This window comes from Coturnix japonica, chromosome 1 (genome assembly GCF_054131305.1).
Source record: "Coturnix japonica strain WE chromosome 1, WE-NBRP24, whole genome shotgun sequence".
Taxonomy (NCBI): domain Eukaryota; kingdom Metazoa; phylum Chordata; class Aves; order Galliformes; family Phasianidae; genus Coturnix; species Coturnix japonica.
In genome coordinates, this window is record NC_140663.1 from 16,595,888 (window position 1) to 16,723,129 (window position 127,242).

At 37.4% G+C, this 127,242-nt stretch overlaps 1 long non-coding RNA gene across 3 annotated transcripts; it reads left to right on the plus strand.

Annotated features, from left to right (window-relative positions):
- Window positions 1–18,867: 18,867 nt before the first annotated feature.
- On the plus strand, window positions 18,868–64,632 carry LOC107308264 (uncharacterized). 3 transcript variants are annotated; one of them, XR_014934976.1, is made up of 3 exons: window positions 18,868–19,011; window positions 31,121–31,311; window positions 64,469–64,632. It is a non-coding gene; the product is annotated as an uncharacterized LOC107308264 (long non-coding RNA). The 3 variants fall into 3 exon arrangements; XR_014934979.1 differs by lacking the exon at window positions 18,868–19,011 and adding an exon at window positions 22,710–22,817; XR_001552728.3 differs by lacking the exon at window positions 18,868–19,011 and adding an exon at window positions 30,909–31,043.
- Window positions 64,633–127,242: the final 62,610 nt, after the last annotated feature.

The window sequence follows — 127,242 nt, forward strand, 5'->3', positions numbered from 1 at the left end:
TCTGATTCATTCTTTTTCTTTTCTCCTCAGTTTCTTTATGTAAGAGGAAGAATGCATTCTAATGTGTTTTGCTAGGATAGTTCCTCATTTTCTGAAGTGTCAGTATTTAGGGTTTGGTAGACAAGGGATAGTGACTGATAGTGATAGATATCCTCTCTCTGGAAGCAGTAAGCAGTTGACTGCTGTCTGTCTCTGCTGCCTTGTCTTTTCCATTCCCAGCCAGAGCCCATGTTGACATGACAGAGTACTGACTTCAAGATGCTGATAAGCCAACAGCTAGCCCTGAACCTAACCTTTTTTTGTCTTCTATAAATCTGATGGAATTATCAGTCATCAGCAGGTAAGGTACTATCTCACGGATGAATAATTTGACAAAAGTTGCTATTGTTCTCTGCTTCCTTTCTATCCATGTGACACGTATTTTTAAATGAGTTCTTTTCTCTGTACAATTTTGGAAATAAAAGGATTGTTCAGAAACATTTATTTTCCAGCATTCCTTAAAAAGGGCTGATTGCTGTGTGCTCTCCAACTCTGCTTTTGCACATATTTGGAAGTGAGGAAGGATGAAGAGAGGCTATCATAGATGCAGCCAGATATGGAGTGGGATGGGAGAATGTGCTGCACCCATATGAAGTATGTTATGTGAGTTTCCAAGAGGCATGGGAGGAGTTCATTGCCCTTCCTGGAAAAACAACTGTTTTTACAGGCCTTTGCAGCAGAGTGCCTGGACAGACAAACTAACCTTCATAAACAGTCATCTCCACATCTGAATTACATGATGTTACTAGCCTATAAATCTTTTTATGGTAGATGAATCTCCACATAAAGTGTGAGAGAGTAATTGACTATCCTGAAGAAAATCTCAGCTGAGTGAAACAAATATACTGAATACTTTCCCTTAAAAGCTTAATGTGATCTCGTTCACATAAAAGTAACTCTGAAGTTACTTGCACAACAATCTGATGAAGTCAGACAGGTCCATCTAATTTAGATATTTTGACCCAGGTATACCTCACATACTGTATGGAATATCAGATATAGGAACATCACCTAGGGTCACTCAGCAGTCATGGAGAGAAAGAGAGGCACACAGCTCAAGAAGAAAATATTTGTTCACATAAATCACCTTGCTCTCTACTGATTCATACATTATACCAGATAAAGAAAATCCAGACATTTGTGGCCTAATATTCAAAGCAGGTAGTTTGCAAAAACAGATATGCCAAAAGGTCCAGGTAGCTGATCATAAAGGTCTGAGCAGAGGACTGAAGTTTTTTTGTCTCCTATTTATACAGAATTTTTAATTAAAAAGAAACATCGACTTGTCTGGCCTCCAAATCAATGCTTCTGTTTGAAGATAAGGACTTTTGGTTATGGAAAATATTTAAGAAACAAAGAAAAATTAGCAAAGTGGATTGTATAGAAAGGTGAAACTAAAACATACTCTTTATTAGATTTAGAGAGCATGGATCTCCTCAAGATTGTTGCTAACTGAGCTACTGTCTTTTCTACAGGATCCTTTTTATACCTCTATATTTATATTGAAAAAAGGAACTATTTCTTTTTATGCCATTGGCTAAGGGAAAATCCCTAAGAATCAGTATTCTTGCTTCCTTCCAGTTTCTTTAGAAGTAAGCTACCAAAAGACATTGTAACATGATAAATAGGCAGAGCAATACTTCAGAAGTGGGAGTCTGCTTTTGCTACTGCTATCACCACTGCATTTTCTGGGGAGATCCCTTTACTGTCCTGTGTTTCACTGCTCCAGGTGTAAAAAAGCTCAATTTCCTGAGAAGAGTTTTGAAGGTGAATGGAGGTAGAAGTAGTGCACTGCAACAGATTTATATTTACCTCATATTTGCAATAGGATTGCAATTATTACATAAATTCATTGTAGAGAGAGGGAGATTTCTCATACAGATTTGAAAAACTGTCCACATGACTTTTATTAAATTGCTCTGCAAAGTCTTTCCTTGAAAATGGAGAAAAGTTAATATTTTATCTTTACCTGTTAAAAAACAAAATGTTTTTCCCAGCAACTGTCAAGGGCCAGATCCTACAGGAGAAGTGTAATTGGGAATGACCTCATTCATTTACAATCCCCATCCAATTCTGACAACAAATCCCATCTGTTTATGTTTGTTTTCTGAAGAAAACACTAGCCTTATGTGGGATGTTTGGGTTGAAGCAGCTCACAGATATCCACTGGTGTTAGATTTACAGGGCTGAAAATGTAGTACATGATGACTATTGTTTTTTAGTTGGAGAGTGAGTTCATTACCTCCAGAATACTGAATGTTTACAAGTAGTTGCTGCTAGAAACTGTTTTGATTCTGTAATGGAAAGCACAGTCACATAGGTAACCACTAAGGTAGCTGCCAAGGGAAACCTGGACTTTCTCTGTCTCCCTTGTAATCCTTCTATTCAGTCTACTACTTCAGTGCTTCAGGCTGGGGACTGTTTTTTTGATTGGAACTTTAAACACCCACTTTTTTGCCCTCACTATGTAAAGTAGGTTAAGAAGTATTAATCTTTTCCAGAACTGAGGGGTACTTTTCTTATATTAGGAGTTACTTCACAAGGGACACAGTAGATTACTTCTGGCTGGTTTTCTTCTATGTGGGATCCAGGTCCTCATCCATGTATTTTTTCTGCCTCTGATCTCTGTCTCTGACATATAGCACACAGGAATGCATGGAATCATTTGTCTATGTTACTACATACTATTTATTTTAGAGATACTAGAGCTCTTATAAATTGCTGTAAATCTGGTATTCTGAAGCTGTGAAAGAAGATGAGCTTATTCTTAACAACTGACATGAATGTAGGAAAAATAAAACAGCCTGGAATGCCTGGAGAGGTACAGAAGCACCTGGCAAACTAGGGAATGTTCTGCTTGCCTCTGCATTTGAAAAGAAAATAAAAGAAAAGAAAAAAAGAAGAAAAATAAAAGAAAAAAATAGGAATTAACTGGATGGGCCAGGTCTCTTTTGCATGTCATCTATGTAGCAGTTTATAATTTTCCTGTTTAAAAATAAGCTGTGAAATTCTAGTGTTGAAGTGAATATAATATTGGCATTCATGTTTGAAAGCAAACAGGCAAACATACCCAGAGTGGAGGAGTCCCCCTGCCCACTGCAGATGGCTCCTGGGAAAAGCCAGAAGAAAATGAAAATGAAAAAGATGAGGAAGAAAATGACATTTAACTAGGGAAGGTTTTCTCTTTTATACAGAGGACCTGCTAAGGCCCTTATTTGTATCTAATTCTACTGAAAACAACATCTGAAAGCCTGAGGGGGTAGATGGGAAATGTGTTCAAGGTCCAAGTGATGACCTGAGGCCTATAGGACACAGTAGTCCAGAGCAGAGCGGAGGAGTGGCTACCATTGCACGTCACTGAATTTGGATCACTCTCCATTGAGCCCAGTAAAATTCTCTGCACCAAAGGGTATGAGGCCAATCTGGGCAATGAACTAAGGATGAGTGCAGTAAAAATACAGCAATGATCTGTCTTGACAGATCCTTGAGGGGAGAGGACTGGTAAGTTGGTGCAGAGAATGGTAGTTTTGCATGCTGTCATTAAATTCTTGCTTCTCTGAGCTGCTGTGTTACTGTGTTTTCTTTTTGATCTCAATAAACTACTGGTTTAAACCACTTTGGTATCATTGTTTAAACATGGGGAAATGTCAATCACTGAATTACAGCTCTGTGTAAGAGAATTATTCAGGTTTTAACCAGGAGCTGAGAAGAGTGTCATTTAAATGGTTACAGAAAACCTTACAAATTTGAACCCACCACTCTTGCAAAGTTTGCGCCAGTTTTTCCACTGGGAATGACTCAATCTCTTTACTTTTTCTTTCTTTCTTTTTTTTTTCTTTTCTTTTCTTTTTTTTTTTTTTTTCAACATCAACACAGTTTGGCATTGCACTGACTTTGAATGGTGTTTTACTTCCTGCTTTTCCAGAAAAGTTTTGATTTTACAAGAAATATGTAAAAATTAAGAAAGAAAAAAACAAAAAGTATAAATAAAATAAAAAGATGTGATCTACAAGGTTGAAGTATCACAAGCCATTAGCCATATTTTGGATTGAATACTGGTTTCCTGATTAAAAGTTCTCTGATGTTCCTCAGCAACCTAATTACTCCAATAATCAGAAGAATTGCTGTGCAACCACTTTAAGGATAACAAGCACCATATGCACCCCCCTCATGGTTGTGGTCATGACAGTAAAGGCTGCCATGTTGGTTCTGACTTCCCATCTGATCAGCAGAGGAGTTTGATCTACAAAATGACAGTTCTACAATATTTTTAGGGAGGCCTACTTGTTGGTTGCTTCTTTCACTAACATCTGTTAGTTCTGCCAATACTGGCAAAGGTAGACAAAATTCAACTTTGTTAATAAAATACTACTGGAAGAGTACGGATATAGATGCAGCCCAAAAGAGAAGTGGTTTTGAGACAATATTATAGGAAATAAACAAACAAAAAACCTGACTTCTAGGACATTTTGCGGCATAAAATAAATGATAGGAAAACTATTATTATATTTGCCTTGTAATTTTTACATTGTAAGCAGCTTTAATGTGAGTGGGTACATAGTCATGAATTTGTGTCCAACCTATGACCTGTGTCATTTCATTTCCAGGCTGAACTACATAGTGTATTTGGACTTGATATTGTTCCAGCTGGTGTTGAAACGTAAGTGTCCTAGCTAAGGCTTTCCAAGATTAAAAATGTCTCTTTGGGGTCCATAGCAGATGTAAAATGTAGCTTGTGTAAATCCCTATTTGAAAATTGAAGAGGCTGGAGGAACTATATGTTTCCATTGCAAATAAAATAAATATATTTTCTCACATGTCGTGTCTTTGATCCCCACAGTAAGCATGTCCATAGGAAGAATCTATAGGGTTTACTGTTAAAACAAACAAACAAACAAACAAACAAAACCAGCTTACTCAATTACTTTATCTCACGGAAAAATGTGTTGGAGGAAAGAAATTGTAGATAGATTCCTAATAATTTCACATAAAGTGGAGTTTCAAAATTTAGTTGAAATATTATTAATAGATACATCAGTGTTAGAGAATGAAACATCAGGAGGTGAAGTCTCTGACTGAGTAGATGCTTTGTTTGTTTGTTTTGTATATTCTTTTTTTTTTTTTTTTTTTTTTTTTTTTTAAAGCTGTTAATTGCTGTTCCTCCATTTCTTCTGGAAATTTGTCAGTTTGTCTGGTTTGCTTGGGCTTGACATGGATTTCATGCTTTTTAGTTTTTTTCTGTCTCATCTTCATCAAGCCACAGTTGTCAGTTGCATCATCCTTTCTCATTAAAACACAGTACAAGCAAAGCATCTTGAACTTTAGGAAGGCTCCCTTGTCTAAATACTTGTTTACTTCAGAATCCACCCTTTCTTTTCACACATACCAGTGGTTAAGATTGAGGATCACTGATGTCAGTGTCACATTGAGTCATTCTTGCAGAGAATGAGAGACATGAATGTCTGCTCCAGTTATGTGAGGTCATTACTGCTCTTCTTGCTCTTGTCATTTCCCACGTATGCTGTTACACATTCGCACTTGGCTGTGCCATTCATACACTGCAACTGGTAGAGTGTAGATGTTGTTCCTTCCAACACATGGGCTCACTTTGGATGCTATACAAGCACCTCATAATGATCAGAAAAAACACAGATGAGACAGTCCAAACTACCTGTACATAAGAGACATGTCTAATTGGCAGCAGCTGTAGGCTGTTAACATCTTCCACTCATTACAGGGGATAGCTATGTGAGCTTTCACAAGATTACATGCAATATGAGAACAGAGTTCATGGGTCTATTCTTCCTGTTCTTTAAACATTCTGCTTCAGCTGAACTTTTTGAGATGGAGAGCTTCACTCTTGCTGTTCTTGGATTACAACTCTCACGGAACAAGACTATTCTTGTTTGTGTAGAGCATAATGTGAAAAGATCCTCTAGTCCTGGCTAGAATCCTAGAGGTGTTGTTACAATGCTTCTACAACTCATATCCTCAAAAATTGCTAATTTGTGGGGGCTAGGCAGGAAGCTGCTAAAACTGGTGCTTCAAGGCATATGGGAGATACTGATGTCGGTGCAGAAGAATGTGTATTAACTTGATAAGGTTTTCTAAGCAGATTTTCTTGCCTCTTGATTCAGAGTCTGGAAGAATGCCCACTCTGGAAAGTAGGGATAAAACTGAAGCTTTTCCAATTTTTTTTTTTTTTTTTTTTTTTTTCCTTTTGTGTAGCTGGCACATATAGAGCTTTTAACTTAATTAAATCAACCATTTAACCCTCTTCCTTAATTACGTGCTTTGAGAATTTAGAATTAAAATTACTCTAAGAAGAATGTTAAAATGAACATCAGACAAATACCAGCCCAAACAGGAAACCATGTGAACACCCCAGTATACACCTACTCTTTCACATTTCAGAACAACATACTGAGATTATGCGCTGTCTTCAGTGAAAACACCAAGGACATTTTGTTCAACTGCCTGGGATTTGAGCACAATGACACTTTCTAAAGTAGAAGTACTCATCTGGGACATCTTTGCACATAAAAACATGCATTCATTTGGGACACCAGGGTTAGAGTTGCAAAACAGTTTCCACTATAACCTCCTGCTTTCTTGTGCTCGTAGCTTTCTAAAGAAAGAAAAAAAATGGTCTGTTTTTGAATCTTTTCTGGACCAAAGTTTTTCTTAGCAAAGACAATTTAGTTTTGCAAAACAAACAAAAAAACAAACAACAAAAAAGTATTTTTTTCCATGATTAAACAGTTTAAGAATCCTTGTTGCTTCTGTAGTCAATTTATTATTAAATCTATAGAATTAAGATCCCAAGTGTCAGAGAACACCATAATAATCACTTTATTCATGAACACTTTTTTTCCTTTCTTCCAATGAGTCCCATTTTGCTATTTCTCTGGAGACACATCTCCTTTCTCTACATGTATTCAGAATGTTAATTATATAGAGAATTAATTTCTTTATGTCTAAATATCAAGCTTAGAAGATTTTTTAATTGTTATTATTATTTTTTGAGCACGTTGCATAGACTTTCCAGAGCCAATTAGGACAGTATATTTTCTTGTTTATTTTCTTGTATTCATGTGACTCCATCATCCTCTGTAATTGTGGTTGGTTGACCTTGACTGGCAGCCAGACACCTACTCACAGCCTCTCTTTCACTCCCTCACTGCTACAGGGAGAGAAAATAAGGTAAAATATGCTGTGGACTGAGAAAAAAGAAAAACAAGTATATCAGTTACCATAGTAGACAAAACAGGGTGAACTTGGAGAAAATTAATTTAATTTAATTTGTTGCCAGTTAGAACAGATTTGGTGAGTGAGAAACCAAGAGAATAAAACAACACCTTCCTCCTGTCCACCCCCTTTTTTTCCCAGGCTCAATTTTACACCTTCATTCCTGACTCTTTCTAGAAGAACAGAAGACAAATCTCTTCTTGTCTCACCTCTTCTGTGTCTTGAAGATAATCCAAGAGATGAGAAAGATCTTTATGTGTTACTACCTATCTAATATAATGTTCTCCAGTCTTACTTGAGTTTCTATTGGTGATGCTTACCATATCGGTTATATGCTTTGCATTTTATTCTGTCAAATATATTTTTTGCAATAAATCTAGATTTTTTTATAAATTTAGAAGAAGGCATTTTTGTAATTTAAGGTACAAAAAAGAGAAAATAAATTGCCTGATTTTAACTGCAAAGAAGGCTAACACTGAACCTAAGTATCTTGTCGGGTATAATATTTAAACAAAAATTCCATATTCTTGAGAAATGACTTGAGAAAGTCATTAAGAACAGCCATAGAAATATTTCCTAATCTCAAAACACTATAAAACAAATGCATTTATCATTTTGTTTTCATATTGTTCATTAAAAGAGAGTATACGTTTTCTCTTATTTAATAATATTTATTTAATGATTAACCCAATTTTTCTCATTTATTGATAGCTCTAATTAGAAGAGCTGTTTTTTTCTTCAATTTCAGTCACAATCTTTTTTAATTAATTGAAAACAGTTTTTAATTTCAGTGTCCTGTACGTCTGCCTTTTATCACAATATGCTTTCAGGTATAAAAATTTTCTAGTAATAAGTGTAACCTGTTAGATGGGTAAACAAACAGTGACTGAGACTTTTTTCTAATCCAGTTAAATACTATGGCAGTAAAACTGGTGTAAAAAAATCTAGTATTTATTCCCTTTAATAAACTGAAACATCTGTTCTTATAATGAGAAGAAGTCAAGCTACTTTTAGCAGTCATATTTATTTATTTATTACTAACGAACAGTGCCAATTCCTAGATATCAAGACTCATAACCATACTATATGCTTCCCTCTTTTAAGGGTCAGATCTCACAAAAACTCAGGCTAGGAATGCATTTTTTAATTTTATTTATTTATGTCATGGTTTGATGTGGAATACCAGTAACCAAAAAATCATCAAACCATGACAATTTTATTTATTTTGAAGCTTCAGATGTTCTTTCTGTAGCTATAGAGGTCACAGAAGAGGAACAAATCAAAATAAAAATTGAACAACATGAAAACTCCCACCAAGCCCAAGTGAAACAGAACAGCCAGCCGAGCAAGCAAACATAAGTAAAACAATCAAATGAAAAATAACCAACAAAATCAGTGATTTGGGAGAATATGTATTTCTGAGTTGGAGTGTTTTCATAAGGGGACTTACAATTTTTTTACTACTTTCTCAGATATGAGCAATCCTCATTGAAGATATTTATTACTTACGATTAGTTTTTACATTTTATATGAAAAGATATAAGTGTTTACTTGGTATCCTGAACTTTCTTCCTTTTCAGTTTTGTACATCTTGATAGAAAAGTAGGTACAATATATCCTTCAGTACTTGGGAAAGAGCAAGTTTCAACATGGTGTAGCAATCTTGTGTGAGGATTAGTATTCATAGCATCTGTATTCGGTATACTTCACAGATTCACTGAATTATAGGGGTTAGAAGGGACTTCTGGAGATCATTGAGTCCAACCCCTCTGCTAAAGAAGATTCCCAACAGAATATTGCACAGGAAGGCATCTGGATGGGCTGTGAATATCTCCTGAGAAGGAAACTGCAAACTATATGGGCAGTTTGTTTGAGTGCTCTGTCACTTACAACAAAGTTCTTCCTTGTGTTTGTATAAATGTTCTGTGTTCCAGTTTCTGCCCTTGTTCTATTGCCCCCATTGACGTGACTACCACACTTGAGGTATTCATAAAAAGTTATGATATCCACTCTCAATCTTCTCCATACTGAGAAGTTCCAGGTTTTGTAGCCTTTTCTCATAGGGAAGACACTCTAGGACCTTAATCATCATTACGGCTCTCTGCTGGACTCTCTCTAAAGGTTCTTGTCTTTTTTGAACTGAGGAGCCCAGAACACAGCATGATAATCCAGATGCGGTCTCACCAGGACAGAGGATCATCCCCTTGACCTGCTGGCCACACTCTTTTAGATGCAGTCCAGGGTACCATAGGCCTTCTTGGCCACAAGGGCACACTGCCAGCTCATGACCAACCTGTTGTCAAATACGGAGGTCCTTCTGGTCATAGATAATTTCCAGCAGGTCAGCCCCTAACGCTTACTGATGTGTGTAGTTATTTCTCCCCAGGTGCAAGACCCTTCACTTGCCCTTGTTGAACCTTACACTTGGGTGATTTGGCCTAGTAACTTTATACCTATAACTACAGTTAGAACACATGGTGTATTCTTGCCTCCAGAAATGTTCAATTAATGCTCTCTGCTCTTACTCAGTATAGAGATGGGTGTACTTTCTTCAGTTCACATAGACTATCATCATCTGTTATACATATTATTTATTACTATTTTTCTTTTGAGGTCTTGGAGAACACTCAAGAGATTTGTGACTTTGCACTGAGCTGATTTCTCTCTCTGCTACACTTCCTCAAATCAGCCTTTAAAAAATATCTTTACAGAAACAGATGAGAAATTTACAGAAATTTACAGAATAAATGTACCTGAATAGAGCTAGTAATAGATGAATTTCTACAGTGGTGTTTTCAGGCCTGTACTTTATAAATATGCCTCTCTCAAACTTCAACTGCCCATAGAATAGCAGTGTTTAAATCCAGAGGGTGGCAATGTAAGAGCACAAATAAGCAGCCAGCCAGCTAGGGAAGCTTCCCCAGCGCAGCCACAGCCTTTTCTTTATTTACTACCCTCACACTCAGGTTTCTGTGAACACCATTCAAAACAATACAGGGTGGTCCTGAAAAACATGTGGGACTGTCTAATGCACACAAAACTTTCCAGACAGAGACAAATACACTCTGCTTATTTGTTGTTCGGTCGTGCTCATCCCAGGTCTGCCAGAGGAAATAGAGTAGGCAGCCTCATGCCGGGCGATCCGCTCCACTGACTCACTCCTCTGGAACTTCTGTATCCCACACAACCTTCTGGATCTGCCCTGTTAGCAGCTTGAAGCATCTGTATCAAATTTCAGGATTTGAAAGATAGCTGTCTATTACAACATGATAGACACTGTCCAAGAGTGCCAGTGATTCCTTAATTCCACCTTCTCTTCCTCTGCTCATATCCTAAATCCTGTCTCTCTGTACTATCACAGAATCACTGGATGACTGAGGTTGACAAGGACCTCTGGGTCCGTTTGTCCAACCCCTGCTCAAACAGGGACACCCAGAGCAAGGTGTACAGGCCCATGTCTAGGCAGCTTCTAAAGGTTTCCTAGGAGAGAAAATCCTTGGGACATCTAGGATAGCACATACTTTCTGTAGGTCATGCATACAGGAGTCCAAGATGCTTATAGAGTATGAATATGACAATAAAAACTGCCCCCTTCCCCTCCCCCCCCCCCCCCCCCCCAAATAATTATGCTTGCCTTACAAATAAAAAACTCTGTCCTTGTCCTGATTCCTGTCAGTTGGGATTGGTACCGCTAGATGGTGCAGAGGCTCTTGGGTGGCTGAGAGGAATATATTCAGGGAGAATTCTCAGTGCTGGAATAGATTTTCTGTCAGATTTGTGTGCCCTGGCACAGGGAGGAGGGAGGCTGCTCTTTCACAGACTGAAACAGGAGAAGTGTTCTCTTGTGTGTATCTGTAATTTTATAAAAATGTATGCTTCCTACACTGGAGCACTGAGACTGTTAACTTTCTTCCACAAGGATTGAGATTAAGGCTGCAGTTGAATGCCTGCTGAGATGAGTCACCATTTGTTTTAATATCTCTTTTGGTGACTAAGAATATAGTTTTTGCCAAAGTTCTGTGGAAGCTTCTTTGGAACAACAGCTGACCAATGTTCACTTACAGAAGAGCTGAGATTGCAGCAGGAATGGGTCTCATCCCATTTTGAACATAGTTTTTTAACATTTATGAGCTATGTATCTTAGAGAAGCGAAATAAGAATGTAATGTGAATTTGTCACAAAATAATTCAATAAATTCATATATTAAAATGTATTACTTCTCTAATCATTTCATTGTCGTCATTCCATGCGCCACATCTAATTTATAAGATGAGGTCTCTCGGAACAGTGACTCATCTTTTCCATATAAGGGATCATACATGCAAAACTGCATTAATATAGTAATAATAAAGGGATCTGCTTTTCTGACAGGGGCACAGATAACTGATTCAGTTGCAGATGCTAGTAAAGATGTAGTAGCATTGTGCATGTCTACCTTGGATCAGGCAGTTTAAAGGCCAAAGGATGAATGCTCATTTTAAAATAGAAACCAGGGGCCGGGGCCCCAAACAAAATGCTCCATCAGTGTAAACATTTTGCATCACCTCCAACTAAGAATCAAAATGCCACTGGCAAGCAACCATGATCCAGTTCACTGTATACCTGAAAGGATAATGCAATGACACTATTCCACTGAAAAAGGAGAAAACTAGGGAACAGGGAATGTTATTTTCCAAATAAATCAATTTCACCCCAAGTATGGAAGTAAAATTATTTCTTGCCTTCAGAATGATCACAAAAAGAGTCTTCCACAAGAAGAGTTTACTTTAGAAAAAATGTAGAGTTCTCAGTTTCTATTCCTAGTCCTTCTACTTGATTACCTATGAGTTTAAGTTATGAATTTATTGCGAGGTGTGTGGGAAGACATAGAGTTTTGTTATCCTCAACAATAAAACAACATCTAAATACTGAACTGCGTGCTGCTTGAACCACAGTTTCTGCCCGCTACTGTGTATATATAGCTCCTATATGTTATCAGCATAATAAGTCAGTATTTAATGTTTGAAATAATAAATAATTAAACTTAAATTTTAAATAATCGATATGAGCAGATTTCAGATAAACTAGTTCAAAGATTCTCATTTTCAAACAATATAATCTGTAGCAGATGCTCATAATTAAGGATACAGATGAAAAGAAAATGCACAGTTTGGTTATATTCACTCTCAGACATACCTTACTAATGTAATGATATGCTTTATTTTAGGGTGAGCTTGGCAATCTTTACTATTTCTCAGTTGATATCAGATATTTATAGCTTAAGCAGAATAGAAAATGACATGAGAATGGACAAACTGTTTATATGAGCTAAAGAAATAATTGTCAGATTATTCATGGCACTGTAAAGAACAGGAATGATAAGCAGCCTAGCTATTGTAATGTGATTAGCTAATGTTAGTTAAACATTGCGAAGACAGAAAGAACTCTACAAAGGTTAAGCATTATTATTATCACTGTTAGTTCAGAGAGATGGAAGGCACAGTGAAACCCCTTACCAGGTGTTGCACAAAGACTGCAGAAAAATAAATTTAAAGCCAAGTGTTTTGCAAATATAATAAAGAGCATTACCAGCTGGTAAACTTATTCTGTTTGTTCCTTGCTGAGATTTGGGTAGCTGGTCATTTGAAAAGAGACTTGATAGATAGTGGCAGAAGTATGGGGTATATCACAGTAGGAGGCATTGACCTAGATGGGTCTTATGTCTTGAGGATGCTCTGGTCTTAGATAAGGAGCAGCAACTCTGGTAGCTGCAGGTTGCCACTCACATCTCTCTGTGGGTCTGGTAAGCCTTTGAACCTGATCTGCGTGAGCATCATTCTTCTGGAAACATTAACTGTCCTTGTCCACAGTCTTGCATCTCTGGGCTTCTTGGTATTTATGCCATAAATCATTGCCCTAGGAAAAATTTCTTGTATGTACTGAATAAAAAAAGGGTGCTTCCCTGGGATGCTTTGTTTCACTAGTGTATTGTTATTTGAAACTAGATGAAAATAAGCATTATTATTCTAAAGAAGATTGTGATGTTTTAAAAACATTAATGTTTGAGTCACGACAAGGAGGGGTTCATAACTTCTTGCTAAACTTGAATAACAACAACAGTGATAATAATTAATCATGTCATTATATTGCTTTCTTTTTGCTCAGTTAGAACATTTTTCTTTCTTTTTATATCAACACATTTCTTTGAAATATGTAGATATTGGTAAAACGTATATATTTTTAATAAAAATATATTCAAATATTTCACTCAGCACATCTGCGCTAAGTACCTCTTCTATAAACAATCTTCAAGAAAAAAAACATGGTAAGGGGTCAAATCCGGTGAACACAATTGAGAATCAGAGATGATGTGAAATCAGGAGTTGAAATTCAGAGGACAGTGCATCACTACCAGGACCTTGGTTTCTTTTCAGATGGTAAACTTTTATGTCTTAAGATTTCAGTAAAAGAAGAATTCTAACTTTGAAACATGATTTGAAAGCTCCTCATACTGAGGAGGAAAATACTTTCAAAGAACACAAGACACTCTCTTCAAAGGAGTGGGATTCTATCTTCACCTCTCGGACTTATTGTCAGTATCTGTGCTAGGCTGGGCATTAGTTACATATTGCAGATCCAGTAATCAGAGAAATTCCACATCCTGAAGCTTTATGAATCTGACATTCAGGGCAGGAAAAGTAAAGAGATGAAGTGATAGAGGAAAAAGCAATTAAAAAAAATGGAGCACCGGAAAGCTGATTTACCATGTGACATCTGGAGCCCATACAAGTCATGATGAGTCTTACCACTGACTTCAGACATTTCAGTTCATTGAGAGCTGACATTCAGAATAACAATATTATAATGACTCTTAAAAGAGCTCTGAGAGAAAATCTGAAGTGATTCAGAGGATGATTCATTTATATTGATAGCAAAATACCAGCAGTAGCTCAACATGACAGATACAGTGTGTGCAAAGACAGCCAAGCCAATTCTAAATAAGAGTTTTGAGCATGTATTTATGATTTAGTCATCTGGATAACACACTGTGGGTTGTGAGGAACCAACATTAACTTAACATTAAGAGTCTTGTTACCACTAGTATGGGAATTCACAGAGGTAGAAAACATTTGTTCCCTTAAAAAATGAGTGTTATCAGTTTTGGGGTGTGCTTCAGACTAATAATTTAAAACATGATTCCTGACATTATTTTCTGGCTAATTTATATTAAAGGGATCAAATTTAATTCAACTCATGCTTCCTGTTCTACAGAATTTGGCACTCATGCCTCTGTTGACTCATCATCTGTAACAACAAAATTGAGTTGCAAGAACAGCATAGGTCAAAGTGTCTGTAGCTGCACTGCATATCTTCATTTTGACTTTTGTTGATGAAAGACCTTGTAGGTCTTTTTGGCACCTTTTGATACAATGTACTCTGGGATGTGGAAGTTGTACAACACAAAAAAGTAGTTTATACTAAGGATACAGAAGGTGGAGATTTCAGTTTGTCCAGGTAGCACTAATAAGGAGTTTAGAACATTAAAAGGAAATTGAGGATAATGGTAAATTTCCTTTCCATTCTGGCATTCTGACTACTCCCTTATCTCTGACATTTACACTGCTTATTGGGGCTTGTATGCCTCCATTTTTTGGTAGTACCTAAAACAATGTTGATGCCACTATTGTATTTCAAAAGGCTATCCTGTAAAATAGCATCCTTCCTGCCAAAGGACTATGGCAGGATTTTTCAGAGTACATGAATGTTGATAGTCTAGTAAAAAAATACACTTATTTGAAATGAACAAGAGCAAAGTGAGGCTTTAAAAGAGTCCTCAACCTGTAAATATCATAGACTGGCCACTCAGTGACTGTACACTGCCTTTTCTTTCAGCAGCATCAACCTGTACCAGTATGAAAAGTTCTTGGATCTTTTAGCTTGGAGAAGAGAAGGCTCTTGGGAGACCTCATTGTGGTTTCCCAATACTTGAAGGGAGCAGCTCTTTATGAGGCTGGACAGTGACAGAACAAAGGGGAATTGTTTTAAACTGAGACAGGTGAGGTTTAAGTTAGGTACTAGGAGGAAGTTTTTCACACAGAGGCTGGTGACACACTGGAATAGGTTGCCCAGGGAGGTTGTGGATGCACCATCCCTGGAGTCATTCAAGGCCAGGCTGGATGTGGCAGCCTGGTTGGTGGCCCTTCCCATGGCAATGGGGTTGAAACTAGATGATCATTGTGGTCCTTTTGAACCTAGACCATTCTATGATGATTATGTGATCTGACACTGTTGTGGAGATACAACCAAAGAGCACAGAAAGCTGTGCAGGTTATTTCTGCTGATAATCCCTTAGTTGTATATACATCAGAATAGGTGTAGTTACAACTTTGGGAGCAAGTAATTCTCCTGCTTTTCTTTGTTATTCTCTAGGACTGCTCAAAGTTCCCCTTCCCCCCATAAAAGTTGTTTCCCAATCCTTTTATTTTCTTTGGGTTTTTCCATCTCTTTTTTACTCTGTACCTTCAATAAGAACCCCTCTGCTACAAAAGAAGGCTTCTTTGTTCTTTAGTTTGGGGATTTTCCATTTTTTTTTCCAGTGTAGTTTCCCAGAGATAAGCTTAAACAGGTTTTCCAGCACATATTCTCTTTAGTTCATCCTCTTGACAATGATATTTTTGTTTGTGCTGTAACTTTTTCCAAAAGGGTGGGGAGGTATGTTGGAAAACTAGTCTTCTGATGGCTAGCTATGCACTGAAGCATTTATGGACAGCAATAACAACAACTAGCATTACTTAAATTACCTCATATACAAATTCCCCAAAAAATCAGATTACACTCTCATGGCCTAATCCTGGCATACAAAGCAGATCTTCGTTCTGTATTTCTTAAAACTATCTTTCATGGTTTAACTTGACAAACAAAGCTCTATTACGATTATGGCTTTTATGTCTTTTATGATTTTAGCAATCTTGTTTTATATAATCATGTTCAGGTGGCATTTCATCTGGCAGATATTGTGCCAGTAACACAAAGAACTCTAGTTGAATTTCTTTTACCAATTAAGAGAGAGTTCCTACATGCTCCAAACATTCATCTTCCTTGATATGAAACCAGAAATTTCCTGTGTGAGTTGATTTCCCACAAATGATGATAAATGATTCTGATGGGTAATCAGGTAAACAAACATTTTAATTTAGTGCAGACATGGTCCTATGTTATTTGAATAATCGTCTTAAAGAACAAGGACATGTAGTTTTGTCAGAACAAAGTGATGAAAATCTCAAGTGTCACTCTAAACTACCACAATTTACACAGTAGTGTTAAATCTCAGTCTTCATCTTCTGTGAAAAATATCAGTGGTTCAGGTGTAGAGACACAAGCAGAAATACAAAATGTGGATACTTGGTGGAATCATAATGAATGGGGAGGCATCCATTATGTCTATTTCCATTCTGATAACATTTAAACATGCCACAAATTTTATGAGACACGATGTCCCCTTAAAAAGCCCAGTCTGTTTACTTAGGTCTGTTTATGGCCTTATGACTATGGCGACCAGGAGAGCAGGAAAGAAGCTTATTTGTATAGCTCCAAATTCATGAAACAAACTGAAAAAATCCATGTAAAAAAAAAAGAATTGTTTACATAAATATCAAATGAACTCAGCACTGCTTTTCAGCTCTATGCATTTCCTTTCAAGCAAGAATGCTTTCTGCAACTGAGGAATACAGATCTGATTCCCTCTGATGTTTTCTGAGCTACAAACACAGCTGCACAATATTAGAAGTGCATTAAAAGTATGGTGTGATACCAGTGTTGGGCATGTGGACACTGAAGCACAAGTGTGCATGGAGCTTCTTATATTGCTGGATTAACTCATAATGTTGAATAAGTTTTCTTTAATCATAGCAGTTTGTTTTAAGGCCATACTGTGGCCTTTTTTGTTTGATTGATTTGTTGATTTTCATTTGTATGGTTTGTTGTTGATAATGGTAGTGCTTTTTTTCTTTGAATGCTTATCCAAATTTCTCCAATTTATCCAATTATTTATTTATTTATAATTTATCCAATTAATTTATCCAAATCAGGTTGAAATCACAAAGCAGAGTGTGATGTGTGTTTTCAGCCCAGACATTTAGAGGATAGATAAAATAATAATGTGTTACACAAGGATTTTATAGATTTGAATATTAAAGAAGAAAGGCATGAAGATTAACATTTAAAAATATATATTATTAAGAAATTAATATGTTCTTATGAATTTCTGCATTTCTAATTCCAAAATACAAAGAATGTATATTTAAGAATAACTGAGAATACTAATAACATTATAGTTAAGTCTGAGACAACACAGAAAAAATGTTGCAGATGTGACAGTTACTGAGATGCTTCACAGATTGGAGGCATCTTTGGATTATTTCCTCCAGCACTTCTGAGAAATAAAACAGAAACCAAAATGTGGCGACAAATAACAAATAACAGGAAGACAGCCTTCTTGTGTTTGTAGATCTGCTCTGCCATAGATCATCTCCAGTTCTGACTTTACCTCATAAAACGGGAAATAAGAAAAATAAATGGCACGCAAATTTAAGGCAAAATTACAGCATGTAGCCACAGGCCTGCATGGGTTTACAGCCACCCCTGAGAGCCTGGGCTGTCTGCCTCCTTTTGTGCTCAGACCTTCAGTATTTATTTATTTATGTACGACTTGATGTGGGGAAGAGGATTTGTCACCCAGTCCTTCTCTGCCCCCTTACACCCCAACACTGTGCAGAGCAATCCCACAGTGGGTAGGAACTGCTGCTCTGACACGACTTTGGCCCACAGGAACAGGAATTGTTCCTCCTCTCTTCCCATGCACTGCAGCACAGGGCAGAGGCCCTGCAGTTATACCAAGTTGCACCCAGGTAGTAGGTTGAGCACGGTGCTTATTCTATATTGGATAGAAACAGTCTTTAAAAGAGACTGTCATTTCCCTGTAGAGGCTGCAACACCCTCTGATGCTTCTAGGGACCAAGTCTTATCCTGTTTGTAACAGAGCTTTTAAGGAAAACAAGGCTTAGCAAGCTAAACAAGGCTTTAGTGTCACAAATTCAAACAACTTTACAGGAATTCAAGCAGCAAATCCCTGTGCTTTGCATTGAAATTACTGGAAGTACAGATAAATTCATATCTACAGCAGATATAATTCTGTGTTGATTACAACTTCACATTAACTCTCCTTATGAACATCATGTCAGTTTAAGCAAGGAGTTTTCATAATCTGCAGAACAGCTAGCTTTGTAAATGCTGCATAATTTGCACTGAGGAGCTGAGCTAAACCTACACTCTATGAGTAGATCACAGTCAGGATTGGTCAGGTTTGTGGCTCTGTGTATGTGTGAGTGGTTTGACTGACTCAGGGAGTTCTGTTTTAAGATACAGTCACCGAGTTGAGAAAAACGAACAAATCTCTAAAAGCTGCTGGGGGAAAATAAATAAATAAATTAAAATGCCATTTCTGTTATCGATTGTCCCTTAAACTGTGGGTGGCAGTAGTGACCAGGGAGAGGGAATTCTTGGTAGCCTCCTCCACAGCCCTGACATCCAGTGAATGTTTCTGGAGGAGGCAGCACTAATTGCTGCCCCAAGACTGAAAGGCTGAGCTCACAATGGATAAACACATTAGTTTGTAAATGAGGGATTAAGTCAGGAGCCCATGCTAACAACCCAGTTCAGCAACTCTACAATCACCACAGTATGATGGTGAGTAATTCGTGATGTTTGCAAGCCTTAGCTCAGTTGCCCTCTAATTGACTGAATTTCCTATTCTGGGTAGCTGTGATGGTATTTGGAATCGTTCTCTAAGAGGATCTTTGAATAATGCTCCATGTGTCATGGCACATGTGGCTGGCATTCCTGACTTCCATTTCTAGCTTTCCTCATTTAGATGATTTATGAGTTTGTGTATATCATTCTCAGGCATAAGTGGGTGCCTGTTCTTTTGCTGATTCATACTCCCTCCATTGTAAGTAAAGCTATGCCCTCGGACTGCCTACATTATCCACAGGCTTTTCTTGCCTTGAACCTGAATTCACAGGAAAAAGCATAGCTGCTCAGAAATTTCCAGCCCTAGAAAATTCTTCTATGTTTTGTCTGCCTGAAATGTATGTTGAATATTTTCTGAACAAACAGGTGTTACAAAGCGTGACTTCTGTGGCACAATCAGCATTCCCACTGTCCTGCTGGTAAATAATTGCATGACAACTGGGGCAAAGTTGAAATTTGTTGGAAGTGAAGATGCCTTTGATTTGCCCACTCCAGTGCAATATATACAAAAAGATTACAAGGTCACCTTTAACATTTCAAGTTCTGGTTAACTATGATTTCACATGCTGATTTCTAATAATGATTAAAATACAATGACTTTTTTTTTTTTTGTAAGGGCATTATGAAAGTGCAAGGCGGTGTATGGAACAAGTATTTCACAGTGAACACCAAATTCCTGCACTTGTAACGAACAAAGCATTCAGTGAATGATCCATAAAATATGCTACATTTTCCACATATGAAATGCAAATGCATTTTTTAGAAGCAATTGAGGTTTCCAAGACCAGTGAGGGAATTCCCCTCATCAGCTTTGGAAATCTCAATCAACATGTCAGAATCAGGTCGTCTAATGCAGTCATACCTCGCAACATTTCTCATTTCCCAAAACTTATAGAGGAGCTGACTGTGACAGAGGAGTGCAAGATGGTTTACTTACGGGGTTTTTTTGTTTTGTTTTGTTTTTCTTCCAGTGAATCAATCCCTCTCCTTTGTTCAAACTTTGACCTTTTGCTTCTAAGACTTGCTGAAATCACCAGACCTCATAACCTTCTCAGACCACTGGAATGAATAATAGTTTAAAATCAGCTTAATGAACTTGAGTAACACTTCTGGTTTGCAAAAGAACTATTACCTAAAAATGGGCAATCTAGAGTGATCTGCAAACTGAATTGTGAAAGTTTATTTCCTTCTGTGCTGAAGGTGGTTTAAGTGATCAGAACAGGGAAGAGGAACAAACTAAACTGAATTTACCACTCCTCATGCATGGAGGGCTTGGATTTTTTAGAAGTGTGCTCTATGGGTCATACTCATGCAGAGCTCAAAGTAAAATGTCCACTGACAGCAGTAGGAACAGTGTGAAACTCTACCGTACAATTTACTGATATGATCTGCATGTGAAGAATAGAACAAGGACCCAGCTCCCATGCCAGGTAATTCATAGCCTAGATGAAGCAAGCAGAGCAAAAAGATTTGCAAAGGAGAATCATTAGAGCAAAATTCACCCAGAAGTCCAGACTACAGACTTACTAAACAGAAGTGAATAATATATATAATCAGACAGAAACATTTTAAAGGAAAGCTAATAATAGATTTTAATTCCTCAAAGAATAGACACTCAAAAAGTATTAGATGCCTTTCTACTTACATTGAATATTGGAATTTTAAGAAAGTTGTTTGGAAATGTCCATTATAAGAATATATGTAGTATGTATCCCGCTATTTCAGAGTCAGTCAATGGGCACAAGACATATTTTTAAATGAAAGATACAGGACACTTCTTTTCAGGACATTCTACCCTGTCCTATCCTATCCTATCCTATCCTATCCTATCCTATCCTATCCTATCCTATCCTATCCTATCCTATCCTATCCTATCCTATCCTATCCTATCCTATCCTATCCTATCCTACCCCATCCCATCCCATCCTATCCTATCCTAATCCTATCCATCTATGCCTGGCCATATGTCACTCTAAAGTAGGTTGTAGCCTGCTGTTTGAACATACATATAACTCTCTGTGAACATCTGTTTTAGCTCATTTACAAGTGATTTAGTTCAGCTCTTTAGGTGAGCCTTTTAGTTGTGTGAAGAGAGTTAGATCCATTCTTTTTCAGGAATGTAAGATGACTTACTTTAACTGACAACTGGGCCTAAACATATTGCTCCAAACTGTTAACTCCATGGTAGCTGGTAGTAGTAACTTTACAAGAAAATTCTTTCCAGCAATGCTATTGTCTAATTTACTAATTAGACTAATTAATTTACTAATGATAGCAGGTTTAGGCTTTTCATGGGGAGGCAACTTTAGTTATGACCATGGAGACTGTACAGTAAACAGACTGATGGTTTACAGAACTATGTTCCTGCTTCCTTAGAAGACAGCTGTTTTCATCTATGTCCAGATAAAGATGACAACAAATTATACATGCCTTTACTACCATCTATGAGGTCATATAGATCCATCTTAGCCAACCCAACTTAAAATATGAAAACACATGTTGGAAAAACTGTATGTTTTTTGTTTACTTACTGTCAGAACTTTAGCAAATCCATAGTGATAGAAAATGGTGCAAGAAATGGCTATTTATATGATAGTTTTGTCAGCAGCATTGTTCATACACTAACCAATAAGCCAGACATGAGACAACTGGAGGAATACTTTTGGAAACCATTTTTGCCTTGAAGTAGTATTATTTTTATTTATTTATGAAATGGCAAATGAAAAAAATGTACTTTCTTGCTATAGTTCTTTTTACCTCTGTTATTTTCACTCCTTGTTTATTCTTGTTATAGATAGGTACTAGTGGCACTTTAAGCAAGCTCACACTTTTTTTCCTGTGTCTAAATACTGGAAATTGTAAAAAATGTTTATTATGTGGTACCTTTGGAATACTAAGGGTTACGTGTCTGAGTGGGGAGTGCTCAAAAAGCTTGCCAACTTCTCATCATTCCCAATTAGTCAGAAGAGCAAATGGCATAGCTGTGGTTTAATTAAATTTATGAACCAAAGAAACATCCTCATGCCTTTGCCCATGTCCTTCATGGGGTTAAAATGTCCTTTTAAGAATAGCACTATTTTTGAAAGTGTTCACCTCCTTTGAAGATGGTTATGTAGGACAGGTGTAACCCTTGCTGGAATACTCCCCCTTGGAATACTCGTCTCTTACTTTCCACTGTAGCATATTACTTCATCAGATCAGATACCTGATGGCTAATTTTGATGAGGTCCCATCCTTTCTTATCATCTCCCTACTGCTTGTGGAGTTGATATGACTAATCAGCGTGACTGATGATATCTCCTGACCTAACAGTGACTTAGCGTATTTACTCACATTTTTTTCATGCTGTACAGAATTTATGAAACACTTAAATGCCGGCTGACAGAAAGTGGGGCCCAATGTTCAGAAGAGACAGCATCTGATTCAGAGATAAAACTGATCTCTGAATGGAGCAAGTTGTGCTCCTTGTTCATACTCATGTAAACCCAGAATAATCCTATTAACAGCAGTGTAAACCAGAAAGGACTTCAGATCACTGTACTCAACTGCTACTGTTTACGTTTCCAGGACTGCCCACATTTTCCTACTCACTTTTGGTTATTATTACTATTGTTTTGCAGTGAGTCACTTTACCTCCTAACTTTGTGTTTTCCAAGTGTGAGCTAGAAGATGCATTTTAAGAAACAAACAAACAGACAAACAAATAAGCATCGTCATTAGGAATGTGAATCAAGAAATAAGAGGTACTTCTCATTAATGATTTAAAATATTCATTTACTAAGAAAGTGGGAGGATTTACTTCTATCTAGTAATTTATAGTTAATTACACATGCTAAAATACCACTTACACTTAAGGTGATGTTCTGAGTTATTTCTGTAACTATGTAACCTTCATTTGTTGTGTGCAATGTTTCTAATGGGACTCACAGTATTCTCAGGAAATTATGGGCTGAGCTTTGTGCCTTTCAGAAAAAAGAGAAAGAAAACAAAAACAGGTAATTAAAAGTACCATCAGCGTAAGAAAATTCTTGCACTCTCACCTGAGCAGGCTTAAATTATGTTGCTGATGGTATTTACAAAACATCTGTGGCAAGTACAGTGTGTCTGTGCTAAAGCCAGTGAAGCATACAATGAACAGGACACAGTCACATGACAGTTGAATTCATTCCAGTTTGTACTCTGGAATTTTTTTTTATTTTTTTTTTTCACTCAGATGATTGCAGTGACCAACATGTGATTCAGAGTGAGAAGCACTCGGGTCAGGCCTGCAGAAGCTGGTGGCAGAATGCCTAAAAGCAGTTCAGACCAGGAATGTTTGTGTGTGGTAGTTCAGAGAGTGTCACATGCACATAGATATAACTTTTGAAAGCATGCCAGTGCAGCTGGGGTTGTTTCATGCTGACATACTAACAAAGTGTTCTGTTGAATGGTAAACCTTATCTTGAGATAACACCTGAAAACTGAATAACCCTTGTCACTGATGTAGCCAGTTCTTCCCTTCTTCCAACATCATTCCAGGTGCTGGGTGTCCTGAGCAGAGACATCTCTTAGAGCAGAGCTCTATTTCTCAGATATTCATTAGTCACTGCAAAAGAACTTCCTTGTATTACTTAAACATACATGTACATGCATTATACTAATACATTACACCGATGTCCTTAACTATTCAAGTCGACAACATATTTTAAGATAATGTCGCCATGATAAAGCAATTACAAAATGAGAGCTCCTTAGGAGCACCGCAGTTGCTCTGAGTATGAGTTAGGCCACAGCTAAGTCTATGCAGGGTTCCCCATGCATTCACCCTTCACACTGCCTAGTTTTAGTGCACTGTTAACCCACTGCTTTCTTATTCCCTGTGTGACTCAGATCCCCCTCAGCTTTAACACCACTTTCCAGGGAAGACTGCAACAGCGTTTAGCAGAGAGAAGCCGCTGGCTATGTTGCCATATGCACAGCAGGTGCAGAAACAGTAACACAGCAATCTGGGAAAGGCTTTTTGTTTAGATGCCCCCAGCTGAATTGGCAATAGAGATGTCTTCAAGTGCTTCTGTCTTTCTGACTCATCTTAGCCAAACTATTTTGGGTGTTCTCTGAAAATAGCAGTTGAAAGCTACTGAAACCATTCATCTGACAGCAGCAGTTTCTTTTCTTTTCAGAGACAAACTTTGCTGTCCTGTCAAATGTCAAGGGTAGAAAATCCTCACCCAAGTATTTGATAGAGCATTGAATTCTGGGGCTTCACATATTATTTAAAACTCCCCCACATTAATCAGACCTTGGATTTAGGAAGATCATTAGTATTTAAAATAATGTCCAGCCTCCTTGTCATTAAGTTGTCCTTCTGAAGGAAGTCATTCATATTTATATGGAACATATAAATAAACACAACTTAGGCTAGACTATTTAGGGAAGTGGAGTTGACACACAGCTGTACCAATGCTATTACCTTTCTGATAAACACTTGTGAAAAAGCAATAACTGTAGGCAAAAAGGCTCAGTGATATGAAAATAAAGTGCAGATCCTCCAACCATGAAACAGTTTTTTCCCCAATATTCTGCTGCATCTTTTCTGTTTCAGACATGTGACCGTCTCAGCAGATCTATGATGCTACTGCTGAACTCTGTCTTTGGCAGGAGTGAGGAAGTCAACTGACAATATACCACTGTCATTGTGTTTGTATTACATCTGTAGGGTCATGCTCAATCTAGTGGGGGATTAATAAGAGAAGATATTGTCTTTTTTTTGTTTGTTTGTTTTTCTTTTCTCTCTCCTCTCCTCTCCTCTCCTCTCCTCTCCTCTCCTCTCCTCTCCTCTCCTCTCCTCTCCTCTCCTCTCCTCTCCTCTCCTCTCCTCTCCTCTCCTCTCCTCTCCTCTCCTCTCCTCTCCTCTCCTCTCCTCTCCTCTCCTCTCCTCTCCTCTCCTCTCCTCTCCTCTCCTCTCCTCTCCTCTCCTCTCCTCTCCTCTCCTTTTTCCTTTTTGTTTGTTTGTTTGTTTTTAATGAAGAACCTGGTGCAAATCATCAGCTATAGTTGTTAAGCCAACTTTTCCACCACTTCTTGGGCACAGAGAAGCAAACAATGCAGAAACAGGAGCATGAGGAAAGCTGTATGTTTAAATGCTGATAACAAAATTTTTTTTGTCACTGATTTGAAAAGCTGGTTTTCTAGACATTAATAAGCAATGATTTCTAATTGATAGGAGTTGTTGCAGCAGTTCATTCAAGACCATGGCTCTAAATAAATAATTAAATATTCCGGCTTTGAGTCAGGGTACTTTTGTAAAACACCTGTGGGTAGCATTTGGTGCATATTACTTAAAGAAACTTTTAAAATATCTCTTTTGCTAGTCATAGTCACCTGCACATTTATCATAACATTGTGAAGAAGTTAGAGAACTCCATGTGAAACTGAAATGTTCACTGGATTGTGCACATATTTATTTGGTTTATACTGGTAATAGTCATTTATAGTTAGGTATTTTGATAGCAAGGTTGTGTTTGAAAGGAGTAAAGAAAATAAGATAGTTCCTGAATCTGTTTATTAGAAATCTGAGGATAGACATTGATTATGGTCTTCAGTTAACCAACAATAATATTACTGTGCAAAAGGACATCCAGCCCTTCACAGCATATGATTTTTTAGGTATTTGCTTAGCTTTCTTTGCAGTACTCCATAATCCACTACACCTCCAGCTTCCTTTAATAAGTCTTGCAGCTCTAGAATCCAATTCAGCTCATTCAACACTAGACATCTAAACTACATTTTGTCATTTCTGTTGGATAAACACAACCTACAGCCCATTCAGTACAAATGTGTTCTAGATCACAAATTTGGGTGTAGATATTAAAAACGTAAATGTCACAAATTAGGTAAGATGAATAAATTGCCCTTGTGAGTGACCCCAAATTGATCCTATGGATATCGATATGATGTTCAACAATATTTTGAGGAAATACATTTGAAGAACATTTATTTATCCTGTTCTAAATGTATTCATAAACTCCTGAAATACAACAGGCAATCCAGTGAGATGGAAATAATTTAAGAATTGAGAATAATTTTTTCTAAGAGAACAAAAAATAGAGAACTTCTAGGGATCTAAAGTAAGGTTCCTCCCTGAAGCAGCAGCATTAATGATATAACGTTTCACAGGAGATTAGGGAATCCAATTCATCCCAGAAAAGTCCAGGGTAAAATAATTAAAAAAAAAAAAAAAAAAAGTTTGTATTTGGTCCATAATTTTTTTAATTTCCAGATGTACTCATTGGCCTAATAGGAGAAGTTGTCTCTTTCCAGGAACTTGGAATCAGAAGAAACATAGAGAAAATTATTTCCAGGAAGTGAACATTTCCAGTTTCCAGGAAGCAAACACTTAGGATGACACAGTGGATATACTATCTGAGTGAATCATTTTGCCAACTATCTGCTGGTGGAAGTGAAACTGTGGGGAGGATATGCACGTAGCATGATTTGGCCCTGAAATAGCATGAAGAGTCAACAGCTTGGCCATGATACAGTTAGTGCAAATCTTTCCAACAAGGGCAGTGTGTTAATGACACATCTTTCATGAAGGATTTTCAAAGTGCTTTCTAAAAATTCATTAACAGAGCCACTCAGCACTCAGCTTAAATTAGGTTAGTCTGGGATCCCTTCTTCAGCAACAAAATGTAATTGTTGTCATTGTGATAAAATTGGGAAAATACTTCAGGCCTTAATCTTGTTTCACTTATGACTGTAGGAATTTTTTATTGTGTTCTCCCGGAAATGGCACAGATATAAGGACTGCCTGTAACCTTCCCAAGGGCCTCAGCTATCACAGTCTGTTCCCAGCTGAAGGCAAAAAGAAAGTCTTACCGAGTTGGCATTTTTCCAGAAATGAAGATAGTTATCATTTGTCCTGGAAAATAAAATATGCCTATACAATAACTGTAACTGTCACAGCCTCCACTTTATATTCCCTTTGAGAATTAGCACTTCTGTGCCTCCTACAAACACAAAGCCTATAAAACTTGTCCTGGAAGCCACTACTAGTAAGTAAGTCCTTGAGAAGTTCCCAGAAATAAATTATGTAATCCAAACCTTTTCTGCAAACCTGCTCAGATCAAGACAAAAATTGTCCTAATTGCAAATTCACAAACAGACTGCCCTGAAGTATTGTTCTTTAAACATAATTCTTTTTCCTGAATGAGAATACTGAAGATACATAGAAGAAAATCTGTAGTTTTCTACAGTTTTCTAATTGTTAAAATCTTAGCTTTCATTGTGGAGTCTGAGCAACAGCAAAATTCTGGTCAAAATGCCTAATTGACAGTTCTGATGCAGATTCCAAAGGCAAAGCAGGGCTGGGTAAAATTTTCCTCCAGGAACAGAGTTGTCTCATTTGGTTGATTTCAATTAACAACTTCCTTGAAACATTGTTGACCTTTTTGGCATAGTACACTTTCAAATGAAATGCAGGATGCCAGTCTAATCCACTCAGCTCCAGAACAGTTTAACCAGTACCCTTAGGGCACACATCCTGTGACTTGATTTAATCTTCTGATCAGAGGAGTGTCACTTGATGTGTTAGGTACTTGAAGACTTAGGAGGCCCTTGACCTTTTTCACAACTATAAGACTTCCTTGTCCTAAGAACATAAAGAGTGATGATGAAAAAATGATTTTTTGGCATTTTGTTCATTTTATGAACAGAATGCAGATAAGAGATAGAAATGTCTGCATTCTTCGAAAAGCATTTTAAATTTAAAATTAATTTTAAAATTAAGACTACGTTCTCAGAATAATCTATAAAACAATAACTATTTATTACTGCTACATTACTTTCAAGTAACCTCTACTGACTGTGCAGTGAGCTGAGCATTTACAATCCCATGATAGAAATTTTTGCTATTTCTCACAATTTGTGCTGATCAAATTGGCTAACTGCTTTCCAGGTGTAAAATTTTCTCTGATGTTCCTTCAGACTGTAGTATTTTTCAGGAAATAAAAAATATATATTTTTTTCATTTAGCCAATACATATGGTGAATTTCTTGCAATTTTCTATTTGAGGTACCTGGTAATGTAAAAATAGTGTAAGTTCTGTATGATTAAATAGATGTCTTTTTTGTGTGATTCTGAAGAGCATTATAAAAAATGTAAGTGTCCATATTTCTCTGACAGGTACACATAAATTAAATGTTTCAGCCACTGTTCTGAAATTGAACCTCAATCAGTGAACTCACAGTATTACTGTGTTCTGTCCACTCAGAACTCATTCTCACACATAGAAATTGTAGATTTATTGGGAATAAACAAACAACTAAATAAATAGATATACAGATAAATTTGAAAACACTTTCATCTTGTGTATCATGATTTCAAGTTCAAATTAGCTGCCAAAAAAGCACTATAATATGGACCCTCAGTGAAGTCAGGAAGTACAGACCTGGTCCTAGATTTCAGATTGTCCAAGACATAAATGCTTCTGCCTTTTAGGTGTCAGAAGTAGAGATTAAGATTAATCAGGACCTTTCCCTCAAACACTCAGGAAAGTATATATATACATCTTCAGACTGTTTTAGTCTTATTAGTTGCAGTAAACAGCATATTTTTAGACTAAGAAATTAAGTTTATGGGATTACACAATTAATGAACCTATCAACTACTTTCAATCCATTTCAAGAGTCAGGTCATGTCTCTAAGCGCTTAATTACTATTACAAGCTTGAGCAATATATGACCCACGGCAAAGGCATGAACAGAATAAAGCCAAAGAAATCCATCCAGAAAGGTTGAGTGATTTGTCCACAGATGCACTAACTACTGCAAAGCAAGAAGTAAAATCTAAATTACCTTTAACAGAGAGATTTTATTCAAAAAGCTGGCATATTCAAATAATATTTTTTAAGTTATACTTTTTGATAAAATTATTTCAAATATGTTTTAAGGGCTGAGGTTTTTTTTCTCCTCTCACGTTTACTGATACTATTTCAGTGCTTAAAATTCACACATCATTCTGAATCTGTAAAATCATCTTAAATATAACACTAAATAATTTTGAAAAAAAACATCCTCTAAGACTCTCTAAATGACTGCCTTTTCATTTTAATGGTAATCAGTTACCTAAGAAATCTCAGACTGTTTCCAGGCTTGGATATAACACTCAGTGCTGGTAATAGATCTTGTAATGATTTACTCATTCATTCATTCACTCATTCATCCATTCATTCTCTGAGGTTTCAGTACTCATGGCTTAGACCAGACTTGTTTGTTAGCAACCTGAAATCCTAGTGATTAATGAAAATTATTCAGTACCTATGGAGAGGTCATTCAATTTCTACATTATTTTGTGATCAGTATCTGTAATCTGAACTGATGTTCATCAGTTTGAAAATAGTTTCTCTGTAGACATTTTATATTTTATTTATCCATTAAAGGTCCTATCCTATTTCTCCCAAAGACCAATTTCACATTTTTGATGGTTTGGTCCAGGAAATAATGCTCTTTCCTGTGTACATATGCTTGTCTGTGTTCTCATGGTAGAGTGTCAAGGTATGGCTTCATCTGGCATTGATATGTTTACCTTTGTCTGCCACAAGTCTCATACTACAGCTGTGATGCTATTTTTTGCTATGTCCAGATATCCTTGATCAGTGCTATATAGGGACTTGACACAAGAGTGAATCCCAAAAGAATTGCATTGGCATAATTTTACAGCCAGGCCTCAACACAGTGTTTGTGCTGATATGGCTATGTAGTTTCTACTTTGAGAGCCAGTTTGTAAGGCAGTAGCCAGAGTACCTTCTGATGTTCCAGGTACAAAGTAAATACAACTCTTTCGCTTCTGATATATCTGTACTTCAGCTCAGCACAAAAACATTACATAAATGATTATGAAAATCATAAAAATACTAAAAATGGCCCAAGGAAGTATATATTAAGAAACGAGCATGTACCAGAACTAAACTCACTCTTGCTATCTATTGGCAAGTGTAAATGATGCTCTGTATTTCATTTGGAAATCACAGTTGCTTCATAAGATCTTTGTCCCACTTGTTGTCAGACAAATAAACATCTGGGGAATTTTAGGGGACAGTGAGTGCCCATTGTAACCAAAATCTTTAGAGAATTATGCTGTTAGATTTCAAGTTTCCCCTGAATGCAGATTTTGTAAATATGCGATAATGATTAGATTGAGGTAGAAGTGTATGAAAACAGGAAGATTTAGCAAATGCTACAATACATTAGTGATCTGTTTATTTGCACGGTTTTTCCATAAAGGGGTTTTAAAAATTTCTGAAGATAGACATTTTTTTTTTCTATTTTTCATCTCTATAGTTTGTTTCTTTTGAAATAGGTGAGCTATGTTAACTGATATTAAAAAGTTCCTTCCTTCCTTCCTTCCTTCCTTCCTTCCTTCCTTCCTTCCTTCCTTCCTTCCTTCCTTCCTTCCTTCCTTCCTTCCTTCCTTCCTTCCTTCCTTCCTTCCTTCCTTCCTTCCTTCCTTCCTTCCTTCCTTCCTTCCTTCCTTCCTTCCTTCCTTCCTTCCTTCCTTCCTTCCTTCCTTCCTTCCTTCCTTCCTTCCTTCCTTCCTTCCTTCCTTCCTTCCTTCCTTCCTTCCTTCCTTCCTTCCTTCCTTCCTTCCTTCCTTCTCTCTCTCTTTCTCTCTCTCTTTTTCTCTCTCTTTCTCTCTTTCTCTCATTTTGCTGAGGGGAGCAGCTTTTGCTAGGGGTAGCTGCAGCTGACCTTTAGAACAGGAACTGACAAACCTGAACTGGAATGATTCCAGTGCTCTGTGTCTGGAATAGAGGGCAGCTGCCAGGCTACTAGTGGAAAGGAAGTGACATTAACACTCTACCACCTGTTTCCAAAAAGCTACACTGATTGCAAGCTTGCTCTTTGCTGGGTCATCTCATTGAACTGGGCCAGATCATGCTGGGTGTTGACCTGCCTCCGGACAGCCAAACAAGTGACATGGGCTGTAGGAAGTATGATACAGTCTGTTAAGAATAGTAACTTGAAAATGTCAGAAATTCTTTTTTAAAAAAGATCTTTTTATATGCAGATATCAGTGATGACAAAGTGAAAGAGATGGAGATGCCAAGGAGGCTGTCAAGTAGCTCTTCTAAACCACAAATTTCAACAGATCGGCTGCAACTTTTGTTCATGCAAAACAATTTTTAATACCGAGAGTTACTACATGAGCTAAGAACAACCCTGCATGATGAGCATGCTGGAATGAAATTCCCAGCACAGGTAATATGCATTTTCTACATGTGTTTTGGGTGCATGTAATTTGCTGATCAGCAATGCAGTAGGTAAATCAGAATTTGCCAGACCAACAGCATTGCCTATGAGTGTCTTACATAGGGCTGGGAAAAAACTCTGGCTTTTGTGCCTATTTCCTTTGATGATTTTATCATAAAACCATCTAATGGGTAATGAACAGGCTCTGATTGTTTCAGCAGCAAAACTGTCCTGTTATCTTGGAGCAGGAAATAAATTGTCTTTGAGCAAAGAAAGTAGGTTAGTGTTCTGGCGTTACACCTTGTCACAGGTAGATGCACATACTGCTGCACAGAACTCCAGCATCAAAGGAAGAAAAGACAGGCTTAGCAACAGCTCTCACACTTCATAATTTGGACCACTATAATGTTTCCAACATGGAAAAGTCTGAAAGTCTTGATGGAAATTTGCCTTTGGTCACATCTATGTGGAGAATATGAAGAATTCCCCAAAGCACCACATTAATGCTGTAGCAACATTCAGCTGATGGGATAGAATAACTGATATTGCTGTGCTAGCTGCACTTTGCACCTTTCCTAACTATAAGAATTTCAGCTTCTCAGATTCCTCTTGCAATGACAGTAGTGGGTCTTGCTTGCAAATACAGTTACTGCTACTTTTGCTACTGTTGTTTGAATGAGAGCTTGTAGTCCTTCAAAAGAAGGAACTCCTCAACACTGCCAGAAATAAACCTGTTTGGGGGGTTCCCCTCAAATGAAACTTCTCAAGCTAAAGCAGAATCAAATACCATTGCTTGCACATCACCATCTTCCCCACATATATCCACACATACGCACTTTTTGCCTTGTGAACAATGCTGAAAAAGATCCATTATCTGTGCAGCTCTAGAATTCAAAGGATTCAGGGTACATCCATGCGTGTACTGTAGGCAGACACAAGCAACCTCTGTCCACACTCTAAGCTCACAGAAAGCCCACGTGACTACAGTTTAGTGAGTCACTGAACCTCAGCTAACATGCTCTGCTGCAACAAGTAAACACCTATTCTAACTGCAGAATAAAATGTTCAAAAATGTGTTTACTTCTGCCACATTTCTCAGTATCCAAGCATGTATTTATCAGAGCCATTTTGTGGCATCATCCAGAAGACCCTGGCTCCTGCTGTATTAAGTAGAAGTCTGTGATCTTACAGAAGGTAAAAGTATCTGTGATAAAACGGCCTGTTATACTACATCAAAGTCACTCTTGGTTTGAGAAAACTAGACACTTATCAACTTCCTGTAATTTCCTTGGGATGATGTAAAAGAAGTCTTGTCAGGGTTTATAGCCATATAAAAAAACATGTGCCCAAAGAAAGCACTGAGAACAGCACCCCCTTTTTGGTCTTGGTGATTAAAATTTATCTACACTTATTTTAATATAGCCTCAGTGAAATTGGTAAAAAAAAAATTAAAGGTATATGCACAGTTACAAAGGAGTAGAGTAGATTGCAGAAACTGCATTGCCAAAGGTATTTTGAAGCAGAGTTAGACTTTCCCCTTTATGCCATAGTCTGCTGTTACACATATGTTATGTTACATATTAACTGGATTTGTAGGTGATTATGGAAAGCTGTAATCCTCTGGGTCAAAAGAGTGGCTGTTTGAGGCAGATGATACTTGAAGCTACGCACAGAAGGTATTACTGTGTAATGAAAGTCTTATCTATTATTATTATTATTTTTTCCCTAAAGCAATATTTGTTCTTACATTTGCAAGCTAAATTCTTTGTAAATAAAGTGAACATTGTTTTTGGATGCACAGCTCTCAACAACTACAAGGAGCTGGGTAATTCCAAATGGCCAGTGTTCAGTACTTTTTTAAAGTGGAACAGACTGTGAGATCTCTGAAAAAAAAAAAACAGAAAATTAAATCACAAGTTAATTAAAACAACAACAACAACAAAAAACTGCACCTAACGGAAATGCATTTTATTACACCCTTTAAAATAAAGACAGCAATAAATGATCATATGCTCCAAAGCTGCTTGGATGTTTTGGGGATAACCTCTAGCATAGTTATCACCCACACTTACTTCTCTGGTGCCCTTTAATCCTGAGCAGACATCTGCTTTATTACTCTATTTTAGAGCTCATGGCAGCATGGCACAACTACTCTATTTGCCTTCCAGGCAGCTTGATGCTAGTTGTTTTGAGACTTTGTCACTGGGGGAAGTATTCTTGAGTAATGACTTCAAGACTGAGTCTGAGGAAAATCCTTGCTTGGAAATAAATCTGAGATAGTCTTCAATTCAGCACCTAATTCTATCTACAAATCTTGTTATTTATGCCTTGATACCAAGTATTGCTGTTAGCTGCTCCAGGATTAAGCTGTGTAGATTTCCAGGAGCGTAAAACAGAGCTGGTCCGAAATGATTTTATGTTTTTTTCTTTTTATTTTTGGAGATAGCCAGTGAAGGCAGATTTTTTATTATTATTATTTCTTATTTATTTTTATTTATTTTTATTTTTATTTTTATTTTACTTTATTTTAAAATGTAAATTTTATAGTAAGAGCCATCATGTATGGGAACATGTCATCCAGAAAGGCTGTACAGTCTCCATCCTCACAATTTTAAAAGAAAATCCACTAGACTAGGCTTTGATTAACTTGATAAAGCTCTGAAATTAGTTATACTTTAAGCAAGACTGGAACTAGATAACCTCCAGAAGTCTGTTCTGTGACCCTGTAGTATTCCCATTTAGCCCATGGACTTTCTGCAAACTTTCATGTATTTCTGTACATTTTTATGGGTACGGAACAAGGTTCTAAAACTAAAACTAACACTGCCTTGTGGCAGAGGAGATCACCTCACAGACATACTGGCTCCAGTTCCAAAGCATTAGCAGAACTGCTAATAATCCTATCACCTACTCACCCAAGTCTCTTATACAATGCACCATGCAATTGTATTTAAGGAATGATGCTCTAGGACAACTTTAGGCCTCCAAGAACCAGATGGAGTAGATGCTTTATTAAATATAGCCCAGGTAATCCTTTGTTCTGCATTTGCTGCATTTGCCCGGCTTTTTGTTCAATTATCTTCCCATGTTCAGGAAGACTGCAGTGTGAGATTTGACTTCAGCATTAATCACTTGTCTCCCAGGGTAAGGAAAATCATAAGTTTAAAAAATTAACCTCTAAGACTAGCCAGGGAGCTCAAGGATAGCACTGTGGGAGTAACATAGAGTGTTATAAAACTACTGGCCAAAATATGATACAGGATTTGGTGATGTAAAAGCTTTATCCTAGCAGCTCCCCAGGAAGCAAATATTTTCTTAAAATTTGTGATTAATTCTCATGTGTCATGTATCATGAGAGTGTATCATACATGTATCATGATACATGTATCATGTAGGTACAGCCTAGGTGAGAAAACTGGATGGCCTTCCAAAGAGCAAAGCTTGGAAGACTCCAAGTACTATTACCATTCAGAAGTGCTCGGAGCTGAATGCACTTAGCACTTCATTTTTTGATACCTTTTACTATCACACCCTATGTTACACCACGTATTGCATTACACTGCTGTCAGGGAACAATTAAATTCCTGCTGATTTCAAGGATTATATATTCACAACTAGGAAAAAGAGATACACACGGGGTTTGAATAAACTGTTTAATTTTCCCACAACCAAGAAAAGATCTTTCAATAAAGATTTGTAAAGAATTATATCTTCTCACCAAATATATTTACTATTGGTATTAGGAGACTTTTACACAAACCACTGAGCTTTATCTTACTGGATTTTTACAGGAAACAAGCAATGTCAGCTAGATGCCTCTTGTTAGTTTTAGTAAGGATGATGGTAGTTGTGTCTCCAGCCACTGACTAACATGAAACAGAATTAATCTCACTCAGTTTTGATCATCCTAAAGGCAGGCACCTTGTCTGTGCTATTCAAGAAGACTTCTTGTGCAAAGAAGATCACTGAACTTGATAGGATGAATATTTATCTGCAAGCATCTGATTCTTTCCACTGACTACAGAGAATAAATGACTGCCTGAGACCAATATCTGTTCTTTAATTCCTGTTAGTGGAAAAGTATCAAAGTTTTTATATGCATTTAATTAATTTTATCAGACCAAAAAGCATACAAAGTAAGTTAAAGAAGATTTGGATATAGCTGAGTATGTAAATGGATTTATTTTTCAATTTGTTAAAATATTAAACTCTTTATATTAATCTGATTCAAATGGCTATACTTTTGTCAATATAGAGTGGGAAATAGCACTACAGTTTCTAGAGTTATTGCTGTTTTAGAAGACAGTGAGAGCTGAGCGTCCTCAGCAACTCTCAAGATAAGCTCTTTAAAGCAGTTATTTAAGACATAAGGTTCAGAAGGTTTCTATGGAGATGGTTCTTTTTCAGTAGGTGTATTAAAATAAGCATTTGCAGCAAAGGAGAGTTCTGGAAAATGGTTGTTACAAATTGTTTTTTTCGACCTATAACTTATCATATCAAATAATATCACTGATCTAAATATTGAAGCCAAAACGAGTAGCTGGATTTCACCACCTATGCAAATGAGATCACACAGATTAAATCCAATCCTATGAAATCCTGCCTTACAACAGAAATACCTTCATTATACTTATATCCCAGACAACAATCCAAAATGCACCTGTGACCGATTCCTTTCTACACTGATTTATGTTGGTACTCCCAAAGACCTTTTTGCAATTTCCCTTAGTAGTTCCATTTCTTGTACAAATTCTGTCACAGTAAGCAGCCTAAATTCTGAGTAACCCAGAAAACCTCCTGGAGTATTTGTAGCCAGACTGACTGTCAACTAGTCAGTGTGCCACATGTATGATGGGATGAAAGTGGATATTTGGCAGTTTTTCAGATCTGTGAAATCCACATAAACCCCAACTTATGAAACTACAGGGTGGCCTGCTGGAGTCTGGAAATGAGAGTGTTCAAGAAACGTTGTGTTGATGAATATGATTTAGTTGGGAAGTATTGGTAATGGTTGGACTAGATGATCTTCTAGGTCTTTTCCAACCTTGATAATTCTGAGATTCTGTGGAAATGTCCTGTCTTGATCACAAGCTGTCAGGGAGTGGGAACAGCTGGCAGAGGGAACCACCTGGCAGGGGTGAAGTGCCCAGAACATGTGGCTACAGCCATGTACCCTTCAGCTCCAGGCACAAGTGGGGATAGAGCACTGAGGGACTGCCCCTTGTTCTCCAGCAGTCATTTTAGATATTCTTCCATATCTTAAAACCACAGAGGCAGAGGTTGGCAGGGATCTCTGGGTCCATCTTACCTAATCCCTGCTTCAGCAAGGACACCTGGAGCAGGGTGCCCATGTCCAGATCCAAGTGGCTTTTGGAGATCTTTGAGGAGGATCATCCCACAGCTTCTCTGGGCAACCTGTGCCCATAATTCATCATCAACACGATAAAGAAGAGTTTTCTCAGGGTTAGACAGAATCTTCCATGCTTCAGTTTGTTCATAGAAGCTCTTGTCCTTTCACTGGGCACCACTGAAAAGAGCCTGGCTCTGTCCTCTTCACATTCTCCCTTAAGGTATTTTTATATGTATAAATATCTCTTTCCCACAGAGATCCTCTAAGGTTTTTTTTCAGACTATAGCTTTTTTTTGCCTTGCTTCTCAAGGATTCTCTGCTCCTTTACATGCTTTGGAGTTTATATCTTTGCAGAAATGTAACCTGAAAATTTACTCTGCAAATACCTTTGTTTTGTATGCTGTGACGTGGATGGGGGCTCACTTGGGATTGAGGCATCTGCTGGTTAAGCTCTTTGAATCCATTCAGAAACTTAAATATTTGAACAAATATTTTAACCAAGGGCAAGGGGTAACACCCTTCTGTTTTTCAGAGAAGAAAATGTTTTCAGGCTGCAATGATTTTCCAAACCCTATTGGCCATACTTCCTAGTGAAGTTAGATAGCCTGTAGATTAAAGTTCAAGAAAGTGTATTTGCTGAGCCCATGAATACATGAACATACCCTAGGATATTGATTTGCTGTCATTAGCCACCAAAATCAGAGAAGCATTTTACTTTAAAAACCAGGGAGTTTAATAGCTTACTATACCTTCAGCCCTCCTTCTCCAGTTAAAAATTAACCCCTTTAGTTAACAAAAGTTTATTGTCTAACAGAAAGTTCACTTTGCTAATTCTCCAAATATTCAAATAGAATCAACATCTGATCCACAGCAATTTCAGCTCACATGATTACAGACACCTACCAGATCAGATAAGTTCAGCTTTCACTCTTCACTGACACTGGGTAAAGATTTTACCCTTGACCCACATTTTTTCTGCTGCACACATACAAAAGAAATTGGAAAGCAGAATTTCAAAACAGAGCTATATAAGTATAACGTAATGTAACCATAAGCTTCAGTGGTGGCAGAAAAAAAATAAATCCATATATCAAGGTGAGCACATGAAGAGCTGAAAGTAAAGGACTAAATATTTTATATGTAAGGGAACTAGTTAATGAAATGTACAAACACATCTGTATATTTTACTGGAAGAACATTACATTGTCTGGAAGAACAATTTGAAGGAATGATTAATACTGTCACTGACTTCTGTGAAGAATAATTGCAGGAATCTAATTTTATTAACCTATAATGGCAAACATGGTACCTAGGCTGTATTAAAATAATATTAAAAAATGATGTACATGCAGAAAAAGGAGTATTAATTACCAGTTGATAAATATATTATCATGGATAAGAAGGATTTAAAATACATCAAAATTTCTTATAACAAGGTTTTTGTAGGTTTTAAAGTAATCAAAGAAGAAGTTAAATGGCAATATATAGAGTACCTGTTTCTTTCATACACTGAATCTGAGCTACGCTGATTACTGTAGCAACTATAACGTTTTCAAGTGTGAAATAAATAAGCCTTAAGAGTCCCATTATTTCATCTCCCTATGGAGGGATTTATGCACATCCTTCTGAGCACCATTAACACAGATAAGACTTATGTATGCAAATCCTTAGATAACACGTTGAGAATATAACTAAATTTTGCAGAATAGCTATTAACCTGAAATTATAGGAGAAATACAAAAATGAGCTCTTGTGTAAGAGATTAAATATTCCGCACTTGATGTTCATGCCCAGGGAGTGGCAGATGGAAAAAAGTATAAATTGTAAGATTAAGATGTAAAATAATACAATAGAGAACAGTTCTCCCTGTACTCCTGTCATGGACGGGCAATGCCAAAGTGCACTGTGAATATTAACTGAAAACACGCTAACCTAAAAGTGTGCTAAGAGTGGGAACAGTGGGCTGTATTCAGAAGATGTGCCATGTGATCCTGATTATGGAGCTGGCCTGACATTTAAGGTCTGCAGGGTGCTGAGGGAACTAAACACCCCTTGCCCAGGACTGGCACACTCTAGTTTCCTGCACAAACAACAGGGATGCATAGGTAATGCTGTTATGACACAGCCTGCTTCCACTTTACACACTGCAGGATATCCCTGTAGGGAAAAAAAAAAAAAAAAAAAAAAAAAAAAAAAAAAAGCAATGTTATATTTTAGAAGACTAAAGAAAGGTACATGTCATCATCACCCCATTCTCTGTAAAACCTATTCCCCAGAGCATTTAATGAAGCTCAGATCTCCTGGCATCCTCAACTTGGAGCACATGCCATCCTACTTATGCAGTCTCTGCCACTGCTGGGTTTTGCCATCCCTGGCTTAGGGGCAATCCGTTAGAAAAACCCTTCCAGTCTCTAAATACTTCCCTCCTTCTGTCCCCTTGGAACAGAGTAGCAACTAGAACAGTTTTCCTTAATTTTACTTTCAGGCAAGTTTTATTCTCAAGGTTTCATCTTGCATGTGACTTAATCTGTTTATGTCATATCTTTTGTATATACCTCCCACGTTTTCCAAGAGGTTATGTGATACTGTTTACTCATCTGCAACTGTATGTGAAAATGGGAAGATACTATATGTGCCTTTCTGGGTGAAAAGTTAGTAGCTGATACCAGAAAGCATTTCTGCCACCATCTTCTTTATTAATTATGGTTTTATACAACAAATGTAAATAATTTCAATTTTGTACATTATGTAATTACAGTACATTGTTAATCATACCATCTGGAGTTTTATAGAATATGAGAAAACATATGGCAATTTTGTTTTCCTGATCAGCCAACTAATTTTAAGCAGTATATAATGCCTAGGCATCCTATGATTTGGGAAGGGTGAGGGACTTGTTAGAGTCTATTTAGTTTCATTAAAATTTTTGTTCTACTTTGAAAATGAAAACATGAAACACAGTAGCCTGACTACATTTTCATCATTATATGAATGAAATAATTGTTCTTACAATAAAGTACAGGGCTCATTGGCAGGTATTAGAGCTTAGTTGTACTGAGTATAGCGCAAAAAGTATCAAAAGGAAAGTCCTTGTTCTTGAAAACTCAAATAATCTTTCTGATACAAACCACAGCTAAATGATACAAATAATAGACATGGCAATTCTTTGTCCTTCCACTATATAGAATTAATTAATGCATACTTTGAAATTACTGATTTTATTTGGCAAATGCCTTTTCAGTTTTCCTTTTGAGAGAATAATTTCCAAGTTCAGATAATATCTGCTTCCCTACTGCTTGAGCTAATGGAGAATGCTCCTTCTGTCGTTTTGAGCTGTGAAATTTAATTGCCCAGAGTGGCTGATACTTATTTTCAACAGCTGCTGAACAAACTCTTTAAAATGCTATAATTGCATATACAAGAATCCTTAATTTAATGTACGCCTTGTGGCATTAAAAATGTAAGTATATGTGAGGGAGATAAAAAGCTCATGGGCCTTCTGAAACATCATTATTTGGGAAGGGATTCATGCTTTATTCTGCTCCTTCTTACATTTATCATAGACAGATGTAAAGTACTTCATTTACATGGACTTCTATTCATTTACACAAGTGGCAGTGAAAGGCAATTTCAACTTTTCCCTTCTCCATAACTCTGAAAATGCTGATGTGTTCTTAATGCTGTACCTCATCTTAGGCAGTTAATGTGCAGTGTTACATTATTTTGCTTGTGTTACAAGCAAAATACATTTTCATCTCTTAACCAGTAGTTCAGTATACATGCGAACATTTTTCTATGAAAGGGAAAAAAACCTTTGAGTACAATCTAATATCTACTGTCACAGACTTATCCAGCATCCCCTCGTGAATTGTGTAGATGATCTATTTGGATAAGCTTTTGACTGCAGCAAACAATACTGTGACAAAATCATTACAGGAAGCCATTCAGAAATTATCTACTGTAGTGTAAATGCATTGAATTTTGGATGGTGGCCAGATTTGTAGTACTTATTCCCCTTTGTGCTCCCTGAAGGGCTCCCATAGTTGATGGCTCCCACCAGTCTGGTTGAGGTTCACTAAAAGCTTGAGAAAAATCCAGCAAAACCCAACATTAAACAGCTGCGAGCAAAGAACAGAATGCTATAGTTATAAATGGAGGTTTTAACCATTTGTCTATTCAGTGAGTCAGTCAAAGAATTTGTACTATAGTTGGAGTAGAAGTAGTTTGTACTGAATATCAGGAACTGAGATACATCTCACTGCACTCCATGGACAAAAGAATTGAGATCTTCTGCCCTGGAGGAGCAGACATATGAAAGGAAAGCAGTTACAGTTACAGTATATCAAAAAGCACACTCTAGATGCAGCAAGATATAGTTGTGGATGTGCTGAAGCTCAGATTTTTATTTTATTTTATTTTATTTTTTAAAGACACCTGGCCTACTCCATGGGGTCATGCCTTTTCCATTATTCAGGTCACAGAATAGTAGTTTAGCTACCTAGGCATGTCTTCTTTCCAGTGAAAGAGTCACTGACTTTGCCTAATCTATGTCAAGTAATTGCTGTCAGGGGATCTATTAAGAGCACAGAGTAATTCCCAGTATTCCTACAGAAGAACAGATTTTTTTCTTAGCTGAATGCCAACCCCAACACTGAGGGACTTCCAGGATAACAGCTATAAAATTAATTTACAGGTTAGACAGAAAGTCAAGTAAAGCTTTCTTGCCTAGTAGACGTTCTGAAAATAGTTGGCACCTTAGGTAACAGGCTGTTTTAAGTGATCAGCAGCTGCAGGAAGTTTTCTGTATCTTTTGAAAAAAAAACTTGACAGAAACCATCTGGATGAACTTGCAAAACAAGCAGAGAAATTATCCTGATGAACTTGTGAAAGCAAGCAAGCAAGTAGACAAACAAGCAAACAAAAATTCAGCAATAAGAATTTATTTGGAAGAAGTTTTTCTCCACCATTAAGAAAAAGACATTGTTATTTGAATAACTTACTCTCTGACTCTTGGGATCAGCAAGTAATCTGTTTTTAGGATGTGCTGGAACAGTAAGAGCAAGAGATGAGATGCACAGGGGCACACAGTGCATTTACACGTCGTTGTCACTTCTGAGCTGCTCTCTGGGGACTGACCTTGCAAAGCAAGCAGCATTTTCCCTGAAATGGTATGGAAGCATTACTAGATTAATATGGAAATGCAGGTTAAAAATGTTCTCTGTCATTGGGAATGTACAGGAATTACTTAGCTGCTGCCAAGGGACTTGTGAATGAATTTCAGGGCAATTGAACACTGAATTTCTTAGTGCATCACAATTACAGAATCAAATGTGCTGTGAGTAGGAGAGATTTTAAAATGTTATTAATTACTTCATCAAGGGCTTAATACTACTATTTGTGAAAATCATGCCTTCATTCCCTCCTTTCTGGCAACAATCATTACAGTCCTTTTCATTTTGTAACTCATGTATTTGTATTTTTATATTTATTTTCCAATCTTGAAATTATAAAATACATTCTAGGATGAGGAAGAAATTAAGTGAAGGGAGGTAAATATGGTTTGATGAAGATGGTCTTTACTACACTGTGTCTCAATTAAAGAAATTTTATTGAGCTGAAAATCAGACATTTCAGTTTCAGATCTTTCATTATCTTATGCAAGTACATCTGGATCCTTTACAAGCACTTCTGTTTAATTGAAACCTCTTGTCATATGTGAAGGAAAAAATCACTCTACACCCATGTGAAAAGCAAGACAAAAAAAATTTGCAAAAAGCGCCTTTCAGAACTGAGAAGGGATCTAACAGTGCCAGTTTGTTTCACGGTAGATTGAGGAACATGCACACTGTTAGCTCAGCTACATCTGAACAAGGGGAAGGGATCTTCATAACACATGGTACCTGACTTGTTTGTAGTCAGTCAGTATTCCTTTACAGAGTTTCTGGACTCTACCAAGTTCATTAGATTTGAGTACTTTTAAAGGAATTAGCCTGGAGTAAAACCACCAGGGCTGCTGAGTTATGGGAAGGAAAAGAGAAAACATTCATGCCAACATCTGATCTCTGTTCCTCCAAACAACTAGGATTTCAAGTATTTCTACTCACACTGAGGGCAAACACATTTCCACTACAATTTGGCAGCCTCACAGAGCATCTTGTATCATTCTGTAGACATCCCTAGAAAGCTTTTGTTCTTGATTAGAAAAGGAAATAGCATTTCAGGACTACTGAAGCTTACTTATACCCACTTATGCTAAAGAAGGTATTACAGAATGCTTTTTGTTATTTAACTTTGGATCAATTTTCATGCAATTCTTCCACTCAAACTTACAGATTTCAAATGGGCTTCTAACATCTTTTTTAATTTAATTCTCTCTTATCAGTTAACTATAGGTTAATCATAATTGTCCCAACCTCAGCCTTGACATGCTGGAATGTTCATTCCAGATTGTTATTATAGTAATCAAATGATTATGGTTGGATAAGGGTTGTAATAAAATTTAACCAAAATTCTCCATATGATAGTAAGCTTCACAAAATTTGTCAACTTGAAATTCAGATATTGTTCCAAGTCATACTTAGTAAATCAACTCTTTCAACAGAAGGGGCTAAACCAACCTCCCCTTTTGCAGCAAATGATCCAGAGAAAATGAAATCTCCTTTTTTAATGTTGCATTCTTTAATCAGCTGCTCTGTTTATCTACAGGAACAGAGGCAAATAGTTCTTAAATTACTCATATTTTATAACACAGTGTTTTCTACAGAGTTACAAAAGCCAGCCCTCCCTTATTTCATTCATTTTCTGCATGATGGCTGAGGAAGTGAGGGAAGATGCAACACATGGGGTATGCGACTAATATGGATCTGTGGATGGTAGTGCTCAGACTGGGAGGTGAATTGAGCTACCACGCCTATTGAATACCTGATGTCTTCTGCTATGCTTGCTTGAAAGGGACTTGGCTTCTGCCAATGGCAGTAACTACCTTGTAGGATTTCCAATTGCTTGCAGGCAGCTTGCTTTGTACTGGTTATCTTGCAGCCATCAGATGGCAGTAGCTTTCAGTTGTCACTCCTGGCCTGGTTTGTATTCCAAACACTGAGCAAAAAGAGAGGTTAAAGACTGCATTGCCCCTCAGCTCCTACAATAAATCCAGTTTTGCAACAAAACAAAGAATATAGCATAAAAGATAAGTTAGAGTTATTTAACTTGCAGAATGTGAGCTTGAAGTCTTCTCTGGAGACTCATTCCAAGGTCCGATTTCTAAGCAGGCTGTTTTATTGTATAACTATGTCATCATCAGCTGAGTTTTGGTATTTTGTTTTCCAGAACAACTAGTGCAATAATAATCAGCCCAGTAGTAATCTTTGCAAAATCCCTTCTCATTGCTTACTACATTGAAGTAGAATGAAAACAAACTGGCAGCAGGCATCTAGAAAATTAGATATTAACTTTCAAAGTGCATGCAAGTCTGCCCTGCAATATCTGGGAAGCAAGAACATTATGTTTCAGCACTGAACCTTTTTGTTAAATCAAAATATTCTCTACCATAGCCTGGTTCACAGCTGGTGTGGGTTTTAATGTTGTTAACAATACTTGTGATTGCAGTAATAGAAATGTAGTCAGGGAAAAAAAAGGGAAAAACCCTCTTATTTGTATTCAGAACTCTAACAATGCAGTTAATCCTTCTGCAATTACTAGGGAAAAAAAAAAAAAAAGGAAAAAAAAAGGGACAAATCTGAGAAAATTTATGTGAAAAAAAAAAAATAATAACCAAACCTCCTCTGCATTTAATTAATGTTAAGGATGTGAAATAAACCCACATAAGCAAAGTGGTGCATGACTGTGACAGAAAATTTGGATCAAAATCAGAATCTTGATGAAGTCTGTTATTATAGAAATGATGTAGCTGACCACAGAGAAAACCAAAGGAAAAAAATACTCTCTTTGACTATAGGGAGATTTAAGGTAAATCTGATAGTTGAGGTTATTATTAAAGTGACCATGGGCTGCAGACAAGGGTAGCAGCATTACTGATAGGAAAGTTGCATAATGTCAGAGTTGCTGCTCTGTCCTGAGCCTGGGAGTTCACTTTTCACCAGGCACAGGTGTTTGGGTCCCTCTGTTTTCTCCTTCCCAGTGCACCCATCAGAAGAGCACAGTGTTTCCCTATGACAAGAGGAAGGTGTGCCCACTATTCATGGTTTGAGCAAAGAGGCCCCTTTCCAGTTTATCCCATGCATTCCTTTTTCCTGTGCCTTCCACTTCCCTGTGCATTTTTCATTGAGCATTTTGATGGCTTCATTTCCTTTCCTTCAGCATTGCCTGATGTGAAACTTTACTGGACATTTTCTACTTTTGACTTCTTTAGCTTGGCTTCCTGTTTGCCAACTTCTAAGAAATTTTAACTCGATCATCCTTTTCTGGATTTGCTCCTTTGCATATCTCTTGCCACCAAATGGAGATCTACTCCTCTTGCTTTCTTTAGCCTCTCTGTTGCTCATGATGCCCTTTTTCTTTTCATGCAACTAATGTCATCAGTCTCCCTGAGGGGGTTTCAACTCTCCTAAGATTTTTAGAAGACAGATGCCTATGTCTGAACTGGTCACCCAGGCTGCCTTTGGCAACTGTTTGCAGGAATAGATGCTACTGTTGTGATCCTTCTCTCTGAAAAAAGCAGACAGTGAATAGGTTGGGTGAAGTTCTTGACATTTTAGCTGTGTTGAGATAAATACCTCTTGTTTATTCCCTCAGAAGGTAGGATAGATAAGAATTGCAACAAGATTTTACTAAGAATTCTCGTAACTAACAATTCAATTTCTAGGAATGGTTAAAGAACCTAAATAAACAACACAATCCCTGATTTTTATTAGAAATATAAGTTCACTGTCCTTAGACTATTGAATATTGCTAAGGATGATCAACATCTGTTTTCCTTGTATGATGGTATGTTTCCTTGTATGATGGTATGTTTCCTGTTGTCCATAAAATTTATAATTTTAACACTAGTCTCTGAAAAAATACACGTATTTTAATATAAAGTTTATTGTATGCTGTCAAAGTAAGAAAAAAGGATTTCTAGATGTAGAAACTTTACCTGCATATATTATGAAACTGTCTCCAGTCTTGTACGTATACAAGTACTTTACAACATGTGGTTAAGAGCTCTGGTTGTTAAATTGTTTTCTTTTACAACAAATTTATTTTGAACTCAGTCTCCTGAAGCGAATATGTCAAATTATTGGGTTTTGCCATTGCTCAGTACACAACAGGACATAAGTTGATGGATTTGACATGACATAATATTTTACAATTTCTCAAGTCACCTGGAGCATAACAGTTTCTTCCATACTTACCTTGGTCATCTGACAATGCATCTTCCATCCCTTTGTGATGGAACACCACCATGTCACTGTTGGCCCTTCAGCTCTATTCACGAGTGAGGATGCTGCTGTTATCTTTCAGCTTTACCCTATTTCACCTCACTGAAAATATCACTGTGGTCTGTCTGGTTTATCCATTTAACTCAGCTCATTTTATTTCTATCAGCTTATCCTTCACTCTGGTGTATTTAATCAGTGCTTTGCTTCCATATCTCAACATAGCTCACTCCTTTCCTCTGTGCAAAATCAGCCTATATGGCCACAAAATTCAGCCAATTAATAAATTCACAACAAGGTCCAAAGCAAAACTAAGAATGTACGGAATATTTTGAATAGTTCTTCTGGATATTTTTGCCTTTGTCTGCATTCTTAGTATTTTTATTTTTCTCTAAGGTTAACTATTCTTAAAATATACTCATTAATTTTAACAGAACTTCCATGTTACAGACACAGAGATTTGCAAGGATGTAGAAGTACAGTCTATAAGCATTAATACCTATATATGGTATTCAGTACAGCACCATATGCATGAACTAGATGCTTTTCAAAATTTCTTCTTTTTTCTTGAATGCTTTTGTGAACTCTGTTATTGATGTATCTCCCAATTATAATTGAATTTATAGTATATTTATCTTTGTAATACCAATGCCATGTAAATAAATGCAGTTGCTCCCATTTAACAGATGGAGAACTAAAGAACAGAGAAACAAAGATTCAAAAAAGAGCAGTGACATCCAAAGAACAACGGAAGTGTCTAAATTATTAAATAGAAAGTCCTTAAATCCACATTTGACAGACCTGAACTATGTACATCATTGCAGCTGATTGCACACTGCAATTATCAGTTGAAAAACTACAAAATCAGGAACATTTGTTACTGAATTTCTTTATAGTTAGAAGTCTCGAGGACACAATTACCAGTGTGAACTGGTAATGGGAGAGACTGATGCCAAACACTTTTCTGCTAACATAATGGAAAGTGACAATTGGGCAATGAGCTGTTAAAAGGGGCTCTTCCTTGCTCCAGCAGACCAGTAAGTCTAACTTGCTTATCAAGAAAATTGCTAAGAATCAATATAAAAATAATAAGTAGACAAATGAGGAAAAATGATGTATTATGGAAGAACCAGATCAGCTTTTGTAGAATAAAGCCATGCTTTGCAGAATTATGGCAATCTTCTGAAGTCAAAAGGATCATTTAGGCAATGTTGACTCAAACTTATGAACTTGAGATTTCAAAGAGAAATAAATGAGATAAATGATATGAAACAGAATTGTTATGGGGTACAAGTAGAGCCTCCCCCAGATTACTTGGTGAAAGATAGGAAACAGAGTGGGGTGAAAAATCACACTAAGGATCCATCAGTGCTTCAGGGATCTGCTCTGGAGGTAATGCTGGAGTTCATAAATTCTTTGGAAAAGATGGCGAGCTGTGATGTGATTTTTGTAATGGTACAGAGTTAATCATGATAGCAAAAGCATAAACTGGATGTTGAGAGCGACCGAAAAGTCTCATTATATTTAGCAATTATGTGACAATGAAATCAATGTCAATAAATGAAAAGTCATGCACTGAGTAAAAAAATAGCCTCCACTGTTGGTACACAGCGATGGACTCTAAATTCACCATTACTACACTTAAAAGCCATCATACAGTCTCTGAGAACTTCAGTGAAATGTTGTTATGTCTTCTGGGGGAAAAAAAAAAAAAAAAAAAAAAGAAAAAAAAAAAAGAAAAAAAGACAAAGTAGGAATTACTGGGAAAACAATGAGCAATGAGGAATTTAAAACTTGAGATAGCTGTGAAAATCTACTATATGCCTCTATCTGAATAATAACATGGTCTGGGGTAATATATTTCCAAAAGGATATGATAGAACTTCAGAGATCACAGAGAAGAGTAACAAGAATGATCTGTACTACAGAATGATTTCTATACAAACACATATTAAGTAGATGGGTCTTTTTCAGCCCGGGAGAGATACAATTGAGGGAAAGTGATAACGCCTGTAAAAAAACAATAAATTTAAAAAAAAGAAAAGTTTGGAAAAGAGTAATAAAAAAGAATTATTCCATTTCTTATAGCATAAGAATTAAGAAGGCATATATTAGGCTTGAAAGCACATTTTCACACAATAAAACTGAAAAAGAAATGGGAGAGAGAGTTCATCTACTTTTTTTTTTTTTTTTCTTTTAATTGTGGCTGTAGCTTCTGGCTCCCAAAGGTTCTGAGTTGCAAAAACTGGGACTCTACATCAGAAGAAAGGATCATTTTACTTGATCTACTTCCTATAATCTTTCCTTAACATTCTATTAGGCTATATTTATTCTAGGCAACTAAAGAAAGCTAGGACAGAGACCTAACTCTGAAGAATTTAGCTTTACTGACAGAAGTAAGGCCATACCTTTTGTCTAAATAAATTGTGCTCTGGCTTTGTTAGTTTCTTAAGAGAGGCACAGCCTCAGTGCTTACTGTATGGTGGGGAGGGTAGGACTTCGGCTCCATCAGGAAAGTGACTGTATTATTACTCTGGGCTTCTATTTTCCCCCACTTTATGCAACAAACAAACAAACAAACAAACAAACAAATAAATAAAATCTAGGAGAGATTTACATCCTTTATTTCTTTTCAACTGTATCATGTATAATGCTTGGTTTGAAGCTTGAGATTATTTTTCCTCTGCAGATTTTTCAGTCAGCTGTAAAAATGTGCATAGTAAATTCTCTTCCTTTTTCTAGAATATGGTTAGACATCCAGATCATGTGTGCATGGGAAATGGGTCCTGGTGTAAAGGAAGTGAGATTTGTTCAGATATAGCAGATGATTTGTTTGGTTCACATCCAAATTACCATAATTTGAACTCAAGTCAGCTCAGAAACAAAACTAACTGCAGATCTCTCACAAGGATTTTGTTCCATTCCCACCCATGAATTAGGGTAGATCTAGAAACAGAAAGAAAACAAATGTTTGTTCCCACGCATTGTTACAGTATAACAAAAGCTTCCAAACTTTGGAGGAATTTTGAAAAGCTATTATATTTCACATTTCACATGCTTGCTACAGATAAAATTGAATTATTCTAGGGAACCTTTTCTTATTCTTAGGCCACAGTAATTTCCACTTGTTGGATGAACTCTATTCTCATGGGCTACTCTCCACTTGTATTATCATATTTCTAATTAACCCATTTGTTTATGTTATGTTCTCACCAATCATCATGGTCTCAAACCACAACTTCAGAAGTAATGACTTTTCAGATAAATTAATTTTATTTTCCCTGCTAATGCCTGTACTTCATGCTAATCCCAAGAATAATGTAACACTCAGGAATTTCAACATTTAACCTGATCATAGAACTTGGAGAGAAACTCCAGACAGCAGGTCACTTCTCAGAGCTTGGTTTGGCTTCAAAGCTAATGTGGACCAAAGAACTGCATGCCCAATGACGTATGTTGTGCCTGGATTCATGTGTGCCTATCTCTGGATGGCACTCAGCGAAGGCTGCTGTTTCTCTGTCTTCTTTATAACTACACAAATGCTAACTACCAACACTTGCTATTTACCCGGTTATAATTATTTTTTATCACAAAAGCATTTCTCTGATAGTGGTGTTGATTATGACATTACCCTGAGATATGGCAAAAATATGTGAGCCTGTGACTACAACATCTACAAGACTTGAAAAGCATATATATTTTTAAATACAAATTACTCATATCTCTAACTGAAATTGGATGATTTCAAGATGCTTAATAGTTCTGTAAAGCAGGACAGGAAATAAAGCTTTCACCTTAAGTACATGCCAATTTCTTTTCAGAAAAACGAGAGCATTGTAAAAATGCTGTTGATGCAAGTGACTTTGTCAGGAATTGTTTATTTGTTTCAGAGAAGAGTAGTGAAGATATAACAGTGATAAAGAATGTGAAAAGCATCACAAGTAAGAATATAATCACAAACATTTAGATGGTTGTGTGCAGATGTATGATTAAATTCATTCTGAGAGTAGTCATCTGAGTACATACTGAACTGCAAAAAACCCTCCCTTTAAGAAATTATTAAGAGGTTTAACTGTAACATAAACAAGAACGTGTCATGAAGTATTTGGATATGCCTCTAATGGAGAGGAGATAAGCTCAGATAAGAAAGGAATTGGAAGAATTTTGTCTAAGGACAAGATGTATTATCCTAAGACCCTAAAGTTATACATGTGATTAGGGCCACATTGCTAGAATAACATGAAATTTTTTAGTAAGTCTACATTGTGTTATTGTTGTTACATAAATTACAGCCATTGCTTAGGGTATATCTGAGAATTTGACCTTGACATGTAACACAATTCTGGTTCATTGATCCAATTAATATTTCTCATAAAGCAAGTTCATTTATCACTAAATGTAGCATCCACTTCCACATTCACAAAGATAGACCTTTTAGGCAGTACATTTGGTGTTATTCTCTCAAGTATGAACATGGTTTTGACATGTAAACAAGCATTCTCTGTAGAATCCAGAACAAGGGGCTAAGTACAGGTGGCATGCCTTCTTGAAGTGATACCTCCTGAATGTGTTCTTTAGAATTGGAGATGTACTGCAAATAATTTTTATCTGAGTTTTCCTGCTTGGCCAGCTCAGGCTTATAATTCACGTACAACTTCTGATGTGACATTGTGTGAGTTGTTCCAAAACAAGGAATTGTAGTCACTTAACAGTTCCCTTTCCACAGATACACACAAACTGTGTGATTTCCAGTGATCAGAAGATAGCCACAGAACAGCAGAAGATTATCTATAAAAGCAGAGAAAATGTATCCATTTCATACTTCCTAGGAGAACCCTTAAAGTTTATCTACATTGAGCTACGTTGAGAAAAATAAGAACAACCTTAGAGAGTCCAGAGGAAACTGGCATTAATGACCAGACCACTGACTAAAAGACTGTCATGGAAGGAAAAGCAGAGGTACACAGTAATACATATTCTGGAAAAGCTGATGGAGATAGTCAATTCCAAAATATAAATCAGGAAATAAATGCAAAATAAATATTGCTAAGTCTGCCATCACCAAGAGTAGAAATAGTGGGCTTTAAGTGAAACAATGTTTTGGACATATGGAACAGTTAAATTCTGGAGTAGATTTCTCAGGGAATTTATGGGATGTCCATCACTGAGGATGTTTAAGAATTCTTTAGAAAAATATGTCATTAATTATTTGGATAGAGCTGAACCTGCCTTTGTGCAGAGAGATGAGCACGATGGCCTCCTGTGAGGTCCTTTCTGGTCTTATTTTCCATGATTTTATGATCATAACACTCTGTCTGAACTGGTGTTTTTGGGTATAAGACCATGGTAAAATGACTGTGGAGTATTTCAGGGCCAAAATGTTCCCTTTGCTGAGTTAATGAACCCAGTCAGAGGTAGCTTGAGGGTAACAGTACCAAAATCCAGCATGGCCTGCAGATCTGCAGTTTAACCTTAAATAATCACCTTAGATATTCAAAAAACACATTCTGAAATGCAGGCTGGGTACAGCATCTATCAGGAGCCCCTTTGTGCTCAGGGGTCAGCTGGGGAAATGGGCCTTCTAACGGCTGTCAAACACCATCCACAAGGGAGTCATACAGAGTGACACTTCTCCATCCCGGGCACTACACATTCTTTCCACAGCTCAGTGCATGTGACTGCCTGGCATGGTCTGTGACAGCCAGCATTGCTGGGAGGTGCGAGCAGCTGCAGCAGGCTGTCCTCATGCTCCCTTTTTAGCTCCCTTTTTAGCTCCCTCTGTTAGGGCTTGCACATTAGAGGTTACACACCTATGTGCTGAGTGCTGGTGACATGGCTCTGTGCATGCAGGCCACAATCTGACGTTTTCAGTTATAGGGGTCAGCTTTCCAACCCCATCACTTCTTTGATAAGCAGCTAGTGTTGCTGTGCTATTTCTGGGTTACAGGGAACTCCTAGGGAACACTACAAATGCTGTAGCAATATTACCTCATGTCAGCTGAAGTGTCTGAGGGGTGCAGTGCACTGATTTGCCAGGGAGAACTGGGACAGAAACACATTAAATCTAGTGGACATGTCAGCCATCCTTCCTCTGGCATAGATATAGATCATTGATCACTGCTATAGAAGAGACAACTGAAGCACAGGTTAAGGCACAATTGGTGCATAAGGAAAGCAGAGGCCCAAAGGGCTGCCTCAGATCCTCAGACAGTAAGGATGGGAAATGGATAGGCTTGTGGAGCTCACACTCACTCAAATTCTCACCACAAAAGGATCCTTAGGCTCCAGCCTCCAGCAGCGATTTGTGAGACATAACAGCTGAAACCTGCTGGATCTTAAGTGTCCCACTGCCTCTTAATCTACATACTTGAAAGCAGTTCAGCTGCAACTTCTGTGCCCAGGGTGGGCGGAGCAGTCAACAAGGCAGATATCCTTGTTCAAGGGCAGTTAGATCATCCAAATCTCCAGCGGTTATAAGGAAGAGGCTGGTGAAGTCTTCTACCGTGGCAAAGATCACAAGTTTTCTTGGGATCTGGCAACAGGGCTGGAAACATCCAACCTTTCTCTGAAGCACGTTGGCTTTGACAAGAATTTGGGAGGAGTATACTTGAATTATAGTATTATGGTATCTTGTTTAACTTATCAAAAGAGAAACTGAAGGCAGTAGAGAAATTCAACATGAGGATTTCAAAGCAGTGCATGATGCAGAACCTGTTGCCCTGTAGTACTGTTCCTGTTTCCATGTCACAGCAAAAGATATTTCGTTCTCTAATTAACAGCATAATTCTTAAAAACATTCACACGTGTGTACAGAGACAAAATCCTGTGCACGTGCCTATGCAAAGCATTTGAGAGAAACTGGATGAAAAATGCAAATTGACATGAACTGTGAAAAACAAAAGTAGATTATGGTGCTCCTAAAATGTGACTTTGCTCCAAAATGTACTTAAAGACATTTTCATTTGTCAGAACATTGTGCTTAAATGGAATTTTTTATTTTCATGTAACAAAATTCAAGAGCACATTTGCATTGTATTAGAACTCTGGCCTTGGAACAATCTTCTAAGATAAACAGAATGGTTATCATAAGGCCAATGGCTCTTGGTTCACCATGCTGAGGATGGAAGGATACACAAGTTGCATTCCCCTCAGAGCAGAAGTAGACGCTGCTTTTCCTCTGCTTCCTCCCTCACTTATTGTGGTTTATAACAGAAGCTGTTTTTTACCATTTCCCTGGGGTGACAGACATATTTTCCTAGTTCCTAGTGGCTCTCACTGTTGCTGTATGGTCCCAAGAATAGCAGATCTGATCAGGCTACCAGGGGAGTAGGACCACTGAATGCTTTTACTACTTGGCCAGAGCCCTGTCAGTTACTTGTAATGGCCTTGTCAGAATTGGCAGATGAACTAAATGTCACTTAAACTCATTTTCAGTTTCTGTCTTTGATTACTAAACTACTTTGTTCTGAAATACATTGCTACACTCCTGATTGCCATTTTTTTCCCCTAGCTGCTCAGTTGACCTGTCGTAACAATGATAAAATAGATTGACAGTAATCTCCTGCTGGCATCAACAAGATAGCAAGTCTGCATATCAGTGTGCTTTAGTAAGTGGTTGCACTGATGTCTAGAGGGACTTTGTGTGTTTGATCCTGGCATTTACTGAGGCCAGAAATGTGATCCCTCCCAAAGTACTATTCTTTTTCTGTAGGGTTTTAACAGCATTTTAAAACTCCCTTCTATAAACAGTTTTCATCTTTGGAGGATAACTTTTTTTTCTTTCTTTTTTTTTTTTTCCTTTCTTTTTTTCTTTTTTTTTTTTTTTTAAATATCATTTGCAAAATTGATAATCTTTGAAATCAAGCATTTAAAAAAGACGTGATTTTGTTCATCTTTGAAAGCTCATCTACAACATCACAGAATCACGTGACATGTTCATTCCCTTTTACTTCTCTGTGTGAGTTCGAGTGCAAGATCCACATTGTTTTGCCTATAGACAAACAGATGGACTAGCTTTGTACCTGTGCAACAGCACTGCTGACAAATACCGTCAATAAACACAGAGGCACTCTTGCTCTGTTTCATATTTAGGCAATGTACTGGTCACAACAGACAGCACTTTGAGAGAATGTCAAAAAGCTTTGACTTCACGTGGCCAGGTTTGGGGTTTATCTTTGTTGAAACTTTGATTTAAAAGAAAACAAAGCTCAGGCTAAATCCCCACCTGTATAAATTGATGTAGGTCCATTGAAGTCGGTTTACAACACCTGAGAATGTAGTGTCGTGTTTGCTGACTGGAAGCTAGCTCAAATATCTTATCCGGGCTAAGCGTAGATAAAATGATAGCTTCTATTTTGACCAGATCAGCTGATGGTATTGCTTTCAGCTACAGAAGGTAAATCTGACTAGAGTACGAGGTAATGTCTCTCCTAGAGGTTCCAGCTCACACCTGGGGGTGCTACTGCAAGGCTGAAGATATTTCATCACTATATTAGCAACAGGTCTAATCCTTGTGTCATTACAATATATCTTGGCAATCTTAATTTCAGTTGTTTGAAAGTAAGTTGGATAACTTGGTATAACTTTTCCCTTTGAAATATTTCAGCATCTACTGTGGAAATAAAATAAAAAGGAAAGAAGTAGTCTGTAACTGATTTAAAAATGATAAATTGTATTTTCTTCTCTTTATACTTTTGGTTTTACCAGTCAGTACTTAATATCATTACTGTAAGTTACATGAACTGACTGTCATGGACTTGGAAGCAAGTTTGAATGTAGTTGTAATCAGAGGAATCCCTAAATATCCCCTGGAGCATTAACACTTACGCTATTTACTAGTGTTATTAAATCGAATTATTTTGTGATTGAGATCAGCATTTCCTGGCACTCACAAACACCCTGATTCTCTTTCACACAGGCGGAACAATGTTTCCTACAAGAAAGATTTTCAGATTCTTTACAGCCAGATGTCATTGACCTTTCTGACTGGACACAATGTTCTTCCAAAGTGAATATTTTTTTTTGTTGGTACTCTTGGGTGGAGGGCAATGCAAAGGAAGGCTGACAGCAGGTTAGTGAGTGGCCATCCTAGTTTTACAAAGGCTCTCATTAGGCTCTATTCTCTACAAAAATACTTTGGTTGGGTGCCTACACATCAAAAACTAGATACTGTTTTAATTGGATATTGTTACATTTGGATAATCAGCCCACAACTCTTTCTAGAGTTATTTATTTCTCAAGAAATAAAGTTCTTTCTGTGCATATTACCAGTACCTCTCATATTATGAATTATTTCAAATATAAGTTCTCACTAATTTAAAAAGATTTAATAATCAGAAGAGCTGATATTGGATCTTGCTTCCTAATCTATTGTTTTGCTACTGAAAGATAAGAATAATCTCCAGTCATGTATCATACAGACATTATCCACCAGGAAAAAAATAATAATAAAACAAAATAAAATAAAGAAAAAATATAGTTCTCTAATATATCTAGGAGCTCTAGTAATGAACTTTGTCTTTTCATAGTCTTTTCCAACTGCTTCTGGCACATTCTTGTCAAAGTGGAGGCAGCCTTTAAAAGTTGGTTGGTCACCCATTTGATCTTCATACAAAATGAAAATCAGGCTCGTGATAATTTTTCAACCAGAGTCTGTGAATGGCTTAGGGATTATTGCCTGGGTGTGCATTTATTGCTGGTATTCATTATTGAGGAAAAAATAAAATTTAAGGCTGTAAGAAGAGACAAAGCACTATATTTTTAAAGAATGGTTATGTCTGATTAGATAAAGGGCTCCTTAGTATTTGACTTAGTAAAATTAAAACTTTTTGACAATTCTGCAGGAAAATCAAAATTGTCTCTTTGATCCCCTATATAAAGCCTGAAATGACATTGGTTGTTTTGTGAGAGCACTACTTTTAACACAATTGAAGTTTACTAACAATTTTCCAATTTGCTTTCATTTTTCCAAGCAGCTCTACTCCACTGGGCATTCCTGCCTTGGATTATTTGTTGATTAGGTAACTGATGGACTTCTGCCAGTCCACTGGGCCACTCTGGAACTTGTCATGTTTACTAAATCTGTGCCTTTGACTGTTCAGAACCCCTTTTCCTTTGTATTGTTTGGAATTTCAGCATGATCTGATCTCCTATTCCAAATCAGATAAAAGAAAAACAGGAACAAATTTGATACTTCCCACAAGATAATAAAATAAAACAAAAGTCATCAACTAGATAAGGCATCATTATGTAATATGTAATAGTTACTTTGGATTGTGATATTGGATATGGTTGTATTCCGCAACAAAGCAAGATACAGAGACACCTGGACTGACAGAGATATGCCAGCTCAGAACATGGATCTGCTAGGGCAACCTTGGTATGTCACTGAGCATGAATGAGAAAACTGCCCTTAGATAAAGCTTCTTATCAAAGCTGTATTGAGTTATCAGCACATGCTGAATGTTTCCAAGCTTCTGTGTTACATTGCAACTGCTGCTAGATCAGCAAAAAATTCTATTAAATTTTATATAAGCATCAAAGACTTCAGAATTTCTCCAGATAATTTGCAATACTTAATAATAATGAATGCTGCAGAAAGCATTTCAGTCTCCCTTCTTATTAATAGCTAATTCCTTTGAGAGATTTGAAGACTCCAGAATATTTGCTCCATACAAAATTTCCCTTTACTCTTTTTTTTTCTTTCATATGCAAATCACTGTCTGTGTCTTTCCTCACACCATGCATCAGCCACTACATCCATCTCACCTCTGTCTACCACAGTTCCTGCTGCCTACATGGCTTGCTCCTAATTGTTCTTAGTATCAGCAATCTCATTCCTTGCCTTGCTTCTGCCTGGCAACAGACCCCCACCATAATCACGGTTGATCTAATTACTCCATCTAGATTGGCACTGAGAGGAAATATTCATGTCTTTAGGAGGATAGATTAACAGCACACCTCAGAGAACAGTGAACAGAGAACTGCTTAAGGGGAGAACAATTAGTATCTTATATAAATGGACAACTTCTGAAGTGATTAAAGTGATCTGTAAAACTGTCACACTAAATGAATGCTATCAAAGGCCTTTGTTTCTCTCCAAAAAGGCAAAACCACAAAAGAAAGTACTATAGTTAGCAAAACTGATATTGGAATTCAAGAACTAGGCACATTTCCTACTGCTGTAGCAGCTATGTATTGCTTAATTGGCTTAATTGCTCTTTTGGCTTAATTCTTATGTATAATATTGAAGGAGTAGAATGTCCTTCTGATAACTTGTAGTGGGAAAATTCAGAGGAAAACCCCAAGTAGGACAATGATTCATTGGTGATGACTCATTTAGGATTTGTCCCCTGCAATGGGCATTAGACCAGTACTGGGCAGATGGTAGGGCTGCTGGTTTGTGTGGCGAAGGGCCAAGCTGCAGTCCCAAATATTTCAAGCAACTAAAGAAGCCGAAGCAATTCTTGCAAGAATGAGTATGTTACTATGCACCAGTTATGCTTTGCTGTCATGTATATATATGCATAGATAGGTAAAAGAATATTCCCCCCAGTATTTTCAATTTAAAAAATCACTTTTTTGCTAATGAACAAACTATTGAAGAGTTTTTCAAATGGTGTATTGGTGTATACTGGATAAAAGCAGCCAAAAAGTGCTGTGAAAATTGTTAGCTGAGCCAAACATCTAAGGTCCTCATTTGGTCTCTGTTTCCACTGAATACAGGAGAGATCCATGGATGAAAAAGCAACAGTTCAGTACATTAGGAAGGATCTGTATATAGCAGCAAAATATTTCTGCATCTGACATGAACTGCACTATGGAGATGGAATTTATGGAGAAAATATTTTATATTTTGATTAAAAAATCCCTTGTTTTTAGAACAAGCTCTACGTATGGTTTTGAATAAGCTCAATAGAAATGAAATACTTTTTTCTTCCATTAACCTAGAAAACCCAATTTGGTGTTCACAGCCTGAAGTTATTTCTAGAAATAAAGCCCATTGTTCAAAGGCAAAATATCTGTGAGTTACATGTTTTTTCTTGTGTGCCAGTTCTTGGCATATACTTTCATTACTGCTTCCACAGTCCTGGAGACAAAAATTTTGTGGGACTTATGCCTAAAGGATACATTACACTTTTAGAGTCTTGTAGCTCTGTGGTAGGGAAGTCGTCATACTTATGAAGTGTGAAGAAATCATATTTGGACTACTGAGAATAGAAATAAACAACATCAATAATCTCTGTGTCCCATTTTTTAATTCCTTTAGTTTTAATGGCCTTTCCTTCCTCTGAATCTGAAAATATTTTGTATGCACATTTTTTAGCAGAGGAGAAATTACAGCCAGAAACTTGTAAGGAAATTCTTCAGCTATGCTCTACCATAGTTAAAATAACAAAAGTTTTGCATGAAACCTTGGCCAGTTCCTGAAAACCCTTTATCCTATGCTAAGCCATAGTACTTTCAAACATCAAGTTACATTTTCTGCAGTTGCTGTTAGCTTAGACAAAAGTAGCTGGAATGAGAAAGCAGGAGTTATGAGATACCAGTAAATGTCAGCGTTAGCCAATGTGCCAAGTGATTCCAGCTGGAATCAGTATTGGTTCAAGCACAGTCAGCTGATCCACACTCTTGCCATGTACTAGTGGTAGGAACAGTGAGATCTTTTGAGGCAGATAGCTGGAACAGGCAATCCTTGTATGCAGATGGCCGAGTAAACATTTAGACTGGGAAGAGTGAGCCATATTTACACATCTTTTTGTAGGGTCTGTGCTTTTACCTGACAATTTCTAAGAAAACAAACTTTTTGCAACATGAATAAGATGATTCTTTCTGAGAACAAAAAAATGCTACTACTTTTGTCACATTACATCAAGAATCAAATTTGTGGAAGAAAGTTTATTCCATGAAATTGATCATGACTTCCTCTTCCATGGGCATAAGAGTCCAGATTCTGGATTCAAGTGTCCTGCTAAATGTTAATGAAGATATTGCTTTAAAAAAGGAAAAGTCCTTTGTTATTCCACACTGCTCCCACTTCTACCCTCCCAGTGGCACAGCCTGCTGCTTCTCTGTTGTTAGGAGTACTTCAAGAAGAGGTCAAGGTGAATGTGCCATAGGAGTATTAAAGTCCCATGTAATTGCCCATCATCACTTGTTTGTCTCCATAGATCATGAGTGGAGCTATCCTTAGGGTATTTGCAGTTCTCTTAGGACCATGATCATAGAATAGTAGTACAGTATGGATTGAAAGGGACCTTAAAGATTACCTTGTTCCAACCCTTGCCATGGACAGGGATGATATAGTGACTTAACTTCTCTTGAATACACCAATTTGAACAGATGTTGGTCTAAGATCTTTGCCTGCAACACAAAGGATTCTTATTGCATTCTGCTGTTTGCCCCTCCATGTGTCTGGTGCATGTGGTTGCAAATCAAGATGTCAACTTTTATGGGAAAAAGAAGTCACTTCTGTTTTGTGATCTTAAGAATCATAGTGTGGAAATGCTATTCCTTTCATGGCTTTTCATAATTCTTTGAAATATGCTTTTAAATATTTGGAGTCATCTAATTACTCTTCTGAGAACCAGGTCAGACCAGATTCACTAAAATTTCAATTTTGAAAGATTTTTTTTTTTTTTAATAATTGTATGTTGTTATTTTAGGTTTGTTTTATTTTTTTGTTTTTGTTTTTGTTTTTTTACATGTTTACCTTTCTATTCAAATGCCTTTTTATTTTTAATGAGAGGTTTTGGTTTTTTTAATGAAATTGTGAATAAAATAATTATATTAAAGCTTTAAGTGATATATGGCCCCCAAAAATTTGTTTAAATATTTAATCTTAAGAGCAGGCAAAGCCTGATTATAAAAAGGAAACTGCAATCACAATTCTAACATATCTCCATGCTGTAGACACAATTCTTTCCTCAATCAAATTGTTTCTGTTGGTTATTTGTATTATGGAATCCTTGTCAGCCAGTTCTTACAATGGCAGAACACAGTGTATAAGCAGTATATAAGCAATGGCTGAGAACCTTGATATTGCTGGCTGTTTAATTCCTAAGGTATGCTTGCAATGCAGTTCAAAGGCAAGTCTGCTGTTCTCATAGTCATAGTTAAGTCGATTTTAAATGGTCTATGTCAAGCTTAGAGAATAGCACAAATGACCTATTGGAGACCCTGGATGAATTGCATGATTAGATGCTATGTCCCAAGCTTTTCAGAAGCCACTGACAGTATCTGATCTGCATAGTCTAATGCAGAGGTAGATAAATTTTCCTTGCAAAACACTGAAATGGCTTTACAAACACTTTTTTTTTAAACATCATAATAGTATGCATCATAAATTCACAAGGCCAAACATTATATGAAGTCACAGGCTTTATTCAGTTTCCATCCTGGAAATCCCCTTCAGCTTGAAAGTCTTCTGCTTAAAAATTCCCTTCTTAATGGAAACTAACTCCACTGCATATATACATGTTATAACAAATAGCATCCGATTCCCAAAAGACAAAAACTAGAAGTGAAAAAGAGAACACAGAAGTGTTTTATACAATAGTGATTTCACTTTGACACATCAAAGTCAAGTGCTAAATCTATGTATTCTGAATCTCAGATCTGCAATCTGTATATTCAGGAAGGGAGTTTAATCTTATCCAGGAGTAGTTTCACAAGAATGTTTTATTAATAGAGTTTGAGATAAGTATCCCGAGATACAGCTTTAGTTCATATGCATTGAACAGAAGCAAAAGTTATGCAGCTACTGAACAGACACAACGTGACTGGAGAAAGTTCATAATTTCTGATCTTTAGATCAGAATATTAAGTTGTATCTTGGCCTCTAAGAGATTTATTGGCTGATCTTGACAAGTCACAGCTGTGAGACTCTGCTGGTGCAGATACACAACTGTATACAAGCACGTACCCAGAGCACTTCCCAAGTGCAGCGTGGTGTCTGTGGAATGCGCCTTTTATCCTGGGATTCTCAGCATACTTTCAGCAGCAAATGCGTGTGTGCACCTGTTTGCCTTCCTTGCCTGTTCCCATCTCTACTTCAAAGGATCTTGTACTCTGCAAATGACTGCTCTCTTGCTGTGCAGTCTGTGTCCTTGAGCAACTCCCAGTGACTGCCATGGCAAAGATCTACCATCTGCTGACACACATGGCAGCAATGCTCATTTGTGTTACTGTTCTTTTCACTTCTTTATTTTCCTCACATTTTCCAGAGGTGAGCTACTTTCTCATCTATTTTAACTTGGTTCTCCCAGACAAGAGTTACTCAGGATAAGCACACGCAACTCATGCAGCACAAATCTCAGATTGCTACCTGCTTTACAGGCAGCTCGCTACCTGAGGATGGAGAAAGCAAATCAGTAAATGCATTTGCAGACATAGAGCCCCAAGGAAATTAAAATACAAGCTCTTAAGACCATGTGATGTGTTGTGAAATTGACCAAATTAGCTGATTTGAAATATTGACTGGTTCCTGGCAAAGAAGTGTGGTGTTACCCAAAAAGTGGCATACAGCTTCCAGGCAGAAACTTGGGTGTCCTCTGGACGTTACAGTTCTACCAGTTGTATATATATATATATATATATATATATATATATGCTATACATATATAAAAATAAATGCAGACTTTGCTTCCTATAATTAACATTTTTTTACTTTCATGAAAATGCTTTTTACATAGAAACAATAGCTTCCCAGCTGGAATTTAAGATGGTGATGAGAGAACCCCGTATATCCTGGGGTCTTGTTTCTGCCTTCAGCCAGCCATATCCACTACTTTACTCCCAACAGTTTCATTTTCATGCATCCCCGCTCAGAAATCTCTGAACTTCTTCTGAGCCTTGTTCCACAGCTGAGGAAATGCTGCTCTAAGCTGAGGAGATGGGATGGGAAAAGATGTTTTTGCAAGTGCTTAGTGTGCTGTGGACTGTCTGTAACATCAAAGGTATCTGAATGGTGGGATAATGGAAACTTTTAGAAGAAACTGAAAACAGAAGAAATATTCTGTCTAAAAAGGAGTATATCATGAAAGAATACGTAAGTAAGCAAAAATGCTGTATCATAGCCCACAGTCAAGCTTACGATAGCCCACTTGCTAGCATATACTCACATACACAGAGCTTGTACATATGCATATATGTGAATATCATCAAAAGCTCCTTCTCAATTATGCCTGTCAAAATGGTGTCTGTGGTGGAAGCGAACCATCTGCTTCACTGCACTTCTATTTTTAAGATGTTCAGTATGGCAGTTTAACACATGCAATGTCACTTCAAGACCTCCTCCCCCAGATGAACTCCAGTATGTCACTGGGTTGGCCTACCAGCTTTACGTTGTCTCTGTAAACAGAAACCCTATCTTCCTGCAGTCTGAGTCAGCAGCTGCACTGGAGCAGGACCTATTTTTAAGACTTACAGAATGTGTAATTTGATGTCGAAAAAGCCACAGGAGGGTATTTGCCACCTGACTCTGGAATGGACAACAGTCCTTAAATGGGAGTTTCTACATGACTATCTTCACAAACATAGATTAAACACTTCTCTAGCATTTGCTTTTCCTGGGCTGGAAGAAAATGCTGCATTTCAAAATAGGTGCTCTGAGTGTTCTGCCTGTAAACTTCTTACCTGCCTGCATGCTATTTTAGGACTGATGTGCAATGTGCGTGTCAGGTTTTCACATCAGATATGCAATGTGTACATCATATGTATAAGCAATTTGGAGATTTAGATTTAAATACCATTCAAGTATCAAGGGGAAAAAAAATAAAAAAAGCAATTCAAATGTGACTGAAAAGCCTCTGAGGTGTAAAAACATAGACTGACAAGAGCATGAGCAGACCTACAGAAGCATTATAAAACAGGATGTTGACATAGAGCTGCTTGCATTCTGCATCGCATTATAAGTTCTGCACACATTTTAGTGCCCTCCTGCTGGCACGGCTTATCTGAATTCCCTTCTAGCATTATCATTAAGTGTGCTCGAGAAACAGCCCACAGAAAATGATTCTTGTTGACACCATAGGAGGGCAAAGATGCTTGTGAAACGAACAGCTACAAGTATTTTCCAGTTGTGGGACATGTAATGAATATACCTGGTGGACCCTATTGAATTTTGATGGAAAAGATGAGTCACGTGTTGGCTTCCACTGCAAATGCTGATGGAACAGAAAAAGAGTTAATAAGATAACACAAATTTCCTGTGGCTGGTGATATGGCATTACTGACACTACTCTCTCCTTTGTTCATTAGAAAAAGGCACAGGTTTATCAATATTTTTGCATGTGCCTTTCATTGTTTGAAGGGTTAATGTCACTTATACCAACAAGTGACTTCTCCAGAGAAAAACAGCTCAATAGTGTTTCACAAGTTATACTGTGTAGGAGCCTAGACGAAATGGAATTAACAGTGTTCTCCACATCAACAGTGCACAGCATGATCTTGTTAAAGAATTATACTGCCTCATAATCCTCAAACAAATAACATTATGCTATAATGGATTGTTTTTTACTTCCTAAGCAGAAGATGGTAGGTTTGTTTTTCCTATTAAACCTAATTTTCATTTCAGGCAGAAGATAAATGATACATTGATGTGTTTACTTATCCTTTTCTTGAAATTTGCAGCTGGGAGGAGGAAACTTATTTTGTGAATCTGTTGGTGTAAACAAAGCTGACTCTCCTGATTCATGATTTATCTTTTTTTTTTTTTTTTTTCTGCTGCTTTGAAACTGAGTATTGTTGAGACAAACTGTTGGTTAATCAAATGCACTTGCTGTTCTTGATAGCAAAAAAGAATGAATTGTTAAACAGACCATCTATTCCATAAACAGGAAAAAAAAAATTGTTCCTAAAATAATCATAACTAAGAATTCTTAGGATTTCTCTGCTGCAGCCCACAGGCAAAAAAAATAACTGTTGAAGGGCATCTTGACCAAAACTTAGTCACCTACACTGCAAAGCATCTCAATGATATACATAACTGACAGTGGTGATGGAGCATTATTCCAACTTGGTTAAACATTTTCTATCTTTTTTTTTTTTGTATTTAATTTCTTTTGTTTAATGTTTCGATCTCCGAATGAAACAACATTTCCTAGCTAAGAAAAAAAAAAAAAAGAATAAATAAATAAAAATTGAAACAAAGCATTGTAGTTTTAAAAGGAAAATTCTTTAAAGTCAACATCTGTAAAATGTTGACACATCCAAATGATACTGATCTCCTTGAGAATACATTTCTTAGGTGTAAAATTAAAAGTCTAATAAGCATTATGCCAAACACTTAAAAACCTTTAGACACTTCTGGCCACTGGTTATTAGCCACTAATAACTGCTTTGTTGTACTGGATTGAGAAGGAAGTGATCTCACCGTAAATAAAAAACCTTAAAAGCAAATACAAATATATAAGAGCTCATTTTATTCCTGATTTTCCAGGCTGCATCCTGTCCTGTTGCCACACTCCCTGGTTTCTTTCACCACAGTGCTGCTTGGAACAAAGCTAAATCTGAACAAATAAATAAATTAACAATTGTTACATCTTCCATGATTTCACTTTGAAACTTTTTGTCAATTAAAATGTGTCTACCAGGGGTGTGTCACACTGTTTCCTGTTTTTATATTTCCACTCAGTTTCAAGGAAGCATGGCCCATTACAATAGTTTGTACCATTATTCTTTCCTGAGAAGTGATGAGGGGAATGTTCGGTGACAAACAAGGATCATCATATTTCAGTGATGCAGTGTGGTGATGGTGTGTTTAGTTCTTCCTTTTAGTTGTCTGCTGAAGATTATGAATTTTTCAGGACAATAAAGTGTGGAAGCATAGATGTTTTCCAGAAGGTGCAGTTGACCTGTCACAAGCCAGTACTAAGATTCCAAGAGGAGATGGGAAGATATACAGATAATAGACACATGTTTCTTGGGAATTCTGCTATATATTTACCTGAACACTATAAACATTTGCTAAACATTGAGATAGTAACAAGATATCTGAAGGAACCATATTTTTGCAGCAAAAGTAAAGGAGGTAAAGGAGTAAAGGGCAAGACAGCTGAAAAACTCCTCAAATAAAAAGGAGAGGTATTTGCAGAATATAATAATTAACTACCACTATAAAAACTAATACACACACAGATACCCTGGCTGCTCAGGGGAGCTGGAAAAATGCATTCATTATGAAGTTAAGGATTTCCATACTGAGAGGGAAACTCCACTTAAAAGAGATACAGCTTACTGACAAACACGTTCCCTCTGTTACCCACTCTAATTTTGGCTTGCAGGATGGGGAATCTGGCTACTCTCTTCTTCTGTCAGGCTGCCACTTCATTTCAAAAAGGCTGCTATATATCAGAAATGATTAGACATGCCTGAAGGCAGCTGAAACTAAAGCCCATACAGAGCTGCTGTACCATTCTGTTGTTCCTTCCAACAGTTCCTAGCCACTGTTTCCTTTCACTGAAAGTTTAGAGCCAGTAAAAAGCAAGCTGATTGCATTGACCTTAGACAATAAGGCAAATGGCATTTTGGCAGTCAGGCTGAGAATACAACCCAGATCTGCTTAAGAGCACTGGGGTCCTGGACTCAGCACGTGAGTTAGGTACCTCAGCATAAAGTTCATTCTAATGTGGAATTTGCTTATAAATAGCAAATATGGAAAGCTGATCCTTCCTCAGCACATAAGCACCTCATTTGGAGATGTGGGAAATCATAACTGTGTATTACTATCACACCCTTTCCAGAGAGTAGGAGATGTTCTTTCAAAGAACCATGCTGCAATTGCTCATGTAAAAATACAGCTGATGGACACAGTGCTGTCCTAGTGCTAAGTAACAGCATGCATTCAGGTCTGGGAGACTTCATGCAGTTCTAGACCACAAGGCAAAGCTGGGCATGCCTCTACTTTTCCTCTGCCTTCCTGTGCCAACAGGCACAGGCTGATCATGCCCGTATAACATATCAATTAGATCTGTGTCTCTCTTTGGCCCACAAAAGCCCCTAAAGCCTTCAGTGGATCTTTTTCTAATGAAGTGTTGTTGTTGTTGTTGTTTTTGCTTTTGGTGTTGCCTTTGTGTTTTTCTTTTTTTTCCCCATTGGAACTTCCTGAATGAATGGTAGAGTAGTGATGGAACCCACCACAGTAGCATCTTCATAGCCTGAGGCAGAGAATATGGGCAAATGTGTTCTTGTCTAACTGCCTAGCAGGTAAGTGCCCTGAGCCAGACCTGTATGGTCAGTTTGAAGTCCATTTACTGCACCAACCCCCCCCAGAAAATTCAGGCAGCATAATAACTAGTAGTTATCCTGCAGCAGTGCTTCAGGGAGCCTTGACTGAGCTGTTCTGGCTGGGGCAGTCAGCACATACATGGAGAAGAGCTCTTGGAGGAGTTTTAAAAGATAAACACAGAAGCTTGTACAGAGACAGTTCCAGGGGTAAGAAGGAAGAGGACAATTTTATTATTGTTGCTATTGCCTTCAGTTCCATCTGCAACATATTCCAGGTCTTTTACTGGACATATTTCTGACTTGCCTCAGCAGTTGGTGCTGAAACAAGACAGCCTTGTGACTAAAGCCATGAAAGACACTAATCAGGTATATAACCTAGAACTGGTTTTTTTTTCAGTTCTCTCCTCTAATCAATACCTGTTGTGGCCTTTCTGGGAGTAGTGTAGTTTAGGATTATTAGAAGGCTGACCTTTGAATATAGATCTCTTTAACCTCCTTCCTCTGCAGATTAATTCTCTTATGTCAATATTTATGTAATAATCTTGGGAATCTCTTTATTTGCATTTGGGAACTTATCCAGGGCTTGATTGTCTGGGTGAAAATACTGTTTACTGTATGTAAAAGCTTTTTCAGGTCAGGCAGAAAAGAAGTAGGTCAGATTTTATATCCCAGAATTTTGATCTGATGGATGGGAAAACAAAAATAAAAAGGCATCACATGACTTAATGCTCTGAGACTTTTTTTTTCTACTGGAGTTACTTTGAGGACACTCAGACAAATCTGCACACAAAGATACCAGGGCAGTGATTAATAAACTAGTTCAGTAACGTGAAAATAGGCACATCAAATGCATTTAAACCAGGTACTCATTCATTCTCATTTGCTTTTGCTTACCTTGAAACTGCAGCACAAGCAGGGACTTTAAAAGACCGAAGAATGACATTGTCATATATTGAATCAGCTAGTAGTGTATGGAGTTGATATCTGCACATAGAAAAATATATTCTATTCACTTCATTACTGTCTTATCAGTCTCAGTCCAAGCTGTACACCTACTGTAATTTTTTAAAATGGTTAACTATAATTTTCATTAAATTAGCTTAAACCTTTAATGAGAAACTGTGTCGTTAAAGCCTTTTGGATCTTTTTCTTTTTAAGAATTATAGTGTCTGAAATAGGACTATGCAGTAATATCATTTCTAGTTAAATTTTTTAACAGCAAAGACCGAGGCAATAATGTCCTGTATGCTGCCAGGTGTCCACAAAATAACTCTTCTCAGGGAAGCTGAAAGGAATGCAAAGGGAAGCATTAACTGGCTTGGCTGGCAGCCTAACCTGCAGTGGCTTTGCCTGTACTGTGGGAAAACTTCCTGCAGTGTCACAGCCCTGCTACTATCAATTAGTGTCAATATGCACAAAGAGCACCAGATATAAGACCAATGTTCTGGAAATATAACAAGCAAAACAATGTTTTGCAGCAAGGCTGTACTTCCACTTTATATGTGAAAGAGAACCTAAGAAAGGAAAAACAAAAGCAGATTAGTCATATATCTAAATTTAGGGGTTTTTTCCATAAATGCTACTGTTTCAGATAGGTCATGGAAATTAATGAAGTCAGTGTTATGAGACAGAAGAAATCCCACAGTGACCTGATGTGAACTCATGGAAGCCTGATAGGAGGATTTGTCAGAGAGTGTTTGGGACCTTTTTATATCATCCAATGGCTCCTTTTAACAGCAACTTCTATCATGCAGTCAGCTAAGTGAATAAAATTGGCCCACTTCTCAGGCCTCCTCTCTAGTTTGCTCTGATATCTGACAACTGACTTGATTTTCTCACTCCACTCAAAGGTTACTCATGAATCTACCCAGAGGAAAAAGAAGTCTGTTGACCAGGAAAACACTGCCTCACAGAGTGCATATGTATCTCCATGCCAAAAGGAGGACAGGGCATACAACACATCTGCTCATGGTTCAGGAATCTCTGTTCTTTGCTGGTCACTATGCACAGAAGTTAGAAATATGGACTGTTAACCATTCGATATTCATTACACTTTGTAATCTCTCCTCTGAATTTCTCAGTCTTCAGAAACTGAACCTGACATTTCCTTGCTGTCAGTGTGTACTCGCAAAGAACAAAATAGAACTTGCAAGCTGGAATTCAGATGAGCTAATATGGTTAATAGCTATTGTGATCAATTTTCTGGCATTCAAATTCATCATCATAGCTTCAACAGCTGAAGGTTGGCTTACAATCCATACTAAATTACCAGTACTTATGGGTCCCTTGTCCTGGCATTTATTACATTTTTTATTTTCTTTATTGATGTGGAAATGACCTTTTTATGTGATTTTAATATACATATATATTCTTTCAGAATGAATCTGTGTCCTATTTAAGGGCATGTTTCTCAGATTTTCAGTGTATCAAACAACATAATTCCATCATTTTGTAGGCCTTCAGTTTTGATACTAAATTGTATTCAGCAAGGCAATTGATACTGTCTCCTATGACATCCTTGTAACAAAGCTGAGGAAGTGTGGGATGGTTGAGCGGACAGTGAACTGGGTTGAGAACTGGCTAACTGGCAGGCTCTGCACCGCCACCGGTGCAGAGCCTGGTTGGAAACCTGCAACTAGTGGTGTTCCCCAGGGGTTGGTGATAGGTCTGGTCTTGTTCAACATCTTCATCAGTGACCTTGACAAGGACATAGTGGCCACCCTCAGCAAGTTTGCTGATGATACAAAGTTGGGGGGATTGGCTGACAGGCCTGAAGGCTGTGCTGCCATTCAACGAGATCTGGACAGGCTGGAGAGATGGGCGGTAAGAAACTGGATGAGGTTTAACAAAAGCAAGTGTAGAGTCATGCACCTGGGGAGGATTAATTGCATACACCAGTACAGGCTGGGGGATGACCTGCTGGAGAGGAGCTCTGCAGAGAGGGACCTGGGTGTCCTGGGTGACCTAATGCATTCTGAGGTACATTAAAAAAAGAATGGCCAGCAGGTTGAGGGAGGTGATCCCCGCCCCCCCCCCCCCCACCCCCTACTTTGCCCTGGTAAGGTCTCATCTGGAGTAGTGTATACAGTTCTGGGCTCCCCAGTACAAAAAAGACAGGGATCTTTGGAAAAAGTCCAGTGGAGAGCCACAAGGATGGTGAAGGGCCTGGAGCATCTCCCCTATGAAGAAAGGCTAAGTGAATTGGGTCTGTTCAGCCATGAGAAAAGAAGACTGAGAGGGGACCTGACTCAGGTCTATAAATATCTGAGATGTGGGGGGCAAAGTGGCGAGGCCAAGATCTTTTCAGCAGTGTGTGGAGACAGGACAAGGAGAAATGGCCAGAAACCATAGCATAGGAGGTTCTGCACGAATATGTGCAAGAACTTCTTTACAGTTAGGGTGACGGAGCACTGGAACAGGCTGCCCAGGGGGGTTGTGGAGTCTCCTTCTCTGGAGATATTCAAGACCCACCTGGACACCTACCTGTGTGACGTGGTGTAGGGAGCCTGCTTTGGCAGGGTGTTGGACTTGATGATCTCTGGAGGTCCCTTCCAACACCTATGATTCTGTGATTCTGTGGTTCTGTATTGTTTTCCCACTCATTGTTCTAGATTATACACAGTTCAGAGAACACAAGCTGTGCTTTCACTCACCTTGAAAAATATAACAGATGAGACTTCTTGCTTGTGATAGAAATAATGAAGCATCATGCAAGATTCCTTCCAACCTAAGCCATTCTATGTTTCTGTGATCATTACCTAGGTGTTCAAAGCCTATAGTTCCTGATGAACTCAGATGAATGATGTGCTGATGGTGTAAACTAGTGAGGATCCTTTCCAAAGGTGGTGAAGCTATTGTTTTTGGAGAACTCTGCCCTGGAAAGCAATAAGAGAAAACTTAGAGAACTCAACTAGACTTTTTTCTGACAACACCATTTGCAATAAAGTTCCCTTTATGACCGTTATGCTCTTCAGTTGAGTTTGGAAGAAAACTTGCCCTTTAACAATGATTATGCAAGATCAAGACTAAAGGCCAATTCAGAGAAGCCATCTTGTAAGACCTAAATATATTTCACAGAAGTGTTCTAAGATGAATATATTCATAGTAATTGCCTATTATTCAAATATTATTGTGGCGAGAAAATGGATGCAATAATGTGGAAAAGTTCACTGAATTACAAATGGTCATATGATCTTCAGTAACATACTATATTTCAGGGGAAAAAAGAGTCACTGATCTATTCAAGCCTGTATCCTCTTGATTTTACTACATTGTAAAATACTTGTATATAAAATTGGTATTTTTCAAGTAATGTTTGTTCTTCAACATCTAGCTTCAAGCAACAGAGATGTAGACTAGTCATTCTTATCTGTCTACTTACATACTACGCTCTTCATTGCAATTTAATATATCCAAGGTTGGAAAAGACCCCTAAGATCATCTTGTCCAAGCATCCACCCACCACTGATATTTCCCACTAAACCATGTGCCTTAGTATAATGTCTAAATGTTTGCCTGTATGTCCATTGTGTTTGAGCTTTTTTTTTTTCTTTTTTTTTTTTTTTTTTCTTTTTTTGGGGGGAGGGGAAAAGGGGAGGAATGTAACCAAAGTGGTTTTTGTCTTTCTTTGCTAGACAAAACAATAAAAGATAAGTATGCCATAGAATACTTCACAGAATGTAACATTAAAACAGATTAATGATTGTACTATATTCCTTACTGAAATGAGAATGTCTGAGCTGCTGAACATCAAAGAAAAGTACATGGAAAGAAATCATAGTTTGATAAGGATACTGGCAAGCTGACTTCACACACAGTTCAAGGAGCTAGTAAAATCTTCTGCCTATATTGATTTATTTTGTGAATTAAAAGAAGAGCCATTTGCTTATTTTTCTGAAACTTCACCTATACCCATAGAAATGAATGGAAATGCTACAATGACTTCATGTGGTTTTATGTGCAGGCCCTTTAAAATATATTGTTGAAACACTACAGAACAAATCCATCTCTAGAGTAATTTTATTCAAGTAAACTGACTTATTCCTCTGCTGAGTTATTCCTCTGCTAAGTTATTCTAAGAGTAAATCATAAGAGGGCTGCTCTGAAAGTAATGCCTCCTATTTTATTATGTTGTCCCACAACATCAGAGGTTGGTCAACAGGATGTTAGTGGTATGGCAGTAGAGGTTAAACCTTCCTACCAGTATTCTAATAAGTTTTGTTACCATGTGATAGATGGCAGCAGAGGGGCAATCTGACCAAACAGTGTCTGACACTGAAGCGTGTATGATATAAAAATATGGAACAAAATTTCCCCATGCAGACAAATTTGCACCCACTGACATTCACTGATTGCTGAAGAGAGACCAAGCAGCGGACATGAACACAGTGAGACAGTGGGTGATGTGTTTCAGCAGTGGCAACAGCAGTGTGAAAGACAAGATGCATTACAGATGGACAAGCGCAGGTGTCACACCACAAAATGGAGAGGACCTGGATCAGCTCGTCTGTGTGAATCAGCTAATGGTGCTAACTGTGTTGAAAAACAGTGATTTGTAGCTCAGAATTTGTTCTATCAGATAGTGTTATTGTGCTCCTCGTGTCTTGTCATTTCCATGGAAACAAATAGGAGGCATTACTTTTGGAGCTACCTGCAAACATTCATTCACTCACTTACTTTTTCTTCCTTTCACTCATTTGAACAGGACCTCCGTGTTCTGTAAACTGCATGCTTACTGGAAAAAGAAAGGAAATGTGCACTATGAAGAAGAACATTAGCTAACAAGAAAAACAGTTTCAAAAAGTACTCCTTCCAGCACACGTTTTTAAATAGCTTCGGTAATTATGAAACTTGCAGGAAAGAAGTCAGGGGAACACTCTTCATATTCCATTAGATTTTTGGTTCCTATCTGATGAAAACAGTACTGCTGAACTGGAACAAACAATGCGTCAGGGATGATTATGTAACATGCAATGAAGAAATATTTCTCAATTCAGTGCCAGGAAAGCTACAGGCAATTCTGGAAGTCACATGCTTTCTGGTGCATTTCTGTTTTTGTATCTCGTACAAAAGGGTAGCCCTATTTCGGAAGTTGCAGGAGGAAACGGTCAATAGAGAAGATCTTTTCTGTGTTTGTGAATTCCGGTTGAACCACAATGAGCACATTCTTCCTTCTCTCTTTTGTGTGCATGGTTCTTGTAGTAGTGAAAGTTAAACGGATAGAATGAGATCAATGGGGGCACTGTTGAACTGACCTCTGGTGACCATCTGAAAGCAAATGAGGGCCATTAGATGGACACTGTTATAGTTTGCAATATCTGCATTAGGTATTAATTTCTAGATGGGTCCTTATCCAGATTCTACACTGCAATTTTCTTTATAGTGCCATTTAATAAAAAATACCCATAAAAGACTAAACAGCTTCCTATGAAAACAGAAGATTAATGGGGGAGGGGGGGGGGGGGGGAAAGGGGGAGGGACACGGACACAATACAAAACTCAGGGGATTTTGCATAATGTACAACATTTCTGAAAAGTAATGATAAAATTACAATTGGAGCTATGAAAAAAATAATTAAGTACATTTCAAATTATTTGTCACAGAACACTGTGACATTTTCTTCTACCCAAAGTTATGGACAGATTGGTTACACAAGGCTGGCAGAATTATCACAATAAGTGTGAATTTCCAAATTTTGTTTAAGTGTCTGTGTAAGACTTAACTCAGTTGCCCTAAAATACTGTAGTGTGCTATTTGATACTTCAGCATCTAGATTGTCAGTGACAGCTGCATACAACATAGGGCCTACGAGAGATAACATTCTGCCAAGTAGCAGGTGGAGGGCAGATAGGATAGCCTGAGTAAGGCAAGAGGAAAAACACTTAACACTTTTGCTTTGATGGATGAATCCTACTTTAAGGATAGAATTCAGTCTGTGAAGGAAAATGCCTGTCTTTAGGTATCTAGATAAATGAAACTTTATGTGCATACGTGAAGTATGCAGATTTTAGGATTTCTTGTAACTCAGTTCAGTATGTTAAGATTTCACCAACAGAAGTAATCAAATCCCAATGCTTTACAAAGAGAGATGTTTTTCATGACTGAACAACGTAATTTTGGTGTCTTTATTTGAGAGCTAAATCCTGCCTCAAGGTCCACACCCACCAAAGAGATAAATACAATTAATCACTTAGAGGATTTTGTTTTCTGGAAATATGAACAATTAGATAACTGTGTGAACTGCTGATTGAGGCTAGCTAAAAATCAGTTCTGTTGGTGATCAGAAGAAACAAGAACTAATAGCAGACAGGTGGAAGAGAAGATTTTTTCTTCTCCTTTGGGAATCTACTATTGATACAATCATGTTTTTTCTTCTTGTTTTCCATAATGTCACTTTCTCTTCTCAGGAATGGAGGAGTAGCACAAAACCAACTTCCCCTTTTCTTCTGCCAAAGGAAAAAAAAATGTATCAAGAGAAAAAAGAGGTGCTATGCTTTTAGAGAATATCTTTCCTTTCATTGTTTTATTGTTCTCTTTTATGGAATGATCCTAGATGAGGAAAACAAAACACAAGACAAAAATGATCCTTTTGTTCTCTTTTATTGAACTCTAAAGCAGATGGTGTCTATCATTCAGGCTGTAATCCATGTATGGGGTGATCAAATTTTTATAGAAAATCCCAGGTAGTTTCCTCTGAGTTTTGCTTCTTCTTCTTTTTGTTAACTGACCTTTACTTATCATTAGTGAGGAAGAGGGTATCAAGAGATATGTGCATTGACTAGTATTTCTGAACTTAAATATACTCAAAAATTGCTCTGGCTCTAATTCCACAGACTGTCCAAAAGATATGATTTTAGTACATTAACTATCTTACTAATTTGAAAACACTTCAAACAACTTATATATTTTCTTTTTCTTTCATAGCTGGAGATTCTAACACTGAAAGAAGGAAAGACACCACACAGAGAGAATTACCTGATTTCATAGACAAATGACATTTTAAAATTGAAATTGCAAATGACTGACAATGTCAAAAAAAAAGTATAATTGAAGAAATTGCCAGAAGGTTGTACTAAATATTCTTGTTTGATTAATGGGCTTAGCTAATGGCTTAGCTAAGTTTTTTTATCCTAAACTGCAGCATATTTGTTCTCTGAAAATCTTAAGGATACAAACATTATATTTAAAGTCAGAAAAAATAGTTCAGATTCTTCTCTCTGTTAAACACAGTACCTGTATAACTTAGGCAGAATGTCTGCACTGAATTCATTAGATTGACAGATGGATGTAAACAGAAACAGATTCTCAATCACAGAATAGTAAATGTTCTTAGCATATTTCAACTGCATATGCATGTTAGAAGTATAGTATCTGTTTAACACTTTATTTCAATATCAATTTTGGATGAATCATTTGTACTTGGTATCATAAACTGTGGAGTTTCAGCAATGACAAGTACACATTCTTAATGGGAATAATGTCTCTAGAAAATATTCAGAAAGAATTATAGGATTTTTGTTTGTTTGTTTGTTTTGGATCCCTGTGGTGATTTGGACAGCAATATGTTGCTTTTCTGGGGATTAAAAAAGAAGAAAGAGGAGGCACAGTCTAAATTTGTGTTGTATATTTGCTGCTATTTGGCTCTTTTGTTCAAAAGGTGAATCAGAGTGGCAGCATGCCTAAGAGCCATTGTAGGTGAGTATTGAGAGCCTATCTCCATGATAGTTTGAGTGCAGGATGTATCCTGGTGGTATCCAGTTTGTCAGAGCTAAAGCTAATTTTAAGGGGATGTTAATGGCCACAGTTTTCTTCTCGCTCCACCCAGTATTTTATATCATGTGAAACACTTTAAGCAAATATTTGTGTGTGTTACTCCTGTATCTTTAGGAGAATCTAACCAGAGGAACTGGCAATTAGTGAACAAAAACTTTATTGTGTGTTACGGACAGACGTGGAGTCCAGTCCTATTCTGGGAATTTTTTCTACATTTGACGGAAAAGAAATTTTTTTTGATTCCCAACAGGTCAGACTAAACAATCTGAGAAATCCCCATTTTACCAAGAGGAAACAAAGCATTTGCTGAAGAAACTCTTCACTGAAGCAGCAATTAAACCCAGTCCAGTGTCCACATATGAGATTTAAACAAACAAATAAATAAAAATGTAATATTAAAAAAAATCATCTTCCATCTAGAAAAATCACTGTACTGCCATAGAAAATTTCCTGCATAGTAACATTAGATGTAAACTGATGTGTCCTTTGAAAGTAAATATGCAAACCTGTTACCTATTTCCTTAATAAGGACATCTTTGTAGAAACTGTAGAAATACAGAATGTGCAGAATGTGTCAGATAGATTAGTGCATGTATTTGCTATTTGCTAATTAACATAACTCCTTAAAGTATGTAGTAAAATATTCCAGACTTGCACCAGATGCACATGGTTCTCCTTTTCTGCTTTTAATTATTGTGTAATATGGACAAGTATTTCCACTTCTAGAGGAACTACCCTGGCGTGAAGTCTAGCATGAACAAAATTCAAATTAAAGTCAACAAACATAATACTTGCATCACTGTAATTTCCTGAGTCCTGGAAATGGCCTACATTTTGTGAGAGGTCACTTAGATTTGAGGTTGCAGGGTCAAGCACTCTGGTGGAAAAAATCAGTCATCAGTGATTCAAACAGTATGTGAAAAAATTTAAATTGTGCTATGACTTAGATTCTTTTCTTTCTTAAATATGCAACTATCAAAAGTGCAGATATTGAAAGCCCTCTTTTTTTTCAGTTTCTCTATTGATCATGGAAATCAGACTTCTCTCTAAGGAAGCATAGATACATTCAGAAGCTTTCAGTTCAGCTTGTGGTTTGAAATGCCAGAATGAAATCAGAAAACAGACTGAAATTATTTGCCCTTTCAAGGACATGTTCCTGCATGCAGCGTGATCTGTGACCTGTAGTAAATCAAGCATGCATAACTATGAACTAACTCACTACTTTTCAATAGTATGCTATCTCCCTCCAATTAAATATCTGCATGGCTCACCTCCGTAAAGATTATTCATTACAGTGCTATAATGTTGCTATCTTTCATTTCACTAGAAAACAAAACAAAAGAAAACAACATTAATTCCCATCTGGGTAGTAAATTCTATTACTGTGTTTTCCTAAGTAAAATACATTTTTGCATGACTATAACCTTAATGATTTCTTTCCTGATAAACCTTCCTGTATTACTGCATTTGTTATGAAGCAGGGAGTGCCTTCTCACCATTGACTGAAGGAGATATAAAGGCTGGTCTGAACACAATGATTAAGGAATAATTAGGATAAAACAAGTCCTGATCTATGTCAATACTGAATTTGTACCAGCCACAGCTAACAATGAAAGAAGGGGATCAGAATTTAGGAAGGAGTGAAAAATAAGAAAATGTCATTGAAATATTTTGACATTTAGAGACACAGAGCAAAATTATATTTGGTTCAGGTCTGTGTATTTTTACCATTTTCTGTTTTTTAACTGCATTACCTTACAACATGAACACTCATTTATTGCAGTTTCTGTATTAGACCTGTGCAGACATGAAGAATGATACACTGCACTTCAAATCCTCAAAGCATGTCACAAATATTATTGTGAAACTTCAAAAGAAAATTAAACAAACAAAAACAAACAAACAACGGAAAACTGAATCCAAAATTCAATAAGGAGCAGACTTTGGGACTTTTCTCCAGGAATCTCAACAGAAATTAAATAAGCCATGCACATGCTTCACAAAGATTGCTTGCATATTTGAAGGCTATTACAGTCAAAATAGGACATTCAAGTCTTGCTCTTATTTATGTAGTACTGCAGTATATGAACCCTGAATGTCCCAGTTCAAGGCCAGCAAAGCTCTCAGTGGCTTGTATTTGAATTGATTTATTATACAAGAAATAGTTTATTTCTACTACAAAAATATGTGAAAGGTTTCTGTGTGCTTCCTATGACCAGGGCACTCTAGGCCACCGCAGCATCAACCATAAATGACTGCAGTGCAGATGCCTGCTGGACTGACATTCCACAAACTATAATACTGTGCACTTCTGCATGAGTGCTTTTGCAAGAATGAAACATTTACTTAGGTCCAAAGGCAGCTATAAATAATTCTCTGAAACAAAAGTGGAAAAGGACAGCAGAATCTGATGGACAAATGTGAATGCACACATGTGGGTAATATTACAAACAGAGAAGATGGCATGGATTACATCTAGTTGAAAAAGAGACAATCAATTCTAAAACTTTTAGTAAACATACTGAGGATGTTTTGGCACTGCCAGGGTCCTGTTATTTATTTATTTATTTATTTTTGCCATCCACAACACCAGTGACAGCAGCAATTTAATGCTTTGCCAGGCTGCTTCAGTTCTGCTCGCTCTCTCACACAAATAAAAGTATTGTGTGCATGAGAAGGAAATGTGCCTGCCTCTCACATTGGTCCAGGGCTACATGCTGCCTGTGCATGTGATTTGGGCTGTGCTTGGTGTTTGGGTAGCTCTTTCCCTTGTCCTGTAGGAACAGCTGGGGTATCAGAGGACTGTCCTGGCAGCTGCAGGATGCTAACTGAGTTATGCTGAATAGAGTGGAAATCAGCTTGGTGAAGAGATGCAGTGCAAAGTGCTCTTAATAAGAACTGTAAGACTGAAAATGTGAAAAGCAGATGTGAAGTGTGGTATCATGGCAAGTGCTACAACTTTTTTATTCACCTTCAGGGAAATGAATTTCAGTTAAGTTTTAGCAGTGTGGAGAAAAGGAGAGAAATACCTGCTCTGTTTTACTTTCTCTAGGAATAGCAAGGTAAAAGAGAAATAAGGGTCAAAGATGAGCAGGTAAAAGGGGAAAACATGTTCCTTAACCTCAGCTCTACAGCTGGCATCAGGCCCAAAATCTCTGAAAGTCCTCGTTTTTCTAAATCTCGTCATCTTGCCAGCAGGTGAAGGGCAGCCACAGCTGCCACGTGTCACAAATAGCACATGGCACCTGAGCATCTGTCATGCCTCCTCACATCCCAGGTAGAAGGTCAGGCACTGTACTCCCAGGGAGCACTATTTGTCTCACAGGAACGTGCCGCGGGCCAAAAGCCAAGTGATCGCAGGCTCCAGACTCAGATGACTGTTGTTAATAATTCCTTGTAGTTCACAACCTTTGTAACTGGCTCTGGCTCCATTTCCCTAAGCGTCTCAGCTGGCAGCTACTGGGAGATGTGCAAAAACAGAGTTAAAACAAATATGTTACCAAAAAAATAGCCACAGACTTAAGAAATGTAGATATTTCTGATTTTAAAGGACACAAATTGGAGTTTTCAATGTGATTTAGGACCTCGCACAGTGTTTGTTGATGTGAGGGGAGTACAGAGCACAGTGTACTGGAACCTTTCCAACCTCACCCAGACACTGGCAACAACCAAGTGTAGTAAGAAAAAACAGCACATTCCGGGTGGGTTCTCAGAACAGCAGGATCCATACCAATGAAACAATCTTGTGAATGTAGTCTCAGTCTTCCTAGCAATCTTGAAAACTGGGAAAACGAGACATACTGGACTCCTGAAAATCCAAATCTTTCAGGATGCATCCTAAATGATACCACGGGGATCTTTGCTCACTGTAGGAAGCTATCATCTGCTGTGGGGGGAAAAACTGTAAGCAACAAAAACCAAGTTGTTTTAGGTTAGCTCAATTCCTGTCTCTGCTCACTCTGTTTCCAGAGAAGTGTGCTGTAGCTGTAGACATTGAGCATTAGAAAGGAATGACCGTATTAATTGCTAAGCCATATTAAGAGTTTAAGGAAATGATAAGTTTGGAATTTCCTTCAGTGGCTTATTTACTATACTTACAGTAATGTTTTGAACTATGCACTGAACTTTTAGATCTGTCACAAGACTTTTCTTACTTTGCCTGGAGACACACAACATCTCAGCCTACTGCCATGAGATATTTCGCTGTGCAATGTTGGGGATTTGTTCTCTCATTCAGATCAGGTGGGATTGTGTTTACAGAACAGTTTTGTTTTCAGTAAGCAGGAAGAATGAAAGTAAGGAAACAAACTTGGGTTTCCTAGGGTGAGATGAATTTTACCTGATGAAATTCAATTGTAGACAGTGGAAGGCTTAATGCTTTCCCATATCTTAAAAAGAGCAGAGATGAGTAATGGAGTTTGCGATGAGAACTGCTATAGTGCTTGAGAGATAGAACATCTCTCCCAGGATGTGTTACATAAAGGCAAGGTGAAAGCTGATATATTTAGAAAGCAGGGACAAGGTTTTAGATACTAAAGCACTTCTTCAGTCAGAATACTTCTTGTATTTTTCTATATTGTGGTATATATGTTGAACTCTGACATGAAAGTTATCATATGGAGAAATTTTTTGAGAACTATTGAGTACTGATAGGAATTATATCAGAGAAGCCATTGTGTCAACAGACTATCTACAGGGAGTTTGACTATGTAAGAGATGGAGTGTTGATATGACAGTGTATATGAGCTCTGAATATTAGATTTACCCCAGTGTAACTTGTATTTTTGCATGAAACTCTATAGATTTGGAGCTTCAGGAGAGCTTACAAAAGGGTTTTAGTCAAATAGTAGCACAAAGGTGGCAAAGAAACTTATGCTACTTCATTAACTAACTGGAGTGACCCTGCCACTCTGTCTTCTTTACTAACCAAACATCTGGGTAGATTGAAAGCTGTAAAGCTACACTACACAAACTAAGTTGCCACAAGTAATGTAATACAAGTGTGCTAAGTCAGGCTAACTCTTAGCTCTGTGAGTGGTTACAATACAAAGCAATCTCAAATTAATAGTGTCAGACCACCAAAATCAAGACCTAATTCAACTTCAAAATTAAAGTAACTGGTGGGAAAAAAAAAAAAAAAAAAAAAAAAAAAAAAGTAATGAAAGAAAAAATAGATCAGCAAAGAAGATGGTGCTCTTATGTTATAAACTGTAATGTTTCTTATTGTTTCTGCAGTCTCCAAGATGTTTCATAAGGTGTGCTTCATTAAAAAGACACATTCATTGCCTAGGCTAAGAGTCATCTACCCAAACTTTAAATGTTTAAAAATGGACATTTAAGTCTGAGCTTCTCATTTTAAATTTTCCTTGCAGTCAGAAGATAAAAACAGGGTGATTCATGTCAGCTGTCTATGGTGATTTGATTCACGTGAGCTGTCTTTCAATCACTATCTTGACATGAGTCAAATCTATCTCTGCCTATTTCTCCTCACTGACTATAAAGAGAGTTTGGGGTGAACAGTTCAAGCTTAGATGTTTGAGTTTTAGATGTGTAAATTATGGTAGATTAAATCTTATCCTTCTTCTACCTTCCTGCCAATATAATTTATTTCATTATATATATATATATATTTTTTTTTAATTTTTTTTTCTGAATTCACTGTGTCTCAGTGCTAAGACTTCCTCAGCCTATTCTAGGGAATTGATTCTGCAGCATAGCAGATCAGAGGTCACAAAACATCTTCTGATACTCAGTAATAGCAAATTGCTTCCACAGATTACATCAGAAGCAAATATTTTAAAACATTAAACTGTCACTGATATTCCTTGTTTCCATATTTTTTCTTTGTTAATGTCATTTTAAACATAATTATAATAAAATACTATTTATCATGTATGTAAATATTGTACATTATATTATTATTAGGACCTCAAAAGTTTAAATTGTTAAGTAACACACATAATGAGCTGAAAAAAAAAATATAAAAGTAACAAAGATTTCAGTACTGAAATAAATGCAGCAAAGTTTGTTAATTTTCTTACCTCATTCTAAGTCTTGGCATTAATATGGGGAAGCTTTTTCTAGGGATAAAAGCAGAGCTCAATTCCTCTGATTGTGGATTCTTTGAGTTCATTTGATTGTTGATTCTTTGAGGATTTGTTTTTTGTTTTGTTTTTTTTTTTTTCTCTGAACAAGACTACTGGCTATTTTGGAAGCATTAAAAATAGCAGAAAACATGAGCAAGCATAGCAAATAAAATGGCTTATTTTTACACAATCCATGATGATTAGAAAATAATGACTGGCAATATTTGACAAAAAGAATCCAATGACAATACTTATTACAATGCCATACTCCTGGCCTTATTTTACACATCAACACATCACAAAACAGAACAGATCAAGGGACTTCATCAAGTATATTTTTTCCTTTGTTATTAACTGCTACTGTAATACAAAAGTTCAAAATACACAGCCAGAAGCATAAATAGTATTCTTTAGTTTTATCACATTCACTTTTTGTCAATTACATTTGGAGAACTACAGAATGACAAAATGATTGAGATTAAATAGGGCTGCTGGTGGTCATCCAGTTCAACTTCCTGCTCATTCAGGGACACCTGGAGCAGGGTGCCCAGGACCACATCCAGGTAGCTTTTGAAGCCATCCAATGATGAAGCCTCTAGGTGACCTGTGCCAGTGCTCCATCACCTGCACATCACAGAAGTTCTGCCTGATGGAATCAGCTGTGTTCCAGTTCAAGACCATTTTATCTTGTCATGGCAGTGGGCACCTCCACCACTGAAATGAGTTTGTTTCCATTTTCTTTGCACCCTTCCTTCAGGTATTTATATACATTGATAAGATCCTCCCTGAGACTCCTTTTATCAGAGATGAACCTCGCCCACTCTCTCAGCTTTTCCTCATGGGAAAGATGCTCCAGTCCCTTCATCATCATCATGACAATCCATCAAAATCTCTTCTGTATGTTCATTTCTCTTGTACCAGAAAGATCAGAACTGAATACAGTATCCCATGTGTGGCCTCAGCAATGCTGAGTAGAAGGGAAGGATCTTTTCCCTTGACCTTCTGACAATTCTTTTCCTAATGCAGCACAGAATACCATTAGCCTTCTTTGTGGCAAAGGCACATTGCTGACTCATGTTTCACTTGGTGTCTACCAGGACATCCTATATGCAAACTTCTTTCCTGCTGAGTGGCCACCAGCACGTCCTGGTGCCTGGAGTTGTTTTTCCCTAGGTGCAGGGTTTAACATTTCCCCCTGCTGAACTACATGAGATCTCCAGCCTCTTTGAGGTGCTTCTGGACGGCAGAACAATGCTCTCTCTGGTTTGACATCCAGTTTTGAGGCAACTTCAGACTTGCTGAGGGTGCACTTTGTCCCATCACCCATGTCATTAATGACTATGTTAAAGAAGGCTGGATGCAGCATTACTCTTGGAGTACACCTCAGATTACTGACTCCAGCTAGACATTGTGTCACTGATTAACACTCTCCGAACACAGCTGTTCAGCCACTTTTCAATCTACACTTCTGCCTACATATACATCAAAGCTTTTGTAAGGGGATTGTATGTGAGAGAATGTAAAGCCTTAATAACAATAACCACCACACTTCCCCATCAACCAGCCCAGCCAATTCATTGTAGGAAGTTATCAAGTTGGTCAAGTAAATGTTGATTGAAGGTATGTTAATATACATTTTATTATGTGTGTGTATTATATAACATATCTCTTTAGAGCATGTGTTACCATTAGACTTGTGGATGACAATAATTGTGGTGTTTTTCAGAGCTGGGCTGCCACAGCCTGAGTTCTACAGTCAGATTGTTTTATTCAAACTTCTGTTGGGAAAAAAAAGATGAAAAATAAACTCAAGCTGCAACAAATTCTTAAATTACTTAGACAGCATCAGGAATAACAGAAATCCATTTGAAAATCTTTTGTTACCTACACAGATATATCTACTTTTAGCTTCTAATCTTTTCATCCCAAGTACGAAAAACAATTACTTCAGACCTTAAGTTCCCTCTCAGTTTGTTCTTATGTGTGTTAACCTGGATAGTGAACAAAATGCAACTTCATTTGAAGTCTCTAGAAAAATATCTAAGGAAAATGCAAGAATCTGACAAGGACTACAGAGGCCTATGGAGTATATACATTGACCTCCATACTGAATAGAAGACGAAGGCTTTGTTTCACTGCAAATTTTGAGGTTTGGAATATGCAGGATTGAAACAAAAGATTGGAATGCATTCTAAAAATGTAGTTGCATACAAAAGTAGGCTGAAGGCTTTTTATTTATAAATCTAATAGAAAAATTCTTCAGAATGTGTTCAGCTCCATTAGTAATTCAGCTTAAATAAAACAACACCTTTCAAGAAAAATACATTTTGTCAAAATCCGCCTGACCAATTCTGCCCTGTGTTTAGAGAGGCCATTTAAAGATAGGTCTAAAGGCATTTTTAGAATTGCAAATTAAGGGAAATCTATTTACTTGAGGAGTGTAGATCCATAAATAATGCTGAACTTCTATCTTCATCTGGCAACAACTGGTTTTTCTGACAAGTTGCAATTACTTTTCAAGGACAAAAGCTACATGTGACTTTTCATGACAAACCTTTCAATTCCTGCTCAGAACTCAGCAACCTTTCTGTTACTGACCTCTGCTACGGAGCTATTTACATTCTTTTTTTTTTTTCCCCCAGCTACCTGACCTCTTGTAGAAAAAAAAAGGTAATTCTAACAAGCAAGAAATGTACTACAAAAAAATTTACCTACAGATCTGCCTGTAAAGCAGCTGTGTTATCAGTTTGTATCTATGTTTAATTATAGTCTCCCAATTTTCCTTTACCAAACATCATCTGTGATAATTATTTTCTAATGTTTCAGATTAGACAGAAAATTTTTTCTCTGCAAAATATCCTTGCATTTCTGTATATCTGAATACTGTCTTGCTCACAGTTGAAGCATTAATAATAACAGATGACTTGACTAAACTTAACAGAATTTGAAAATGGCCACACATAAAAATGATACTTTTCTAGGGACAAATTTAGGAGTAAAAATATGTTAAAAAAAAATCTGAATTGATTTAAATTGTTTGGTGAGTCTCCTGTTTCCCAATTAAATAAGATTGCATGCTTCTTTAAATAAGTGCTCAGCAAGTACTTGTGAGAAAGTGAGAACTGCTGATCATAGTGAATTAAACAGATCCATCTGAAAATAATTCCAGGCTCACTTGAGGCTATCTGGTCAGTGAGTATCTGCTGGAATTCAGGAAGTCTAAAGCACATTTTAATATGTTGTTATCAGACTTCTAAGGTACAAGAAGCATAAAAATCCTTTAGACAACTTCTCTTTGCTAAACAGCTTCTAGAAACAGGCCCTTTTTTCAGCTCAATATCTGTTCGCTTTCTCTGAAAATCATACCAGAGTGGTGTTTCCTATGTTACAGTCTCCCTAGGACAAATGCTGGCCACAATGAAAGCACAGATGATGAATATTTGAAACTCACTTTTGGTCTGTCCTTCCAACACAATTCCAAGAGACAGGACCTTGGATATACGCAACACATCAGCCATTGGACTGCCATGTGATTTCTGGAACTTCAGATACAACATACCTGGGCACAAGAAAAAGAGATCAATAATCCAGGCAATTTTGACTTGTTTTGAAGTCTCAGATATAGGCTTTTTGAATATTCTACAATTAGCAAATTAGAAATCCCCAAAGCTTTTTTGTCTGGAAAATTTTCCACATATTCTTTCAGCATATTCTCATTAGAAAAGATACATTAATAGTTGACAACTCAATAATTTTTCATGGAAGGAACACAGTTCTTGATTTGATTAATACAATTGAAAATACAGAAGCAATTAGAATAATAATAAGTTTACTTCCTCTAACAGACTAGTTTCTACCCTCAAGGTAATTTTATATGCAACAAACTTGCATGATTTCACAAGAAATAATTTTTGTACTTCAGTAGAATGTAATCATTAAAAAAAAAAGGGGGGGGGGGGGAGTGGGGGGGGTGTATGTAAATGTGAATAACAAAAACTAATAACAGAACCAACATCTGTATTGCAAGTAAGTGTGCATGTCATCTTTCTTTATTTCAACCTGAGAACCTAAAAGCACCTTAGAGTGATTAATGTTTTTCTCCACTGACCTGTTTTGAGCTTGCTCAAGATTTCTGATCAGGCAAAACATTTTTCAGAGTCAATAGTTTGCTGGTCAGAAAATATTTCCTTATACATGGAAAGGAAGCTGACTGTAAATGCTGAATACTTTCCTTCTCTGAGGCAAAGGGTCAGGGGGGATTTTATCATGAGGTTAATTACTTATGGATGGATGAGTTTACAAGACTTTTGAACTCTTACTTTGGCCATCATTTTCCATAACCAGGTAGGAACATAAATTGAGAAAATCTTACTATGCTTCTTTTATGTTGGAGTCATTTTCCCATTAAAAATTGTATCACTGCTTCAAGAAAGTCATATTGATTTACATTAATTATGAACAGGTTTTGCATCTCCTTTCTCCCACTTTTCAGATACCATGCTGTAGAAAAATACAGCATTTCATATTATTTTTGGAATTTGTTGAGGTCATTACATTTTCCATTGAAAAATTGCTGGCGCTCCATTCACTTGTTAGCTTATTGCCATTCATTTAACAGTTTGGATTCAGCCAGTAGCTGGAAGAAGAGGGATGCCCAGATCCATAGAAGAAGTGAGAGTGACAACAGCAATGCAACACTTTGAAATCTTTTCTGTCCTCCAAACGGCACTGCTGACTGGAAAGAATCATGGCTGTGATTGCATCTCACCAATGGATCCCAAGGGGAACCATGATGAATAATTTCTTCTGCCCCCATCCAGATTAGACACTTTTCTAAGGAGACACTGGCTGGACCAGTCAAGAGCATTAGTACCAGCAATATACCAGCTATTTATTGTATGTTTTCTGAGATGAATTTTAAAAGACACTAAGCACCTAATTCTTGCTGAAATCATGTTGTATGATAGTGTTTTTCTTTAAATATTACATTAATTCATTAAGTAGAGAGAAATTCATAGGTCACTGTGGAAAGCATACTGTCTCTAAATAATTCAAAGTGAATCTTTCAGAAGATCCAGTATGGCTCTCCATACAATATTGACTGTCCTAGTTGTACTGAAAGGTTGATTAAATAGTTACCAGAAGGAAATAAGCCATTAGGAGAAACAATAAAAGGGATAAGCAATGAATAAATCCAGAGAAAGTGAAGCTAAATTGAAATCTAGGCAATAAGAAAAAAATATCACTTAATCATTCAATTAAATGAGAATTCAATGGATGGATGAACTTTTTATTGTTTCCTGAGACAGTATAACATATGTGTGGAGTAGACTTCCTCAGAAGGTAACAAAATGCAGGCTCTGCATTTATGAACCCTGAACATGCTATTAACTGTCTGCTTTCCCAGACATAGATTTTAATACATGCACAATGAGCAACATTTCTCTGTCTCAGGCATTTTCAAAGTGTACATCTGTATAAAAGCATTTCAAAGTCAATGCCCACAAGAGACATTAAATGGAAATTCAGCTGTAGGGCAGAGATTTAGGATACTATGAGTAAATATCCTACTGCAGTCAGAAAGAAGTGAGTGCTAGATAACTCATCCCATGCAATTTATGAATTGTGTCTAAATTTTACATAATATATAGTTTTGAGTGAAAAGTCCACCTTCACATAGTCTTTATGAACTGTCTGACTTTTTTTAAAAAAGGCCTTCCTACTTGCCATTTTTTCAGTACTAACTTTGTTGTATGCATTCCCTGTAAGACACTTTGTTATATATAAACACACACTATCATATCTGCCTTAAACAAAAGAAGAATTTCATCTGTTTGATTTTTAATCACCTTGTGTCTTTACAATTTTGGTTGCCTTGTAGACTCTGAATTCCCAGTACAATCAAATCTAGAGTATAATGAATGAAAGATGGGCCCTTACTAATTATGTCTCAAATTGGCTCTTTTAAAATAAACCACTGAATATTACTAAAATTAACAGCACTATTTACCAGGTAAAGAATAGTTTTAAGCATTCTCAGGATTATCTTTTTCTCTAATTTGGACTTCAATATATTTTTTCATAATGATGCCTCATTTCATAATTCTTACATTACTTATTTGTATTTCTATGTGTTGTTTAGTATGTTCATTAACCTTCCTTATTACTTGCACTCAGATAAAGTTTTAGTGTCTGTAAAAAGAGAAAGAAAGAGGAATAGATACTTTTCTTTCCAAGCCAGGATGCTGTTTTCCTCTTGGAGCTATCTCCTCGCTCTGTTTCTGTTTGCATTTGTGATATTCAGTTTTTCCCCTCACCAGATGGTCTTCTGCATCACATGACATCTGAATTACATTTACAGGTGGAGGCTATGTGTGCAGCTAGTATCCAGGTAGCTGACAGTTATGTATTAAAGCTGTGAATGGTACCAGCAACTTTAATTAACAGTATGTGAATTATGTATTCACATCTTCTCATGATCAGCTAGCTGAAATGCTTAGTGACACTGCAAGCTAGCATCTCCTTGAGGGAATATACTATTGAAACTATTTCTAATTTGTGAAAGAAACAACTTCTATGGAACTACAATTAAACCTCAGTGAGATACATTTCCATCATCAACTAACAACTAGTAAACTGTCCATTCAACCAAAAAGGTACCAATTTAAATGGAAGGTGGTTGTAATGTTTGATTACGTGGATACTGATCTAGATCAAATGAGTGTTAAGCTGAGCTCTTTTAAACAATTTCACCTAAACAGCCATGAACATCATTCTAGTAACATAGACAGCAGCTGAGGTGTAGTGAGATTACTGTCCTTAAGAGAAAAACAATTAGTGACATCACTAAAATAAATATTTTCTGAAATTTCTGTCAGGAGGCATCTTCTAGATCCTGTTGTACTTTATTCTGTAGAGACTGTTTTTCCTCAAACTTTTACTAAGATTAAGAAAATAAACATGACTGTTCTGTGTTACATAGACTCACAGAAAGCTTTACATACCCAAGTATATACCACCTTTTCTCCATTAATTTACTTGGACTGTGTTAAAAGTAAATATTAGAATAATTAAAGCACAGATAACAAAGGGAAATCCCCTTGCTACTTAAAATATCTTATTGGAAAACTGAAAAATTCTAGAAAATTTCAAAACTCTGGGTGGTCCCTTTGCTGATATACATGATTAAGTACCCTTCAGTGGTGCATGAAAGTGAGCTGCCCCTGAAGTCCTACAGGCCTTGTGGGAAACTGTGTGGTGGGGTCAGGGAGCCTGGGGACTAAGTCTAACTACAGTTTCTCATGTTGACTCTCACTGTTGGGAAGGGGGAGGTCTGTAAACTGTTGCGTTTAGGATGGCCCTGCTGATCCAGATGCTGAGGAAAGGGAGAAAGTTAAGCTTGAGTTATGCAATGACTTTTCTCTCCATCTCTCCTGGGACTTCTCCTTTGCCTCAGTTCCATATCCTTTATCTTTTCTCCAGAGAGATGTTCCTTACTCATTCTGGGCCTGATCCCAGGAGTTCTGGGATGACAAGAAACCACAGAAGAGAGTTTCACTAATTTTAGTAGGCTTGGGAAAAGCCTCTGAGCGAATTAATCTAAGTTTGCAGTAAATTCAAGTCACTTATTTGACTAACAGGCATTGTTAAAGTAGGAAACTTGCCTGAGAGAGATCATTCCTTTCTCTCATCAACCTACAGAATCACAGAATCACAGAATGACCTGGGTTGGAAGGGACCTCAAGGATCATGTAGTTCCAATCCCCCTGCCTAGCAGGGCCACCAAACATACACCTTTACTAGATCAGGTTGCCCAGGCACCTACCTGTCTATTCAGATTCATTAACCCAAGTACCTATTTACTTTTTACTTTCTTCATAGTTCATTCTGATGCTAATCAATGATGTTTTTCCATAAACATTATTAACAAGTTCCCTCTAACAATAGTTTACAGTCCCTAATTCTGCAAAGGAAAACTGAAAAATAGAGTCTGTCCTTCAAGGTCAGGTAGTAACTAGATCCAGGAACTCCTACATCCCTGCCCTAAACCACTGTAGTTATCATAAAACCGTAAAACAGTGTGTGTTTTTTTTCACAACAATAGCTGCTATTAAATCACTTCCTTCTGCACAATTTTGAGACATGTATATTCTGTTCATTTTGTTCCTGGTTCCTTTTCATGCTGCCAAGATACCTGGAGAATGAAATTCTACTTCACATTGAATTTAATAAGAATATTTATTATTAACTTCTTTAAGGTCAAAATTTATGTATTGATGACTATTTCTAGGAACTAGGAAGACATTTTAGAAATGGAAAATATTTTAGTTACTCTAACATAATGCTGATTCGAATCTTTTGAGGAGCTTCTACAAGAAATTAAGTAGAGAAAAAGTCACTGATTTATTTGTTTTTTGTTTGATTGTTGTTGTTGGTTTTTATGGTTTTTTGTTTGGTTTTTTTTTTTTACTTTTTGCACTAGGATGTACTATGACCCATGCATTATATGACATTTGTTTAGTATTACTTTTCTCCAGTTTTTAGATTTTCACTTTTCATGGCAGAAATGAATACTTTGATTCCCTGCATTTGTGACATATACTTTACAACAGCTCAAAATGGTAAGATGATTGAAACTCATTCTTCACTAACATGTTTTCTGTGACTTGTTATAAGTGGTTTTGGGTAGCCAAAATGTAAAAATCACAATGATCTTGCAATCTACACCTCTCAAAAACACAAACAAGTTTATATGAAATTTCTTTCAAATTTGTACAAAGGTAAATGGTTTTAACTTTTAGAAATCACTTAAAATGACTTTTCAGCATATGAAAACCTAACTGAATTTAAACTGGCCTACAGAAATTGGTTTGATTTTTGTCATCTTGCTGTGTTTGTTTCTCTCTTGCCTAAGGAGCTGTGGCCAAGCTTCCTGACCTGACAAGACATACTTAAGTTTTCATCTAACAGCAAACTGTATATTGTATTTCTTAAAGTAGAAGGTGGTAGTGATTCCCCATCAGCCCACTTCTCCACTGTGGAAGGCAAGGGAATCAAACCACTGGATGGTTTGCCAGTTCCAGCTTATGCTGATATTTCCAAGACAGCAGTTTCTGTACTGTAACATGGCTGATTTTATCTATCCATTTATGTGCCATCTGGGCCTACTAGGTCAGAGCTCCTTAAAGTCTCACTGCTTACATGGCAGGTGATTCTCATGTTTCTTGGACCGCAAGAGTTCCATGTAATGGTGACTGTGTGATGAACATGGATCTGGTTCTTGGGTAGGAATGCACTGAAATGACTTTCCATTCTGTAATTTTCAGTGTAGAAATGAAGGGTGATACTTTCACGATGACATCTGTTGCTGTGCACATAGGCTGTTGTGTGCTGCAAGACCTGTTTCTGGGTGTGTAGTCTTTCTCTGCTTCAAAGTACTCCCACTATTTCATTTGCTCGTTAACTGAAACTGGAAGAGATTACATATTATTGTTCAGTAAACACTGGGACATTTCTTTCTGCCCTACCAGTCCATTCTGGTGGAAGAACTGCCCACTGAGGTTTTATTCTCTGGGAGCTGCAAATCTCACCTGACTTTGCTGTTGACACTAATCCCTCTAAAATGGAGTACTTGCCATCATAAACACCAATATAATCTTCTTTTTTTGTTTGTTTTGTTTTTTGTTGTTGTTGTTTGTTTTCCTTCTGCATTTCACTGTTATCTGAAAATAGGATCCCAAAAACAAAGGGGAAAGCCTTAACATTTGTTATATGTGATTGCTCCTGTCTTCACAGAAGTGTTTGATTTTACAGCCACAAAGACAGCTCCAAAAATAACGTAGGAAATGTTAAGGTAGGAGTAGTAACCAAAACCAGAGAAGAATGAAAAAGAGGGTGTGGGTACATGTACACAGAGAGCTGTTCAGAGTCATTTCTGTGGCATTTGTCATTTCATACCTGTTAATAAATTTATGCTCAGGGTGTTCTCCCAGATTAGAAAGCATTCATCTGCATGTGTGAGAAACAGAGAGAACAAGAAAGACTGAGACAGAATTCTTAGAAGACTCCCAAATGACCGAATATTTGTTGTTCACTAAACCATTAAGTTTCATACTCATTTTTCTCATCAAAGACAGACCCACCTTCCTTGTGATGTAGCAAAGCTCTCCATTCACTAAGACTATCCCTGCCACAAAGCCCACAAAGCTATACTTTGCCTCTAAGATATTATGCCAAAATGAAAATACTTATTTCGGTATTTATTTGCTATGGAGTTGTGCCCATGTCTTCATCAAGCTCTATCCATTAATATAATTCATCCAGAAGTAATGCACGTAGAAGGAGCCTGCAAGTGTAACCAGTAAAAAGATAGACAAGTTAATTGCTCTGTGATCAGTTTATTCTTTTAATGAACAATATATAAATAAACCATAACCTACCTAAATAACATTTGTACACCATCTTCTTTCTGTCTTGAGATATGAAGAATTTTGTAAACATTAAGCTTTAATTCAGGAAGTCATTTGAGCACATGCTTAAACGACTCTTCTGAAAAGGGCTTAACTGAAACACTTGTATAAGTGTTTTCCTAATTAGAGGCTAATTGATGAAACCTCCTGACTTCCTTGTGAAGGGATATTTTTCAGATGGGAAAATGGAAGCCAGATTAACTTTCTTGCCAAGGACTGCACAAGGAACTAGAGACAAGGAAAAGATTTCAGCATGTATCACCTTTCTTCAGACAGTACTGTTTTCTAATGTCCATGCAGCCTTATTTCATGTATCAATACTGCGTTCACAGACTAACTGTTAGAGCTGCATCACAGGCTTTAAAGTCAGGAAGTGTGGTAGACTACAAGGATACAAGCTGACAACTTCTGAGATGTTCACTAACACCTCTTAATGGGTCAAGACACAGCAGAATAAATGAGAAGCTGAATACTATTTTATTGACACCTTTTCTTTGTAATTCTTAGACCTTTAAAATCACTCAAATAGTCCACATTTCTTTGTGTTAGACAAAAAGATAAGCATTTTCTTTGACGGAAAAGGTCAAGGATGTTTTTCTCTTTCATCTACAATTCTGGCAGCCAAGGGAAATCCAGATTCATGAACAAGGAAAATGATTCTTACGGTCAATTAATCTACTGCTTTAATTCCCTTCTGAGTGATTGCTGTGATCTTCAGGTGATTTTACACTGAGCAGGGACTGGACTGCCTGTCTTAGTCATTGTTGACAGTCTGACAGATTCCTTATGGACAACTGCTCACTGATACACATGTTAATGTGTCAACCACACTGCTAAATATTTGCTAGGTTTTCTAAAAGCCTAAGCATTATTGGTGTGTAAGGGCTAATGCCATAGCTCTGCAAATAGGGCTGGGTTGTTGTTAAAGCTGTGTACAAAAAAAATTATGTCTTTAAAAAAGTGTTTCCTTCAAAATGTTTTGTTTCAAGCCATATTTCTGTCATTGACAGCAGCAGGATTTCTGATTAAAGAAGAGACTTTTCTTCTGCAGCAATGAATTTAAAAGCACACTTATCAAAACCTAGCAACACCACAATACTAATTTGGGATTCATCACTTATACTAAGTGTGCTAGAAAGTAACAGTGGAATAAGTTCCCAATTTGTGAATGAGTTTAGTGCTCAGTGAAGTGAATGAGCCAAGAATAGCCTGGGGAGAGGGAGGTGTGTGACTTCTCACTCAACTTTCCCTCTTCTCCACAAGACAACAAACACTTCCTCTAAGTCAGACCTTTATGTTCTGAGGACTGGTTTTCAAAACAGGTCAATTTCTGAGCAAAAATGTGGAAAACAGAATCCAAAATGGGTAGCCTCTAGTAAAATTCACTTTAATCAAACATATTTGATTGAAGAATATACAGCCTTATATCTATTACCTAGAAGCTGTATTCTTACATGGTTTAGTTGTCTTCCTCTTGATTTTGCCCTCTTCACCTCAGCATCAGAAAAAGTAAGCTAATTGCTGGTGTAGCTTCTGGCTCTGTTCTCTCTCAGTTGCTCACTGAGCTTCCTATTCCACCTTTGTACTTCTGTAGCATCTGTGTTCAACTTTTTCTCATGTTCCCGTGTATCTTCTCACAAGTTCCTTTTATCAAAGTTTACCTGTCTTTCTTCCACTGGTTTTATGTATACTTTTAAAGCATCTTTTTAATCTTTCCCTATCTTTTTATTTAGAGGTGTGCTCAAGTGTTGCAAATAGTAAAACATTTGAGGTTGGTGCGAGAGCTGTTTGAATATGTTGTTCAGTGGGACCAGCTAAGGATTTCTGCTTTCCATTTCTATCTTGTTCTTCAATTTTGCACTCGGTTCCTTTCTACTCATTCTCACTCCAGCACTAAAACAGGAAATGAAAATGTGCACATTTAATCCACACATACACATTTAAAGAATAAAATAAAATGGGAGAGTATTTTTTATTGACGTTGCTTGTCCAGATACTTAGCTGACATTGAACCACAGTTAGTAACAACAGAGTGGCTATGTGCTCTCCTTCATCCTCAGGAGTCCTGTTAATCAGGCCCTCAACTTGCATTAAGTAGTACAGTTCTGCTGACTAAAGACAAAATACTGATATGCTGTGTCTAGAAATATAACCAGATGACTTCATGTTGTTGTGTTCCTTACATCCTCAAGTAGTCCTATCACATCAGAAAAATTGTAACAAATGAAAATGAATCTACTTCACATGTGTACTGAGAGATAGTTCTTTTATAGTGTAGATGGAGGCCGCTGTGCTTGTCACTGACACATTGAGCAAAGCTCATGTGGCAAAGTAATTTAGGGCTGAGAAACCAATCAGAGAAGAGGTAGTGAAAAGGATATATGTACAGATGTGTGTGCTGCTGGATCAAAGGTTTTTATTTTATTTTACTTTATTTTTGAAATTGTACACAGAATATGTCTACATTCTTATGTAGGAATACAAATCTGTATCATCTTTGCTCTGCTTCCCTGACTCAGGGTTTCACTTTTCTTAACTTTAACCTTCTAAAACTAGTTGATCATGTCTCCTCCATAGTTGATAGGAGTCAATCTACTGAAAGGAATTTGTTCTCCATGCATAATGTATTTAGACACAGAACCTAAACAATCAGTGAACAGAACAATCTCATCTTTTCTGGACCTTATACAGCACAGGAAGATCATTCTTGTAGAGACTCATGTATATAAGTATGAAAAGAGAAACAACACAAGGTATATCTAAGACATTTGTGTACTCTACAGATGTGTATGTGATGACACACTTTTATGAATACATACTACATTCTACTGAAAACAGTTTTCCATCAAAGGAGACCTGTATGTTCCCTGTGGTACCCAGGACAAGAAATAACAATTTTGATTTCAAAGTAAGAAACCTTTAATATTAAAGTAAGACCTTTAATGATAAGGATCCTGAAGCACAGAGATAGATTGCGCTGGGCAAGAATTTGGGTGTTCTGGGACAAGAGTCCTTGAAGAGTGGATTCAAAAGACTTCTGTTACTAATGGTGCAGTTCAGTTGCTCTTGAAGGTTGAAGGCTGGCCCGTGAAGCCTATCCTGACCTCCTGCATGGGGTTTTGTACAAATCTGTGTTTACAGTGTACTCCGTCACCAAAAGCAATCAGGTTAACATGTATTTCAAACCCTACAAAAAAGAACTGTACATCCAAATGAGTCAAAATGAGTGTGCAATCAAAATAAAAATACCCTGAAATTTCTTCTCTATTACTCTTTATTCCTCTACCCCCAATACAGCTGGGAGGGCTCAAGCTGTGCAGTGTCACTGGGCACATTCTCCTGACTTCTGTCCTCCTTGCTGAATTTACCTTACATTACCACTGCTACAGTCCTGCTAAGCCTCACTGCCTTCTGCAAGAACAAGGCCCAGGTACCAAAGATGGAAGGAGATACACAGTGAAGTAACTGGCTTTTACTGTTGTGTTTCCATTGAATGATTAGTATACATGGAATGCTGTCTTTACAATTTTATTTTATTTTATTTTTAGAAGCATTACCTAAAATAATACCAATAATCTATATTTAGCATCTTTCATTTTAAAAACTGCAATTGTCAGCCCGTTTGTCATGGGTTACTTAGATTTACCTATGCCCGTGACAGGGGAAGCCACCCCGTGGGCCCCCCTCCCGGGGCCCGGAAAGGAGGGGGAAAAAGGGAGTGGGATAAAACAGCGACAATCTAAGGAGGAAAAACTTATTTTACTAAATATGATACCGAAATACAAGATAACACAATATAATATAATTGAGGCTAACAAATTGAACGAAACAGAGAGAGAGAGTCCCCGAAAACCGAGAGGCCTACTGTGAACTTTAGGCGACACGGCTGGAACGCTTCCCACTCTCCGAGAAGTTCGAGAGAAGAAGGAGGGCACTCCAGCCTGGGAACGAGATTATACAGCGTCCTGGTCCTGTGACTTATCATTAACCCTGTTGTTCTCTGGGATATGTAGTCTTCTTCTGTGGACTGCACATTCAATAGAAGTATCCATACTTTACATGATGTTATGATGTGGAATACTGATACTGATAGCAAAATTACAAAACCATGACATTCCACCCCTTATTCTACATTATTACATCATGGTAAATATATATATACATATATATACACGTATGTAAAATTATGATAGCTAAACAGTAGAATTACATGTAACATAACTAAATGTACAACTATAATAACTAAAATACACTACACATGCAAACATATATACATATAAATACATAAAATTATTGACTGCACTCCCCCAGCATCAAATTCCCTTGTGGCACACATTGAACATCCCCATCCTTCTGCATTACCCACCAAGTGCACCCAGGTCCCTGGGCAAAGACAGTTCCACGGATAGGTTTGCCCTTTCCAGAAGCTGGAAGGACCCAAACAGCTTTTCCCAACATGTTCTTTACATGTATAACAGGGACCTTATCTCCTTCTACAGTGTGTAGGGGGCTAGATTGACTAGGACCATCACGATTGACAGATCCTCTAGTATTCACCAACCAAGTGGCTTCTGCCAGATTCTTCTCCCAGTGCTTAAATGTTCCGCCACCCATTGCTTTCAACATAGTTTTCAACAACCCATTATATCGTTCAATTTTACCAGAAGCTGGTGCATGGTAGGGAATATGATAAATCCACTCAATGCCATGATCTTTGGCCCAAATATTTATAAGGGAATTTTTAAAATGTGTCCCATTATCAGATTCAATTCTTTCTGGGGTGCCATGTCGCCACAGGACTTGTTTCTCAAGACCTAATATGGTGTTTCGAGCAGTAGCATGGGGTACTGCATATGTTTCAAGCCACCCAGTGGTTGTCTCTACCATGGTGAGTACATAACACTTACCACTGCGAGATCGTGGCAAGGTGATATAATCAACCTGCCACGCCTCCCCATATTTATACTTTTGCCACCGCCCTTCCTCCCAGAGAGGTTTCATCCTTTTGGCTTGTTTAATTATGGCACATGTTTCACAATCATGAATAATCTGCGCAATAGCGTCCATGGTTATGTCCACCCCTCGGTCTCTGGCCCACTTATATGTCGCGTCTCTTCCTTGATGACCTGAGGTCTCATGAGCCCATCGAGCTAGAAATAATTCACCCTTATTCTGCCAGTCCAAGTCAATTTGAGCCACCTCAATTTTGGCAGCTTTATCTACCTGATGGTTGTTTTGTTGTTCTTCAGTAGCCCGACTTTTGGGCACATGTGCATCCACATGACGCACCTTTACAACCATATTCTTTGTTCGGGCAGCAATGTCCTTCCATAATTCAGCGGCCCAAACAGATTTACCCTTCCGTTGCCAGTTGTTTTGTTCCCACCTCTGTAACCACCCCCATAAGGCATTTGCCACCATCCATGAGTCAGTATAAAGATACAGCACTGGCCACCTCTCCCGTTCAGCAACATCTAAGGCCAGCTGGACAGCTTTTACCTCTGCAAACTGACTTGATTCTCCCTTACCTTCGGTGGCCTCTGCAACCTGTCGTGTGGGGCTCCACACAGCAGCTTTCCATTTGCGATGCTTCCCTACAATGCGACATGATCCGTCTGTGAATAGGGCATATTTCTTTTCATTTTCTGGTAATTCGTTGTATGGTGGGGCCTCTTTAGCACGTGATACCTCTTCTGCTGGTGATGTTCCAAACCTTTTATCTTCAGGCCAGTCCATGATTACCTCTAGGATTCCTGGACGATTGAGGTTTCCCATTCGCGCTCGCTGTGTAATCAGCGTAATCCACTTGCTCCAGGTGACATCGGTAGCATGATGAGTGGAGGGAACCTGTCCTTTGAACATCCAGTTCAGCACTGGCAGTCGAGGTGCCAAAAGGAGCTGTGTTTCAGTCCCGACTACTTCGGAAGCAGCCCGAACCCCCTCATACGCGGCTAAGATCTCCTTCTCAGTTGGAGTGTAGCACTCTTCAGACCCCTTATATGATCGACTCCAGAATCCCAGGGGTCGGCCTCGGGTCTCTCCTGAGGCTCTTTGCCACAAACTCCAAGTGGGGCCTTTCTCTCCAGCAGCAGTATAGAGGATGTTCTTTACATCCTGTCCAGTCCGTACTGGCCCCAGAGCTACAGCTCGGGCTATCTCTTGTTTAATCTGTTCAAAAGCCTGCTGCTGCTCAGGGCCCCATGCAAAATCGTTCTTCTTCCGCGTCACCTGATAAAGGGGGCTTACAATGAGGCTGTAGTTTGGAATGTGCATCCTCCAAAAGCCCACTGCACCCAGGAAAGATTGTGTCTCTTTCTTGCTAGTTGGTGGAGACATGGCAGTGATTTTGTCGATCACATCTGTTGGGATGTGACGACGTCCATCCTGCCACTTTATACCTAAGAACTGAATTTCCTGGGCAGGTCCTTTTACTTTGCTTCGCTTAATAGCAAAGCCAGCTTGTAGAAGAATTTGGATGATCTGCTCTCCTTTTGTGAAAACCTCTTCTGCTGTATCACCCCACACAACAATGTCATCAATGTACTGCAGGTGTTCAGGAGCACCACCCTGTTCCAGTACAGTTTGGACCAACCCATGGCAAATGGTTGGGCTGTGTTTCCACCCCTGGGGCAAACGGTTCCAAGTATACTGAATGCCCCTCCAGGTGAAGGCAAACTGTGGCTTACATTCTGCAGCCAAAGGAATAGAGAAGAAGGCATTGGCAATGTCAATGGTGGCATACCATTTGGCTGCTTTTGACTCCAGCTCGTACTGGAGTTCCAACATGTCCGGCACAGCAGCGCTCAATGGGGGTGTGACCTCATTCAGGCCACGGTAGTCTACTGTCAGCCTCCATTCTCCACTGGCTTTACGCACTGGCCATATGGGACTGTTAAAAGGTGAGTGAGTTTTACTGATCACTCCCTGATTCTCCAACTGGCGAATCAAATCATGAATGGGGAGCAAGGAATCCCTGTTGGTGCGATACTGCCGTCTGTGCACTGTCTTTGTAGCAATCGGTACCTGCTGCTCTTTTACTCGTAGCAGCCCCACAACAGACGGGTCCTCTGACAGGCCAGGCAAAACAGACAGCTGCTTAATGTTGTCCATATCTACAGCAGCTATCCCAAAGGCCCATCGATACCCCTTAGGATCCTTGAAATGCCCCCTTCTGAGGTAATCAATACCCAGTATACATGGAGCCCCTGGGCCAGTCACAATAGGATGTTTTTGCCAGTCTTTGCCAGTGAGGCTTATTTCAGCCTCCAGCACAGTCAATTCTTGAGAGCCCCCAGTCACTCCAGAAATATGGATTGATTCTGTCCCTTCATGACTGGAGGACATTAGGGTGCACTGTGCACCGGTATCCACCAGCGCCTTATATTCCTGTGGTTCTGATGTGCCAGGCCATCGAATCCACACAGTCCAATAAACTCTATTATCCCTTTCCCTCCCCTGACTGAGGGCAGGGCCCCTCTATTGGTTACCTGTGATGACTGGAGCAACTCCACTGGTGGTTGGTATGTCTAGTAGTTCTTTCACCCGTGCTCGTAGTGCAGAAGTGGGCTGATCATGCCACTTCCTCATGTCTTCTCCACGGTCACGTAGGTAGCGCCACATGGAAACACGTGGTGCAATCGTACTGTTGTTCTTTGCTCGAGCTGGGAAGCGTGTGCGTTTAACAGCTGAGACTTTTGATGATGCAGGTGAGGAGTAGGACTGGAATACTTTGATCAGATCCTTCATTAGACCTGGTGGCCCGTACGAGGATTGACCTTCATCAGTTGTTTCTGATACTATTACGGGATCATCATTACGATTAGTTGATGGAAACAATTTCTTGCACATTTCATCTACTCGGTTTTCTAGCCGTGAGATGGCAGAAACTGCAGCATGCAGTTGAGGGAGCTGCTGATCGGTGGTTTGAAGCATTATAATCAGCTCAACAACTCGGGGCCATCTGTCCACGAACCCTTTAGAACCTGTTACCAATGACTGTGCCATTCTCTCTGGTGCTGTACTTGTGATTTTCTGCCACATGTCAGGATCGGCCCTCACTCTCTCAGGGTCAAGTTCGCTTGGATCAGGGCTGTACAACATTTTCGCCATGGCCAATTCCCTCAGGCGCTGAATACCTTTTTGGACGGTATTCCAACTATCAAATTTAGGCTTCAAAGCATCCTTATAGGGGTACCTTTCTCTCACGGCTTCTAACAGCCGCAACCAGAGAGTGGCAGCTCCATCCGAACATCTGCTAATCCCTCTGTCGATACCTGCATCTTGGGCAATGCTTCCTAGTTGGCGAGCTTCATTACCATCTAGAGACAAGCTGTTGGCCCCGTTGTCCCAGCAGCGAAGCAACCAAGCAAGGATACCTTCATCTTGATGCCGTGTGAACTCCTTTCTTGAGCCTTGGATTTCAGTCAGCTTCAGAGGTCGACAATAGGTGATTTCCTCCTCATCATCAGTCTCTTCTTCATGCCTCTTGGTTTTTGCCTTTGCTTTTTTCGGTACTGCTCCATGCCCAGCACCTGGGTCTTCTGCAGCCCCCCCCTGTGCTTCTCCTTCTTTTCGTTCTAGACGCGTGGACACCCGTTTCCATTTCTTGCCTTCCACAGGGGCAACTGATATTGCTACTGATGCCTCCTGTGACTGATCAGAATTAACTTGGGCTTGAATCTCAGATCGGAAACTCTCTCTCTCCAGAATAGTATGATACAAAGCACGGTATGCATAAGCCAAACCCCAGATAAGGTTTACCTCCTTAGATCTCTGACCCAAATACTCACTTAATTTCTTAGGGTCCCTTAGGTGTTCAAGAGTGAAATCCCATGACACTGCGGGTCCCCATGCTTCTAAGACTTTTCCTAAACCTTTCCATATTCCCTGCCAGTCATCATTCTCTGGTTCTGGAGGAGACTTCCGCATAGAACGAATGCATAGGAACATATATGCATTCATTAATAGTGATAACATGGATGCAAGTATGAACCCTATCTCAGTTATTGAAAGGCGTGTGGAAATCTGAGAGTACAACCTAAATAAAAAGGGTTTTTTTAGCCTGTACAATGAATTAAACATGGTGGTGTTTGTAAAATTGCCTGTTCCATCTGGGATGCAAGTACTTGTAAGATTCGCAATTCCATCTGGGATGCAAGTGTTTGTAAGATTCACAATTCCATCTGGGATGTAGGTGCCAAAATTCTGACCATACCACATCTCATAAAAGTACCAGGCAGGTGTCTCCATCAGTATCCACCTTATTAGGCTATATACCTGCACAATTCCACAACACCAAATTATGGTGTTAATAGTTGACCAATACTTTAAGAAGATCATAATTGCTTTCAATCCCTTAAACAGAGCAACTGGGATGAAGAGTGGATTCATAGCTGGCAGGCTCTGTAAAAGTCAGAGCTAGCTAGATTTGCTCTAAGGGAGAAAGAAATCCCTTTGTTTTCTACACAAAAGTTAGATAGCAGTGCTGAGAATGTACAGCAGCCCTTAATGTTGACAATTTGTCTGGTATTTCAAGGTCACGTTCTCAGTGAGCAGCTACGAAAAGATAACACTCCCCTAACGAAGCTCTTTAAGAGTAAAGAGAGAGTTGTTCTAAAAGCTAAAAAGCTCTATGCCCGCATCCTCCACCAAAAATCTGTCACGGGTTACTTAGATTTACCTATGCCCGTGACAGGGGAAGCCACCCCGTGGGCCCCCCTCCCGGGGCCCGGAAAGGAGGGGGAAAAAGGGAGTGGGATAAAACAGCGACAATCTAAGGAGGAAAAACTTATTTTACTAAATATGATACCGAAATACAAGATAACACAATATAATATAATTGAGGCTAACAAATTGAACGAAACAGAGAGAGAGAGTCCCCGAAAACCGAGAGGCCTACTGTGAACTTTAGGCAACATGGCTGGAACGCTTCCCACTCTCCGAGAAGTTCGAGAGAAGAAGGAGGGCACTCCAGCCTGGGAACGAGATTATACAGCGTCCTGGTCCCGTGACTTATCATTAACCCTGTTGTTCTCTGGGATATGTAGTCTTCTTCTGTGGACTGCACATTCAATAGAAGTATCCATACTTTACATGATGTTATGATGTGGAATACTGATACTGATAGCAAAATTACAAAACCATGACACCGTTGTATACCTCTAATAAGACTGAATAAGAAGAAAAGTAAATGAAGAGATATGCTTTCCTGAGTTTGTTTCTTGTTTTGTTTTTCTCCTGTGAATGTTTGTGTCGTACGTAATCATTCCAGGTGTGAGAACAGCAATGGCATTTGAGCTGCTTGCTACTACTTTTTCATTTGCAGAATTCTCAGATCCTTTAAATAAGACATAATAAAACAAGAAGCATCTACAAAAATGTAGCACCAACCAATAAAATAAATGATCTTACAAACATAGCTGCCAACAGAGCAAAGTAAAATATCTTTGAACCAATTTGAGTAATTGGAAGCACAAATTATTCCTCATGACTTGGTATTTTACTCTACAGAGCCAGAACTGATTAAAGCGATGTTCATAGCTTTTGTGTGATACAGACTCAATGACAGATTTTGGCTATATAGGTGAGCATACACTTCTAGAGGGGTTTCAGTTTCAGACACTAGTGTTATTCGTGGAAAAAGTATCATCATACTCCTTGCATTTAACTTTGTCTCATCCAAAATCAGTGGAAAAAATACTGTTGACTTCAATGGATACAAGATGTCACTCTGTAATCTATAAAACTCAAACCAGACCTTCTGTTGTGGGTGTTTTCTTTATGATAGGACAAAATTGGTTCTATTCACCCTTCATCTGTGTCTGTGTACTAAGTGAACAATAGTCCTAGCTGAGAATATATAAAGCATTTGATGCTGGGAATGTTGGATGGAGGAGGACATGACTGAAAAGTTCCTTAGAAAAGATCTGCCACAATGAATTTAGGTTAAAGAAACAAACATACAGCTATTGAGCAGTATAATTCATCCCCATATTAAAATGCAAATAACTTCCCAACAGCAAGTGGAAATAAGGAATAATAGATAACGTGGATGATCTGAGAACAAGAACTTCAGTTGCTAATTAACTTGACTGTATCTAACGTGATGAACTTCTGAGGATCATAGCAGTCTCTGGTATTTGTTTATTTATTTATTTATTTATTTTTATAATATGTCAACAATGGTTCAGCCATGACAGCGTCAGGTGTTCAGGCACAGGACAGACACTGTCACTCAGTGAATGTAACTTTTATCTCATTTACCCGCAACACATAAGTCCTGAATTCAAGACTTTTTTATTATTATTATTATTATTATTGTTTATTTCTTTTCATAGAAAAATGGAAAATGTTACCATGAAGCTAGTGAACTGAAGGACTTAATTGCAGTGATTCAGGAAAAAATGCATTTAGAGTGCATGCCTTATCACTGCCTTGACATGGAGCACTTAGAGAAGATAGCTTTTCTGCATTTCTCAGTGAAAGGTTCTGTCATTCTGCTCCTGCCATGCAGGACCCTCAGCATCAGTAGTGTGTGCTTTACTACAGAGAAAGCCTGAATAGATGAAGTTACGCAGAAGAGAGAATGTAGACACAGAAACTGAACTGATTTCTGTCCGACTCTTTGGGAGAATCGTGCTACGGATAGGAAGATGTAACACTGGGCGACTTCAGACAGTTTTATCATTTGCTGTTTCGACAGTGCATTAAGGAATAGCTAGGTCTGCTTTTCACGAGCATTAATCCATGATCTCTTTTGGATTGGCCAGGTTGCCAGCATCTTGTGCCCTTAAGGCATGTCTGTGATTAAAAGGAATCGCCTTATTATACAGTCCTTTCTTCCACCAGTGCAGAATCAGACAGTGGAAGAGGTTCTTTTCACAGAATCATACAGAATCAGAGAATGACCCAGGTTGAAAGGGACCTCAAGGATCATGAAGCTCCAACCCCCCTGCCTAGCAGGGCCACCAAACATACACCTTTACTAGATCAGGTTGCCCAGGGCCCCGTCCAACCTGGCCTTGAACACCTCCAAGGACAGGGTATCTATAGCCACCCTGGGCAGCCTGTTCCAGGGCCTAACCACTCTCCTAGTAAAGAACTTTCACCTGACATCCAACTTAAATCTTCCCTCTTTCAACTTAAAACTATTTCCCCTTGTCCTGCTATTGTCAGCCCTTTCAAAGAGTTTACTCCCCTCATGGGTGTAAGTTCCATTCACGTATTGAAAAGCTGCAATGAGGTCACCCCACAGCCTTCTCTTCTCCAGGCTGAACAAGCCCAACTCCCTCAGCCTGTCTTTTTAGGGGAGGTACTCCAGCCTCCTGATCATCTTCGTGGCCGTCCTCTGGACCCTTTCCAAAATCTTTTGACAGTACCATTTTCAGGACAAGCTGCTCATTCATTTATTTTATTTATTAGCATTTTTATGTTGGTTAAATCTATGAGATTTTTCTACTCCTAAAAGTCTTCCTGGTCCTTTGGGATTTAAATGGCCTTTTATACATATTCTAGTAAGAATATTTATGTTATTATATGTACTTTTAGAAATATCTAATGTATCAGATTCAGAGCACTGATTTCAGGGAAAGTCAGATACGTAACTGCTTTTAAGGGTAAGCTTATGCTTTAGTTTTGTAAACACCATGAACTGACAGCAGGATCCTCTGGTGACCAAAGCAGCCTGTGTTCCACCAGATCTGTTCCTTCCCCCTACTGCCCCCGAGTCATCTTTCCCTTTCACTTACGTAAGAGTTTGTGCAACAGCATACTGAACCAAAGCAGAAAAGTCATCAAATTAACACTAACTTGCCAGTAAAGCAGTTAATTTTAACAGGAATTAACTTATTGACAGTGCTATCAGTGTGCCTGCACAGCAAAAGTGTGGATACAGCAGGAGAGAGTAAGACCTGTGTGAGATGGCTTCTGCTGGCAGAGGCTCTCATTTGTGTCTGGTATTCTGCAAGTACACATGCATTTACCTCAATTTTCCCATCATAGTATGGGGATAACAGTTCTTTCTCACCTCTCAGTGATGGTAGGAAAATAACATTTTACTTCAGTTTTAACAACAATTAAGATACATTCAATTCCACGGGCAAATTAAAGTGGCAACTTCAACAGTAAATGAAAAAGAAATCTTTATAAACACAACAGGGAGAATTATATCAAATTTTCTTCTTTTCACAACTTCAGGACTACAGAGTCACCATGGCAGTGTGAGACTGATCCTGGGTTGGGTATAAACGTCTGACGATGCTCAGTATATAAAGTCCTTGGACTTAAATAGGAGAACTCACATGCCCATGTGTTTGTTGAATTTGTTTTTCACTGGAAAAACTACTGACCGTGGGTGGTACTTCTGAGAATAAATCACAATTATGCTGAAACAACGTACTGTTGCTTTTCTGAGAAGAAAAATGTCTCTTTTAGAATACTCTGTTTTCAGAGACACCTGAATCTTTGTGAAGTTTAATGTAAAATGCCCTTTGGGCAATTGGGCAGTCACTACATATACATATCAAAGTGAGGCTTCTGCAACTGTGCTCAGTAAAGTAAGTTTTCTAAAGCTGACATGGTAAAAATACACCACTTTTTGCTTTTATTTTAATTGATTTTGAAACGATTCTCAAGGGCTGATATAAAGATGCATTTCAGTTAAATGTTATCAGTCTAACGTTGAATTACTAGTAACATAAATGTGTGATTATCAGAAAATATACAAATTTTTATTACGTTCTGAGAGAGCACACACTTCAAACCAAAAGACTCAGTGGACCCCTAAATTCTCTGAGGTTAACCCATCAGTAATAAACACCAGCTGTTCCACCCTGCTGATCATGATCCCAGAGGGTAAGACATGGCTTGCTTCATGCATTAGACATTGGAAAGTGCATTTAACAGCAGTTACCAAGCTGCTCAGCTTTTCAGAGATAACAGAATTAAAACCTGCTTTGTGACAATCTTTCACAACCAGAGTCAGTCAGTCAAAGCTTCTTCAAATGAATTTATCCATGTAATGCAACTTTTAGTGCTTTACATTAGTTAAAAATCAATTATGGAATGTTGACTGTGTTCTTAATAACAGTGAAGTATCTTAATTTTTTTTTTTGCAAAATAAGAGGAGCCCAGATGTCAGTTCTAGTGGAAAAATTATAAAGAACTTGAAATACTTCACCTGCTGAAAACTTTAGGTGCAGCATGGAAGTACAATTTGCTTACGTAGTTTTGGGAGAAAAAATTGCATGAATCTCTTAGACACGTGCTTTATTTTGAGTGAGCAACTAAACAGACTAGTGAAAAACTGATTCTCAGTACAAAGAAGAGGACTGAGTTTTTTGTTTTTGTTTCTTTTTTTGTTGTTGTTGTTTGTATGTTTTAAATAAAGATGAGGAAATCAGAACTACTCATTAATGTAGATCTAAATTCATGGCCGATGACTGAACATTCATTTTCCTCTCTGATTTCTGCCTACACTGCATCAGATTCATGGAAGTATCAGGCCTTCAAATTTTGTGAAAATAATCCAATGGAAACCATAGAAATAGAAATTTAAAATATTTAAAGTTTTCCTGTTAAAATACTGTCAGGCTTCTGTACGCTGATGAACTAATTACATTATTATGCAGACTACATAGTTTATGCATAATCTCAGAAGCTACCAAAACATTGGCATGGTAACAGAGTAACCATTTGCAGATGCTCTTTCTATCTCCTTCTTCATTAAAATAATGACTAAATGCAGATGTAGATACATTTGAAGCAATCTTCTATTTTATGTCATTAGTCAATAAAGCCAACTGAAATCATTGGAAAGGCAGCCACTCACCTGGAAAACCTTTACGTTACACATTTGTGTAGCAGAATTTCACTCCTGATTTAGTCTTTCACATAATCCGAATTTTCAAAAGTGTTGAGGCATTTGAAGTGAAGAATAGTGTTAAATCTTGAAATGAAGAAAGGAAAATGTAGAGTGGATTAAACATCCTGAATCAGAAGGGGTTGAACTAAACCAAGTAACAGGTTTCCTTTCAGCAGGAAACATGTTAAGTCTGGATAGTGGTGTGGTTTCTTATAAGTACAACATTTATGTCCATGAAGGAACATCTAATATAATGTATTTGGATAATGATTTAGTGATGCAAACAAACAGCAGATTACTATGCACCTGACCATGATCTCCTTGTCAGATATTCCTTTTTAGATTGTTTCTGCATACTGATCTGCATTTTTTGTTAAACTGTCTATAAAGCTGTCAGAAGCCAGATCATCATCTCAAGAAGTAGTGTATAATCCAGAAGCTGCAAATGTTGTAATGATAGCTTTGAATTACTACTTCCTCTATACATTAATTTGTGTATATGTCCAGACTGACTTTTACCAAGGATTGGTAGTCTTTGGAGGTGAAGATGTAAGATTTAAGTGACTATTTCTTAAGGATTTATGCAAAAAATACTTTGGATGCATTTTCAAATATACTGTAAATATTGATTCTGTAAGATTATTTAATAATCTGTGTAGAAGTTTATTTCTGTAATACCTTCATTACAGATTCCATGGAAATTAACTTTGTACGTAGAGTCAGTCTGAAAATCAGAATATAATCCTATAGTTTTATGCTATTGTTGCAAGATATTTAATTCGTAAACCAAAATGACAGGATAAAAATTATGAGTTTCACTATTCATGCATAATACAAGCCCAGAATTCAAGCAAAGGAAACATTAAGCTTACTAAGCAAACATACCTTCTAGTTTTTCTACTCACTACTTTATGACATTTAATGTGTTTCTAATTTATCACCCCAAATTCACTTCAGAATTCAATCCCAACACTCAATTTGCCAGCTGGTGCCTTAAGTATATCATGTAATGTCATAGAAGTCCCTAGGTTTGTCCTACTAAAAGTCAGTATCACATATTACTGAAGATCCTTGATAAATATGCAGTACCAAGCTCTTTGCTGATCACTGAAATTAATTCTAGTGTGTTAAATAAACATGGATAATATAAAATACATATTATACCTGATCTTTCCTGAGATAAGCATCTGGCTATTTGTTCATGTTTCAATATTTGATATAAATATTTATTGTAATAAATGTTGCATTTCAGATTATTATTATTATTATTTTTAGTTGGATTGTTTTTAATAACTAAGATCTCCTTAAAACAACCTGATTCTGACATGTGTATTTAATTTGAACTCATAGAATAAAGTGCTCAGTAGGATGTTTATGAGAAAGCAACATGACTACTGAAAGCTGAAAATTCCAACTCCTGATTGTTTGATTAGAAAACACTGGTACATTCTCTCCCTCACCAAAACACATATTTGTTCATAATGGACAATGAGGCTAATTATACAGTATCTCCTTGCACGCTGACTGAAGCTGGTTTGCATGTTAATATGGAGAAGAAACAGCATTAAGACTGTCGGCACTGGACATGTTTCAATGTTGCCTTTTAATTAAAAGTTCAAATTTCTGAAAGAACAGCTAGAAAAGAATGTACCGGAATCTTACACAAGAGCTAGACTTACAAAACACAGCAGTCACATGGCTTTCTTTCCTGTCACACACTGTTAGCATCAATGACATTGCTGCTGCCAAGTTCACTTGATCTATGCATAAAAGAGGTGCTTACTTTTCAAGAGTGATTTGCCCAGCAATAATGAAAACATCCCAAATTCCTTCATAGTTATCATGCCTCCACCCCGTTAATTTGTGACCATACAGCTGAAGGGAAACAAAGTGTTGAATTGCTGACCTTGCAACATTTCCTGTGGAAAAGGGGATGGGATTGCTGTTGCTTTAATTTGGGAAGTTTTGATTTTTCTCACGAGGAATGGAGTTTGAGTTTTATGGGTTCTGCATGAACAAACATCTTCTGTACTTAGTGGTTTATCTGTGGTGTACTGCATGAATATCTAGATTGCTGAAGCTCCCCAGTTGTTAATAGAAATTGAGATAGCTGGCAGTCCTTTCAAATCTAGATTTATGTCCTGAAAGTGAAACAGCCTAAGGAAACTAATGCCCCAAGTTTGTGATTTAAGTCATGCCTTCCTAGCACTAAGTGAATATCATATTTTCAAAGATAACATGTCAAAGTTTCCCAGAGATATTCATTACAATGGCTCACATCTGATTATCTGGTGTAAATTCAAAGTCATTTTCCTTATGCAAGACTACTTTGCCATCACACAACCATAAATCGGCACATGACTGGCCCATCCTTTTTTGATCTTCGGAACATAATGGCTCAGATTAGAACAGAAGGAGAATATTTGCATATTTGGTCAATTTTAGAACCGAATACCATTATTTAAATGTTAATTGGAATGCTTTCTTTAGAAATGACAGTATAAACATTGCAGTTATGAATTAATCATCTTCCTTTATCAGCTTTACAGTTCAGTGGAGATCATTTACTTAGTAAAGAACAACTACATTAATCAGCATTATGCATCTAAAGTTGCATTAAATCAACAATGATCCTTTAAGTAAGAAGGAGTTTTTTGGTTTTTTGTTTGTTTGTTTGTTTGTTTGTTTTTCAATTTAAATTCAGTTTGATTTAAAAGTATTTTTAAAAGAAAGACATCAGTTTTTCTCGTATGCCAGAATTACCTCAACAATGTAAAATGTTGTGGTAATTTAGCATTACAGAAAGAAAGAAAACCACAAATATTTCCAAAGTATTGGAACAGGATACTGAGAGGAGGCCTCATAGAGGACTGCAGTTACCACATGAGGGGAGTGGAGGGGCAGTACTCGTCTCTGCTTCCTGGTGGAAGAGACATGACCTGAGAGAATGTCATGGAGCTGTGTCAGGGTTTCTTTACAGAATAGGTGGTTAGGCCCTGGCTCCCCATGGCAACGGTCGCAGCATCAAACTTGACAGGGTTAAAAAAGCATTTGGACAATGCTTTCAGAATTTTATAGTAATCCTGCATAGACAGTGAAGGGGATCTATAGCTAGATCAGGTTGCACAGAGTCTGTTACTATCCTGACCTTGAATGACTCCAATGACAGTGCATTCACCACCTCAGTGAGCAACCAGTTCCATTGTCTCACCACTGTAACTGAAAAAAATGTCTTACACCCAACTTAAATCTCTCCTCTTTTAGTTTGAAGCCATTTATCCTTGTCCTATCACAGCAGATACTGTGAAAGTTTGTCCCATTTCTTTCTTACAGCCCTTGTTTAGATAGTACAGGCTGCTGTCAGGTCTTCTTAAAGCTTTTCCTTCCCCAGGCTGAACAGGCCCAGTTCTCTCATCCTCTCCTTGTGTGGGAGGTGTTCCATCCCTTGGGTCATTTTGTAGTTCCACTCTGGACTCACTCAAATTGATCCATGTCTCTACTGTGCAGAGGAGCCTACATCTGGTCACAATGAGGTCTCCTTGGTGCAGAGCAGAGGGGCAGGATCATCTTCCTCGCCTGCCAGCCACATTTCTTTTGATGTGGTCCAGAGTACAGTTGGCTTTCTGGATTGTGAAGGCACATTGCTGATTCATATCCACCAGTACTTCCACGTCCTTTTTGTGAAGGCTGTGCTGTATCCTTTCAATCCCTATTTGATAATTATACAAATGCTGTGATGCAGGGCAGGACCTTGCACTTGAATTTACTGAACTTCATGAGGTTCTCCTGGGCCCACTGCTTGAGCCTGTCTAAGTCTCTTTGGATTCATCTCATTCCTTGGGCATATAAGTTTTAACACACATCTTGTTGTTATTTTTATTATTATTTCTGGGAAAAAAATTAAATTAAATTAAATTAAATAATGTCTTCCTGGACTTCAGAAAAAGTGTGTGCACTTCTTTTATATTATGAATATATGTCAGTATCACTTGATCACATGAAGATTGAACAGAGAACAAAGTCATCTTTGGCCTGGTGACCTTTCTAAGATAGTCTAGACCTCAGTTCCCCACCAAGAACATTCATTTCAGAGTATCAGGTAAACTCGGAGGACAAAACATACAATAATTAGACAAGGAATGAAGTAGAAGAAACTCAGTCTGTACATCTGGTCAGATCTTAGTTTAAAGCAAGGCAAACTCAGTTTAGGCATCTATCTACACCTCATCAAGAGATCTAGTTGTCCCTTGGCTCCCTATAGGCTCAGACTATGGAGAGAGGTATTTCATGAGGGCAGCTCAGACCTGAGTCCTCTGAGTAAAGGAGAATGGCTCCCCGCGTTGGCTGAGCATATTGCATATAGATCTTGTTCAGATGACTGAAACTAGGTAATATAAATACACACTATATAGTGGAAAGACAAATAAGGTAAAACATTGTAACAAATATTTGATAATTTTCTAAAGTGTTTTTGGTAGGCGATATTTATCTTTTTCAAATTCATTTCCTTGGGAAGCTTCAATATATTTTGGCTGTTGAAGTAAGTATTTATGAAAAAGTAAACTTTGAAACTTTATACTCATAGAACACAGGAATATAATCCTCATCTGCACGTGTAAGAGTTCTTGCCGGTGGTGTTTACATGTCCATTCAAACAACAAATAGAAATGATCCCATTTGAGTGATCTGAGTAGCCATAACTACAGAATGTGGCTGTTTCAAATGTCCACAAGTAATTATGGAGTTAAATGGTTCCAAAAAGTGATTACTGACAAACCTGGATAACTGATTACTACTTTTAAACCAGATTTTCGACACAATATTCTACAAACAATGAAGATACTGAATTTATCAAATAAAGCCTTTTCTGCTAGTCACTCAATGACTACTAAAACCATCAAAACACATAAACACACATTAAGAATTGCTTTGTGAAATTTGTCGCACTTGATACCTTCTGTTAAGCCTCTGTTGGAATGAAAATTGAGTCTATATTATTTAATTAATTTAAAAAAGAGGAATATGTCAAGTCTGTTGTATTCATTCAGATTTTATCCCTCTAGGGTCTTCTGTTAGACTAAACATCCAAGTGCTCCCTACAGATATGTTCCCAGGGACAACATTTCACCATTAGCAAACATTTAAAAGCCTTAAGAATCTTTAAGACGTTTATTCCACCTTTATTCCATTCTGTGTGTCTTTTAACCTCCAAAATAGAAATAAAATATACACTTAAACTGCATACAGAGCACTGCAGAGAAAAAAACTGCCAAGAAAAAAAAATAAAAATAAAAAAAATATACTTGCCTGGCAACAGAAAACATTTGGCTTTATTTATTTTTATATACATTTTTTCATGTTCTTATATGTAAAATGTGACAGGGAATTCATAATATATTTTGCAAATAAGTTATGATCTAAGACATTAGTCTGAGAAAGCACATAAGCACACACCTGATCAGGAAGTTCTTAACCATATGCCCAGCTTCACTGGGAATTAAGTATATTGAGTAAGGTGCTTTCCAAAATTAAGGCCTAAAGCAGAGAGTTAGATAGCTCAGGTACTGGTGAAGAATATTAGCACAAAAGCTCATCTAAACTAACTGAGCCAGCAGAGTCAAGCTCAATGATAGATTTTTTACATAACCAAAAAAAACACAAAAAACAAAAAACAAAAAAAAACAAACAAAAAAAGAAAAACATGCTGTTTTTAAAACAGAACATTCACTAATCTGATCTCAAAGATTTGTGGTGATGTGACCAATTTATGAAAAGGAACTGAGTCATGAGTGAAAGTTGGAGGGCCAGAGCTGGGGCTGGGTAGGAACTGAACGGAACTGCTGCTGTTCAGTTGGGGTTTTGCACAATACCTCCAAAAGGTGCCTGATGTAGACTATGGTGAACTACTCTCCAGAAGTTCCACGTCCAGCTTTTTGCTGTGACTTGTTGGATAACATTTTCCACATCTACTTCTTCACTCATCAGTTTACTGGGATGCTTTTTTGGGATGTTAAAGAGAGAGTATAGTTCCCACATTTACAAATAATTTTTGTCTGTTTAAGGAATTCATACTACTATGAATGGAATTACTATTGGAATTACTGAAACTTGTCTTTATTAACCTCTTTGGCTGACAAGTCATTAAAAAAAATTGCTTGAAATGTTTTTTTTTCTTTAGTGCAGTACTTTTTATGTGGATCCACCTTTTCAACTTTTCCTTGTTACCAAGGATTTTTCTGTGATATCTACTTTGATTCTGAAGCCCATTTTATAGAAAGCTGGCTCTGTCATTGATTTGTATTGAAAATAAGCCCAGAAAGCAATAAAATCAGCTGTAGAAAGAAAATTGCAAGATGTTTGAAATGTGAGGGCAAGTTCAGCATCCTTCTTACAGCAGAACGTGTTGTAAAAGGAGACACTAACTGTGATTATTGGCTCATATTTCCCTTCTTGACTTGGTACATGCTGGAAACTAGAGAAGTGTATTAACAGCCAGGCACTTGTTCTTCCTCAGGGGTATTCTTAAACACACTTAGCAAACTAGGGAACTAAATAAATGCTTTTTTTTCTTCTCAGAGAAAGTCTGTAATTTAGAAATTTGAAAACTTGTGTGAGATGTTCCTTTATGAAAGTATAAAAGAAAAAAATCTACTGAGGCATTTGACCCATACTTATTTTATTAGTAACACAGCACAAGCAACCCCTACTACTACTTACCCCAGGTTACTCATTCCCATTCTTCCATCACTCCCTCATTTTGCCAGTACAACAGTTTGCAGGGCTTTGCAAAGAACTTGATTAGATAAGTGAACTGAGTTAAACATAAATCTTTCTCATTTACTCATTTGTAGAATTAGGTTTTAGACAGATCAGCTCCTGACCCAGATGACCACACAAGCTCTATCTAGTCTGACACAGTTGGAAGGTGGTAAGGGTAATCATTTTGGGTGCTTGCTAGCGCAGTTGACTCTGTTATTGGTTTAAATGAACTGTGAAATTGTGCCAGCCCATCTGCAATCTCTCCCCATAGTTTTCAAATGAGGATGCTTTCCTTTCAAAAGTGCTATTTCTTTAATCAGGTCAGTTCTTCAGTCTATCTCATTATGTGCATCTGGAGAGGCTGAGATGGGAAAGCATGTACACTTGTGCTATGGAGACTGTCAGTATGGAACTAGCAGGCATTGCTTTAGGTGAGCAAACACCTGAAGAACTTCCAGATCTCTTAAAACGTGGGGACTGATGGTGAGGAGGGAAAGAATTAAGGGTGATTGTAAATAGCACAACTGGAAAGAAAAATACATACCAAACTATTTTGCCCAACTTCTGGAGATTTTTTGAGCTTTCCTGAATTCAGTTTAAGGCAGAGTGAGGTGGGAGTATAAGGCATAGAGAGGTGATTGTCCCTCACTACTCTGCTCTTATGAGGCCCCATCTGTGTCCAGGTATGGAGCCCTCAGTACAAGAAAGCTGTTGGAGGAGGGCCACGAAGATGATCAGGGGGCTGGAGCACCTCCCCTAAAAAGACAGGCTGAGGGAGTTGGGCTTGTTCAGCCTGGAGAAAAGAAGGCTGTGGGGTGACCTCATTGCAGCCTTTCAATACATGAAGGGAACCTACACCCATGAGGGGAGTAAACTCTTCGAAAGGGCTGACAATAGCAGGACAAGGGGAAATAGTTTTAAGTTGAAAGAGGGAAGATTTAGGTTGGATGTCAGGTGAAAGTTCTTTACTAGGAGAGTGGTGAGGTCCTGGAACAGACTGCCAAGGGAGGCTGTAGATGCCCTGTCCCTGGAAGTGTTCAAGGCCAGGTTGGATGGGGCCCTGGGCAACCTGATCTAGTAAAGGTGTATGTTTGGTGGTCCTGCTAGGCAGGGGGGTTGGAGCTTCATGATCCTTGAGGTCCCTTCCAACCTGGGTCATTCTGGAATTATGTGATAGCAATTTTGAATGAAATATTCACACATCATCTTACTGCAGTTTATCTCCTCTACCAAAATTTCATGGTCTTTAATATAATTGGACTACCTTTCTTGCTAAATAACTATAAAGAAAACCTTAGGAAAGAAAAAAAAAAACAAAAACAAAAAAAAAAACAAAAAAAACCAAAACACACTTTAACAAAAGTTTTCATAATTTTCAATTTAATTTAGTTAAGACTGATTTATTTCAACAGAAAGGAAAAAAAAAAAAAAAAAGAAAATTCTATCCAGGCTCAAGAATTTTGGGCAATTTTTTAGTAACTAAATAATGAATTTGCCAACTATGTGAGATTTTCATAACAGCCTGTTTGAACATGATTAACAAGACTGTTAGATAAACTTCTTGAGAACTATTAAGAAGAAATGATAATGGCAGTCCTTTTTCCTTTTTTTTTTTTTTTTTTTTTTTTTTTAAATAGCAGTGGAAAACCAGCTGCACTGAACTTGAGCTTAAAAAATATTAAACTGAAATAAATTGCTGTTAAGGGTTCATTTCTTTAACCTTATGTTAGATAAAAACTCAGAACTGGTTAACTCAGCAGCTGAGAACACATTTAATCTTGATTGCCTCATTCTAGCATTACTTAATTTAATTTCTTTTATCTTTATCCCTAGCTTTGAAATCTTACTAGCTCTTTCTAAGCCATTGTGATTGATAGTCATATTACTCTCATGTGAATTTGTAGTGAAGGTGATGTTTCTCTGCTTTGAAAGCAATGCCACAAATGAAATTGAAAACTATATTTTTAAAATGAGAAAGAGCGTTTATGATTAGGATAAAAATATCAGCCTTGGGACCAATACAAAAATTGAATTATAAGAATAGCCTCATTTAGTCATATCCTACATTTAATTTACATTTTATATCAACCCTTAAGTGCCAATTTTAATGCTAAATGAACTGTTGCTTTAGAAATAGATTATCTGGTTTGATGAAGTGGCAGAAGCTTTGACATCTAGCACAGTACAAGGATAGTTGAAGAAAGCCATCTTAAGTGTAAAAATTTTCAAGGACAATGTGAATCTTTTCAGAGAAGTGTATGCTAGACACTCATTGCTAGTGGCTTATATGGACTAAGAAACAGTAAAGTCATACTCTTCAAGAATGTGTAAAATGTCTCCACTACTCAAATGCCTCTGAACATTAACTTGTCCTACTGTGAGTATCATTTAAGTTACTCCAGTTCAATTGATTTTGAGAACTAGTTTTACTGCAATATATTGACAACAGGAAAAACAAAGAAACTGAAGGTTACCAACTTTGTGTCAAGGCTGGAAATCAGGAAGCTGGAGTCTTAGTAGAGAAATGTCTAAGGTTTTCCTAATTTCCCTACATGATCCACCAGGCTAGTCCAGAATGTGTCTGAGACGTTGGGCTAGGAAATCCTAAAATTTATTATTTTTTCTTCAAGAATAGTGTCTCATATCACCATTTTTGTGAGAGCTAAACAATTTGACTGTCAGGCTAGAAGATCTCCACACTGAGGGATGGGAGTTTCCTACTGGCAAGGAATCACTCCTAATGATGCAGATGCTACCTTGGCCACCAGCCATGAAGCTGCTTTCCACAGTGGTTGGTCAGAGAAGAGTGGTTTCTCAGAGAAGAGCAAAAAATTTGTATTGCCACAAAGAGAACAAATGAGAAAAGTACATCTCTGTCAACTAGCACAAAAGGTGGTTGCCCATGAAGGAAAAATTCTGCCTTGTTTCCACTATTGCTTGTATATTTATCCAGTAATTAACTTTACAAAGAGAAATTCCTGAGCTGTAAAGCAAATCATTCTTACTTACATCACCTGTGTAGCATTAATATCTACACTCTGGCAGAGCTGAATCCTAATATCCCAGCTGGGAAGTTCATTTGTTCATTTGTTCGCTTTGACTGTTCACAATCTAATGAAGACATAGTAAAATCAGAAAAGGACTTGGGAGCTGTGATTTATATGAATTTATGCCATTTTGAGTTCTTTCTCCCTTATGTGAATTTCACTTAAAGTTCTATCCCATTTTTATGGTGAACTGAAGGGCCTTGTAAACCCTGAAGCATCCCAAATGTTTCTAATCTCTACTATCAATCACAGATTATGTTTTTTAAGGGATTAGAATGACACTTATAACATAATGAAGCTATTCTTTATACCAGTAAAAGCAGATTCAAAATGAGATGCATAAAACAAGACATGTTACATTAGTCCTATGAAAGATTTACATGCTACTAAGCACTCAAACGATCCTAAAATTGCAACGAACAGTAAAATAGCTGCCTCCAGACTTAAATATTTTTTTTGTTATTAAAAAAAAATGTTATTTTTTTAAATAACATTTGTGAGAGCTTAATTTTGATTAATGCTATTTATTGCTATAGAAATTTGATGCTCAGATTTTAACCTTAAACTAAGCATCAGCTTTGTGAAGAACCAGCAGTCATCAGTTGATCATTATTTACAGATCTGGCTTTTTCTGTTCTGTGTTTTTAATAGTTCTCCAGGAATTATCAGGATTAGACTGTCACGTTTTTGTATAAGAAAAATTTATTTTAATATTTCATTGGAATGATATCAGTACTGGAGCAGTGACTTGTTGACCTTGGATGTAGGGGAAATGGTAGGAAAGATTTGCACTGAAGCTGTTCTGCTTTTAGAGGCACAGAAGTATGTTTTCACATGAGTGGGCATGATAGGTATGACATGCGAGGTATATGAGTTTGAATTCAGTCAATCTGCTTGAACCCAAACTGGTGCTCTGCATTCACTGCCCTTGAGATTCATTTGGAGTATAAGATCTCTGTCAGTGTATACACCAGAGCTCTTTTTCTTTCTCTTCCTTTATTTCCAGTGCATACTTCAAACTCTATGGAAAAATCTTATGACAGCAAGCAATCTTTCCCTCTGGTTGTCTCTCTCCAGAACCACTTAAAAGCATCAGCATAATCAGGTTAAATTTCGGTCTTGCGTAAGGTGCCTGAAATTACACACACGCACACATATATAGCATTATACATGTAACTGATTCAACTGAAACTTTCTGGGTAAGTAAGTGGTAAGCTATAAAGGGCATACTAGTAATTCTCAAAAAGATCACCTGATATACATATCTATATGTAGTTATATAGATGTCATCAGTATATTTGCATTTATTTATAAGTTTGAATGCTGTCACAGTACTGCTGTCTAGATAATGTTCTACCATTGATTATAGAGTTGAAACACTCAAAGTCAATGCGAACTACTGAAAAATGTTATTATATTTGCACTCAGCCTTTCCATCTTTTCAAATATAGAAAGGAACTGCTACATAGAAGGCTATTGAGTAAAGACTATGTTGTCCCTTAATCATGTTGGGAAAAGGAATATTTTGTGAGAGATATTAGTGTAAGCTTTCACATGGTGAACACTGGAAGTATCCTGCTTTCTTTCACAAGTTTTGCAAAGCAGTGCTGTGAATCCCAGTAACTGCATTCAGGAGAACTCAAGACAGATTGTGATTTTAAAAAGTAAAAGTGTGAAGTTGGGAAAGGAAGAATTGCAGAGAGATCGCAAATTCTAATATGGAGAAAAATATGCTGATGGAAGGGGAAAAGGGTGCTGGGTCAGATCACTGCATTCGCTCCTGCTTTTTCTTTGCTTCCAGCTCCAAACTGCTCTGTTGAGTAAAGCTGTCTGGGAAGCACCATCCACCTTCTAACTGCCCACACAAATGGCTATTAAACAAGAGGAACACAGAAAGCTGCCATGGTTGTGAGGGGAGAGGAATGGCTGAGAGAAAATAAAAGTAAAAACGATTTAGTCTGATTGCTTGCAGACTGACTTTAAATCTTGACCGAGAGTAACTCCCACAGTGCAAGTGAAATTACAGTCATGTGGACTATGACATAATTGAGGAAAAAACAGGATCTTGTAGGATGATGACCATATACTCCTGTCTGCCAATAATATTAAACACTGATATTTATTTCTGCTTTCACTGTAAGCATTCATCCAACTTTTCCACTGTTTGTTTTTGAAAAGTTTAAGAAGTCTGAAGTAGCTCATTAGTCTTGTTTTTCCTTATCTATCCAGATTTTCTCATTTACTTCGACACAATCTACAAAGGAACTGTTTTACAATTTTGTGCTTAAAACTCTGCTACTTTTCTAGTCGTGAAACTGAACTACATTACCTCAGCTGACCGGACCCGTAGCAGACTCTCAGATGGAATGTATGCATAACTCTCTGCCAATTCAGAGGTTATTTAATACGGTATGTCTGGAACCAGCTTTTTGTTGAAATTGTTTTGGCTAAGAAACTGTCCAGATGAGTCTACTGCAAAACTATGTGCTTTGACTGGGATTTTCAGTTGGTCTGGAATCACTCCACTCAGAAATCAACAATGTTAGAGATTTCTTCTTTTAGAAAATCTGTCTTAAACCAAAGTTTTTGCTTTATTTTGCTTTATTTATCTTTATTTTATTTATTTTTATAAAGTGTCAGCAGAACTCATGTGTATGCATTACTGTACATATGACACTTTATCTTCCTTCTTCATTTTTTTACTGTCAGTGTGGAAATTATTCAGTAGAACATCAGCAGAGAAAAGATAATAAAGACAGAGAAGAACTGTAATTTAGTTATGTGGACGGGAGCTATCATTTTGCACTATTTTGTTTAGCCATGCATCATACTATCCAGAAATGGTTAGTTACTATGTTAATGAGAATAGCTGATGTATTGCAGTAAGTGCTGGCATTTTTATGCTGTGATGGTTTTCTATTCACACTAATGAGCATTTTTCTTTTACATTGGTTGCGCTATTTAATTCACTGTTATACTTATTTGACATCCCAGAACAAATTCTGCCCTCAATTATACTAGTGTAAATCTAGGATAAGCCATCTGTTGTCATCAGTGTTAGACCTTGATTTGTCCAGTGATTTAAACAAGCATTTAACCTTAAACACATTTCCATCAAATGATGATAGTTAAGGAGATACTGATTTATTTATTTATTTATTTATATTTCTTTTTCTTTATGGTGGTTATAGGAAGAGCTACAGTTTTTTGGGGTTTTTTTGTTTGTTTGTTTGTTTGTTTGTTTTTTTTACTTCATTAATCCATTTCATAGCCATATGTCTATCTAGCACAGGAGGGCAAAATGAAGTACAAAAAAAAGCAAGCTAACAAAGACTGAGTGGTCCTGAAACCAGTGGTGGCAGTGAGTGAAACATTAAGCCCAAGTCAACAGGTACTGCTGAGAAAGCAGAGCTTGCTAACCTGGGCATGACAGCCCCCACTGGTGCTGTTCTTTTGTTTTTGAGAGGTGACAGAAAAACTCTGAGCTCTGGTTGAAATGCTTTGGTGCCTTTAGCTGCTGTGAGCTCAGGTGCATTCTCACACCTGCCCCACAGGTTTGTATAAGTGAAACTTGACACGTGGAGCCGTGCAGAAGCAAGTGTGCCAGCTTCTCCCTCAGCCACTAGAGTTCATAGTCTGGTATATTAATTTGAACTACTTTCCTTGGCTGAGAGCTGTCTGGATAGTTTTTCAAGTCCTGCAAGGTAGACTGGATGCAATTTTTCATCTTACTCATCACTGAGTGGGTAATGGGCAGTCTCAGACTTGTAATGAAAGTAGGTCAAACAGTAGCCTGCTTGTATAAGCTCCAAATGTCTGGTTTGCTAGCGTTTGTTATATTTCAAATGACAATAGATGGTATTTTGATGTACCTTACAGAGCAGAAAAAATAGACATATATTAACCTAAGCAGATTTTTGCCCTAAAATATGCTAAAATTAATTATATCCGAAATCCAACATTTCACTCCTCAGGCCTATTGGATGTGATCAGAAATGCAATTTCAGTGTCCAAAATTTGATTTACATAGTTAATATCCTGGCAGCTGTCACTACACAGTCTCTGACTTCCATCTCAAGAAAGATACTTTGTTGGCCAAAGTATCAGTCTGTGGGGGAATATAATGCAAGTTCGTAAAAAATCTTTATAACACCCCTGTTCATTTATTTAGTGTTGCAAGTACTTTGCTTAGATTGTAATACAGTAGTTAATACACCATATACACCATGCAACTCCTTTTAGCAAAGCTAATGGAAAAGCAAAGAAACAAACAAACAAAACCAAACAGTTCACAGTTCTCCATTTGTAAGTCAACAAGATAGTCACTACACAGTCAAAGAGAAGCTAAAAGTTTATGATATTTCAAGTTTCCAAATACACATCTTTGTGTAAGCTATATAATGAAGAGAAATGAGAAATGAAGAAATTAACCCAGACACTAAACTGATCCAGACACCAGGTAACGAATCACAGACTTGGGCTTCTTTTATGGTTGTTCCTGTCCAACCCACAACAAGTCACTGAGCTGGGATGTCTTGTTTCTTTTCATGCCTCTTGTTCCTTCTGAGCTTTTCTGGGAAGGCTTTTACTGTGGGCTTGTATGAAATAGATGGTTTAGTCAGAAACCAGATTATGATTCTTCTAATACAATAATGGCACCTGGCTACGGTAGATAACAGAATATTCAGTCACTGAACAAAGAATAAAGTATCAAAAATGTGTAAGGCTGATCAAAGTGAAAACAAAGACATGGAAGGTTAGCAGTATCTGAGGGCAAGATGCTTACAAGTGCACAGTAAATGTGAAGTAGCAAAATTTTCAGATAATGTTGACTACCCAATTTCAGGAACCTATGACCCTTTTAGATAATACCAGTGTATACCCAAACCTACACTATTATAGAAGATGAAATTGCAACATTTTTTGGACCATATCTTCATCAAATTCAATCTAGTTCTGATGGTAACATTTTCTTATGTTCAGTTTCACACCTTCAGTAATTTCAAGAATAGAGGCTGGCCTTCATCTTCATACATGTTTCAGACTTGCAGTCTGTGGATTCAAAAATACTGTGGGCCAAAAAGACCCACCCCATAAATTTCCCAGATTGTAAATATTTGTCTATTCTGTTAGGTTTTTATGTGGAGTTGGTGCATGACCTGAGTATGTCTGATGGATTAGGCTGCTCTAGGGACTAGCAGATTTAGCAGCCTTATGACTTTTAACGTCTTGCACTGGAGTATCGACACTTATTCACTCTCCAGCATATCTCTGTGTCAGTGAGATGCCAGTCCCAAAGAACTGGGTTTACTAAAACAAAGGAACAGACTGATTTTAAGCACCTCCATGGCTTAGATGGGACTGGAATATCAACAGCCTGAGAACTGTATGCCCAGTATCGGGGGACATGGGGAGTGAAGAAGCAGCATAATCTGAGGGACAAGTAACTGCTCTGTGGGATTTGCACAGTAGTTCAGCAATTCACATTCTTGCTTTTTTTTTTTTTTTTTTTTCTTTTTTTAAGAAAGGCATCAGTGTATTATTTTCTTCTATCCTGACCCCACTTATTACTTAAACTGAGTGAATAATTCACAATATATATCTTCTCTGACAAACCAAGCTGCTTTTTTCTGCTCGTGGATGTGAATCTACAAAACCATCTGCCTGTAGCTATGAATAGACTGCAGTTTCCTCATGTTTATCTGTCTGCAAAAATGCAATGATTTTTTTCTGACCAATCTTATTGCCTGTGTGGATCATGACCTGATCTCTCAACTCTATTTTCTGGTGACAGAAATCCCCAAGGTTGTATTTTTTAACAAGAGGTTCACGTGTTGTTATGTGATATTCTTAATTTTTTTTTTTTTTTAATTTGCTTATTTTGATGGATGTTCTTAAGATCTATGATGAGAAAGCTTACACATTTCAAGTCTATTTTATATAGTAAGAGGTGGGGGAAGATAGAAAAACAGGTGCAGCAGAAAATAAAACTGAAAATGGGTGGTTAATAGAACAAGCAGATTCTGAGTCATTTCTAGACTCAAAGCTGATACAGAAGTTTGAAGTCAAATGTGTTCAAAACCTTACAAATATTACTTTGAAATTACATTTCTGCTGTACTTTATTGTTTCAACATTCAGTAACAAGGAAGTATAGCAGTAGAAGGGTACTGGTATAAGGAACACTAACAGATACGAATACACTAAAAAATCCTTATAAATATTTTGGGAGGGGTTTTGTTTTGTATTGGGATGCATTTTGCAATAGTCATCCAGACTTTTTATGCTTGATTAATCATTGTTAATTTGTGAACTGCCTAAAACAGAGATTACTTGTAAGAATGTGAGTCATCTTGGTGGATCCAAGACATGTTGCTCTCTGTCTGCTGTAAAATTACACTTTTCTGTCTTTCTGGAAGTCTGTAGTCCAATACAGCCCTACAGCTGGATCAACAAAACAGCACTGTGTGAATCATTTGCTGTCATCCCTTTAAGCAAGGTTCTTGCAGTAACTCTGAGTCAGGTCTACAACTAATGCCAAATTTAAAAAAAAAAAAAAAAAAAAAAAAAAGCTGCAACTAAGCTATTTCTTTAAGATTAAATTTGAAAAGTATGTAATTCTCTCAAAGGTATATATTTTATCCTAAGAAAACAAATCTGGGAAGAGATACAGCACATAGCCAGTACTGCACTGGAATCACATAAGCTTCAAAGAAAAATACATAGCACAAGCCTTTATACTTTTAACATGCCAAACACCTTATGATATATGTTGATCACTTTTTGTTCACAAATTTAAGAAATTGTTAATCTGTGGATATTTTGACTTCCTTTTGGCAATGAAATCTGATGATGAGAAATCATCCAGGAAGTGGTGTCACTACTTAGAGATGAACGCACTGACCATGGTTCATATGAATTCAGTGATAAAAAAATTTTATGTATTTCTTAAGTGCTAAATATCTGCCATAACAGGTCATGGTCTTGTTAGACTAGTCCATTGACTGACATTAAATATAAACATTTCACAGAAGAAAACAAAACAATTACTCTAAGTCAATAGGACATTCATGTCGGGAACGTGTTCAAGGGGAGAACTTTATATTAAATTACTCTAACTGAAAAGTAAAGAAAGTTGCAAATAATCAGCAAAAGATGTATCAATAGGCATGCTGTTAGACCACAATAATCCACATGTAAAAGAATAATGGGGGTAAAACTATATGCCAGGCATGCTTATAAACAGATAACAGCTTACTAACATTTTGCCAAATGCCTCATTTAGGCTTAGCTCTGTTCAAGCTTACACTAATTTTTTAAAAATCAATACCTCGAAAAATGGGACATATTTATGAATGATGAGGTACCCATAGGGGTTAACAGCTAAAAGAACCATTCTACATATTCTTAGGATGTGGCAAACGTTATTAGAGATGCTCCCATAACCTTTGGTAAACGAAGTGATAAACAAACCAAATGAAATAGCTGCATCAAAGAGCTTTTCTTTAGGATCCTATTTGAAATTTAAAGAATGGCTTTAAAGAGTTTATGACAAAGGGCTCTTTCTCAATAATTACTGCTGTAATAATAGTATATTTAACTGAAATATATGTAGCTAATTGGGTGAAAAAAATTATAATCAATGTTGTGAACAAAGTTAGGTTAATGGCAGGAACTCAAAGAATGATCCTCTAATCTTCCTAATCCCTTCTTCTTGAAAAGTTGTCAATATGAGCTTCACAGTAAGGAAATTTTGGCATTATAATCTCCAGCTCAAACTAGGTAAGATATCCTTACCAAGTTTAATGGGATCGACACTTCAAAAGTTTAAGGAGCGATGAAATGTTTCAGTTACCTGAACAGAATTTTTACAAAAGTTCAATTGTAAGAAAAAATATCTGAGAAAACTGGGATCTTTTTATGTGTCTAGATGAGATAATTATTTTCCACTTTAACACTGAAATCACAACTATGTTAAGTTTGATATCTTAAATTTTCTTTTGAGTTGCAATTATTTTGTATTCAACTTTTATTTTCATACTTGTTTGCTTAAGCAAACTTGAAATACTTGTTTAATCAGGGTTTCATCTGGTATAATTTTATCTTTTCTTGAGGTCTCATGGTCTTTCTCTGGATAACATAAATAGGACTTCAAAGAAAATACTGAAAAGGGTAAATCTCTGTGATGTAGAAAGAAATGCTGAGGCTTAGCATAACACCCCATGTTTGAATACCAGAGTGTCTGGGGAGGTATTTAGCACATAGTTCTAATGGACTTTAAAAAGCTCATGTGTGATTTATGTGCTTACAGAACTTCCTTGAAAGAGATACTTCCTGAAATGGGAACAAATGAACAACTGTGAGACAGAAAACAAATAAATAGGTATTAAGAAACAAACTCTCCTGTTTCACTGACAGAAATAAACAGCAAAAATAGTGTGTTACTCAGTAAGGAAGGAGAATAAAGCAAGATGAAGAAAAATTTTTCTTTTTTGGCTAGACAGAAATAAATTCCTTTTTCTTTCTATTCTCCCACATATTCTGATGGCAATTTACAGCCAGTCACAGATGATGCAGTTCTAATTGGTGTCATGTGGGTGGAAAAGTGGAAATACTTCACTTTTTAACTCCTTTTTGAGCCTCTCAGAAGAGTTTTGGGAAAGGTGCTCCAGGTCTTACAATGTCTCAGAGCTGTTAATAAGATTATTATTATATATTCAGATATTATATCTGAATAAGATATAATTTACCTTATTCATAGGGTGGATGCTAAATTGTGGAATAGTATTCAATATGTTCCAATATTTTCTTCACATAGAAGAGAATCTTAAAGGTGTTGTGAAAAACAATATTAAAGCAAAAATATCTTTTATAATTTACTTATGTATATATCAGTTACAAGCTTGAATTTTTACAGTGTTCTGTCATAAGAGATTACATCCTGTTTGAAATCTAAGAAGGGAAAGAAAAAGCACAGTTAGATTATTAGAAGATGTAAAATTAATCTTGAACGAAGCAAGTAGTTCACCAAAGTCCAAACTGTACATCAGTTTATTTTCAACTTAGGGTTCAAAAGAAATAGCAGCTCTGTGGTTAAGCAATGATTGAAGAGGTTAGTAATAGATCAAAGCATAGAAGAGAGATGGGTGAGCATCTGGGAGGGAAAATGTGTAACATTTTCCTTGTCTGGTCTGAGAGAAAATGAGAATCTGGGAGAAAAAAGAGACAGGAAAAATAAGATCAGACTTCTAATGAGAAATACTTTTGCTTAGTACGAACTGTAAAAACTTCCAGATAAAAGTATGAAAGATGTTGCTACTGTACTTTAATTCTTGAAAATGCTTTCTGTAATTATTTCTTCATTTGAAACTTGTTTGTTTGAAACTTTTTGTTTCAAAATACATTACACTATTAAAATGCCCTGAAATCACAAGCCAGATTTAGTCTTGTTCCTTAATGTTCTGCTGTATTACACTATATTACAAAGGGATTTTTGTTCATTTTTTATTTTTCTTTTCCGGAGTTATTTTCCTCTGTAAATTAAAGCTTCTTCTGCATTAGCTTTATAACGTTAGGTCTCTATTTGTGTACCATTCCTATGCCTTAGGGCTCTGTACTTTTTTAATAACAGTTGAAAATATTTTTACTCTCATTTTCTTAACATTTCAAACTGTTTCCCTCATAAGGAAAAGCAGAAGGTGAAATATTCCATGTAGTCTGCCGTATGTATTGATCTAAATTCATATTGTTATCTACTGTTAATAATGGCGTGATGTAAATCCTTAATAGAATTAAGTTTAATCTCAAATATATATATACCAATATATATATTTATATATAACTGAGTATGTATATGTACATATATATATATATATACTGTGTGTATCCCAAGTAATTGCAAAACACCTTTGGTTTGGGGATTAAGGAATGAATATATATTTTGTAAATGCTCTGCAAGTGTTGCAGTCTTAATATAAAGCAACCTTTCTCATTCTCCTAGTGGACTTTTATTTACATGCCTTGTTCTTTCTGTTGACAGTGCAGTGTTCCTGGCCTGCACATGGAAATTATGGCAACAAAAATGTGTTGTCTCTGCTGGCTGTGCCAACAGACTATGATTTTACGGTTAGAAAATACTAAGTATTTTCAACACCTCACCTGTATATTAGTGATGGACATTAGTTTTAAGGTCCAATTGCATGTGTGATTCCAAAAAAGGGAACTGAATTATTGTATGTCAGCAGGATAAAGGCCCCTTATAAAGGAAAATTCTGTGGGTGGGAGAGAGAATATGATGTAAATGCATAATTAGTGAGAAATAAACTTTTTCTCCTAGTCCAGAGGAATCTCAGAATTCATTTGGTACTGGTAAGTGATAAGATGTTCATCATTTTTTTTGTTGCACTGTTGGTATTTTTAGGGAATGAAGTACTTAGTTTTAGGACAAAATCTCTAATCAGTAAGCCACTGAATAAAGTAATTAAATTCTTCCTTTGGATATATATATATACATATATTAAAAATAATAATAATAAAAGTGATTATCTTCTGTTGTGTTTTGTACAGTGATCAATTCCATGGTAATGACTTTAATCTCAGTAAATAATTGTTCAGTCCGAACGTGTGCCCCCATGGTTGACAGCAGTTGAGCAATGGATTTTGAAGGTCAGAATTTTGATCTTAAGTAAAATTTACACACAGTTTGTGGGCTTTGAAAGCTTTCTCAAAATTAGATGCCATGGAGAGAATCAAATCCAGTTGTCTTATGTTGCAGTCCATGAACACCGGGCTTTGGAAAAGAATATGAAAAAAACCTGGTTGATAAATCACTGTCTCATTGTAAAAAATGTTGTGTACTGATAAAATAGATTTCTTTTTTTTACTGTAATTATTTTAAGTTATTGAGGAATCTGCTGTGAGATGAAGGTTTCTTACAGTCTCTGCAACAGGCCCATTAATGGACTTTCATGCTTATAACTTCAGTGTACATTTTG